General features: G+C 39.7%; 1 protein-coding gene and 1 pseudogene across 11 annotated transcripts; both read right to left on the minus strand.

Moving 5' to 3' along the window:
* Window positions 1-9,907: 9,907 nt before the first annotated feature.
* LOC309796482 (uncharacterized protein) lies at window positions 9,908-72,059 on the minus strand. Of its 10 annotated transcripts, none has more exons than XR_014292459.1 (8): window positions 71,871-72,059; window positions 61,599-61,739; window positions 61,011-61,165; window positions 60,472-60,574; window positions 33,775-33,833; window positions 33,008-33,127; window positions 20,023-20,151; window positions 15,837-17,967 (listed from the first exon to the last, which is right to left on the minus strand). XR_014292459.1 is itself a non-coding variant. In XM_082609648.1 (7 exons), the coding sequence occupies exons 1-4, from the start codon at window positions 34,997-34,999 to the stop codon at window positions 20,074-20,076; spliced, it is 303 nt and encodes a 100-aa protein (XP_082465774.1). In that variant the 5' UTR covers window positions 35,000-35,007; the 3' UTR covers window positions 9,908-11,015; window positions 11,956-12,020; window positions 12,967-13,102; window positions 20,023-20,073. The 10 variants fall into 10 exon arrangements, 5 of the variants coding, with proteins under 5 accessions (XP_082465774.1, XP_082465775.1, XP_082465776.1 ...); XR_014292460.1 differs by having other exon boundaries at window positions 61,592-61,739; XM_082609648.1 differs by lacking the exons at window positions 15,837-17,967; window positions 60,472-60,574; window positions 61,011-61,165; window positions 61,599-61,739; window positions 71,871-72,059 and adding exons at window positions 9,908-11,015; window positions 11,956-12,020; window positions 12,967-13,102; window positions 34,954-35,007.
* Window positions 72,060-119,421: 47,362 nt separating this feature from the next.
* LOC309796217 (N-alpha-acetyltransferase 50-like) lies at window positions 119,422-120,096 on the minus strand (annotated as a pseudogene). Its single transcript has one exon. The product of its transcript is annotated as an N-alpha-acetyltransferase 50-like (transcript).
* Between the last annotated feature and the right edge of the window lie 24,083 nt (window positions 120,097-144,179).

A 144,179-nucleotide genomic window follows, 5' to 3' on the forward strand; every position in this document is an offset into this window, starting at 1 on the left:
CCCTGAAACCTACTGAATGGAAAATGCCCATAGTAAAGGTAGTTCTTGGGCAAACCAAAGCCTTATTTATTTTATGACTGGAAATTTGTACTTCCTGATCCCCTTCACCCATTTTCCCCACCCTCTAAACCCCCCCCTCTGGCAACAACCAATCTGTTCTCTGTATCTATGAGGGTTTTTTTTTAATATATAGAACATTTAAAAATTTTTTGACTGCATTGGGTCTTCATTGCTGTGTGCAGTCTTTCTCTAGCTGTGGTGCTCGTGGGCTACTCTTCATTGTGGTGTGCAGGCTTCTCACTGCAGTGGCTTCTCTTGTTGCAAAGCATAGGCTCTAGGTGGTGCAGGCTTCAGTAGCTGCAGCATGTGGGCTCAGTAGTTGCAGCACACAGACCCTAGAGTCCACGAGCTTCAGTAGTTTGGGCATGCAGTCTTCAGTAGTTGTGGCACACGAACTCAGTAGTTGTGAGTTGTGGTCTCTATAGGGCAGGCTCAGTAGTTGTGGTATATGGGCTTAGTTGCTCCGTGGCATGTGGGATCTTCCTGAACCAGGTATAGAACCCATATCCCCTGCATTGGCAGGTGGATTCTTAACCACTGTGCCACCAGGGAAGTCAGAGTTTCTTTTTTTTTCATTTGTTTGTTCAATTTGTTTTGTTTTTAGATTCCAAATATAAGTGAAATCATATGGTATTTGCCTTCACTGTCTGACTTATCTTGCTTAGCATAATACACACAACATCCACCCATGTCGCATATGGCAATATTTCATTCTTCTTTATGGCTGAGTTGTATTCCATTGTGTGTGCTTGTGTGTGTGTGTGTGTTTTGTATAGTCTATTCAAATTACCTGCCCATATTTTAACTTGAATTGTTTTTTATTTGTTATTCAGTTGTATGAGTTATTTATATATTTTGGATATTAACCCCTTGTTAGATATATGATTTGTAAATATCTTCTCCCTATGTTTAGTAGGTTGCCATTTCATTTTGTTAATGGTCTCCTTCGCTGTGCAGAAGCATTTTAATTTGATGTAGTCCCATTTGTTTATTTTTGCTTTTGCTTCCCTTGCCTGGGGAGACATATCCAAGAAATATTGCTATGATTTATATCAAAATATTCTGTCTATGTTTTCCCCTAGTAGGATTATGGTTTCTGATCTTACAATTTGGTCTTTAAACTACTTTGAGTTTATTTTTGTATATGGTGTTAGAGAATGTTCTAATTTCATTCTTTTTATATGCAACTGTCCAAATTTCCCAGCACCAATTTCTGAAGATACTGTCTTTTCTCCATGTATATTCTTGCCTCATTTGTCATAGATTAATTGACTATAAGTGCGTGGGTTTATTTCTGGGCTTTCTATCCTGTTCCATCGATCTATGTCTGCTTTTGTGCCAACACCATACTGTTTTGATTACTATAGCTTTGTAGTATAGTTTAGATTAGGGAGTGTGATGCCTCTCTATTAATTCTTAAGAGTAAAGTATTGAAATCTCCAGATACAATTGTGGATTTGTCTGTCTCCTTGCAGTTCTCTCAGTTCTTGGTTCAGGTATTGTTATGTCTTCTTGGTATAGTGCCATCTTTATCATTATGTAATGTCACTATTTATCCTAGGGATATTTCTTCTTCTGAAGTCTACTTTTTAATATTAATATAGCCATTCCAACTTCCTTTTGATTTGTGTTTGCATAATATAATATTATCTATGTATTTTCATTTGAAATGTGTTTCTGGTAGAAAGCATATAGTTGGGTCTCATTTTAATAACTAAACATTTTATGGGACTATACAACTTTCCTATTTTTTCTTGAGTTGGTTTTGTTAAGCCACATTTTTCTAGGAATTCATCTATTTCCTCTAAATTTTCAATCCTATTGATATAAATTGTTAATACTGTTCCTTACTCTTCTGAATCTTTATTCCTTTGTTATGATTTCCCTCTTTTATATTATTTCACTGTACCTTTTCATCTTGATGAATCTCCCAAATGTTTGTCTCTTTTATTAGTTTTGTAAAACAAACAAATATGGGGTTTTATTGACCTTTATTGTGTCTTTGTTTTCTATTTTATGAATTTATGGTTTGCCTTTAATACCTTCTTCCTTCTACTTCCCCCCTCCCATTTTTTCTTACTATATTCTTAGACTGGATACCTAGCTGTTTAATTTTCACCCCCTCATCTAATATAAATATTTAAGGCTATAAACTTCCCTTAAAACATGCTTTCATCATATCTCATAGGTTTTTATATGTATTATTTTCATTATTTTTAAACATTAAGTATTTTAAGATGTCCCTCATGATTTCTTCTTTGATTCACATGTTTAGAAGTGTGTTTTAAATTATACAATATATGTAGATGTTTTATTTACCTTCTTTATTCATATATAACTTAATTGCAGTGTGGTAAGATAACATGGTTTCTATATACCAATTATTTAAAATTAGTAAATAATTTATGGAGAAGCAATTCTTTTTTGAATTTTACTTTTTAATAAACTCTTTTTTTAGAACAATTCTTGATTTACAGAAAATTGCAAAGATGGTATAGAAATTTTCCATATACTCACATCTAGTTCCCCCTGTGTTAACATCTTTCATTGTTATAGTACATATTTTAGAATTAGTAAACAAAAACTGATACTTTATTATTAACTAAAGCCCATACTTCATGCTGATTTACTCAGTTTTTACCTAATACCTTTTTTTTTTCTGTTCTAGGATCCCATCTAGAATACTACATTACATTTAGTGATCATGTCTTCTTAGTCTCTTCTTGGTTGTGACACTTTTGTACCTTATTTTTGATGACCTTGATATTTTGGGAAAGTATTATTCAGGTATTTCATAGAATGCCCCTTAATTGGTATTTCTCTAGTAACTGGTGTTTTCTCTAATAGTTTTTTTTTCATGATAAGACAATAGGCTGTATAATTGTTTTTTGGCTTCCAGTTGGATTAGCCAGTGGAGAACCAGAGTAAGAAATCAGAAAGGGATGAGGTTTTGTTTTATATTTCCATGGTTCTCTCCATGTGAGGAACTTGGGCTGACTGTATTCCTCAAATACAGTGCACAACTCCACTAAGAGTGTCTCTGCCTACAGTTCTCAAGTTCTTGTAGCCACTCCCTCTCCTTGTCATTTCTGGAATTAAAAATAATTTCATCTTCACTGTTAGTGTTCCTAAACTCTTTTTTTACCCCTCATGGTTTTCTAATTCCTCACACATATCTTTGAAAACAGTCCCTTTATTAAAACTTTCTTGAATCATGCTAATGAAACTGTGCCATTTATCCCACTGGAACACTGTCTAGTATATTATGAATCAAAATAAGCTTCTCCGGACATTGAGGCAGAACTAACATTTTTTAAATTTATTTTTTATTGAATTATAGTTGAATTACAGTGTTCTCTTAATTACTGTTGTACAACAAAGTGACTCAGTTATACATATATATACATTATTTTTCATATTCTTTTCCATTATGGTTTATCACAGGATACTGAATATAGTTCCTTGTGCTATGTAGTAGTACCTTGTTATTTATCCATTCTTTGTTTTTTAAGTAACTTTTCTCTTTTTTAAAGAATATTTATTGGGCTTCCCTGGTGGCGCAGTGGTTGAGAGTCCGCCTGCCAATGCAGGGGACACGGGTTTGTGCCCCGATCTGGGAAGATCCCACATGCCACGGAGCGGCAGGGCCCATGAGCCATGGCCACTGGGCCTGCGCGTCTGGAGCCTGTGCTACACAGCGGGAGAGGCCACAGCAGTGGGAGGCCCGCATACCGCAAAAAAAAAAAAAAAAAAATTATTTATTTATTTTATTTTTGGCTGCATTGGGTCTTATCTGCAGTACCTGAGATATTCATTGCAGCATGCGGGATATTTTGTTGCAGCATGTGGGCTCTTCATTGTGGCACACGGGCTCTTCATTGTGGTATGTGGGCTTCTCTCTAGTTGTGGCACAGGGATCTAGAGCACATGGGCCCTGTAGTTGTGGTGCATGGAGTTAGTTGCCCTGTGGCATGTGGAATCTTAGATCCCTGACCAGGGATCAAACCCATGTCCCCTGCATTAGAAGGTGGATTCTTAACCACTGGACCACCAGGGAAGTCCCCTATTTATCCATTCTATATATATATCAGTTTGCATCTGCTAATCCCAAACTCCCAATCCAACCCTCTCCCACCCATCTCCCCCTTGGCAACCACCAGTCTATTCTTTATGTCCCTGATTCAGTTTTTGTTTCATAGATAGGTTCATTTTTGTCATATTTTAGATTCCACATATAAGTAATATCATATGGTATTTGTCCTTCTTTTTCTTACTTCACTTAGTATGATAATCTCTAGTTGCATGCATGTTGCTGCAAATGTCATTATATCATTCTTTTTTATGGCTGAGTAATATTCCATTGTATATATGTACCACATCTTCTTTATCCGCTCACCTGTCAATGGGCATTTTGGTTGTTTCCATGTCTTCGCTATTGTGAATAGTGCTGCTATGAACACAGTGGTGCATGTATCTTTTTTTTAATATAAATTTATTTATATTTATTTTTGGCTGTGTTGGGTCTTCATTGCTGTGCGCAGGCTTTCTCTAGTTGTGGCAAGTGGGGGCTACTCTTCGTTGTGGTGTGCGGGCTTCTCATTGCCATGGCTTCTCTTGTTGCGGAGTACAGGCTCTAAGTGCATGGGCTTCAGTAGTCATGGTGTGAGGGCTCTGTAGTTGTGGCTCGTGGGCTCTAGAGCACAGGCTCAGTAGTTGTGGTGCACGGGCTTAGTTGCTCCACAGCATATGGGATCTTCCCAGACCAGGGTTTGAACCTGTGTCCCCTGCATTGGCAGGTGAATTCTTAACCACTGTGCCACCAGGGAAGTCCTGCATGTATCTTTTTGATTTATAGTTTTGTCTGGATATATGTCCAGGAGTGGGATTGCTGGATCAATATGGTAATTCTACTTTTAGTTTTCTGAGGAACCTCCATACTGTTTTCCATAGTGGCTGCACCAACTACAGTCCCATCAACACTGTAGGAGTGTTCCCTTTTCTCTACACCTTCTCCAGCACTTATTATTTGTCAACATTTTAATGATGGCCATTCTGACCGGCATGAGGTGGTAGCTCATTGTAGTTTTGATTTACAATTCTCTAATAATTAACAATGTTGAGCATCTTTTCACGTGCCTATTGGCCATCTGTATTTCTTCTTTGGAGAAATGTCTCTTTAGGTCTTTTGCCCATTTTCCGATTGGGTTGTTTGTATTTTTGTGGTTGATTTGTATGAGCTGTTTGTATATTTTGGAAATTAAGCCCTTGTCAGTTTCATTATTTGCAAATATTCTCTACAATTCTCTAGGTTGTCTTTTTGCTTTGTTTATGGTTTCCTTTGCTGTGCAAAAGCTTGTAAGTTTGATTAGGTCCCATTTGCTTATTTTTATTTTTATTTCTATTGCCTTGGAGACTGACCTAAGAAAACATTTGTACGATATATGTCAGAGAATGTTTTGCCTGTGTTCTCTTCTAGTCATTTTATGATGTCATGTCTAATGTTTAAGTCTATAAGCCCTTCTGAGTTTATTTTTGTGTATGGCTAGAGGGTAGGTTCTAATTTCATTGACTTACATGTGGCTGTCCAACTTTCCCACCAACACTTGAAGAGACTATCTTCTCCCACTGTATATTCTTGCCTCCTTTGTTGAAGGTTAATTGACCATAGGTGTGTAGGTTTATTTCTGAGCTCTCTCTTCTCTTCCATTGATCCATATGTTTGTTTTTGTGCCATTACCATGTTGTTTGATTTCTGTAGCTTTGTAGTATTGCTTGAAGTCTGGGATGGTTATGCCTCCTGCTTTGTTCTTTTTCTTCAGGATTGCTTTAGCAATTCTGTGTCTTTTATGGTTCCATATGAATTTTAGGATTATTTATTCTATTTCTGTGAAAAATGTCATGGGTAATTTAATAGGGATCACATTAAATCTGTAGATTGCTTTGGGTAGTATGGTCATTTTAACAATATTAATTCTTCCAGTTGAAGAGCATGGGATATCTTCCTACTTCTTTGAATCATCTTCAGTTTCCTTTATTAATGTTTTATAGTTCTCATTGTATAAGTCTTTCACCTCCTTGGTCAAGTTTATTCCTCAGTATTTTATTTTTGGAGCTGCAATTTAAAAAGGTATTTGTTTTTACCTTTCCTTTCTGATATTTCATTGTTGGTGTAAAGAAATGCAATCTTTTCTTCTGTATGTTAATCTTGTATTCTGCTACCTTGCTGAATTCGCTGATCAATTCTAGTAGCTTTTGTGTGAAATCTTTAGGGTTTTTGATATATATTATCATATCATCTGCATATAATTAAAATTTCACCTGTTCCCGTCCAACTTGGATATTTTATTTCTTTTTCTTGTCTGATTTCTCTGGCTAGGATTTCCAACACTATGTTGAAGAGAAGTGGTGAGAAGGAGCATCCTTGTCTTGTTCCATATTTTAGTGGGAAGGCTTTCAACATTTCAACATTGATTATTATATTGGCTGTGGGTTTGTCATAAATAGCTTTTATTATTTTGAGATATGTTCCCTCTATGCCCACTTTGGTAAGAGTTTTTATCATGAATGGATGTTGGATTTTGTCAAATGCTTTTTCTGCATCTATTAAGATGATCATGTATTTTTTGTCTTTTCTTTTGTTGATGTGATGTATCATGTTGATTGATTTGCGTGTGTTGAACCATCCTTGTGAACTTAGGATGAATCCCACTTGGTTGTGGTGTATGCTCTTTTTTATGTGCTGTTGGATTCAGTTTACTAATATATTGTTGAGAATTTTTGCATCTATATTCATCAAAGATACTGGCCCGTAATTTTCTTTTTTGGTGGTGTTTTTCTCTGGTTTTGGTATCAGGGTGATGGTGGCTTCATAGAATGTCCTTGGGAGTGTTCCCTCTTGTTCAGTTTTCTGGAAGAGTTTGAGAAGTCTTGGTATAAGTTCTCGGTGTAGATGCAGTGGCTCGTGCCCAGTCTTGGGGTTCTCAGCTCAGGCAGGCAGCTCAGGCGTGCACTTGGGACATGTGATGGGAGTGGAGGCAGCTTGCAACGACGACTGGAATTTGGTGGGTTCATGACCACTCCCAGGGTCTGGGAGTCAACAGGGGCCCACAACCACTCCTGGTGTCTGAGTGGGAGGTGGTGGGGTCCCACAACTGCTCCTAGCGTCTGGGGTGGCAGCAGTGAAGGCTTGCCACTGCCTCTGGAGCCCATTCAGGCAGTGTCCTGCCCTCTGAGAGTGTACACAGAGGAAAAAGTCTACAGTCTGGTCCCACCACTCCCCTCATGCACCCTGCAAACAATGGTGACTGGCCTCAAGGTGGCCCAGGCTTCCTCCGCTTACACACCCAACCACAGTCACACTGGATTAGAGCCCCCCACCCCACCCCAGTCTGTCTACACACAGCCAACCCCAGTCCTCTCCCGGTTCTGATCTCTGAAGCCTGAGTTCCAGCAACCAGCCCCCACCAGCACTGGTGGACGTGCATGTCAGGCTGCGGAGTGCTGGGCAGCAGCACTGACCACCTGTGCAGTTCTCCCTCTGCTCTGGCTGCTGCATTCTCCTGAGGCTCTGAAGCTCCACTTCTGTCTTGGCCAATCTCCCTGCTGGCGAGGGGGCGTCCCAGGGCGCAGGAACCTTTCCCCTTTTACAGCTCCCTCCCAGGGGTACAGGTCTCATCCTGATTCCTTGCTCGCCTTTTTTTTTTTTTCCTACCCAGTTACATTGAGATTTTCTTGCCTTTTCAGAAGTCTGAGGTCTTCTGCCAGCGTTTAGTAGATATTCTGTGAGAATCACTCCATATGTAGATGTATTTTTGCTGTATTTGTGGGAGAGGGTGAGCTTCACGTCATGCTACTCTGCCATCTTGCTCTCTCTCCCTAGAATCAATTCTTGTAACTATTCCAAGTGTGCTTCAAATGAATTATGTTTTCTGTAACCCTTCAAGGCAGACGTGTTTGTATTTCCACTCCCATTTGGTAAGGCTTGTAATTTGTGTTGTTTAAGTTTTCTGTATGCTGTTGATTTGTATATGGGATTTCTCAACAATTGAAAAAGAGCTGTTTAATTCTCTGTTGCTTGGTGGATTTTTCGATTTCTCTGTGGACTTCTATTGCTCTGTATATTTTGAGGCTATTTTTATGTGGAAATGTAATATTTTGTAACATTTTTATGAAAATGATGACCACCATATCCTGTTGGTTAGAAGCAAGAAACAGATCCCGCCCACATTGAAGGTGAGGAGATTACACAGTGTTAAGGACTAGGACAGATCTTTTAGATTTATCCTTACAGTCTCACTTCAACAATAAATATTTGTTGTATTAAACACCACCTGGATAATTTAAGTGGCTTTGAACATTTTAATTTCATTTATGCCCACCCTAAATTACATTGTCATGTATTTGACAAAGTGGACTTTGTCAAATTAAACACTTTTACTTTGAAGAAGGCACTGTTAATAGAAAGACAAGCCACAGACTTGGAAAATCCAATTCCAAGTAATCTATCTGACAAAGGACTTGTATCAAGAATATATAAGGAAGTCTAAACACTCAACAGTAAGAAAAAGAACAACCTAATAAGAAGGGGGGGCGCAAAAGATTTGGAGACTGCACCAAAGAAGATATTCAAATGGCAAATAAGCATATGAAAAGATGTTCAAACTCATATGCCATTAGGGCACTGAAAATTAAAACCACAATGAGAAATCACCACACACCCAATGGTTAAAATTTTAAAAAACTTATGATAATGCCAAGTGCTGGTTAAGATGTGGAAGAAGTGGAGCAACTGGAACTCATATTTGTGGTAGGAATGTAAAGTGATACAGAAACTTCAGAAAAGTTTAACACTTACTCTCACTCCTAGGCATTTACCCTATAGAAGTGAACATTTATATTTACACAAAACTGGTACCTGAGAGTTTATAGCAACTTTATTCATAATGGCCTAAACTGGAAATATCTCTCATGTCCTTCAATTAGTGAATGGATTAAAAGCTGGTAAATTCATACAGTGACGTACAACAAAAATAATGAATATTGATTTACATAACAATATAGATGATACTTAAATGAATTTTACTAAGTGAAAGAAGCCAGATCAAAAGGTCTACATATTGCATGACTCCATTCATATGACCTTCTGGAAAAGGCAAAGCCATAGGGATGGAGAACAAATAGGTGATTTCCAGGGATTGAGGGAAAGGGGTTTACAACAAAAAGAGCAATCAAGAGAAATTATTAATGCTAAAACCATTCTGTATGGTACTGGAGTGGAAGGATACATGACTCTATACTTGTCAAAACTATAGAACTATACATGATAAGAATGAATTTGTGTATGCAAATTAGAAATAAAAATCTCAAAAAAATGGATATTTTTGCCTTCAAATGATGAGAGATTTATAAAAGGAAAGGGCATATTTTGATGCACATTTATGCACCACTGATGGGAATGTTATTTGTACAATATCGAGGACAATTCAACAACACCTTTCAGGTGCCCTAATAATGCTCTCATCAAACTCAGTAATTCCAATTCTAGAAATTTATTCTAAAGAAATAGAGATGCACATAAAGGTTAATGTACAATTATGTTCATTATATTTTAATTTTATAGGCAAAATTGATAATATCCAAAATGTCTGCATCATGGGATCATCCACAGTAAGTCCCCTATATACAAACAAGCTCCATTCCAAGAGCGTGTTCATAAGTCCAATTTGCTCCTAAGTCCAACAAAGTTAGCCTAGGTACCCAACTAACACAATAGGCTATATAGTACTGTACTGTAATAGGTTTATAATACTTTTCACACAAATAATACATAAAAAACAAACACGAAAAATAAAGAAAACATCTTTAATCTTAAAGTACAGTACCTTGAAAAGTACAGTAGTACAGTATAACAGCTGGCATACAGGGGCTGGCATCAAGTGAACAGGAAAGAAGAGTTACTGACTGGAGGGAGAGGAGGTGGGAGACGGTAGAGCTGAAGGATCATCAGCAATAGGTAAGCTTCAATTTTCTTTTTACCTTAATTTAAAAATACTTTTTAAATTTAACATCTTTATTGGAGTATAGTTGCTTTACAATGGTGTGTTAGTTTCTGCTTTATAACAAAGGGAATCAGCTATACATATACATATATCTCCATATCTCCTCCCTCTTGCGTCTCCCTCCCACCTTCCCTATCCCACCCCTCTAGGTGGTCACAAAGCACCGAGCTGATCTCCATGTGCTAGGCGGCTGGGTAGGCTTCAGTTTCACTCATTCTGGGCCTGAAATAAAGATACGGTACTACTATGCTCTATACAGTACAGTACAGTAAGGTACACAAAAGCACAACCACTTGTAGAGGATGCATGCACGTGACAATGTATGCCAGACACGTGAACTAACTTACATGACTGGACATGTGAACACACGTTTGCATCTTTGAAAGTTTGCAACTCGAAGGTTCATATGTAGGGGGACTTACTGTAAATGAATTTTGTTAGAACCATGAAATATTATGTGACACTTAATACTGTATTTTTAAATAATGCTAATGATATAGGAGAATGCTTGTTTATTCTCAAATGAGAAAAGTTAGAGAATAACATATACAATGTCAATTTTATTTTTAAACTGTGTTATATACACTTTTTTTAAAGAGTAAAAGGAAATACATGCAAATGTTATGAATTATTTTCTGGGTTATAAGATTATAGGTATTATTTACTTTTTAATTTATACCTTTCCCTTTATTTTTTAACAATGACCACTTGTTACTTTTGTCATCAAAAAGAAAACATTTTTTATTTTCAAGAAAGAAACAAGCCCAGCCTAATGCAGCCAACCCCATGATCTTTTCAGTTGCTATCTTCACTCAGAAGGCCACACTGTTGTCCCCCTGGATGCTTGTTGTTGTCTTGCTCCTTCAGGTACTGGACTCATTGCAGATGAATGAATACCTGCCAAAGTGAGAGACGGAGAGTGGCAGCATCTCTCTAGGAACATGAAACTGCTTAGTTAAACTGGCCTGATCAGCCACAGGCTGATACTGGTATCAATCTCTATGACCTATACAGGGAACAGATGTCTTTAAAAGCTATAATGCCCATCTTATATAATTGGAAGTTTCCCCTCTTCTAAATCTCTTTCTTCTAAGAAATAATCTTTTAAAACCCTTCTCCAAAGCAGCTCCTAATTTTATTTTAGATATTCCATCATTCTCTGGGGAATGACAAAGGTCCAAGTATTGACCTTTCATTGTACTGTTTCCTTATGTCCTATCTGGTGTTTGGGGTTGCGTGAAGCCATTCTGCCCACTGTCTCTGGCCCATTCATCCTATTAAAAAGAAAAACAAAAAACTGAGCTATCTGGTACTATTTGTGCTATTTCCTCTGTCCTCAACCCCTTTAACACCCTGTCATTGAACTGGAGAGTTCTTCTAAGTTGCAAACTTCTTTCTGGGTTGTTTTTTTTTATACAGGTCAACAGAAATCTCCACAAGGGCAGACCTACCTAAGAAAAGTGGCTGACAGTGACTCTCACGAGTAACAAAAGTGCAGCACAACTTATCTTCACTCTACCTCTAAAAATAACAGGTTCATGAAGCGAGTCTCAGTGCCTTCTCCACTGAGGTAAAGGATTTTATGACCTTTACTTTTCTCTCCTCCTTTCATTCTTAATGGCAGTAAGGAGTTAACTCCTATCTTCACTCACAAATATCAGAAATCTCAGGTTTGCTTCCTTCAATCATGTAGGCTTCTAGGTCTAATACCCACTAAAATGTCAATCATTTGTTACTCCATAATGGGATTTCATAGCTTCCCTCTCCTTCCCCTCTGCACTGCACTCCTTCTCTCCTTAAATCCAGAGAGAAACATGGTGTCACTACCAACACTCACTGAATCTTCATTCACTCATTCACAGTAAGGCTCTTCCCAGCTGGGGCCTGTTACAGACAGATGGCCTGGGGGAAGGAAGAGAAAATAAACACCTGCTGAAACCCATCAGGGTGGGGCAGGAGATGAAAGGTGGCTAGAGAGAGCAAGGAGTGCACTAGAAGGGTTATGAAGAAAGGAGAGGCAAGGCACAGGATAAGGCACCAGAAGATGTGACTAGGGGCGTCCTGAACAATCACTGGGAATATTTGAAAGGTTCAAGACTTTCCACTTCCCCCATACCCTATCTTGCCCATCCCCAAGAGACAAAAAGTAACCTGACACTGTTTACTATTGACCCATAAGATGTGTGTCCTTATATACCATATGTATGCAAATCCTAATCTCTGATGACCAAGTTAGAAAGGGATACAAGCCCTCCTACTGGTATTTCATAATCAGTTGAGACATCAGGAGTAAACCCTGGGGCTGGGGTCCAGTTGCTGGCCGTGGCTACAGTGTCTCCTGTGGCTGCCCCAGGAGATAAAGTGGGAGTTGGTTTCAGGGTGTTTAACATGAGTATTCTCCAACTGCAGAGTAATTATGACAAATTCAACCCCAACCTTAGTATTCATACCTCCTTGGGTTTTAAGAGATGGAAAGAAGTGCTAATGAAAGACAGTGACTCACAGTGGCATATACGTGGGACAGAGAAGTGCCAGTGGAAGGAGAAAGTCATGGCTTTTGTTTGCTTTAATCAGTGATATCTTAGTCATGGGACTGAAGGAAAAAGAATATGAATGCAGGGATTGGGGTTATTTTCAAGTCAATTGACTACCTTCCTTCCATGAAGTTGGGGTCTTATGTTGCTGAAACTCAAACTCATCTCTGGTGGCCTATATTCCAGCGTTGGGGTTCTGGCAATTTTTGACTACATGGTGTCCTCTTTATGGGAAGTGATAGTTCATATATATACATAGAGTACAACTTCTGAAAGGAGCCGAGAGGGCTAAGCATGCAATTGAAAAGAGCAACCTGTGGTCTGGAGAGTCTTCAAAAGAGTGATCTATCTATTGAGTCATGCTTTGCAAAGCCGGGATGAAGAGAGGCTGTAGTCATCCTCTGATTTTTTCCTTTTCTTCTCCTTCATGAAATCTTCTACCAGCTCCTCCTGAGGAATAAATATAGAGCAACCCCCACGGGAGGGGATGGGCTGTCTGAGGGCCTGGTCACTCTTTAACACAGTGGCTCTAAACCTTTATTGGAATATTGGCTGATTTGAAGACTATATAACAAAAGAAAAACGACTGCATGCAATTTCAGAGGGTTCACAGAGACTCTCTTCCTAAACTTTACCTTCCAAGTCCTAAGGGCCATCTCTTTGCATCAATTTCCAGCCATCCTTCCCAACAGCACAGGGAACATCTACAATATGGCCACCAGACTGGATGTATCCTGACCCTAAATGGCTTTTACAAAGTGGTTTTGTTATTCATCCACTGATGTGGGCTTTCTTTTGTCTACTGTTTATCTATCTTAAAAGCTCAATTAGATAATAGGACTGTGTCTTGTTCTAATCAACACGTGTGTTTTTAAAGTACTGTGCCTGTCTTTTTCAAAGGGCAGTTCTAGTTCACTCCTCAACTCAGAGGCTCAGAAGCCAAAGCACATTATGGGACACAGCCAACAAAAGCCTGTACCATGTAATGAAGTTACTTCAAGGTCAAGGGAAAATTTTAATCCTAAACAAATCTTTTTATCATACTTCCAGATGACCAGCCTTGCTGCTCTTTCAAAGAGTTAGGAGATGGCCACAGAATTCCACCAGTGCTAAGGGCCAGCAGCCTAGCTATCCTTGCCTGGGATTGCTGCTCATTTTCACACATGAAATGCTGACAGACCCAAAAGGGATAAACAGATGGCACACAGCAAAGTGTCGGATATAGAACAAGCACTTAATAAAGGAGGGGATCATTTTAGATGTTCATTCTGCCAGCCAAAACCTCAGTGCAATGGGCAAACCACAGTTTTTGCATCTTCTAGTAATCCCCACCACTCTTCTGAGGCTCATACTACCACCCCACTACATCCTCTCTTCTCTTGCATCTGCACAACTGTCATGTGCCAACCTCCAGATCATTCCTCAGTCACTGAAGCCTATTTTAATTTATCTAGCCCACAGTGTTCATTCCTAGCCCAGCTTTTGCTATAATCCTGGGTCACTTCAGTATCCAGGTAAACAACCATCTGACATCCTACCATCACAGGTATCTTGATCACTCCAATTTTAAAATTTTAACATTCCAAAGCTCAGCCTCTGATACAGGTCCTATCATTCTAGTTTTCCAACTACTCAGCACCCATCTTGATTGCACTAAGGCCTCTTTTTCTTTACAGACTCTGAGCTTCCTTCCATATACAGTCTGGATCCTCAAATCCATTTCTGTGTAACTCCTCTCTTGCTAGCTGTCCATCCCTCAATCAATCAGGATCAGTTCCAGGCAACCAAATGTTACTTGTAACAATGGCCCAAGACCACTTTATATTTTCCTGAGTCTGTTATCAAGTTTCAAACTAGTTGTTCACTTTGATATGTCATAAGCTCTCCAATCCAGCCTTTTGGCCTGGATATTCCTTAGACTCTTATCTCCATAATCCTGTCCCTGGTCAGCTTCCTCTCTATCATCCACCTCTCCAATTACAAATCTTCAACACCCTTATCAGGTACTCTTCCTAACTCTTATTCTTATCACTATGCCCCAGTGAAGAGGTAACTCCTTTCATCTAAGGCTAACCCTCCACCTGTGTTCTAAGAGCCAAAGGTTATCATCTCTCTCCCACATGTACAATGCCTCCCTTTTCCCTGCCCTGTAGTCTGTGAGCACGCTCAATTTTCTCCTACATTAAAAGGGAGCTTTTATGACTCACTGTAGGGCCCTGATGGAATTGGTTAACTTGTATTCTAGTTTTCACATCTTCTAACAGAAAGAAGGCTTCTCATGAAGCAATAATGATTAATCACACTAAATAAGAAAAAGGAAGTATGAGCCTGTTGAGTGGTGAACATAATCTGGAGGCCTACCTGTTAATGTAGGTAAGGGGATAGCTGAGGTATAGTTGAAAGGGGAAAACTGTGAATACCAGCCACAGGAGCAAACCCCAGACTGTGAGGATGAAGTTTCTGATCAATGATCACTCTGGTCCTACCCAAGGAGCAACTGGCAGCAAGTGTAGTAGTGGCAGCAGCAACAATGCAACATCTGCAAGTAGCCAAGACTAAAATACAGGCATAGAAACAGAGTATTTCATGGAAAACACAATATTAAGTATGACATATATGTGGCACTTGTGCTGCTACTCCCCTTCTCCCACCCCCAGCAAACAACACTAATTAGTTATAATCCTCTTTCATACTGAGCTGAGATCTGGCTTCAGAATCCTTTTTATAAAACATAATCAAGACAGGTACTATCAATCAATTGGAGATGGTACTTGAGATGAAGTATATTTGCTATTTTTGCGCTACACAGAAAAGTCCTTGGCAAAAGAATTAGAAGATAGGAGTAAGCTTCAGGAGAAAGCACACTGAAGACAGCTTGGACGTTGTAGGCAACTGGCGGGGACAAGCTGAGCCCATGGAGATCACAGAGCAGGCGCCCAATTAATGTCTGTTGATGATTCATTTTTTCATTCAACAAACATTTAATGAGGCCTACAATGTGCACCGGATTAGGCACTGCGAATACAAAGATGAATAAGGCACTGTCCTTGCCCGTTAGGAATTTAGAGTCTGGTAGACGAGAGCCATAGACACGGACAATGATAATACAACCTGATAAGTGCTAGGACACTTAGCAGGTTGTATTATATCCATCCGAGTAGGATTTCTTCAGGTTGCTGTTGGATCCATGAAGTCCTCCCAGCCACCAGGGCCTGCTGTTGTTTCTGTCACGCGGTGAATGTCCCAAGAACTAACAATGATACCTGCAATTTATAGCGTGCTTATAACATACACTTTACAATATCCTCATGAAAACCCTGCAAATTAATTATTATAATAGATGAAGAAATTGAGGTTCAATGAGGTTTAGTAACATGCCTTAGATCACACAGTTACTAAGTAGTTGAGCCAGGTTTCAAATCCAGTTTTGACCAATCCCAAAGCATTTTACTACATTTTTTAGGATGCTTTTATTCAGTTTGGGTACTGTACAAATTTTCAACAACTTTATATTTGGAAATAAGAGCAAATGCAATAGATTAGTGATCAGGGCGTGGACAAAAGTCATCTGTAAAAGTCATCTGTTTTCCCAACCTATTTGGCAGAGGGAGAAAAAAAAGGCAGAGAAGTGACTTCACACTAGCATGCCATTGAAAACCTTGAGGTCAGTTAGTTTTACTTTCTTTTGCAAACCCCAGCATCCTTATTGACAATATAAAATATAAGTACCTCTAGTTAACTATCTTCTTTTAATCCTCGTCAAGGTCAACATCATTATCTGCAGCAACTACAGTTCATATAGCATTTAGCATATTCCACACCAGTTCCAAGCAATTTACAGAAATAATCCCATTAAATACTTACATCCCCACCCTCACTCATCACTGCAAAAAGATATTATTAATTCTGTTTTACATAAGAAGTACCAGAGAGGTGAAAAACCATGCTCAAAACCACATTGGTAAGTGTGAGACTCGATTTGAGTCCAAGGCCCAAACTGTCACTGTACTGCTTTGCTGTCCTGCTCAGGGCTTCCTGTCCCAAACCTTCTTCCCCCTACTGCCCTCCAGGATGGCTAGTGACATAAGGTCTGCTGAAAATACATAAGGTCTACTTAAACATAATCTCCTATTGATCATTCCAGTCACAGAAAGCCATTCTCTGAATCCCCAGGGTCACCACTCTGAGCCTTAAGGGGAGAATTTCCCAAATATTCTGTTTATATTGCTTTGAGAAAAGAGGAAATAAACACTGGATATATTTAGATTTTTAATTATTGAATGTATTTTTTTACCAAGAGATATAACCATAAACATTTAAAAATCCCTAAGCAAAATAAAGCAATTGAGACAATAACTAAGGCCATTTCTTCCCTGAGTGGGTTTTAAATATACAAGCCTCCATTTTTGGTAAAAAATACTTTGAGACATATATGACAGTGAGATTAGCCCTGCTATTGATGAGAAGGACCAGGAACTTAGTAATACTATGAGAAGTCTGCAGCTGTTCAGATGTCTTCCCGAGAGTCAACATTTCATATATGGCTGTCCCCAAACCAAAGAAACTTGCAAAATCTGTGCAGCAAAGCCCTAGTTTGGAAGGAACATCTTTAGATGTTCACCCATCTAAAGAACACGTGAGGATCTTTCACGAAGGCCAGGGGTGGGGATGGGGGATACACACTTGCCGATGTCTGAAAGCCTAAATTTTCCCATGTTCTTATTATATCTGTATTTTGTATAAACCCTTATTTGAGAGGTTATCCCCTCTTCTTCACTCCCACTCCTTCTAGCCTTAGGTCACTTATCATCTTAACTACTACAGTATCCTTCTAACTGATCTCCCTGTCCAGATTTGAAAATCTTCCATACTACCAGAGTGACCACCAAAAGCATCTCCTTAAAACACTCAAAATGAAATCCAAATTTCATGGCACATTTCCAATCTAATTTCATGAACTACTTGTAGTTTCCCAATTCATCATTCTATTTCTAATTCCCATACCTTTGCTGAGAAGGTACTTCCCTCTGTTTTCTGCCTAGTCAACCTTTACTTTTTTAAACAGTCAGCTGAAGCATCAGTTCCTCCAACCTCTGCATCTCCAGACTCAGTCAAATTATTTCTCTTCTGAACCCCATAGTATCTTGTACATACCTCCATTGTAGAGCATACCATACTGTTGTAAGTATCTGTGTATATGTCGAACTCTCTCACTAGACTGAGAACTCCTTGAGGGCAGGAATCATGTCTAATTCATCTCCATATCCCCATCACCAAGCACAATGCCTGGCAGCACAAAAGGCAGCAGAAAGAAGCTGAAGATGCAGGAGAGAGAACAATAAAGCAATATTCTTGAACTGAGGCATAATACAAATATGATGAATGAGTTGAAGCTATAGAAAAATATATTTCAGCTCAGTATTGCATAGAGCTCTTGAAAGAAGAGATAAGTTAACTCAGGGAGGAGTTCCCCATCACTAAGTACACTTACTTGGAGGCAAAAAGACCATTTGTTGGGTATATTATAAAAGGACTTGAATTAGGGTCAAATTAAAATAAGCTGTTTTAGATATGAGATTTTTTTTTTTTAAGGTCCTTCTATCCTTGAGGTTCTAAATCTACAACCTATGCCATAATCAAAAGAGCCATCACTCTGCGCCCATGTCACAGTGAATGGTGGCTCCCAGAGTTGTGGACAACTGTTGAGGCTTCATCTCATTCCTATCCATTAGCAGACTGATTGTACAACATAACTCATTTTCCGGTGGCCTGATTCCCTGGTGACCCTTGATCCTGGAGCAGGAAATACTTTAAGTGCTTTAAAGGCCACCAAGTAGAACCTCATGACCCCAAATATCTTCCACAACCTGCTACCTGAAGCCTTACATTTCTTCCATAAACCTTTAGTGCTTTTGATCAGTTTGTTAAAATGCCACTTAATCTAAAATGGCGAGCTCGCGCCAATCAAGTGTATACTATAGGATGGATAAAAACAGTACAACCTTCTGTACCTCATGAAATCATCTAGCCTCACCTTCCCCTCTACCCAACACAAATCAAAGAATACCTACAAAATATCCTGATTTTTCATTCTGGTACTGTTTCTTCAACTGCAAAATATGGACATTGTATTGAATAGTCTCTCAGATCCCTTTTACCCCAGAGAAATATATGTTCCTCACCTATAAAATAGACAAGTGGAATCGGTTCTTCCAACTTCACCAGCGTTTTATAAGGGTCAAATAAAACTATGTTTCTGAAAGGCTTCTAAATGATAAACTGCGATACAAATGTAAGGAATTACTATTGCAAATTAAGATATATAGGAGGGGAGAGGTAAAAGAAATATGCTCTGCCATTAATGAGATTAGTTACCTGAGCAAACTTATTCTACCTCTCTGGGATGCCTCAGAGGGTTGTGATGATTAAATGGGAACATGTGAAGTAGGCACACAACAAAAATCAGTTTCATCTGCCCTGAGACAGAATCTCAGTTATAAATGTGACCTTAAAGTGCATGTAATCCAACTTTCACTCCATGCAGGGAGATTCTCAAATTCCACTAGGTTATTATTTCCAAGAGCATTTTCATCTTTGGACATTCTTGAATCTGTTACTCCATTAACTAGAACTGCCTTTACACAACAAAACCAACTATCCCTGACTTCAGATCAGCAAGCTCTCCATTTTGGAGCTGTCTCCCACAATCTAAACAGCTCTAATTCCTACAATGCTTCTCATAGGATCTAAGTTCAAATCTCTCTGTGTATCCTGGATGTTCTCCTTTAGCTCCCTCTCAGAGAGTTGCTCTTAAAATTGAAACAAAACCGTCAAGTGGAACAGGATTCTTACCTCTCTGAAACTCTAAACTTTTGTAGTGAAAACACAACCAGTTAGCTCTATATTGGAGGGTTTGAAGGTCTTCAATGGGTACATATGCTATAAACAATAAGCAGAGTCCCCAAAAGCTTGCAGGATGGAAGAAGCACTTCGAAATGGGAAAGGGGAGTGTCAAAGGGATGTTGACAGTATTAAAAACAAATGGCTTACTACATAATTTCCCCTAATATTAGCAACCACCTCTGTACTTATGCAGAACAGGGATATGGAACATTATAAATAATGCAGGCTCTTGGGCCTTGTGGAAGAAATGGTAACGTCATATTCAAAAATACATTTTATATGACCTTTTATACTAATAGAGTCTAGTCTATGCAGATGACACCTTCTGTACTTTTCCCACCAGAATCTCAGTTCCTAAGACATCTGCCTACTTCTTCCAGAAACTAGTAAAAAAAAAAAAATTGAAAATAATAAGTGGAAAAGACAAGCACACAATAATGAAGACCTGAATAAAAGGAGAAACATACCACATTCATGTATGAGAAAATTATAAAGATGACAGCTCTCCAAAAATTATTCTATAATTCAATGCCATTCCAACTGTAACTCCAATGGTATTTGTGGTGAGAACTTGACATGTTCTTTCTAAAGGGCTCCTGGAAGAACAAGTATATGAAAATAAAGACATTTTTAAAAAAACGAATGAGGGTCTTTCCCTACTAGATAAAGTTGTTATTTAAAACTAGACATGTAGGAACATACAGCAGTCACATTGTCTGATCACAATGCAATACAATCATATATACATGTACACATTTCATTATATGTATATATTTCAACATATATAATATACTTCATATACATATGAAATATGTGCTCAAACCAGAAAACCTCAACATGAAGCATCACAGTAAATAACAATTGGGTCAAAAAGGAAATGTAAATTACAATCAAGCCAATTTAGCAAGTAAAAAAGGAACACTATAACATAAAGCCAATACTATACATAGCCTTATGTTCTCTTACTATAAGGTAATGAAAAATAATTACTTTCAGTAAAGATAACAAACAAAATGAGAGTCAAACAAAGGAGAAGAAAAGGGGACAGAAAGAATATGTGAATAAGTAATAGCCCAAAACTTGCCAAATTTGATGAAAAAATATTAATCTATACATGCAAGATCAATGTATGCCCAAAAGGATAGACACTCAAATCTAGACTTATGACTGACTTCAGAATCTTGAATGCAGCAAAAGAAAAACAACTCATAATGTACAATGGATCCTCAGTAAGTTATAGCTGACTTCTCATCATAAACCATGGAGACCAAAAAACAGTGGGTGATATGTTCAGACTGCGGAAGGAAAAAGAATGTAAACTGAGAATTCTATGTTCAGCAAAACTATCCTTGATAAATTAAGAATTATAACATTACCAGATAAACAAAAATTAAAATAATTCAGTGCGAGCACACGTGCCATCTACAAGAGACAGAATCAAGTCTTTCAGGCAGAAATGAAAAGACAGACAGTAACTCACATGCACATGAAAAATAAAGAGCACCAATAAGATAACTCCATAAATAAATATAACAGACAAAAAAAATCTGTATTTATTTGTAACACTTTTCTTCTCATTTCTGACTTAAAGACAGTAGCATAAAGGAATAACTAGAAAATTGTGTTGATATGCTTACATCATGTACAGATGTAATTTACATAATAATAACATCACAAAGGAAAAGAGAGGGAACAAAGACATAGTAGAACAAATTGTATACACAATTGAAATTAAGTTGGTATTAATCTGAAATCAATTCTTTTAAGGTAAGTTGTTAATTGAAAGATCAGAGCAACCATGAGAAAAACAACTCAAAAAATATAATAAAAGAAAAAAGGGAATTTAAATGGTACAAGAAAATGCTTAAAATATTTAACAAAAATAAAAGAAGGTAGCAATACAGGAACAGAGGAACTAAAAGACATAAGACTCATCGAAAACAAGTAGCAAAACAGACATCAATCCTACCTTGTCAGTAATTATATTAAAGATACAAAAATTTTTAAATAATGCAATCAAGAGACAGAGCTTGGAAAAACAGATTTAAAAAATATAATCTACCTATATCTTATCTACAAGACACAGTTTAAATTCAAAGACACAAAAAGTTTACAAGTAAAAGAATAGAAAAAGACGTACCAGGCAAAAACACTAACCAAAAGAGAGCTGGAGTTAGCTATACTAATAAAACACACAATTAAGAAAAGATTATTACTAGACATGAATAAGGATATTTTATTACAATCAAAGGATCAATCCATCAGGAAAGTATAATTATAAACATATATGTACCTAACAACATAGCACCAAAAATAAGGAGAAAATGGTAGAAACAGAAAAAGAAATAGATAATTCAGCAATAAGTTTCAGTAACAGAACTAGGTAGAAGATCTACAAGAAAAGAGAAGACCCGAACAACTCTGTAAATAACCACTTGATCTATTAAACACCTACAAAACATCCACACAACTGCAGAATACACATTATTCTCAAATGTGTTCCATGTTCTCACATGGAACATTCTCCAGAATAGACTAGATGCTAAGAAATGAAACAAGTCTCAACAAACTTAAGAGAATTGAAATAATACAAAGTATGTTCTCCCATGATGAAATTATAAATCAATAACAGAATGAAATTTGGGAAATTCACAAATATGTGCATATTAAACAACAAACTCCTAAATAACCAATGGGTCAAAGAAGAAATCACAAAAAGAATTAGAATTTATTTTGAATGAAAATCTAAACAACATATAAACAGATATATAACTCAATTCCAGTGAACATAGGATTAGAATAGACATTTCTCCAAAGAAATACAAATGGCCAGTCAGCCTATGAAAAGTTGCTCAACACAGATACACTAGGCAAAACCATGAGCTACAAGAAACAAATGACCCTTGAACAACATGGGCTGGAACTGCGTGGGTCCACTCACAGGTGGATTTATTTTTCAATAGTAAAAACTGCAGTACTACACAATCTGTGCATATGCAGAACCTCGGACAGGAGGAACTGCATGTATGGAAGGCTGACTAAAAGTTACACGTGGATTTTCCACTGTGAGGAGGATGAGCACCCCCAACCCCCTGTGTTGTTCAGGAGTCAACTGTACTTAACATCTACTAGGATGGCTATTATAAAAGATAGAAAATAAGTGAGAATGGAGTTAAATTAACATCCTCATAAATTTCTTGGTGAGAATGTAAAATGCTGCAGTTACTTTAGCATTTGTCAATTACTCAAAACATTAAATGCAGAGTTGCCATATTACAAAGCAACTAAAATGCTAAGTAGATACCCAAGGAAATGAAAATATGTCCATACAAAACCTGAAATGTCCTTCAACATTATGCCAGCATCAAACTGTCCAACCTGTGTAGGCATAACCCATAAACATATAAGCAAAGATTAGAGATAAAATAAAATACCACATGGAGATTAGTCTTACCACTGAAATATTTTCATCCAATAGGACATGTAAGCTTTCCAGTGACACCATGAAGTCAAAAGATGATCCCGTAATACAGCTGGGCTAAATAATGATCTAGCAGAGACGTAGCAGAGGCAAGACTGTAAAGAACAGTCACTAAAGAACCTCAAAAACAGAAAAGTACCACATTTGACCACAGGTGGTGAAAAATCTTAGCAGGACCACATCTATAATACAAAGGGATTGCTGAGCCAACAACTAGACATTTATTTTTAGTAACAGATAGGAAAATATGACAATTCAGTACCAATACAAGGCAGTAAAAAAGCCAAAATTTTCTTAATGGTGGAAAAAGCCTAAGACCTACCAAATATGTTTCAGATTTAGATTAATTGGTTTAGATTAATGCTATTCAATGAATAACGACAACAGACAGAAACAATGACCACTCACCATGATAAAATTCTGGGACACATTTGTTGATCACATGATTAAATTAACATTGGCAGTATAACAAATCACGGATCTATGGTTTCATAATGCAGCAAGTAACAGGCCCTCCAGAACCACTCAGTCCATGGTTGGCAGATCCTAATACCTAACGTTTTGCTAATTAACAAAATTACAGGCAGTCAACTGGAGGAGCAAAGAAAGGCTAAATGGTTAACAATATTAGAATACCCCAATCTAAATAGCAACACTGAACTAAAAGTAAACAATGAAAAGCTCTCCATGTAAAGCAGTATAACGTACTGAGCAACCTAGGTGACAATACTAAAGCACACCACCAAAACAAATTTTGCCATGACAAAAAAGCAAAAATTTTTGAAACCAAGTGAGATGCAGCTCAAAGTACTGTTTAACAAACAATAGTGGTTGCTAGAGAACACCAGCAAAATTAAACCACCACTCATCACTGCATTATACATACGCATGCCAGATAATTTTTAAAATAATTTGGAAAACAGAGCACAATTATAACCAATAATACATTGACACATACTATGCTTTTTGGTATCCATATCAGATTATCACAGAGCATGTGCTTACTAGGGCAATGTTATGTCTGACAAAAGTCAGCTGAAGTTACTGCAACAATAGTACAATAAAAGTATATCAAATAACAACAGTTGGAAATTTCGGAATAGCACATTAAGTCTTTAACAACACACTCCCTCAGGCACTTTTTCATATATGGTGTAATGTACTCCAGTGAGGTCAACTGGTTTTAGGAGAAACACGGTCCTTGTTATCTGATATAAAGACATCATCCATGTGTTTTTAATTTGCTAGTGAAATTTTTAAATGGCTAGTGATAAACCAGAACAAAGCTAATAAGTAGGAATATCAAATTAAACCAATTATACGTCAGCACTACACTATACTGCACACAAACACCAATGTCAAATTTTACAAGCCAGAACCTGTAACTGGGCAAAATCAAGAAATGAAACAAACACCCTTGAAAGTCCTCAAATATATTTTTGGCTCACTGCACAGTCATCAGGTTACTGTACTCTCAGTCAGAACCGTACTTGTGTTGAAAGCAATGCAATATCACTCAAAAGGGTGACACGTTGTGGACTGATGCGGTACTAGAGTCTTGGGGGGAAAAAAACTTTGTGTCCACAAGGTGGCAACAAACCTTGAAATATTTCCTGACAAGGGGCACAAAACCCTCCATAAAGTTGGAGGCAAGACACCTAAAATTAAAGAAAAACAGCCACTGTAATGTACGTAATGATTACACTGACCTACTTTAAAAATGTCACACACCTCAGTGAATGTGGAGATAAAGTTAATGATATTACAAGCAAATAAACAGCTTTTATCAACACTAAAATATTTTTTGCTCTTTAGTACTATTAGACTGTGATGTTGATGGAAGTTTCCATTAACAAACTTCCATTTCTGGAAGGGACTGAAGAGACCAAATTTCTGTGAGAGTGATGAACCTAACATATCCAAAAGGCATCATATTATGGGTAAATTGAGTAACAGTTTCCGTTATGTTTCCTCTTTGTCCGCTAAACTATGCAAAATCTGGATGAACTTTTCTTGGAGTTTTTATGAGTTTTTACCTCACTCCTATCATGTTATGGAGGATCTACAGTAATTGGCAAGACTACTACTTTACATATCACATGATCAAAGTGATCTATAAACAAGAAAATCACACTAGATGATATACATGCCATATATAACCTACAATTGTTGACAGTCTCAATGTCCTCAAAAACCTTACATTACTGTCGTCTTACCATCACTGGAGCATTTACATTTAGAGTAATAATCCCTGAAGGGAAATATGCAACCAATACCACTAATACAAGCTGTGGAAAATGTCCACAATCATTGCTAATTGTTCTCAGAAACGCACAAACTTTGGAGGCATACCGTAAATGGTTGAATAAGACACTAAATGTACCAGTAAATAGCCTTATTAATACCTTTAACAACCAAAAAAACACAACTATTGGGCCTTAAAACCCTATTACTCTTTAAAAGTATTTAAACGTCTAACAATAAAAGACACTCAACAACAACCCTGAAATATATTAGTGACTCAAAATGGAGGAACCAGATTGTAATGTTACTGGAAAATTGGGGAGCCGTTTCTGATCTGCAGTGATTTCGCAAAGGGTGCTGCCCTGTGGACAAATGAGGTACAACATAAAAGCTAACATAGTGGTTATCTTGTATCCACGAGATGGCGCCAAATTCCTACCAATCTCGATATTTGATTATGTAGCAGAGGTATTAAACTGCACTGCTGATGACACTAATTTCCTACATTCACATGAACATCAAACCGTCTAAATTCCCAAAGGGTAATGATGCACCAATTGGATACAAGTTCGGATTAGCTCCAACTTCTCTACAGTTCGGTTACAAATGTGAAAACACCCATTACAACCTATGAAAACGCCACACTATTACCTCAGATTTAATAGGCAGTGGAATTAATAATGAAACAATGGCCATAAAATATTGGAGCCCAGAGAATGACGCATATACTTACGACTAAATTTACCTACGTATACTTTGGCCTGTCAAAAACCAAACTTAGAATGCAAGCTCGTCACCTGTTAAATAGCAGTGTGGGTAAATTTAGTACAGGGCATCACCTACCTCTGAGACAGTGCCAAGTCTAACATTTAGAAATATGCCCGGATAAACACATGCTATCAGTGCGTTGGAGAGAGTGGTACTGTAAAATTATTTGCAAATGATAATGGTGATAAATCAAATACGTTCATGAAACGTTCGGCGTAAAGGACCAAGAGCAGACACACAGTTTAATTAAAACTGTTTCGCCACCAAATGCCTTTATTACTGACTTGCTGGCTTCCAACGCTGCAAGCAGTGCATTACTAAGAGTAATTTTCTTAAAACTCATCTAATAGCTTATAAAAGACAACACTGTAAAGACAAATGAAATATACATAAGATCCACGGTAATGGGTCTTTTGCCCAAAACACAGCACCAAATTCGTCAAGGCTCGTGAAAGATATGATTGGCAGTGGGATCCTACTTAACGTTGCCAAATATTCAGACAAAACTGACTCCCTAAAAAAGTAAATAGGCACCTAAGGATACCTAGCGAACTTTCCGTTTTAAAAAGCCTTACTGTATTGGTATAGAATCAAGGGATCCTAATGAAATGCAGAGACCCTGCAGACGTTGACTTGTAATGTCACCTCTGCAGAGGCAAAGCAGAGTGGACAATTGCGGAACTCCATTGCAAGCCTCTGGCAGCGTCAACGAATAAAAAGTAGGTGACTGACGTTATAGGTAGATGACAGTAGTAACGCTACTTAATGTAAAGACACAAACGTGGAAGAGTATAGCTATCCAGGTTTGCAGTATTATCTGCCACAAAGTGATGACGAGACCAAACTTCCCATAGAAAACTGACATCCAATAGCAAATGGCTACAGTATTGCGCTACAAATTCCAATTAGTGGCTCAATATTTCAAAGGTGGATGCCAAACCTGTGACTTTATTGGACAACTTGATTGCATTGCCTGTTTGCACAAGATGGAAGCAGCCCAGGTAAATTGATATTGCACCTAAAAAACAGTGACTGGTTTATCATACACGTGAGCATGAATATACAGTTACTAGAAATAAAGGACCTTAAGATACAATGAGTTTTTCAATAAGCAGCAAAATTTTACTAAAATTTTTACTAGGTCTGAACTTTGGAACACAGTGCTCTGCACCAGAGATTTCCAAAGGATAAGTCACGCAATTACATTTGATTTTCTTGCTACTTTGTCCATAGAGAAACCAAAATTGGAAGTTCATTACAACCATATCATGGGAAGACTTGCTGAGCTTAAGCTGCCAATTGGGTGTTACATTCCATCTGAAGAATCAATTAAACTAGAAAAATAGAGTAGCACCGTGTCTAAGACGTTTATCCTGTCTCAGGACAGCCAATTCTCCAGCAGTGGCTGTCTGCAATACAACACAGCATTTACAGGAGCATACTTAGAGACAGACAACTAGAAGAGGAGTTAGGCACTTATATTCTTTCAAAGAACCAACTATTTTAAAGGCATTTCTTAAAAACTAAGAAAGCGGGCCTCCCTGGTGGCGCAGTGGTTGAGAGTCCGCCTGCCGATGCAGGGGACACGGGTTCGTGCCCCGGTCTGGGAGGATCCCATATGCCGCGGAGCGGCTGGGCCCGTGAGCCATGGCCGCTGGGCCTGCGCGTCCGGAGCCTGTGCTCCGCAACGGGAGAGGCCACAGCAGTGAGAGGCCCGCGTACCGCAAAAAAAACAAAACAAAACAAAAAAAAAAAACTAAGAAAGCTCACCTGCACTACCAGTGTAGGGAATTGTCCGAATAACCTTAATGAAAATTCAAGCAACATGTCCTAGGCAGTAGAATGCTTGAAAGGAATAGTAATGTCTACTAAAGGTATTAACAGAAGTTACATGGGAAAATACAACCCAGCCCATCAGGGGATATTTGAGGACCACAAAGTCCCAGAACCCCAGGTGGCTAGGACAAAAAGTGCTAGCAGTCCACAACAGCTTCTTGTCCACTTACAGGAAAACTGCCCTTAAAGCCAGTGAGTGGAGAATCTATTGCAAACATGATTCCCAAAGAGCAGGGGGGCACTACGGGTGACAAAATTATATTAGACTATTTTCAGATAGCAAGTTCATTGAAGATAGGCACTATTACTAACTAGGCATTAAAGAATTTCACCACCTAAAAGATTGTTGCATATTTGCTGACAGCGATGGCAAACTCCCATCTGAAGTTTTGCTCCCTAGTTCACTTTCAGGGACACTTTGACCAATGCTGTCATTAGGCAATTCTGATTTCTTAGTACTGGGGGTGCATGATGTGAGGCACTTCACAATATGCTGAGAGGTTCTAGAAAAGGGCCTTTGTATGGATGGGGTCTAGGACAAACTATGAGGAGACCTACACTTCTAGTTGACACACTCCAGTGCAACGTAGAGGGAGCAGCAAAGGTGAACTAACCTTAACTTCCAACGATGAGAGATCTTTGGTGCCGCTGCATGGGACTCCTTCAAATCAATAAAACAGCCAAGCAGGGAAGTATATTCATGAGTCCCACCCATACTCCAAGGACACATTAAAAAGTATTTATTCCCCCCCTCTTGTGGAAAGCATGCCCAGTTTGTAGTTCCCACATGTATAAAACCATAAGCTTTTCACTTAAAAATGCCATTTTTTTGGTGCTGGAATCTGAAACTGATGATTCAGAAGCTGGTTTTATTCCCATCTCTGCCAGTATGTCACTTTTAAAGGTTGAAATAAACAAAATCTTTCCTTTCTTGACTGCTCTTAATATGCGTTTGAGATGTGAACCAGGAAGTGCAAAGGAAGCTCAGAAACTATAAGCACAGAAAGCAATTCATCCAAAGGATGGGTAAACTCAATACAGGGTAATAAATGCAAAGTGCACTGGCCATTCTGGCAGTGATCAAAGATTGCCTATATCAATGTAGGCATCACAAAGCTCTATGGGCTAAGTATACCATAAACAAAAGGCATCAGGCTCATTCCTCCTCCCGATGAAAGCAGGGGTCATCTTTGTTCTCTTCATTGCAAACCTGTTCCAGATTATTCTTGAGGTCAATATCCACAACCATCCTTCTGGTTAAAAACCATCTCACTAAGAGTGGCATGGACATATATACACTACCAAACATAAAATAGATAGCTAGTGGGAAGCAGCCACACAGCACAGGGAAATCAGCTTTGTGCCTGGTGACCACCTAGAGGGGTGAGATAGGGAGGGTGGGAGGGAGGCAGACACAAGAGGGAAGAGATATGGGAACATATGTATATGTATAACTGATTCACTTTGTTATAAAGCAGAAACTAACACACCATTGTAAAGCAATTATACTCCAATAAAGATGTTAAAAATAAATAAACAAACAAAAAACCATCTCACTACATCCTTGAACATGTGCTCTGGTCCTAACATAAGGTATGGGATTTCTTAAATCTTTTATTTTGGAGTTTCATCTAAGACCTCCTAACTCTAGAGCACATGCTGAACTACTGCACTTAGTTAAAAGGCTGTAAGGGCAGTGAGTTCCTGAGATGAACACCAAGAGCTCATCATAGCAGCATCTGTCTGGACAGCCTTCTGGCCCTGATAAGCAGAAGCCAGTAAAAAGTACAGCTAAGCCAAAGACATCCCATCCCAAAGGACAGCTAGAATTTCAGCAATACTATGATTGGAGACCCCGAACCTTGTCTACCATGGTGTACTATTCCTTGGGGAACAAATGTTGCGTGTTCTTCCTATTGTCCTATAGAGGAACTCTCATCTTTGAAGAATACTGGCTTCCTGTATTACGTGGACATAGTTCCAGTAGCAACTAAAACTCCTCAGTAGGTTAACTTCTCTTAACCTTATCCTCAGGTGTAAAACATGCAAACTAGGAAGTGCTTCAAGTCAAATTACTGAATCAGATGGCCTACAATCTAATGTCTGTAGTTATGTATGTTGCTCAACTATCCTGTACTTACCGGACAGGAAGGTTCTTTGAGGCATGTCGAAATCCACAGAAAATCTTTAAGATCTTAACACACTCGATTATCCATCGTAGTCCCGCCACCCCTCTCCCATTAACCCCCCCAATTGAACAGTGATAAATACTCAGGAAACACTGGTAGGACACAGGCTGGCCCATCAATCCCACAGGCATGAGAAGCCAGGGAAAGAGTGGAGAGGATTCTTGGATGTAATAAAGGCATCTCAAGTTGGAACTTTCTATATAAAGACGATGGTCCCTGGACTCCATTTTCAACATATTGAGCAGCTTGGGAGTGAAAGAGAGAAGAGGCAAAAGAATAAATTTTTTCAAACTCACTGCTAATAACTACAGTGCCTGCTTCATAGGGTTGTGTAATAGAGCTGCAGCCATACCCAACTGAGGGCACCTGATAGGTGACAAAATACTGTGCCCCCTGATTCTTACAGGATATGCATCCTTCCCTCCATGCTGCCCCAAATACCTCCTCTGCTGCTCGTCAGCTTGACACCACATCCCCATTCCACAGGAAACCATCCCTTCCCTGCTGCTTTCGTGGCCTAAATGACAGCCAAAGTGGTCCCTCTCCCAGTGCTTGAGGTTACCCAGAGCATAAACAATCGCTGGGCTCCAAAACACACAGAACCAGGATGGGCATTAAGGGGGCAGAGGTGAGGCTGAGCCCTGCCAAGGAGACGGGGTAATGTGAAGATAGCTCCTGAGATCACATGTCTTCTTGGACTGATGCTTGATTTCTTCAAAGCACTATGCAGGCTTTCTTCTTTGAAACCGATTCCAGATGGATCTTCCGTCCCTTCCCTTCTTGCATTCTTGCCCCAAGCCCTCAGGCCCTCACCCCTACCTATCTCCCTTACCTAATAACTCTCAAACAGAACTCCTAATAGCATCAACCTGTATGACAGGAAATGCTGACTATCCCACACCTTACTCCCTACTTCCCTCTTAATTGTTTCTTAATAGATGGGAAGCCAAGACTCTAAAATCCCTTAAATACCAAAAGCAAAAGTACTAGAAGGGCTCATGCAGTTTGCTTGAGTTTTCAATCTATCCTGGGCCAGACAAGCCACCCACACCCAACCCATGGATCTCAGTGTTCACACACAGAAACTGATAGGGCCTAATCAGGCAATTAGTCTATTCAGCTCTAATACTCTATAGAATATGGATTTGTATTCCCTCTCTTAACCACACACCCCTTTCCTTGAGGCTCGGGAGGGGCACTGTCCACCCCAGGACAGCTCTGGTGTTAGCAGTGGCCCCAAAGAACTCAATCTCAAACATCTTCTGAGATGCACCAGTTCTTCTGATGCAGCAGCAGGTTGTCAACCATGGCAAAGTCTAATAACGCCAAGTGAGTCTTCATCCTACCACCCTGCTCCTTGGACCGAAAGGCACCTCCCAGATTCTCCCTCAAGCTATGTTACAGTTTGGTGTGAGGGGACATTAGGCATCCAACAGCAGGGTAAGTGTAAGTTATTACAGTTCCTGATATTTGGCATTCCTTGGTGGCCAGGGTAAAATAAGTGACTTCCTAGACAGACTAAACTAACTCATAGGCACTGTGAAATGAGAGCTCACTAGTGATATGGTACAAGGCTAAAGATTAATGGGGGTAAACCTACGAAGGGCTCCCTAAATTGCCCTGCCCACCCTCTTAGTAGGTCAGTTCAAAATTCCTCCTGTTGTGAACACTCATTTACTTAACAGTCAAGCAGCTACCAAACTAGCTCAGTCACCTGGGGTTAAAGCCTCATAGGCAGAAGCAGGGAGGTAAGGCACAGAGAATAAGCTAGAGTCTAAAGACAGAAGCCTTCAACAAGTAAGCCCACCACACACAACCACCATTGTAAAGGTAAAAGGAGAAGTCTTAAAATGAGACAAATGAAAGACACCAAGAGGCACCAAGGGGCACATAACTCATTCTTCAGTGACTCCACAAAGCCCCTCACTTGTCTGGCTCAACACGGACCCCAAAAAGCCAGCACACCACTATAGCTGAATCACTGATGCTCCCGAGCTCCCAGGAGACAATGATGCCCAGAGACCATGATCCCTACACCCCACACCCCATTTATATTCCAAAAGAAGGATAAATGACCCCACACTCACCCCCATCTGCTTTGCTGAGAATTTTATGAGAATTTATTTATTGTATAAGCCCGCCAGCTTTCCCAGCCAGGCGGTTAAACTCTGAATATGAAGGGTTGGAGAAGGTGGAGGTGAGAAGGATGATTGAAAAAAAAAAGAGTATTAGACTCAGATAAATGAAAGGAGGCAAGAAGGAATAACTGCACATGCCAGGGGAAGGAGAATGAAACAGCAATCTATGAGGGGCCTTGATGTAGGGGCTAAGAGTGTAGACCCTGCAGTATGATCACCTGGGTACAAATCCCTGCTTTGCAAATGACTTGCTGTGTGACCCTTGACAGGTCATCTAGACTGTGTAAGCTGTAATTACCCCATCTGTAAAATTTGGATAAGACTACTCACAGAACCTAAAGGAAAGGGTTACTGTATTAAATGCTTTAATACATGAACAGTATCTAACATACAGGAATTACCCAATAAATGTTAGTTGCTTCTGAATCTGGGTTCCAGCAATCTGGGTCTATCAGTCACTTTGCTTCGCTGTTTCAGCCCTGACACAGGGATGCTATTCTCACTAGGGCCATGTAGCCAGGTAAGTAACTGTGCCTGGTCTAAGGACTTGCGCACATTACAACTGAAGTGACTCACACGTACATGAATTAAGTATATTTAACTTCAACCTGAAAAAACTTGTGAGCTAGAAATTCAGAAACTTCAAGGCCAAGTCAAGGCTGAAGGCCAATAAATAGAAAGAAAGCTTCTCAATCCCAAAGGAGTCCCTGGAAAAGGAGTAAAGCCTGACTTTCAAAAGGGCTGTAGTTAACAGTGGAGATGCAGGTCTGACACCCAAAGCCCACCCTCCTCCTACCCTGTCGAAGCAGGTCTCTGTCAGGGCAGTGAGCACTAGTAGCCCCAACAACTGCCACAGAAGTGTCTTTGAAGAACAGACGGTGATCAATTCTCCCTCTGTGCACGGCCGTTTTCTTTCCTATTAAAAAAGAAAACTTATTGAGAAAAAACTGTCCTGTTGGGGAAGGCTAACTGCACTTCAGTTGAACTGAAGGTTTAACTGCTGAGAAACCACATGTATCCCTTAGACAAATATATAAGTGCATATGGGTCATCGTTCCCAAGCAAATATGGGGAAATTTTCACAGGTGTGAAGGTTAGCCATGCTTCTCTTCCTTTGAGAAATGTGAGTTAACTGAATCCCAAACAATTCAAAGCTTTCCTTGGAATGTAAAATGCCACAAACGGCAGAGCCTTCAAATTCACACTAACTTAAAAAGCATTCTGATCTTGTTAAAATTATCTTCTCTCCAATTCACACTCTGATTATCTGTACAATGTACATATGCACACCAATTATAATTTACTTATCAGAGGATGTGGGGAAGAGCGCATCTGCAAGGCCCATGGTAGGTAATAATCAATAGGAACACAGACAGAGATATTCAGTTTAGGCACAGCAAAGCTCTGTTTTTAATGGATTTTCTTTAAAACCAACCAACTGGACTATGCATTATAGTTTATAAATTACTCTGTAGTTTAAAGGAATAAAACTTTCCCCCTCTGACAGAAAGGCAGCCCTTGTCCCAATAACATGAAAGATAATGAGATGAAATGATTGCTCACCTGACTTAACTCAGCAATCCTCCGCGGATGAGACGGAAAGTTAAATGGAGGCTGAAGACCTGAAGATAGAGGAGCCTGAATTTCCAAAGTTGAACCTGGACAGAAACATCTGGGGTAAAACAGTTCACTTGATAGCAGGTTGGCTCCCAGGAATCTCTCTGTCCTGGTAGCCAGATAAAGGAACCAAAAGGCAGATCTCTACTTGGGAAATCAATTGAGTAATTTGGAATAAGTAAGTCTCATTCTAAAGTGCTTCTTCAGGGTGGTGGGGGAGGGATGAATTGGGAGATTGGGATTGACATATACACGCTACTATATATAAAATAGAGAACTAATAAGGACCTACTGCACAGCACAGGGAACTCTACTCAATACTCTTGTAATGGCCTATATGGAAAAAGAATCTAAAAAAGAGTGGATATATGCATATGTATAATTGATTCACTTTGCTGTACACCTGAAACTAACACAACATTGTAAATCAACTATACTCCAATAGTTTTTTTTTAAATGCTTCTTCCATGGAGTGTGGTTAAATTACAAAAACATGTGTATAATAAAGGTTGTTAGGATGGAGACATCACAAGAGGAAATACCAGAGAGGTCAAGGGTAATTAAGAAAGTCCAAAGATGACACTGTAGTATCCTGGGGCAATTAAGAGCTTAGGCTCTTCCATCATAAGATATGGGTTCTAAAAGGGAGTCTACAATTTAGTCTGGCCATGCTTGGATGAGTTTTGAACTTCTCTTGGTTTGATAACCTGTCTTTGAAATGTAATAAAAATGATACTAACACCAGAGTTGGTGAGATTATTACATCAAGTAGAAGCAATTAGAACAATTCTAGGTTTGGCTATCTCTAAAATGAACCAAACTTGGGAGGAAATGGCCTGTATTAAAAGGTCTTTTCTGTATGGTTCATTGTGTGTTTGAAAACCAGATGTGGTCATATCCAGGTGTTCTATTAGAAAGGTACCCCAGTTAATCCTAACACACCTATCCTATATACTCTTCTGATTGCCTCTACTTTGCTGGTCCAGCATTTAAACTTAAAAAAAAGGGCAAATCTTAAAGAGTTCCTGATCTTCCTAGGAGCACAGTTACCCCTGGACATTGAAAAGGACCTCAATTTACCTCCAACTAAAGCATCACTGATAAAGATAATGAGAGAGAACCTACAGAGCAGAGACTCTGGGGATGAACTGCTTGAATCGCTCTGTGACATTTCGGGAGCAATGTTACTGAGTTTAACTGACCTCAATTACAGCAGCTGAAGAAAACAAGGGATAATATTAGAATTTACTTCCTGACCATTAAAACTGAGTCAAAGCACACATAGAACAGTGTGTAACACTTACTATGTGCTCAGTTAATGTGAACTATTGTTATCAAAAGACTATTATAAAAGAAAGAGGATATTGTATAAAACCGACTGCTGTCTGTAATAGAACAAATAGATATGATTAAGAGGTATTTAAATGAGAAGGAATAGTTGTATTTGGTAGAAAGTGCTAGGAAAACAGATTAAAAGGTTAAAATAATATTTCAACCATTAAAAGTGTTATCAACTAGTGAAAGTGAAAGGAACAGAGGCATCTCATAACATAGGACTGAAAGAGGAAGGCAAAGGATGGTGGATGACAGCAGGGCACAGAATGAGTATGTCTGTCAGAGGTGAGACAATAAATTAAGTGTGAAGGGATGTAGGGATGTATGGACAACATTTGCTTCTTGAATGTGGGTCTAATTACTTTACACTTGACTGTCTTCACATCAGCTAATCAAGAGGTGCAAAACAAACAAAAAATAATCGGGTCTCTAACAAGTTTATAATAAAAGAAATTATCATGGAGATACGTACACAAAGATGTTTCTGTAAGTATGTTAACTGTACTGATATGTTCAAATTTTATTTTTAAAAAAACTTAAAATAATTCTAATGTCTAAAAAAGAGATAGATGTTATACCAAAAAATCATGGTCCAAATGAGATTAGTGTGTATTCATATTTAAAGACAGGAAAATGTTTTTGTTAATTTAAGAGCCATCTAAACATGTTATCAGTATACATACATATACTAAAAAGAAATGTACCAAAAATCTGAGTAGTTCTGGATATTCTTCTTTTAATTGTGCTATGCTTTTTTACTTTAGTTTTTTACAATGAATACCTATGCCTTTTATAATTTTTAAATACACTGTATAATGGGGGAAAGAAAATGATTCTTTGAGTGATAGATACATAGATTTGAACTTATTCCTCCCTGAAGAAATTGACTAAACGTCCTCAGAAAATATGAAGAGAATAAGGAGAAAAGGAAAGTAAAAAGCAAATGTTCAGGAAAGAGATAGCAATTCTACACAAAATACTGACCTATATTAAAAATTATAGCTAAAAGAAAAATATATTTTAAATCACATAAAACTATTTACCCAATTAGTATTACTGTTCAATTTTAATCAAGGAAAATAGACACTGATGCCAAAGGTATCTCAACTAAAATAGGAAAATATTTTTGTTAATTTTTGGATAGCTTGTGCTGATATTAATATAGATGCCTCATAATTTCAGCAGACCAAAGTTTTATCTTAATACTACAGAGCCAATTTCAAGATTTTTATTCCAAGAGCTAAATAATTCTCTACTGTACAGTTTACTGTGAGCAATTTAATTCGCTTAATAAAATGTAGAAACAATTAACCAAAAACATTACATGCATGTTGTAGAGCAGGGCTATCCATCAGACAGTAAACAAAATGTGTTTTATAAACAAAGTGTATATATAAACAAATATATACTAATATATGTTGTATAAAAACAAAATGTGTCATATAAACAAACTGAATGCATAAATAAAGTGTGATATATACATACACACACAATGAAATATCATTTGGCCATAAAAAAAGCAATGAAGTTCTGGTACATGCAACACTGATAAACCTTGAAGATATGCTAAGTAAAATAAACCACACACAAAAGGACAAATACTATACTGCTCCAATTATATGAGGTACCCATAATAGGCAAATTCACAGAGACGAAAAGTATATTTAGAGGTTACCAGGGGTTAAGGAGAGAGGGAATGTGACTAATGTACCATAGTAACTGATATAAAATGTTAATATAGGGGACCCTGAGTGGGGCATATATGAGAACTCTTTGTAACTTTGTGTACACTAAAAACTGTTCTAAAAACAAAAAGTTTATTTAAAGAAAATAACCAGAATGATGACATCCACATCCCCCCAAATTTTACTCTATAAATAGGTCACCACACATTTTGATCTTTCCATGTACTAAAAATTAGACTTATTACAAATTCAATAAAGGAAATTGAATCAAGTTTGTAATATCCTTGTTGAGGCCCCTGATGTGCAAGGAAAATTCGGGGATAACCTGTTGTGTGATATTGTGCTAAAATACAGGCTAAAATACAGCCTTGTATTTTGAAGAAAATTAATTAAGCAACTATAAAAATGGTTAAGTAAAACATTTCTGGATGGGCAACTGAGAAGAACTTTAATAAAAATTGTTCATATTTTTCCAAATTTTGCAAAGATACCATCATATAGAAATCATATAAAAATACTCACACAAGGAAATATGGATCATGTTTTCACTTCACCATTATTTGTGAAAGGAACAAAAGGCTTTAAAGTAATCTGTTAAATAAATTATATTATGCATAAATTTTAATTTCAAACTAACAGCCAAATATTCTGATGTATAGTCCAGAGTCACATGTTAAGTGCCAAAATTGATAATTTTTAGAACATAAAATTGAGTGACTTGTGTATGACAAAGGGTCCTGTTTAAGGCATGCAAAGACACAAGGCAAGACAGAGGACTCTATGAATATGGCAGTCATGAAACATCCCATAAATATCACTTTGATAAGACTATCTCAACCAAGAACACAAGCAATATGCAGCAATAGGCATGCAAGAAAGCACAGATCATGAAATATTATAGTACTTTTTCTGCTTTAGCTCTTTTATTATGCTATGTGTATGCTGATTAAAATCACCCTACATATTAATTTTAACATGTAAAATTTCCTGTTATAAAGCCCATGTATATATATATATACACCATACATCTTTACGGTACACCTGGCAGGAAAAATAAGTATAAAAGCAGCTGGGAAAAACAAAAACCCTGGGTAGAACTGACATAAAATAGAATAATGAAAAAAATTCAGATGGAGACTACTCTAGTAAACTGTTAAAGTGGGAAAGTCAAGAGCCATGATGAACAGTCATTGACACAAATGTTATGTAGAACCAAGAAATTTAGAATATATGGAATGGTGTCAAATAAATGAATCTAAATATGGACAGGCAGCAAGTGGGCACAGCAAATAGTAACATAATACTTACACAATCAAAATAATTCCATACTGTCACAGAAAAGACAGTTAATGGACTCACACACCAATGAGTCCAGAAGCAGACCCAAATAAATTATGAAATTTACTATTTGACAAGATGTAATTTTAAATGAGTGAGGAAAAGATGAATTTTCAATAAATAGTACTGGGCAATTGGCTAACCTTTTAAAATAGAATGTGAGATCATTATATGACTACTGACATCAAAATAAGATCTAAATGGAACAATGATTTTGATTAAATTATAACAATACTAAAAAGTTCAACTTGTAGGGCTGCTCATGTGATGTTTTTTTCCTCTGGCCTAACCATGTGGTACTTATATTCACAGATTTCCTAAAATTGAATCATCCTTGCATGGCTGGCATGAACACTACTACTTGCTTGTATACTAGTCATGAATTTGCTCCTGGATTCTTCTCACCAAGTTTATATTTAGGTTATTTGCTTATACACTTGACCCTTGAACACCGCTAGGGTTAGGGGTGCTGACCCCCCCCCGCGCAGTCAAAACTCCACACACAACTTTACAGTCAGCCCTCCATACCTGGGGTTCCACATCCAAGGATTCAACCAACTCGGGATGGTATAGTATAGAACGTATTTATTGAAAAACTAAATACTCGTATATAAGTGGGCCCTGGCAGTTCAAACCCCTGTTGTTCAAGGATCAACTGTATATCACTGTCAGAGACTGGTCCACAGATCTATTTTTATCAGGCTATTGTTTCTACAATATGCTGACTTTATAACAAGAGTATCAACTTATATATGCGGAGACTATCTCTGAAAAATTACACATGAAATTAGTAACAGTACTTGTATCTGGGAAGAAGGAAGATTGAGGATTAGAAACCAGGGGTGGAAAGGCAACTTTTAACTATATCCACTTTAGTACAAACTGAACTATTTACTATTTGCATGTATCATTGTTTTTCGAAAAAAACTATTATAATCTGTGAGTGACAGTAAAACTGGAACATTTTCAAAGGGCAATCTAGCAACCGAATGAATCAAATTATTAAATGTGCATATTCTCTTTACTCAAATTATCATACAGAATTACTAGTGCAAGTACCCCAAAACAAGTGTACAACATACAGAAAAATATAAATGACACGTAACACACTATTTGCATTTAGGGGATGACACATATGGTATTGTAGACATATTGGTATTATATTCATACCAATGTTTATTCAACATTTAATGAGCACCTACTAAGTGCCAGGCAGTTTTAAGAGATGGAATCACAGCATTCTAAAAGGACAAAAATGCTTGGTCTACAAAGACACAAACCCTGTATATATCAGCAAAGAGCTTACGTATCAGCAGCAACAACCAAATTGCCACTAGGCTGCCAATCAATCAGGGGTTATAGGGAAATACACCAATGCAAAATGGCAGGCCACCTTATGATATTCAACCTAACCTGAGTTGAAAGTGTTAATGCTTAGCTGACTCCTACAAATTCTACAATATACCTTTGAGTTCCATGACTTTGGTAGAAATTCATTGGTTTTAAAGATGTTCATACAACCTGTTGGAAGTAGATATGTCTACACCCTACATTACAATGTAATTTCAGACCCAGGGTGCAATGCTTGTATAATATGATATGCCAACTGTTCAATCCCAGGTACTGACAGACATCAATGTAATCTCTCAACTAGGAAATAATAGAGCCGAAAGTATCAAACTACCAATTATAGATCAGTCACTAAAGTTACTATAAGATACACTGACCCCTTGGGCTTGATCACAATATTTGGTCTAACATCAGAGGGAATATTCTGGGTCAAAAGAACCCCCCAAGCAGAACTTAAGCCAGACACTTAACACTACTTCAACAGATTTTTAAGTTTCTACAAAGTGAAAATAAACTGTAAATTATGCCAGGCTGCCAAGGTATCATGATTCCAAGAGAAAGGAATGGGTGATGATCAACAACATGAAATTAAAAAATGACAAAATTTATCTAGAGACATCATGAAAAAGGCTGCATTTATGAATGACATGATTCCTGACCCAGAATTACAAAAATTTTAGCAAGAACACCTAATGGACAAAAGTAGGTCCCTTGGAACCTCTAAAAATTGGAATTTAAGCCCCTTGGTGGCAATATATTGACATATATGGTGGTCAAGTCCACTGCAAAATTACCAGAAGTCCTTCAGAGAACAAGATCTACCAATGTTAGCTTGGTTACTTGGCCCCAAATATGGGTTCTGCCTTAGGGTACAACTTTGGTGATAAAATTCCCCTGAAGTCCAACGTTGCAAAGTCCTCCTCCTCTCCCCTCCTATCACCTCTACTGTTAGGTAACCTTCCTTCCTACGTACCTTGTACTTAACTCTATTATACTTCCCCTAGCTTACTGATCTCCCAGAGAAAACCTAGAACCTACTGCATGTATAAATTATGTACAGTACCCATGCATGGTACAGGAGGCATTTAATGTATACAAGTTGAATAAAAAGCTTATCAAGAAGAAAAATGAGTGAACATAGCTTTTTGTTAAAAAAAAGAAAACCTCTTATTAAAACATAGTTTATCCTCAAGTCCATTCTCTAGTAGGTATGTGTCTTTATTCCTGTCTTGCCCCTAGGCTCTTCATGACCTTTTTTTTTTTTTTTCTTAGATTCCATATATATGTGTTAGCATACAGTATTTGTTTTTCTCTTTCTGACTTACTTCACTCTGTATGACAGAGGGGGAAGGGCAAGCTGTGACAAAGTGAGAGAGTGGCATGGACATATATACACTACCAAACATAAAATAGCTAGCTAGTGGGAAGCAGCCGCATAGCACAGGGAGATCAGCTCGGTGCTTTGTGACCACCTAGAGGGGTGGGATAGGGAGGGTGGGAGGGAGGGAGATGCAAGAGGGAAGAGATACGGGAACATATGTATATATATAACTGATTCACTTTGTTATAAGCAGAAACTAACACACCAATGTAAAGCAATTATACTCCAATAAAGATGTTAAAAAAGATTAAAAAAAACAAAAAACAAAAAACATAGTTTAAAGACCAGCGTGTAAAAGAAATCAACAGATCAGCGAACACAATATACCTTAGAAATATACACTATAAAACATTACAGTAAAAATTAAAGGTGTATCTTGTCACCAGAACCTTCCAAACCTATCAATTCTGCTACCTTTCCCCTCTCTATGTAAAAAATTATATATAGAAAATTCTTGCTCTCATCCCTGGATACACCTGCCCCATTCTCCCAACACCTACAGGTAACCACTTTTATATAATCTGTGTTATTTTTTTTAACATAAGTGAACATTGTACATTTCACTTTTTCACTTAACAATATATCACCGCAGAGACTGCTTCCTCATGTGTTTTTACAGCAACCTAGTATTCCACACTCATGGGCTCCTGGGTTGTTTCCAATCTTTTACTATTATAAAACTGTCTGCAATGTTACATATGCAATTTGTTGCATACATAACAAATCACTGGATTTGTAACAAATCACAGGATCACTGGATCAAAGAATAAAGGCAACTATAGTTTTGATAAATATCTCCAAAGTGCCCTCCATAAGTATTATACTATTTTGTTCTCTAACAAACATTCTATAAATGCCAGTTTTCCCATAGTCCTTCCAGCAAAGTTCTCAAGTATTAACTTTCTCTGTAGTTTTGTTTTGCATTTCTCTTAAAAATGAGCTTGAGCATTCTTTCATAGGTTTAAGTGTTGTTTTTCTGTGAACTGTCCCTGTTCATGCCCACTGCTCATTTCAAACTGTGGTCTTTTGATTTTATTTAGAATTTTTTTATACATTAATGGAGATTAGCACTAAGTAATACATGTTGCATATATTTTCCAAGTTTCTCATTTTCTTTTGACTCCATTTAGTGTTTTTGACATGAAGTATTTTATTATGTTAGCTGTGCTTATGAATCATTTTATGGCTTCTATGTTTGAAGACATAGAAAGATAAAGATGTGTTTACAAATCAGTGAGCAAAGAATGGATTAACTAACAAATAGAATAAGCAAACAATTGGGAGAGAGAAAAAAGTAAATCCTTTCCACTTAAAAAAAAAGATTAATTAAGGATTGCAAGATTTTGACAGAATAAGAAAAAATACATAAACAAATATATTGATTTAGTCTTGAGATTTAGAATTCCTTTCTAAAAGTAAATCCAAACATTTTTATACATTAAACTCGATTAAATTTTACATCATGACATTTAAAAATCTTCCATATTAAGAATTTTGCTTTTGGTATTAGGAAAAGCACTGATATCCTTAATATTTTAAGCACTCTTTAAAGAGAAACATTTTAATGTTGTTTTAGAAGTGCTTTCCATTGTAATAAGCCTCTCTTCCCTTGGCTCCTAAGTGAAACTTCTCTGCAGTAGTCTTCTGAGTCTACTACTGTTAATTCCCAACCTAGCCTAGAAGAGAGCCAGTGAGGGTGACAGGCTGACAATTTACACACACTCAAGTTTTAAACATGCATAATGAAGTGAGAGCTAGAACTAGATCTCTAAGGATTCATGCAAAAGCATAAACTATGAGTAAGCAGAAGCTCTAGTGTAGAGAAGGATATAAAAGGTCAAAGGAAAGAGCAAAACAATCAGAGGTAAAGTAATGATAGAGCAGAAATGCAGAACAGGGGAAATCCCTGGCGGTCCAGTGGTCAGGACTCCACACTTTCACTGCAGAGGGCCTGGGTTTGATCCCTGGTCGGGGAACTAAGATCCCACAAGCCACCAAAAAAAAAAAAAAAAAAAAAAAAAGAGCAGAACATGGCCCATAAATAGAAACAAACACATAAAGGGTTTCTCCTGATGCCTCCATTTCCTGGTGGCCTTCTAGTTACCATGCCAGAGAGGCTCAGCCACTCACCAGTTCCTTTGGTGGGTTTCCAGTAAAATTCTTACCTCCCTTACTGCTCACTATCACTTGTACCCTTGCAAATTATCCTCCTCTCATTGGATCTATCATTTGCGCTCCTCATAACAAAAAACTTTACAAAACTAGAGATAAAATATAAAAATGTATAATATAAATTTGGTCTTTGTCCTCTGTTGGAAGCAGATCTCTAAAAAGCGTGAGTGATGGAGTGTTCTTTTGTTATTTACAAGAAGTCCATTTTGAGCACACCTAAGTTTATGCTAACGAGGTAACTCAAGATGGGCTTAGTTGCCAGAAAGACCAAGCATATTAGAAGATTGGACCTTTCAGCTCTATCCTCTAGATCTTCAGAGAGGAGAGGGGCTGGAGACTGAACTTAAGCAAGTGACCAATGATAAGACCCCAATAAAACTCTAGAAACCCAGAGCTCAAGGAGCTTCCTGGTTGGTGAACACTCTGATGTGCCAGGAAGGTGACATATCCTGAGTCCAAGGGGTGAGAGAATGGAAGCTCCTTATCCAGGGTCCTCCCAGACTTTGTCCTATGTATCTTTTTCATTTGGCTGCTCCTGAGTTGTATCCTTTATAATAAAACTGTAATTGTAAGTATAGCACTTTCAGGGAGTTCTAGAAATTATTCTAGCAAATTAACAAACCCAAGATGGTCACAGGAATCCCTGAATTTAGCTGATTGGTCAGTATAGGTTGCCCTAAGATTTACTAAAGGGAAGGCAGTCTTCAGGAAGATGTTGCCCTTAACTTGTGGGATCTGGTATTAACTTGGGGTAGTTAGCATCAGAATTGAATTGAAGCCAGGTGGTGTAACAGACGGGGTGTCATAACAGTATCAATCTCTCACTGTCAACCTACCAACTATTTATTTTTTCCAACATAGTATATTTTCATTAAGAAAAAAAATCAAACCAAAACACCCCATAAGAAATAATAATTACTTATGTAAATCTGTCTCAAAAGATAACCAATGTGAACATTTTGGTGTCTTAATAGACTTCCACATTTTTACTTTTGATGCAGGAAAATGCATCAAAGGGGTTACAGCAATTTCTTCAATTTCTGATAAGGGAGAAAAATAGTATTACCTGAATTGAATTATGCCCAGGTAGCACAATCAATCTGCTTTGAAATCTTCTCAAATGGAGAGGCCTGTTACTTTAAACTGACTTTCAGTTTTTTAATTAAATTCATGTGAAACCATAGAACAAAACTTTAATATTCCCTTGGACTTCTTTCTTAAAGAATGGTTCCTTGAAGGTGAATTTCCTAATTAATGTGTGGGGAAGGAATGACACCCAAAATTTTAAATTAACACACTTCTCTCAGTTAACTATTTCCAACAGTGTAAGGAGGAAAAAAGGAAAAAATAGCCACTATATCAAAGATTTTGTTAAAAATACTTTACAAGTTAAGCTTAAGTCGCTCTTTGACATAACCTAAAAGGCTCCCTAAAATTTTTTTACATGCCCCAAACAGAATGGAAATCATATATTTAAACTCACTCTTATCACCTTAAGCAGGACTTGAATGGGATCAATCATAGAATGCTATAATTTTGATCTATTATTATACATTCAACCCATGTACACAGGAAAGAGTTAACATAGCAGGCCTAAGACTACTATCCTCAGAAAGACCTGCTTGCAAGGTTGGCCCTTGGCTGGCATCAGGAAACTTTACTGGTAAACAGTTCCCTGCACTGATAGAAAACTTTCCCTAACTGATAAGGGTGGCTCACTGTGCCTAAATTGCTTATATAAATAATGTGGATCACATTGAATACCTACTTTCCTTCTGGAAGTCTGATATCTTGGTATGTGCTAAGCACAAAGTGCCTACGTGACCAGCCCACAATAAAAGCCTTGGTTGCTGAGTCTCTTAACAGGTTTCCCTGGCAGAAACATGGCACACGTGCTGCTGTATTTTTATTGCAAGGGGATGCTCTGTGTGACTGCTCATGGGAAGGAGAAAGCAGATGGAAGCCTGCACAGGGACTCCTCCAGACTCCACGTGTGTCTTTTTCTTTATGCTAACTTTACAAAGGCTATGTATCCTTACTATGTTAGCCCTGAGTAAAACTATATGCTGAGTCCTGTGATCCAGTGACACCCCCCACATACCATCCATTTTTTGATATTAAGTAGCCAAATCATATAGGCCACCTTTGTTTTCCTTGAAGTTTCAAAATGCATTTTTACAACCACAATTAAATATAATATATATTTACATTATAACAATTAGATGTTTTGGTTATAATTATCCTTACTGTCACATTTTTTAAATCACTGGATTAGAACTGTCAATAAATGAGGTTACAACTATCATAAAACTTACAACTTTGTAACTACTTCTGACTTAGAACAAAATGTTAAGCTGGTTTTTAAGCAAAACAATGCATTTTTCTGAACTAGGCAAGGTTTTTTTTTGTTTTTTTTTTTTGAGAGGGCACTTTACTCCCCACAAAAAGAAAAAAAAGTACATTTGTTTCCCAAACTTGTTCCCAGCAAGACATTTTTCTTCTTAGTGATGCAGAGGTTCTTTTTAGATATTAAGCTGTTACTCTGAGTTAAAATATTTTACATCCTACCTTTAGTTAATGACATTTCTATCAAGTTCCAGGCTACTAAAAGCAGGCACGTACACTTTTCAATTACAAATACTTCATGCAAATCTCCCTAGTTGGATGTATTCAAGGAATGTAAAAATCCTTTGGTAGCCCATTGTAGCCAACTTCCAACAACTGTGCCTCAGGAACAAGACAATACATATACATGCTGCTATCTCTGAACTGACTAAAGTAATTCTCTAGATAAATTAGAAAATGAGGGAGTTTCTCCTAACAAACTGTAACCACTGATTTTTATCATATTCTCTAATACTTCTTCAAATGCATACTTATGCTAATGCCTGCTGCCAGGAACATGTCGACACTATCAATCTTTTGTTAGGCTCTTTTCCATGGAAACAAACCAGGCTTAAGGGCCCTGAGAGAATTCACTGCAGCTTCTGTGACTAAAAATTATGGTTGGTAAGGAAATGAGAGTCAACTGTGCAAAGATAAATTACAAGGGCATTCATCATAGCTGACATATAATGAGAGGTAAATAATCTTCAACATGCCAATTTAATTTACTACAAGAAACATACCCATCTATGTAACCAGAATACTTGTTTCCACATGAGGAGCATATGCTTTTCTTGTAGCCAAATTGTAATCATGGAATTGCTTAATCAGCACAGAATCTGAACAGGTGGCATAATTAAATAAAATAAATGCTCAATAACAAAGACAGCCCAACATTGCAGTCTATACACCATTAACAGTGGTTTTAGATGAATGATGGGATTATAGCTTATCTTGCCTGCACTTTTTATATCCTTGTATTATTTGAATTGCTTATTATAAGTACCTCTTTATAACCAGGAAAAATAGCACTTCCATTTTGAAATAAGCTAGGAAAAATAAAGTTATTAAAATTAATAGAAAATTGTGGCTACATATGGCATAAAATACCTAAGGAGTAACATAAGAAATACTGGGGGGATCTACATGATGAAAATTATGATTATTAGGACATAAAAAGACTTGACTAAATGTCTCTAGAGGAGGAGAAATGTTACAAGCACGTTAATTCTGACCAAATGAATTTATAAATCAAATGCTACCACGATAAATATCCCTAAATGAATTTTTTTAGATGGAGTAGAATTTTACAAAGTAATTTTTTTATTTTTTAATTAATTTATTATTTTTTTTGGCTGCATTGGGTCTTCGTTGCTGCGTGCGGGCTTTCTCTAGTTGCGTTGAGCGGGGGCTACTCTCTTCGTTGCGGTGCGTGGGCTTCTCATTGCGGTGGCTTCTCTTGCTGTGGCACACGGGCTCTAGGCACGCGGCTTCAGTAGTTGTAACACACGGACTCAGTAGTTGGGGCTCGCAGGCTCTAGAGCGCAGGCTCAGTAGTTGTGGCGCACGGGCTTAGCTGCTCTGCAGTATGTGGGATCTTCCCGGACTAGGCCTTGAACCCGTGTCCCCTGCATTGGCAGGCGGATTCTTAACCACTGCGCCACCAGGGAAGTCCCCAAAGTAATTCTTATATTCAAGTTAATGATGAATTGGAGAACAGTAGCTAAGAAGATATTGAGAAAGAATAAACAAGAAATTTTACTATGAACAAGGAAGGAACAGACCAGGGGTCAGCAAACCACAGCCAATGGGTCAAATCTGGCTGCACACAGATCTTGCATTCACTGTCTCTGGTTGATTCCCTGAGTGAATAGTTGCAACAGAGACTCTGTGGCCTACAAGCCTCATATATTTGCTATCTGGAATTTTACAGAAAATGTTTGCCAACCCTTGCAATAGACACTTTAATTTTGCTGTCATGCCATAGGCTCTTCTCTAAGGGAGCTCATTAAGACCAAGAGAAGGCAAAATTACGAGGTAATACAATCCATGAATATCACAAGTAAGCAGAAGCTGGCAGGTAGAGAAATAAAGGTTGGGGAAGCCAGTTAATAGCAAAAGAGGACTTCCCTGGCAGTCCAGTGGTTAAGACTCTGCACTTCCACTGCAGCGGGCACGGGTTCAATCCCTGGTCAGGGAACTAAGATCCCACATGCAGTGCAACCAAAAAAAAATTTGTTTAATTAAAAAAATAAAAGCAAAAGAAGCATGAAGGAACTTTAAAAATACTGATGCCTGTGGCGATTAAATCACAATATCTCACCCTGGTTTATTTTTAAAGTGCCTCAGTTGATTCTAATGTACAGCTCTGATAGAGAGCCACTGAGCTAGAAGGAACAGCAAATGCACAGTGGCTGAGTGATGTCAGTGGTGTAGCACAAGAGTAATGAACCAAAAATCCCTGCTGTTAAGGTGCCCAGAGCTGCTCGAATCCAGTTCCCATACTCAATATTGTTCCTATACTTAGATTCCCGTTATAGCCCCATTTTCCACATTGTTCAACATATTTATACAAAATAAACCCCTATTAATGAGGCAGGCTGCGTGATTCTTCATTTCTTGAGACTAAAAGAGCCAATTTTATATAGAAATTTGTATCAGAAATACAGTTGCATGAAAACAGACCCCCAGGAGAAATAGAAAACATTTGGAATTGTTAGGGTATGACTGTAGGGTAGAAAATCATACACAATCCCCTCCAGACACCAGGATGCAAAGTTTTTTTTTACAAGTCCAGGTTATGTTGTGGCAAAGCCACTAATTACACAATTGCCTTTGTGACTGATACATACAGCCACTTAAGGTGAAGCACTGAGGCTATTGGTAGTGGTTGTATTATAGCAACAACAAAAAAATAAGCAGAGCGGGGTTTGGCAGTTATTTCTCTTCTGACAATGATGTGCAAATTCCAACATAACCATGAGGTGCTGACCCTGGAAAGCATGATTTTATCTCTCTTATAGCTAGACATGGTGCTCAGTTACCATTCCAACAGGCATGGAATAACATGGATCGGACCATAGGTTCCCAAGCTTGAGAACCACTGGACTAAATGTGTCCAGTGTTCAGGTTCCTACAAATGTTATGCCCGCATCCTTCTAAAGATCACCACCCTATCTATTGTCACAGCTGTAGCACAGCCCTTAATGACCAGCTTTTGTTTCACATTATCTAGTACTACATCCTCTCCAATGAGCACGACTGTCGGGACCAATCCATACACTGCCAGCATGTCTAAGCATGAAAAAGCACTGCACAAGTAAAGATAAACTAGGCCAATTAGATTCTCACTCTTTGGAATTTGAGTAGAAACAATGAAAACTAGGTCATTACCAGTAAAAGCTGAAGCTGAAAGCCTCATTGAAGTAGTGGCAAAGCCAGTCATGAGGAAGAAAAAAAAAAAAGTAGAGAGGAAGAGAATAGCTGAACAAATAACTGATTTAATTCAAGTCAACGGCACAATGGAAAAGGTCTACAAACTCCATGTGCTTAAGCTCCTAGAGCCACCACAGATGCAATTCCATACCACACTGTTCTTAAGATTCCTATGAAATCCTATCTTCCTTACTGTGTGTATCTTACTATGTGTATCTATTTGATAAATGTCTATTTCTTGAGCTAATCCTGCGTCTTATTTCTTGAAACCAGAAATCTTATGTAATTTAGAAAATAATGTAGAGTTGGGCTACATAAACAGAACTTTGGCAGGAAGTAAAATATTTAGACCTGGTTATGACTTGGTGGTGGGGCAGAGAACAGACACACCCCACCACAACCCAGGCTAGAAGGTTAAGGGCCTACAGTAACTGCAGCCAAGTTATTGTCACAGGACCACACATCCAATGAAGGTAACTTGTGGTAGAATTGCAACAGAGAAAACTGAAGTGGCCAAGAAGATCAGACAGGTGGATGCTTCTAAAATCGGCAGGGAAATTTCTAAAGTGGCCTCATGACATCAGACTATAGCATCTGGCTGTGACTTACTCTCCAACATTTCTGCTGGAAAAGAGCTGGAAAAGTATAAACAGAAGCATCTTTAGAAATGAGAAAATGAGATGAGGGGCATATGTGATTAGTGGTCAAGATGTAGAAATGCAATACAAACACACCTGAATCAAGTGGTGGCTACACTCACAGTCTCATCTAAGGTAAACTGTCCCACTCATAGTTCTGGAGATGAGGCAGTCTGAGAGAGCAATGAATTTTAGAATATGACCTGTCCTGTCACCCAAAGCTGAATGTACCAGGTGTGGGACACACTACCTAAGTGCTGTGTCATTGCACGACTCAGAAACTGACTACCCAAGCAGGGGGTGAGCTAAGCCATTTAAATCCTTGCATTGAGGAATAAAGTTTGTGAAATACAAAAAGAGTGAGGCCCATAGCAGAGGGAGCTGAATATTAAATGACAGCGCTGGGAAACATGAGATACAGCCAAGGACACTGGAGCAATAAGCAAGGTTTAGTGATGAATAACTGAAAATTTATGAGGAAGCAGAATATAAACAAAACTAGGAAGTAAACTAAATCTTGAGTAGATAATGAGGAAGGCAAAAAAGCAGAGAAAAGGAGGAATGAAGACATGTGATATATGGCATAAGGTCAGTTAATAATACTATAGCGAATACTGAAAATTTGCCAAGAGAATAGATTGCAGGTACTCTCATCACAAAAAAATAGGTAACTAGGTGAGAAGAAAGTCAATTAGTTTGATGGTTGACTATAGTAATCATTTCACTATGTATATCAAATCATCAAGTTGTATACCTTAAATATACAGAATTTGTATTTTAAAAAAAGATGTTAAAGGTAGCATACTAGATGAATGATACAAACCCCTGTTGCTTGCATCTATCTTGGAACCGTTTCCAATCCTCAAACCATTTTCCTCAGAGAGGAAACTGAATTTCATTTTCTTTATTTTTTAATTGTCTTATTCAAATACTGGATTTTCTTTATTTGGACTCTTATGAAACCTTTGTCTACCTTAGAGGCTGGCCATGCATAGCCATGGGTGGTCTAAATTGCCTGGCTGACCCAAGAGAGGTCCGTTTCTTGAAAATAAAAGAACCTACAATACCAGAAATTGCTAACAGAATTCCAGGCATAACTGAAGCTCACCAAGAATGTGAGTTTCCTCGATTTGGTTAGGGTGTCACAGTAGGGGATAAGGAAGTGAGAATCCCCCCAAATATTAGAATAGAATGATAATAGCCACTAAGGAGGCCATGACAGAGCTGTTAATTAGGCATTTAAAGCCATCAAAGATGATGCTGTGAGGGATCTGGCGACTGTTGCAATAGAGCAACTTTCCAAGTTTTTCTTTAATGCCAGGTAGTAATTATTTTAGGTTTTGCAGGCCATTTGGTCTGTGTCACAACTACTTTGCCACTTTAGCATAAAAGCAGCCATAGACAATACATAAATGAATGTGTGGCTGTGTTCCAATAAAACTGAAATCTGATTTTTGTATAATTTTCACAGGTTATAACACTATTCTCCTTTTGATTTTCTTCAACCATTAAAAAATGTAAACACCATTCTCCACTCATAGGCTGTATATACATATATAAAAAAAGCGGTGGGCCACGTTTGGCCTGTGGGCCATAGCTTGATATATAGAAATGGAAGGTTTTATCAAAGATGGTCATGCAAGTATTTTTTAACTTGATTATATTTGAGATACTCAAGGATATTCTGATGACTGTGTAAACTTTCTGTTTAATGGGTTACTCCTGTTCTTTTTTCTAAACCGTCTTAACCCTTTTTAAGTGCACAGTTCAGTAGCATTAATCATATTCATATTGCTGAGCAACAAATCTCCAGAAATTTTTCATCTTGCAAAATTCAAACTCTATACCCACTAAACAACAACTCCTCATTCTCCCCCTCCCCTCAAGCCCCTGGCAATCACCAGAGTTTTAAGAAACACTGTGTGAGCCAAAGGAGACCTGTCTACAGGAGGGATTTAGCTCAGAGGATGCCAGCTTACTCACACTATTTCACTCGGTGCCTTATAAAGTTGCTTAATCCACAGTAAGAAACAATTACATTAGAACAAAGATACACATACATACAAACATATAGCTGGAACAAAAATTTCACAAAGTACTTACCCTTTGCCAGATGGAGGCTAGTATTTTCTCATTTTTAAATATTATATCTTCATCTGTTCTTTCCTATCTATTCGAATCTATACAATTCCATTCAAAACTGCGACCTAGTTTTAAACACTACCCAAGGAAAACTGCCAACCCCAGGCCAAGTTGAACGGGTAGTACTACACACTCATGTTTCATACCACATGGGAAAAGGGTAATACTACAAACAAGTCAAAATTATAAAGAAGCAGAAGCTATGGGGTTATAAGAGCATTTATAAACACACTGCATTCGGGACTTCCCTGGTGGTCCAGTGGGTAAGACTACATGCTCCCAATGCAGGGGGCCCAGGTTCAATCCCTGGTTGGGGAACTAGATCCCACATGCATGCCGCAACTAAGAAGCCCACATGCTGCAACGAAGATCCCGCATGCCGCAACTAACACCCAGGGCAGCCAAAATAAGTAAATAAATAAATATTTAAAAAAATAAAATAAACACACTGTGTTGGCCTGCAGCATTTAAACAAATTTAAGCTAACAGCTCAAACTCAGGCTCCTTGCAGAGAGCTGGAAATCCTGTCAATGTTGGGCAGCATTTTTACTGGGCAACAATCAACAGGAGCCAAGGAGTAATAAATAGGCTTCTCCTTTGGATGAAAGGTTCATGTTCCACTGGACCACAAACCTAAACACTCCCTGTTAGAAGCATCAACTGCTCTTTACCATTGCATTTGAAATCTTTATTTTATTTTAAGAGAATTCTCTTTTCCAATGTCTGTATCAAAAGTAGAGCAACAAAAGAAAAGCCAAAAAAAAAAAAAAAACAAAACAAAAACAAAGCAGTGTTTCAAGAAATAAATAAGAAAATAAATATCAGAACCATCTTACACATTTACCCCATCTGGACCCTGCATGCATTTGCAATTGCAACCCTTGAAATAAAGGATGGAGAAGCCAGGTGTTAATGGATGCTTTGGAAGCTAGAAGAAACGAAGCAAAGTAAAAGAAACAGAGACTAAGTGTAATAATCATATTAACTGCAGAACACAAAAGTAAAGACCCACAAACATATTTCCAAATAAAGTCGCGTTCTCAGGTACCAGGGGTTAGGATTTTAACCTATCTTTGGGGAGACACCCAGGGTGGCTTCTACGATGTCGTCGTAGTGAATGACGAAGTGGAGTCTGGTGAGAGCGGAGAGCTGTTGACCATTTTTCAAGTGAGAGGGAAACACGAGAAAAAAAAGACTGAACCCTGTTTATTCTAGGATTTAAGAGATATTCAGAGTAAGGAATAGTATTCTTAGGCATAAGGAAACATCCATCAATTACAGTATGAGAGCTATTATATGTGTTCATAGAATTCCATATCTACCCAGAAGTATTGTAGATTGTAGATTTTTTATCAACTTGCACAAAATCTTAAAAAAGAAGAAAAAAAAAACGACCCACAAACTGCTGCTGTTGGTATATAAATATCTAATTAAGCTGGGATAAGTCAGGCCTAGTACATTTGTATTTTCAGGAATTAGAATTGGGCTATCAGAAGTAGTAATCATAGATAGCAAAGGGAACTGAAGCTGAAAGGATAGACAGCAAGCCAACACAATGCAGAGAGGTGAGGCCACGAGGGCCACAAACAAGCAAAACTTATGATAAAGGTGAAGCTCTCAGAACATTGTAAATCAACTATACTCCAATTAAAAAAATAAAGTATACAATTCAGTGGGGGGAAAAAAAGGTGAAGCCCTAAGTAAGCAGAACCTACGAATAAGCTAAAAATATGAGGCAGAGAAAAAAACTAAAACAAAGTGAATAGGTAAGCCAATAGGCAATGGGAGAAATAACACACAAAACTTAAGAAGACAGAGTTAACTCAGTTACATAAATGGCACAATCCTAACGTGAAGATCCGCAAACTCCTGCTGCTGAGTTTCCCAGAGCTTCTTTGGACCCAGATCCCATCCCTAATGGGCATAACCATATTAAGGTCCCCCTATAATTGGCATTTCATGTGATGCCAGTCACCATTATCTCCCCACAAGTCCCCAGCCAATAACCTGTCATTAGCTCACTGGTGAATTTGTTTCTAGCAATCAGAAGTACCTAACCAATAGTAAGAAGCAGAATAGCCCCTCAAGAGGAATGCAATTTAGGGAATTGGCTATGATCTTCCAGAAAATCCCTTGTTTTAAAGATGCTGTGCAAACCAGCTTGTGACATGAAATTTACATTTTATACCCACTTTAGAAGGTGAGACTTTGAGAGACTTGCTAGATGCTGCAAATAAGCTGCGTTAGGGAGCTAAACCAGAGAGAATAAAGTACATATGTCATAGTGTCACCCATGCCCAAAATTCTTCTAAAGGACACTGTACTGCAAACAAGTCTAGCTAAGAAAGCATTCTTGTGACCAAGAATCCCTCCTCTGAATCCACGGCTATTCAGATCAAGGGGAAGTAAGGATCAGACCCGAGGACAGACATCCACAAGCTGGTCAACAGCCTATGACTTGCTGTGACATGAAAGCTGTCCCCAAACAAGGATGAGGTAAGAAAATTAGATTCAACTTACAGCTGAGGAAAAACAGAGGGACAAAACCTCTGCAGCTGAAATGAATGGATATGCGATGAAAGAACATACCACAGCCTATGCAAGAATCATGAAGGATTTAAGTAAGATCTACTGTAAGCACAGAAATCAGAAGCTAAAAATAAGCAAAAACTCCATCAGCAATAGGATAAAGAACAGAGGATAAGGAAACCAGACAGCAGCAGGAAGAGACTCAAGGATATAGAGAAAGTAGGGTCGTGTAGTCATTTGTGAAACTGTCGCTTCCAAAGATGGTTAGGTATGGCATCTTTCGGATGTCCCATGACTGGGATGCCTTCTAGTTTTAGAGCAATTAAATGACTCTGGATATACCTATGATAGATGAGTTGTGTTAGTCTAAAGCACTTCGGGATTATAAAAAGGGAAAGAAAAACATTTCCACAGAGCAATCAATAGGGGGACATGTCCTAGACCTGCCAAATAACTACTGCTACCTCTACAGTCTCAGGAAACTTAACCCACAGGCAATCAGAGTCTCAATTTAATGACAACTGGGCAGCATGGAGAACCAGAGTGGAAACAGATGGTTTGCAGAGAGAAAGATGAGGTAGAATGGAGGCCATGCCTACAGAGGCTGCACAAGCTCGTTATGAATGAGAAAAAAACATAAGTATTCAGTAGCTAGGAGGTAGAGGAAGACAGAGTATGAGGAAACCAGTTGGAAGTAGAAGCAAGATGACATGCAGAAAACCAGAGAAATAAACTGAATCACATTAATAATGCCACAGTGGAGTCAAGTTCTGTGAACTTCTTAAACTGATCCAAATGAGCCCATTTCTTGCAATAAAATTTGGATTGCAAGGAATAGACCCTGAAAAGGAATGTAATAAATATGGAATTGGTTATATTGAAGCAGCAAGGTAGACAGCCAAGCAAATCACTTTTATATCCCAGAACATAATACTAATGACATACAAAGCACCCAGTCTGGCTACCACCTGTGCTCTCAGAAACTTAGAATTGTGAAATATGTACAGAAACAGGTAATCAGTAGCAGACACTGGAGGTGAAAAAGTGCTCTAAGAGGTTATATGGGGAGATGAGAGGCATGAACATGAGGAAGTCCACCATGACTAAGTAGAAACTATGAGAGCAAAAGTTATAAAGCAAAATATCACAGAGCAGATGTTGGCAAACCACAGCCCACAGGCCAAATTCAGCACCATCTTTTTTTTAAAAATAAATATGGTTTTGTTGGAACACAGCCACGTTTGTCTGTTTATGTGCTGCCTCTGGCTGCTTTCATGCCACAATGGCAAAAACCATATGGTCCACAAAGCCTAAAATATTTACTATCAGGCCCTTTACAGAAAAAGTTTGCCAATCCGTCACAGAGGACAGAATAGGCCAGTGGAAGCAAAGCTGAGAAGTCACACAAAAGAAACAGGGGCAAACAGAATATTTAAGTCATGTTATAAAAGCAGAAAACTGGAGAAAAAATTCTAAAACTCCTTCTGCTGAGATCCCCACTAGTACCCTAACTATCACCCCCTGAACCCTGAATGTGCTGGACATTCAGAAAAATTAGTTATATACCACACACAAAGACAGGATCCCCAACGGAAAAAGACTTATATTTAAAAGTAAATAAAGCATGAACTATATGAAACTATAAAGTGAAGATAAACTATATTTATCTTCACTGTGAAGTGCAAGGGGAGAATAAACCATAAAGAAAAAAGATATTTGAGCTACACAAAAATGAACTTCTATGTCAAATTGAGGGAAACATCTGTGACATATATGGTAGATCAAAATTCAGTGTGGGGCTTCCCTGGTGGCACAGTGGTTGAGAGTCCGCCTACCGATGCAGGGGACACGGGTTGTGCCCCGGTCCGGGAAGATCCCACATGCCGCGGAGCGGCTGGGCCCGTGAGCCATGGCCGCTGAGCCTGCATGTCCGGAGCCTGTGCTCCGCAACAGGAGAGGCCACAACAGCGAGAGGCCCGCGTACAGAAAGAAAAAAAAAAAATTCAGTGTGAAAAAGAAACTTAAAAATAAGACCCAAGAAAGATTTTTAGCTGTTCCATGTCATTAGGAATCAAATAAATTAAAACATCAAGGGAGACCACTTTTCACCTTTGCATCTGGCAGATTTTTTAAAACCACAATATAGTATATTACTGAGGATATGAAAAAACAGGCATTCTCATACACTAGATGGAATTGTACATTTAATCCAACCTTAGGAAACAAACATGGAGATGTGCAAAAACTTATTTACAGGGATGTTACACAAACTTAGAAGGGCAGCAATTGAACGAGGGCCCAAATATCAGATACAAATTATCTTTTATATTATAATGCCAATTAAAACAGATGTTTAATTTTTTATTATTAAATTTTTTCTTTTTATTAAACAGATGTTTCAGAGGGCATGGGACAGTTTGAGATCTGCTGAATTTAAAAGCTCAGGCAACAAGGTTTCATTAATGACCCTAACGTCAACAACTGACAAAGACTGTCACTCCAACCAAAAACTCACTTTTGAACACAGAAACAAAGTAGTAAAAAACTAAAATAGGGCTTCCGTGGTGGTGCAGTGGTTGAGAGTCTGCCTGCCGATGCAGGGGACACGGGTTCGTGCCCCGGTCCGGGAAGATCCCACATGCCGCGGAGAGGCTGGGCCCGTTGAGCCATGGCCACTGGGCCTGCGCGTCTGGAGCCTGTGCTCCGCAACGGGAGAGGCCACAACAGTGAGAGGCCCGCGTACTGCAAAAAATAATAATAATAATAAAATAAAATAGAAAATAAAATTTAAAAATAGCGAATTTAGCAGACCTAATTCAATACTCTTGAAAACTAGGAAATTTTCTTCTGGAAATACAAGGTAGGTTCATTATAAGGAAAGCTATTAAATATAACAAATACAACAAAAGGGCAAAGAAAAAGATTTACTTCCATGTTCAACACTTACTAGACTGAGATCCCTGTTACTTTGTTCAGATCACATTTTGAGACATCAATGGAAGGATTAATTCCTCCTAATCCTGAAAGCCATTTAGGGTTTGATATAGCAAATTACCAAAACCACAGTTCCCTACGTTGACTGCTAGGAGAGTGATTACATCCAAAGTAACCTCTGTATCAGATTCACTTTTGGGCCTACATAGGGTAGAAGACATGCTGTTGAAGAAGGTAAACACTAGAGCTGTTAATGTAAGAACAAGAACAAATAACAGACATAAAGTCACTTCTAAGCCATGCAAAGAAAAGACCTGTGGCAAGGAAGAAGATCCTCTAAGGAATGATAATAACATGGCCCATGAGGATTCTATCGCTCTACCAAGAACTCAGGCCAATATCTAGGTGACTATTAAGTCATGCACATAATACACAGATCATGAGACACTTTCCAGTGCTAATTCAAGTAGAGCTGTGTTACTGTCATTGTATTACAAGCATTTTGAATAAAGATCACCCTGAATATTTGCTTTAACGTATCACCTCAAGTGTTATTTTAAAGTCTTCGTGTATATACAGTATAGAACAAGGATAGCATGCTATGGCCCATGGGCTGAATCCGGGCTGCCACCTGTTTTTGTAAATGAAGTTTTATTGGACCTCAGTCCTGCCCACTTGTTTCCATATTGTCCATGGCTGCTTTCATGCTACAGGGAGGGGAAAGGTGTATGAAAAATTAGGATAAACTCATAATTAGGAAACATGAGTAGTACTTTATTGATACTTGAGAATGGCTAAAATTTAAGTCATCCCTGAAAAGAAAAAAATAAGGGAACCATATAGGATAAACGAATAGCTACAGTGAGGCATGTAAAACATAGTTCTTTCTGTATACATAGCGAATTTGTGAATGTGCTTTCTTGGTGAGCTTAATTTGAGTGGAAAGAAATTCAGAGGCAAACTGACTACTATAAGATTCCATACTTTCTAGGATCAGCTGTAAATCTAAGTCCCGCAGAAAAGAAAATGGGTGGGGAGGGGAACATCTGTAGTCATAGTACATTTGACCTATGCCAGTGGTTTGCAAACTTTCTGTGAAGGGCCAGATGGTAATGCTTCAGTCTCTGTGGATCATATGGTCTCCGTTGCAACTACTCAACTCTACTGTAGTGTGAAAGGCAGCCATGGACAATAGTGAATGAGCATGACTGTGTTCCAACAAAACTTTATTTACAAAAACGGGCAGCTGGCATGTGGGCCATAGCTTGCCAAGCCCTATAGTCTATGTTAACTACCTGGACACTGTCACCTTACCAGCAATAAAATTTATGAAAGTATTAATTGTTAGGTATTCTTGTTGTTTTCCACTTGATATTAACAGAAAATAATTTTATCAGCATTGTCTGCTAACGGAAGGCAATGTTTATGTGTAATTCGGGCTTGGACATGCTGATCTACACAGCAGGCTGCTCCAACCCCTGATACACCTACACCTGAGTTAAGATTCTGCAAGCGATGGGATTTTCAGTTGTAACTCTGACTTTTGTGATTCCTTTTTGTTTGTGTAAAAGGAAGTATAACCTCATAGAAACTATACAACATAAACATCATGCTGGAGGGTGGGGGTAATAATAAAAGGTGAGAAGACAAAGAGAAATAGTGAATGGTGGTGTGGGAAAGAAATAAATGCTAATCCATCCAAAGTGGTCATCTCTAAAAGTTAGAGGGGCCTACACAACCCTTGCACCATCTCTTTTGTGCATCTGTATCTCCCTTCAAGAATGAACCACTCACATGTGCCCCTATATCCTGGAAGATGACAGTGACGAAGAGCCCACAAAGAGTCAGAAAGTGCCAACAACTAAGAACGTGCTCAAAACATTCTAGTGCTTCAAGTAAGGTAGCTGAGATATTTGGAGTGTGACTCACGCAGCTCTACCACTGGCTCCCTGTGTTCCATGGGTGACAACACTTGTCTGATCCTCAGTTTTATTATCTGTAAAGGAGGAACAAATCCTACTTCCCAGAGGTAATGTTAATTTAAAATGAGATAGCAAATAGGTGTGAAGCACTCACCTAGAACATAAAAGGCACTTATAACTAATAAGCACTATTATTAATATTATATGACTTTAGAAAGGAAATGTTCAAATGTTGTATGCGGGTGCTAGATGACTAGCCTAAAGAGAAAAGAAAAAGAAAAAACAACAGACCTGCTGCCACAAAAGGAAAGGAGGATGGATAACAAGGCTAGGGAAGTCCTAGGGCAAGAAATGGCATTCAGACAGCAAAAGCCAAATTTATACATCCCACTTTGGCCCAGATAGAGAAAGTGACAGAAGACTTTTTTAACTGCATGCTAACATTCATATGCTTATACATGAACAATGTCATTTTAAAATAAGTTCTGGTGAAGGATACAGAATGCAGGGACTCTCTTTGGGTCAGACTTCTCTGTAGGGAAAAGACCATGTTTCTGTCATTCAGGTTCCCAGTGCAGGCTAATCTACCTAATTCTGCCAGCAGGAAGTATCCAAACACACCAGAGACTATACCAAGAACATTATGTTATGAAGGCACCATCTCAAGACCATCTTTATGAGAAAAGGTGACTTTTATTGCTTCCATACAAAATGGCAGATACCAAGGAATGATATGGCCCTCGGGTATTAACTCTGGATGGAGAAGCTACTAGCTTAAGATAGGGGTGGCTTCTGCAGAGATCTCCCAAGAATGGCCATTTTATAGATGCTGCCCAGTTTAATTATGAACCATTTCATTATTCCTTAAAGCCTATTAGGGGGCTGATCCCTGAGGAGCCAAAAATGAATGCTGGTCCAATTGGTTTAAATGGAGTGCACAAGAAGACGCTGCTGCCTCTGAAGTTACTAATCCAAAGTGCCATATACTTGGCGGCTGCTGAAACAACAAGCCTCTGCTAATGAGCTGGCTTTTGACAAGATGTATGTAGCTCCATAGTCTGATAAAGAAAAACTCTCAACAAGTCTGGTTTGAAAGATTAGACTCTCCCCGAAGGGTAGTGTAATCAGTGTCATGTTGACATTATTTATGACATGCAGCTTCTGCCACCGAGTTTACTTGGGAACCATTTCAGTTCTCGTGACCCTCTGCAGGGGCGTTCTCAGACTGGGTAAGCATATAATCCACCCCAATTGTTTTGAGAAGGATATAACACAGAATAAACTGCAGGCTTTAAAAGTACTGGCCCCTGGAAATAACATTTCTAAGAGCCTCACTGACAGGAGTCAAGGCAATGTCAGTCTTTCCTCCCCGCTACTTACCTTAATCACTGTGTTACCTTAATCACTGAGAAGACCCCCTCTTCTGCTGCACGTGCACTCACATGGAAAATCTGGTAGACTCTCTAAAACACTTTTCAAAGATATCCTTCAAAATTCAGCCTAGTGAGGGGTTACAAAAAGGAAAAAGATTGCTTTCATTATCTATGACCCTCCCATACTCAGCTTGTCAGCCTCCACTGCACTGATAGACAGTGGAATGTATGAAAAGGGAGAATGGGAAGGGGAGAGAAAAAACACACAGTATTGCTTAGTCCAACCCAACCATTTTTAAAGCCATTTTCACACCAAAAGGGAGAAACTTCTGATATAACATTTATGGTACACATTTACTTACTTATTGGTTATTTATTCTTTTGTCTACTCTCATAGGAATGAAAGTCCATGATGGCAGGACTTTGTTAATATCTAGAACAGTCTCTGGCACTTAGTAAGCACCTAATAACTGTCTGTTGAAGGAAGGGGGGAAGTGCCAGGTCACAACCATCTCTTCTCTGCCACCAACTGGGGAACCCCACCGAAACCACCACCAACTTACCAAGACTTCCTAATGGCTTCACAAGGACATCCTGGGCAATGATGCTTCATTCTGGCTTGCTGGTGAACCCACTGGGCAGGAAGCCTCAGGATAAGTGACAGGTAGGTCTTAGTGTTGCTCTTGACCAATGACAAGGTTTCAGGCTGCCCAGGAATCTGCATTTTTAACAAGCATCCCAGGTGATTTTATGCATAATAAAAAAAATCACACCATGGACATTTCCTTCATCAGAGGAGCACAATCTCAGAGGCTATTATAAAAATCTTTCACAGTATGGAATAAAAATGTTTCTGTCTCACACAGCCTCCCTGGAATTAGATGGAATCTAGAGGAAGCACTGGGTGGAAGACACAGTATTGGGCTTGGATTCAAATCCATTTTCTATACCAACTAGCTATGATCTTGGGCAAGATATCATCTGCAAAAATGGGAGAATGGGAAAAGGAGAGGTTAGGCTCAGTACTCTCTAGTGTAGTCTGAATATTTTAAGATCTTTCCTCATATCATAATGGGAAAGGCCTAGTAAGACTACCTTTCCTGGCCCTTCCCACTAACTGGGCAAGCCCACCAGAGCCACTGACCACTTACTAAGACTTCACAATGGTTTGATAACCATGTGCAGGATGCTGATTTGAGTCTCTTCCAATTCTCTAGTAACCTCATTGGGCCAGGCAGGGCTCAATATACCTCTTCACCAGTGGCATGGTTTCTGATCGAGTTTGGTGTCACCTGTAGGATAGGGAGAAGGAAGAAGAAACAAATGTAAGAACAGTTAAGGTATGAGATCTAGCTTTAATTTTACTTTACCATAGTCAAGTCATCCAGTCCACACCATGGACCTCAGATTACACTCTTGCTAAGCACTATATTAGCATCACAATTATCTTTATCTGGCAAAGACTATTGCAATGCAAACAATTATTATTTAATAAGGATTCTTGCCTCTATTTTATTATTTTTGTTTGTTTGTTTGTTTGTTTTGTTTTTTTGTCGTACGCGGGCCTGTCACTGTTGTGGCCTCTCCCGTTGCGGAGCACAGGCTCCGGACGCGCAGGCTCAGCGGCCATGGCTCACGGGCCCAGCCCCTCTGCGGCATGTGGGATCTTCCCAGATCGGGACACGAACACATGTCCCCTGCATCGGCAGGCGGACTCTCAACCACTGCGCCACCAGGGAAGCCCCTTGCCTCTATTTTAAATGAGATAACTTGGGTACAGAGGCACCAAGTAACTATACCGAAGTGTTAGAACTCAGATCTGAACTAATGCTGATCCTCCTAGCTACCTACCCTCTTTAGACCTCAATCAATATCCTATCTTTGAATGGAGGTCAACTTGGTATCTTAGGGGCCCTTCTATGTCTGGCAATTATGCCCCTTTATTCCATACTCCTGACTAAAAGGCCCCCCTAAAAGTGAACTAAATCTCCATCTACTCATCATGTGGCATTTAGTTCACACTGATGAGGAAAGGTAACAAAACCCTGGGCTCTGGACCAAGGCCTGTCATTTACAATCTCAACTCCCAGCAGGACTCACTTTACCTATACCTGAAAAGTAATAGAACATATCTTGTCCCTTATCAGCTGTGTGGGTTACCAAAAGGATCACAAGGAGCTAGGTAGGCCCGTGGCTAGTCCCCTACCTCCAAGACTCAACCACGAGGAGGAATGGGGCTCTGAGACCTAAGATCCACACAGGACAAGCCAAAGACCCCCCAAAGGGTCCCTTCTTCCCTAAGGAAGCAGCCTTCTGCCTCTAAGTTTCCCAGTCCCTAGCTGCTTAGCATGAAAAGCTAAGCAATTCAGTGACAGCCCAAAGCCCAGGCTATTATCATTAGATGCTGGCAGCACCAACTAGTGCAACTAGGTTTCCTGTTATTGCAGTGAGATGCAGGCAACCCTCAAACCCCAGGAAGGCCCAAGGAGCAGTTTCTCAGGGCTCATTTTTAACTGTTTCACCCACAGTGAAATATAATAGTTTCTTATAATCTACTAGTGATCATGAGACCCAGGAGAAAGCTCTCCCACCATAGCTGGGGAAGATTCATAATGCCAAGTGGTGTGTGTTGGGGGCGGGGGGAGATGAGGAGGCAGCCTTGATGGGTTTGAGCCTTCTCTTTATTGGATAAAGTAAAGCAGCCGTTACTAGAGCAAGATCTGCACACCCATAAGCAGCTGCTGCCACCAGCAATTATTTAGCTTATGAAAGCCCAGAGGGACATGGGTGGGAAAGGAATGTGTACAGGGTCTAATTGGGAAATAAACAGTAAGTGTAAAGCCTGATGCGTGAAATGCCTGCACTAAGGAGCCAAGAACAGTTAGTAGTTAAGCTAGTGCCTTTCTCTAAAGACAGAGATCTTATTTCCACCATGCCCTACTCCCACCCGGCCCAGCTCTTTTCCAAACTAAACTGCTCCAGTTTCCAGCCCCCTCAACCAACCCATTTATTCCACTTCTGTTCAGGTCAGCATATTTCAAAATGGAAACCGTTTCAATGTTTGTCTTAACTTTCAAAGTCACAAACACACGCTGTGAAAAAAAAAATTCCAGAAATACATTAAGAATACATAGAAAGTAAAAATCACAAAATCCCAGAAAGTTTAACACTTGGGGTATATGCTTCCAATTACTTTTATGTATGTGTACAAACATGAATTTTTATTTAACAAAAATTAGATGAAACCATAGCCTTTCTTTCAATTAATATACTGGGTACATCTTTCCAAGCCATATACTCATCTACAAGACTATTTTCAGTTTTAATGCCTAAGTTGTATTATTACATGAATACACCATAATTTATTTATTCATATTCCTACTTAGGGATAGGTAAGTTTTTCTATTTTTTTTTTACTGCTATGAATATTGTGAACATTCCCATACCTAAATCTTTTAAAATATCCTTAGAACATTTTTTAAAAATATTTAGAATTTATTTAGAATATTTAGGGGTATATCCCTAGAAATGAAATTGCTGGGTCAAAGGGCATGCAATATTTATTCTGCCCACTAATATATATTGCCAAATTGCTCCTACAAAAGATTACACTAAAATTGGACATATCCCACCAACACTAGTATAACATTTTTTAATCTTTGCCCATGTGATAGGTGTTAAATGTAATATTGCATTTTTTATGAATACAGACATGTTTTACTAGGAGAATTACAAAGATGGGTAAGATATGGCCTCTGCCCTTGAACTTAAATGAAGGGAGATAGACACAAACAGGTAACAGGTACCATTATCATATTCATGATAAAGATAAATAAGATTTCAGTTCATGGTGCTTCCTTTGACTCTGTGGCTATTGCTAACAGAAAAGGTCCAAAAGAATATTAGACCGTAGTCCAAATTAAAAATCCATTTACTAAAACTCCAAGGAGTTGTGTAAAAGCTGACTATCACATCAGTGGCACTTCGATATCACTTTGTTGTTTCTCCTTCATCAATTCTTAAAGGAAACGAACAAAGCAGAAGCAGCTCAGAAAACCAGCTGCCCCCCAACCCCCAAAGCCAGCGAAGTGAATGAGGTGCAGGGCAGTATATTATTGGAAGGATTTACTGACACTGGATCTGGACTTCCATTTTTCCTTCGCCTATTATTTCCAGTAAACAACAGTGAGCTGCAGCCATTTTCTTTCAGAAACAAAATGTCTTATTCCCAGGCAGATCTGCTTGTACGTAGTTAGGCTGCAGTTTCCATACCATCTTGGAAAATACAGATAAGAATCAAAAGAGATTATTTTTCTGCACCATAATGGGTCAGATACAGATGAAATCAAAATGGATGGCAACACAAGTACTTTAAAAACCCACCCAACAAAGATGGACGAATATGCAATAAAGCAGATACAGCAAAATGTTAATTGTACCATCTAGGGGGTGAGTATATGGGTTTTCACTGTACAATTCTTTCAATTTTTCTGTATGAAAATTTTCATAATAAAGTCCTGGGAAAAATCCAGCAAGCGGCTTGAAAATAACGCTGTAAGGCCTTTCCCTCCATTTTACTCCTAGAATGAGACTATCTGATATTCTCTCCCTTTTGCTTTTTTAGATCTACATTTCTTGCATCAGACTTGGAGCTCTCCAACTTTTTAATGAAGTGAAATGAATGACAATATACTCACAGACAGGTTACCAAGACAAGGTGCGGTGGGTTACAGAGGGTTGAGGGAAGGGCCCTAAGCTCTTGGAAGCGCAGGCTCACTACCTGTATAAGTCTGAGTAAGTGAATGTTTCAGAAATCCCATTTCTCAGTTTAAAAATTAGCATTCAGACCCTCTAAACATTTGCCTCAGCCTACTTTTCTGCTTTATCTCATATTAATTCCTATTTTCCATATATTCATTGCAAAGAGCTGTGTAGGAAGGAGGGGGGCAAGGGATAAGGCACCAAAGCATGAAATGTCCATATGCTTCAAGTTAGGATATAACAAAAGGAATTTTAATTTCTAGGGTTGAAGCTTGAAACTTGATGCTGAAGGGCACCGTATAACTGACTGACTGCAGGACCCTGGGGGAGGCCTTATAATCAGTCTCCTAGTTTGAAGTGTGTCCTGGCTGGCCCATCTGTAAAACAGGAAAAAGACTCGTCATAAGTAATAATGAATGAAGTAAATAAATGAGTTTCTGAGAGGCTAAAAGTTATCTCCGGTGAATGGAGAGGGGAATGAAACCATGACTGGTTGAGTAATACTCCAAAAAGGGTAGGCAATCTTTTTCTAGGGCCAGCCTTTGTGGGTCACCATGTCTCTGATGTGGCTACTCAACTCTGCTGTTGTAGGTCAAAGAGGCCACAGACAACACATCAACAAATAAGCATGGCTGTTTTCCAACAGAACTTTATTTGCAAAACCAGGCAGCCCATGGGCTGTATTTGCCCACCCCTGATCTAGAATGTGGAGTCAACATGGGAATACCATTTGGAGAATGACCTGAGGAGGAGTGAAAGGGGGATGAGTCTACAAATAGAAACCATTTAGCAAACATTAGACAGTGAGGATGAAGCTCCTGATCTGGCAGCTTTCACCCAGGTTCCGCCAAGGAAGAGACTGTCAGCAGTAGCAATAGTAGCAACATCCGTAAATACCAAGGACTGAAATCCAAACACAAAAATAGCATTATCTCATGAGAAACTCTTGAGAAGATATATACATAACTAGAAAGAAACAGCAAGTTTCTGACCACATGCATTTTGAAGAAAACAGTTGACAGTCCAGAGCCTGTGGAGATCACGTTAGCAGGCACACAATAAATGTTTGTTGATGAGTCATTCATTTATTCATCCAATAAACATTTACTGAGGCCTACTAATGTGCCAGGCTGGGCTCTGGAGATGAAGACACTGTCCCTGCCCTCAAGGAGCTCACAATCTAACTGATAACATAGGAAGAGAGACAGGCATATACACAGACAATTACAATACAACCTGATAAGTGCTGTAACACTTATCAGGTTGTATTATAATGGCCGATGTAAAATTTCTTTCCAGGGGGTGCTGCTCCAGGCTGCTGCTGGCTGTAACATCAAGAGAGGGGAGGAACAAATTGTCGAAACCAAAGGTTAAATGCTTTCAGGCTATTTCTAATATCCAGGCTCTCCCTAACTCCTGATCATAAATGGATTTGGGAACTAGACACTGGCATGACGTAAAATGGAACTCCCATCCTTAAGATAGGCACAGACCTCCAGTAAAGGACCTTCCCAATCACTTCCTCTACAACACAAGCTCTGTTGTTGTTGCTTTGTTTCATTTTGTTTTGTTTCCTTTTGCTTATTATACATCTGTCAACCTCCCCACCACACGCATAAGCCTAGTTTAACATCTGCAACTAGCAAAATGCTGAAACATGGGAGCTTACAACTAACTGAATTAACCCAGTATAACTGGATAACAAAAAGCAGCAAGTAACAGCTCACTTGACACCTCTAAATCCAACAATCCCCCCTTCACTGACAAAATAAAAATTAGAATGTTACTAAATATAAAAGAGATAGTATATAGCTCATGGAGTGGGAATAATAATTTAGAAAGGTTTAACTAATAAATATAATTAAACAGATTCTCTGAACCACAAATAACAGACTCAGTTTCAGGAAACCAAAATAAGATACCTTATTCCCCCCCCCCAAAACCTTTGAGAATATATAATCTAAATCACCTCCATACTATAAATAAGAAAAATGAAACAGAGAGGTAACACACTCTTCCCACCACCTTCTCAAAATTCGGTGAGAGGTAGTAAGAGACTCCTTGAGGAGAGATTACTAGTGTTAACTGGTCATTTGGTTCAGATCATTTTATACAAAGATAGGATGGAATTTTTGTGTGTCACATACTGTTTCTTAATAGGGCCTGGTTTTTAATGGGTCTTCTGTCTCTGCAACAGCAAACTGAGCTGATGACATCAATAAATTGTTTCTGCTTACACTGAGATCCCTGTCTTGGGACCCAATGTCTCTGAGGCCACTATTTTGTATGCTTAACATACTATTTTCCCCTCAAGTCATTACACTGCTCTTATCTACCCTGTTCCATTCTGCCAATTGTCAGCCCACACGCACAATGTCTTCTCAGGTGTTGTGGTTTGTTCCTATTACCATTTTACATCTCCAAAGAGTTCCGTGTTATCTACAAATGTGAACATTCCACTATGTCCATATCCTCCCCCAGATCACTCATAAATAGTCAAAAGAACACCAGTTCCCGAATGGATGGGGGGAGGGGGACTACTGTTTTGTGTCTTGTCTACTTGGTTGCCATGTCTTATTAAGGACAAAATGTTGCCATGTCTTCTCCCCACACTCATGAGGGAGCATCACTGCTGTGCAGCAAACGGTGCTTTTCTTTTAGATGAAAAGAAATGGTTATCTATTTAAAGAACAAATAAATGTTATCTCAAAATGGCTACCAAGAATTTGACATGTATTCCATGCAGCAGTTGTCTTTGGAATCACAAACATTTCTTCATACTCAATGGCAACAAACATATACCAGGAGTGTATGTGCAACAAATGAGGTTTGTCATTTGCAACAAATGACAAGGGGTAATAGATTCTCACACAGAACACATAATATAGAGCTCTTACAAATAGAAAACATTCAGACCCAAGTCGAATAGTTCACAAAAGGAAATAGGAGCTAACAATTAACATTGAAGAGTCCAGCCTCGCCAATAATCAGAGAAATGTACCATAAATCAAAGATACCATTCTTTTACATATAAAGTAAGTAAAAAAAAATTTTATGTACCTAAATGACTGGGTACAAAAATTGACAACGTTTGGAACGCTATTTGGCAGGTCTTTACAATGTTCAAACTTTTTGATCAATAATGCTAATTCTGAACTCTGTTCTATAAAGAAATAACTCAAAATAGATAAACAATATAAACTAAATGAAAAGACATTAATTACATAATTTAAAATACTGAAAATCTTAAGCTACTTCCATACAACAAAATATCATGAAACCATTCAATGACAATCACAGAAATGTTTAACAGGGAAAAATGCACATTATAAACACAAAACACCATATAAAATAGTACAAATATGTGATCACTGTAGAAAAATGCAGAAAGAATGAAAAAAAGTGAACACATTTATTAACACTGGTTATCTCTGGGTGGTGAAATTATGGCTCTTTTTCCCTCATACTTGATGGTTATCTTCAGATGAAGCTACAATGGGTATTTACCAAATTTCTACATTGAGGGAACTATTCAAACTCAGTGGAAGAAAAATCACAAAACAGAAGATAGAGTGATTTGACCACAATTTCAAATTTCTACTAACCAAAAATTTAGCAACAAAAATTAAAAGGCAAACAATAACCTGTAGTACATATTTCTAACATTACAGAAATCTGAGTAAGAGCCTTTATTTACAAAACACATTCAAATAGATAACAATAATAAACGCTAAACTAAAAACTCCAACAGATAAATCAGTATAAGACATGAACTAACATCACATGGAAAAAATAAAACTGCTAAGAAACATATAGAGGAAAACAGAATCCAAACTTACAACCAAAGAAATGCAAAATTAAATATTGTTTTTTTATCCATTAAAATAATGTTTTTAATAAATACTACTCAATGCTTGTGTGGGTAAAAATTGGTACAACCTTTTCAGGAAGAAACTTGGCAATACATATTAAGTGTTAAAAATGTTCATACCCTTTGACACAGTAATTCCGCTTCAATGAATCTATCCCAACCAAATAATAAAAGAAATCCATGTATTCTCTGTCTTTTATTATAAGAAAGAAAAGCAGTACCCTCTCCTTTACTACTGAACCTTGGTATTAACACACCAAAATATTAAAAATGGGTAAGGAAAAAATCGCTACTGCGGTAAATGACTGGTTGTCTCAAAGCGTCAGACCAGATCTCAAATCAGGCAAAACAAGAAGGGTGTGTCCAGCCTGCCGCAGTCGGCCATTTTAAACCCTCTGCAGAACAAAAAGCACAGAAGACAAGGGTAGGTAAGGATGGCCACCCCACTAGGCTCCAAACCAATTCTTTACTTTTTGTCTTCAACATATGCAACCCTGTACAATGCACTGAGTAAAAATCAGGAAACAGGTCTCCTTTCTTAAACAGCATAGATAAGTTACAAATAAAATTTAAAAACATAAAAGAAGGGTCCTTTAAATTTGCCCCATGATTTTGGTGGATAAATATAATGTTTAAGAGCACAGGATTCCAAAGCCACAGCACCTGGATAAAAATCCAGTCTCAGTCATCCAAACGGATATAAAGCCTTGGATTTACTTTACCTGTGTCCCTCAAATTTCTCATTTGTAAAAGATGAATAACGGTACTGCTATTTCATAACTGTCCAGAGTACTAAATTAGTTAAGGCATGTGTAAAAAGCATGTAGATCCAGTACTTAGCACACAGTTTAAGCTCCAAAGACTTTTAAGCATAATTATTAGGGAAACAGGCCCAAAGAAGGAAAATGACCGTATGAGATCACAGCTAGGATTACGGAAAAGACCTGTCTCAATTTTGAATCCTGTGCCCCTGCTTCTACATATCTAACTGCTAAATTACTAGTTTTAGCGATTAACAGTAGATCCTTACTGACAGCCCTCTAAGAGCCATGACAGTGCTGCCGCCTAAAAAAAAATATATATATATATAGTCCCCCTAGACGAAACCGTGCTCAAAGTTCTACAGAAAAAAATAATTTAGAAGAAAGGGTGTGAACCCAGGTCACCTACCTTCATACCACTATTATCATTTGCCTAAATCCTAGGTTTAAAGCAAAGTGGAACAAGCACTTGGAAACAGCCAAATCCTCACCCCTACAACCTCAAGGGGAGAAAACCAAGGGCTTCTGACCATCAGTAGGTTCTCACAATATTGCAACTGCTGGGTTCTGCTACTCTGATGGAATGAGAGAATGTGTCCAGAGCCAAGGACACCGGTCCACGATCTGCAAGTCCGACAGAGAGCCCTCCAGAGGCGTATTGCCCGAATGTGGCCTTGTCTCCAAGTGCTCCCGTTTTACACATTTCTTACACACAGCCTGCTGCCGTAACCTTTTGTAAAGTCATCGCCTCCGCATTTTTAAACCCACATTATCTATAGGCCAGAGAGGGGCTAAGATCCTGGGTTATTATCTGGTGGATCTGGCCACAGCCTAAGACAACTCCAACTCAGGCTAACCCCCCTCACCCAACTAGAAAGGTCGATCTGCTCCTCTGCAGGCCCTCCTAGCCCAAGATGGCCAAGCGAAAAGACAACTTACCTCCCCCCTCGCCATTTTGCAATCTTAATTACACGTACTCTACGCGCCTCCCCTCCCCGTCATTCCGTTTGAAATACGCATGCGCACCTCTCCCCTCCTCCCGTTAAAGCCATCACAAAGTCGTCTCGAATGCGCATGCGCACCTTCACTCTTCCCTTCCGCGCCTATCAACTACCAGCAATTTTGCTTTCCTAAATACGCATTCGACCCACCCCCCTGCCCCAAGCCTTGCGCGTGCGTACCTCCCGCTCTCCCCAATGGACGCCCCCCCCCACCCACAGACATCAGACCTCAAATACAGTGGACCCTCCGCGGATACGGAGGACTGACTATACTATGCCGTTCTATATAGGAGACTTGAGCATCCGCGGATTTTGGTATCCGCGGGGGTCCTGCAACCAATCCTCCGCGGTTACCAAAGGACGACTGCATATCTGCACGCTACCGCGCCGCGCATCCCCACACTCTCAAATACACGTGCGCACCGCGTCTGTCCTCCCACCTCAGTTTTTTTATATAAAAGAGCCTGATGATATCTGGATGTGTTTCTCGCTATAGTTGTGCCCCAGTGCTCAATCAAGGAGAGCCATTACCAGCCTTCCCTAATGGGGGTAGGTGTGATAAACTAGGAAGTGGAATACGGGAAAGACGTCATTGCTTGCAGAGCAGATGCCAGATCTAGATAGAATCCGCCCCGACCCTCAGGGAGGGGCTTAGAGTACCCTCGGATTCCGTAATAAGAGCCACCACCCTGAACAAAGGCAAAGAAAGCTCTCATAATCTCCTAGTCCTACAACCACGACCTTTAAATACACCTTCTACTGCATATGAGGAACTCCAAAAAAAATTTTAAAGCAAGGAACGTTATGGAAAATGCCGACGCCCAGGTGCCTCAACCCTGATTAATGGAAAGAAGTCTGTATTACTTTCACGATGGGAAGTAAATGCTCAACATCCTTTTGTAGGTCTGAGGCGCGTACTGTCCCCCATTTTTTCCTCTCGTGAACCGGGAGAACACACAAATTAAGGATCCCCCAGGGCCGAGTTCCCTCCGCCGCCCTCCATGTTCTTCCCCTATGTCGTTCCTTTACCTCCTGGCTGTATCGAAGGTCATAGCATGAATTCTTAGCGCCGGCCGTCCCAAGACAGGGTGAAGGGAGAGGCGGCACAGAGTTCGCGGCGCCAGGGTGGCAAGAGCAGGCCAAGGTGGCAGTGGACAGCAGGCAGAGGACCAACCGTACCTCCAGCCGCAGCGCAGATGCCCAGACAGCGCCGCCTCTACAGGATCGCTGCAGTGTGCTTCAGGCGCATGCGCAGAGCCCGCCCTCTTCTCCCCACCCCTCCACCCAGCCGCAGCTTTCCTTGAGGCTGACCCTCCGGTGTTCCCCCTCGCCCAGGTCCCTGGCCCATCCTGCTTCTTCAACCTTTCTTCCTCTTGGTTACACCCGTTTTCACCACCATCCTTCCCTCAGCCCATCTTCCTTCGTCAATCCCTCTTCTGTTCTTAGCCCACCATTTCATTGCCAGTTGGCTGCCTTTATTCGCTCTGTTATCCGTGTATTCTTGGCCTTGCCTGGTCTGCAGCCCTATTGGGCCTCTTACTCCTCCCCTTGTGTGTCTGATGTTGCAAGTTGTAAAAGATACGGCAAAAGATGCTGTTTAAAAGATATTGTATCCACACAATCTTCTCCAAAGAAGCTCTCAAGCTGAGCCCAACTAGTTAATGTTGGGCAAACGACGCCTGATTAGTGATGAACCCACAGAGGAGACCCAGAGGCAGGGGACCAAAAGACCCTATGCACAGAGCAAAAAGGGAAAAGGTGTTCAATCAGTTTGGGGATAAGAAGGAGTATGCAACACCTTTTTCTTTCTCTTCACAACCCTGGTATTGTCTGAACATTAAAAATACTGTTCAGTGTCCTTTGGTGCTAGATGCAAGGCTTGTTCCTATCTTCTGTGAGAAATTCACAAATTAATTTTAAGAGAAGTGGCATCATTTATTCAACAGCCTCTGAAATAGATTCCTTTTCGGATGTGAGGAGGAGAGAATACAAAATAACATTTTGTTTCTCATTATGATGTTTTACTTTGGTGGCTGGTTCTTCTTGCTTTCTAAGAAAGCCAGTTTGGAAATACCAAAAACTAAGAACCCACAATTCTATAAATTCTGAGACCCATAAAATGTGTACAACATCATCCTCTCTAATTGTTTGGAATGTCATAGTAACATTATTTGGAGACATAACGGAAGATTCTTTTTTGCCTAATATGCACAAAAAGGTTATATACAACAATGTGCAATATGCAGAAAGAAAAAAAGAGAAAAATAGAAATGCTTGAAGTTATAGTAGTATAAAAAACCTCACTCCTAAATTAAAAGAATCATTTATTATTGCACAAAAGTTAAAAGGGAATTTTGGGAATTCCCTGACAGTCCAGTGGTTAGGACTCTGCACTTCCACTGCAGGGGGCATGGTTTCTGTCCCTGGTTGGGGAACTAAGATCTCACAAGCTGCCACAGCGTGGCCAAATAATAATAATAATAAAAGGGAATTTTGCCCACCATTCTACAGCACTATAACAAATGCTTTTATTTCTTTGTGTACTTTTTTTTGTTATAACGGTTCTCTTGAGATATAATTCACATGTCATACAATTCACCAGCTTAACGTGTACAGTGCAATGGATTTTAGTATATTCACAGCTGTATGGCCATCACCACAATTTTAGAATTTTTCATCACATCCAAATGAAACCTCATGTCCATTATCATATCTTTGTGTTCTTTCAATTTTTGCTTAAATATGTAATGTTTTAACATCGACATTTTAATAGACATAGTGTTGTTTTAAATATTTTGACATGGTCCTAATTATCATCTTTATCATTTTAACAAATGGACATTCCATTTTTTAAAGTATTCTAAAATTGAGGTAAGCACATAATAATAATTGCAGATGCAGTTACTTGCTCTTTCCACTTCTCTTCCCTTTGACAAAACTTCCCTAATCTACTATGTCCAATCTGAAGAGAAATTCAAGAAAGAGGCACAGCTTGTAAATCTTGAATGCTATAAAATACTTTGGGTCGGGCTTCCCTGGTGGTGCAGTGGTTGAGAGTCCGCCTGCCGATGCAGGGGACACGGGTTCGTGCCCCGGTCCGGGAAGATCCCACATGCCGCGGAGTAACTAGGCCCGTGAGCCATGGCCGCTAAGCCTGCGCGTCCGGAGCCTGTGCTCCGCAAAGGGAGGGGCCACCGCAGTGAGAGGCCCGCGTATCGCAAAAAAAAAAAAAAAAAAAAAAAACAGGCACAGACCTACTAGAGAATGGACTTGAGGATATGGGGAGGGGAAGGGTAAGCTGTGACAAAGTGAGAGAGTGGCATGGGCATATATACACTACCAAACGTAAAATAGCTAGTGGGAAGCAGCCGCATAGCACAGGGAGATCAGCTCGGTGCTTTGTGACCACCTAGAGGGGCGGTATAGGGAGGGTGGGAGGGAGGGAGATGCAAGAGGGAAGAGATATGGGAACATATGTATATGTATAACTGATTCACTTTGTTATAAAGCAGAAACTAGCACGCCACTGTAAAGCAGTTATACTCCAATAAAGATGTGAAAAAAAAAAAGAGGAAAGAGGTGGTGATGTTTTAGGGAGCACATCTGAGTATTTAATCTGTTCTTAGAACAGATGAATGTAACACCAGTTCAGTGGATCTGACTTAGAATTCTGGCAATGGGGTTTATTGGCTGTGTGGCTTTTGGCAGGCTACGTAATGCCTCTGAACCTCAGTTTTCTTATTTGTAAAATGAAAATAACCACTTCTCAAAATTATTGTGAGAATTGAAGACATGAGTGTGTGTGAATATACTCACAACACACACACACATTATCATATGATATGATAACATGACAATATATATTAACAATGAATAGGAAAGCTCTTACGATAGTATCTGGCCAATAATTGGTGCTTACTTAAATAGTTGCTCTTAAAATTATTATTATAAAAGATAACATTATAAATAAATGAGTTATTAAACCTAAAAAAAGTCATAGCATAAGCATAAGCATTATTTATAGTTATCAATCAAACTAGGAGTAAAAATCATTTAGTGAATTGAAAGATTAATTTAATGGGTCACTACCAGCATTTTTTACACATATCCTCTATTGTGATGTAAAATGCATTTCTTCCTTCATGTCTCAATTAAACCTTTTTGAAAACCAATGCTTTAAACTATGGGCATGTATTACTTTAATATAGCTATAAATCTAAACAGGGGTTTAAATATGATAGTTAATATGGCTAATTTAATAAACATATATCAAATTTTAAAACGCAGAGAGAATTTTTGCCATTTGAAACCATTTATGCTGCATCATTTAATTGTTTAGGAATAAAACGCATCCCACTACTCTATATGTGGCAACTGCTCATCCTCTTTGGCTATAACTTTTATTAATTTTTGAAACCATTTTTCTTTGTGGTTGCATTTATGAAACCAGTTGCACATTCCAATCAAGTCATATTGAAAATAAAAGGCAATTGCTACATTCATTATTCTCACGTCTATGTTTAACCAAATACATTTGTACTGGCTTCCTGAAAAAAATTCACATGCAAAACATATAGCTAGCTAGTAACTTAAAGAAAAATATTTATTGTGGATTTTTTAAATTACACAACCTAAAGTCATTTCAAAAAGTGTAAAATACACAGAAGGAAAATAAGGAGAAAAAAGTCCTGTTCAATTTTATAGTCCCCAAATAGCTACAGTTGGATATTTTAGTGTCTAGTTTTCCATACACATTTCTATATCTATATAAGTGGACGTGTCCATAAATCCTTATGAGCTTTATATAATAAATAATTTAGAAAACAGGAAATCTGTCCAATATTTAAATTAAGATTTTGTAATTTATTTTCCAAAGAACATCATATTCTTTATACTGAGTGCTTCAATTATGTTGTTTTACAACTTAAACGGTGGTGATTATGTTGAAAACTAAGATTCCTGAAATAAAACAGGCTAAATTGTAAGTAAATCTCCCTGTGGCATTTTACAGATTTTTTTCTATCTTATGTATCTCATATCTTTATGGATGCTTGTATTTTATTTTTAACACCCCCCCAAATGGGTTACCCTAATTTGTTATAATTTCTTTCATTTACTGGATTAGATACATCTCACACATATCTTTCTTATGTCCAAAGTGCATATATAAAAACTGGTCATCGGGCTTCCCTGGTGGCGCAGTGGTTGAGAGTCCGCCTGCCGATGCAGGGAACACAGGTTCGTGTCCCGGTCCGGGGGGATCCCACATGCCGCGGAGCGGCTAGGCCCGTGAGCCGTGGCCGCTGAGCCTGCGCGTCCGGAGCCTGTGCTCCGCAACGGGAGGGGTCACAGCAGTGAGAGGCCCGCGTACCGCAAAAAAAACAAAACAAAACAAAACAAAAAAAACTGGTCATCTACTAGACCACAAAGGAGGCCTAAGCCTTAATTATAAGAAATCCTACAAGGCACATTTTCTGAACAAGAACAGATTCAAACTCAAACTTAAAGACCCAAGAAGTGTTTATTTAACGCACGAAAACAAAAATAAACAAACAACGGAAAACGCCCCTGAGACGGGCTTTGGGCTTCAAGGACAGGAGGAAAGTCGACTAGGCGGGAAGGAGCTGACTGCTAGAACGCCTGTGACACAAGAATGGGGTCGTGCGCAAACCCTGTGTGACGTCGCTGAGTCCTCTCGAGAAAAGCAGCCACTTCTGTCTAAACCTCTGTAAGGGGAGTTTTGTCGGGGTTTCCGGGGCAGCAGTAGGACCGCTCACCTGAAGATCTCACTGCAGCCATGAACAGTAAGGAATGCTTCAAGTGTGGACACTCTGGCCCTAAAGGAGGAGGAGCTCGAGGGCACGGAGCTAGAGGTGGTGGCCGAGGTGCTCAGTGCAGTTCTACCACCCTACCTGTCATCTGTTACCGCTGCAGCCAGCCTGGTCATCATGCTAAGAACTGTAACCTTCTCGATGACATCTGCTACAACTGTGGGACAAGTGGCCACATCGCCAAAGACTGTGTTAAGCCTAAGTGAGAGAGACAGCAGTGCTGTTACACCTGTGGCAGACTAGGGCATCTGGCCCGTGATTGTGACCATCAGGAGGGGCAGAAGTGCTACTCTTGTGGCGAATATGGCCACATTCAGAAACACTGCACCCGAGTCAAGTGCTACCGTTGTGGCAAGACCAGCCACATGGCCATCAACTGCCATCAACTACAGCAAAAGGAGCAAGGTCAACTGCTACCACTGGGCGAACCTGGACATCTAGCCCGGGAATGCCCCATTGAGGCTACCGCTTAACTTTTCCCTTTGTTCCCCCCACCCCTACTCCTTTTGCTGCGTGATAATTGTGTTATTTTCTCTGAAACCTCTTCTCTGACCAAAGGCTGATAGACTGAGGCTACTCTCAGGCCAGTGAGCTTTAATTACAAAGGTAAAAGAGGAAAGGGCTGGGGAAAAAATCTCAGAAAAAGTTATTCACTTGTAGATGTCTTACAATTAATGTGTTTCTGCACCACTGATAACTCTGGTCATTGAACATCCTGAGCATTAGGCAGTTTCTAGATTCTTTGGAGGCATTTTGATTTAACATTTAATTAAGAGCTACTGTGGGCCAGCCACTGCCAGAAAAGCTGGAGAAATATCTGTAAACAAATCAGACCAAGTTTGCAAACACAAGCCTAGAATCTATTAAGAAGTAAAATAGTGTGTCAGATAAAGATAAATTGCTATAGGGAAAATTAAGAACACCAGGTAAAAGGATAGAGAATGTGTGTGGGGGGGACCTATGTTTCTGTCTTAGATACACAAGGCACCCTGAGGAGGCGACATCTCCTCAGAGGTTCATTGCACAAATAAAGATGATTCTAAAACTGTGATTTTGCCAAAGTAACTTTATTATATATTGATTGCTTTGATTTATTTGACCTCATTACCTCTTAAATAACATTGAAAGACATCTCTATCTGGTCTTACAGAGAGTGTATAGTTTATGAAAATAAAACAGAAAAAATATGTATAACGTGTATAAGTAGCTTTGAGAGAGAGTAATGAGAAAACAACCAAACAAAAAAACCTTAGCAGCAAATTGTGGACATAAAGATATTGGTGATAAAGTTTGGACTTAGATATTTTTAAAAATCTAAGAAAACATGTATAAACATTAAGGTTAAACATAGATAGGGGCTTTTGTAATTTCAAAAACACACATTTTCACAGGTATGAAAATTATATTTATGTTTAGGAATTTCCAAAAAATGTGTTTTCCCAGATATGAATACATTCAATTTCATATGCTGCGACCCATTTTAAAAAATCAGATCTGAAAAACAACTGAAGTTCTCTAAAATAGAAAAGGCAATTTAAATTCTAAATTCTAAATAAAACCTGGGATGGGGAGAGGTAACTGTTGTGTCAAGAAAAAATTGAAGTTGTAATGAAAAGTGATTTACAAAATAACAGTAATGACAATACTACATATCAAACCTAGGATGTGATAGAATTTATAGCAGAAAAGATAGTGTAGAGGGTATAGTTTTTGATCCATAAACTCAAACCCGGTAAAAGAAATGTAACTGGTTTTATAACTGAAGACGCATTCTTTTATGAACCTCCATAAGACTTGATGTGTGACCCTTCATCCCCATCTGAGAGACCCTTTCAATTCAGCTGAGTTTCAACTTCTGTGACCCTCTTGGGCTCCTAGAAATTGATTCTGTCACTCTGTGCTATCTCAACAAGATAAACTCAGTCACACTCCCAGCCCCTAAACGGGGCAATCTCAGTCCAGTCTGCCAAGACACAGCTGGAAACTGCTATATCACACTGAGCCAAACAAATTCTTGAGTCTCATCATAGTGCTGAACTCTGTTTAGGAAAGGAGGACCACAGGAATCTGCTTTTGAATCCCCCCAAACCATCTGGCATTTCATTTCCCATGCCCTCAGGAGTTTGGCCCAGAGTCGGAGGGGGAAAAGAGGCTATGTCCCTTTATTAAGGACACACACAGCATTGAAGTCCTCTTTACAGTCCCTTTTGGCATTTTTTCTAGTCTAAAGGAAAGGAAGTCTTATTTGACGCACCTGTACCCTGTGCCAGAAGTTACAAAATGGTAGCTCTCTTACTGGATAAGGTCCACAATATGTTTAGTTTGACCTGAACATTGTTTAACAACATTCATTAATTAGATGCCAACATTTAAAAATTGGAACATTTCCAATGGAAATTCTTTTTCTTCTTTCTGGAATAAAACGAAAGATCAGGAAGCAATAGGCACCAATTTCTGTGTGGAAAATTTCAGCTGGAGGTGAGTAGTACTTTCTCCCTACAGACAAGACACAAGTTCCCTCTTTAACTTAAAAGAAAATGAGAGGGGCTTCCCTGGTGGCCCAGTGGTTGAGAGTCCGCCTGCCGATGCAGGGGACACGGGTTCGTGCCCCGGTTCGGGAGGATCCCACATGCCGCGGAGCAGCTGGGCCAGTGAGCCATGGCCAATGAGCCTGCGCGTCCGGAGCCTGTGCTCCGCAACGGGAGAGGCCACAACAGTGAGAGGCCCGCATAACGCAACAAAAAAGAAAATGAGGAGGGAATTTAAACATTTTACTACAAAAAAATCAACGAGGGCTTCCCTGGTGGCACAGTGGTTGAGAATCCGCCTGCCAATGCAGGGGACACGGGTTCGAGCCCTGGTCCGGGAGGATCCCACATGCCACGGAGCGGCTAAGCCCGCGCGCCACAGCTGCTGAGCCTGCACTCTAGAGCCCGTGAGCCACAGCTGCTGAGCCTGCGTGCCACAGCTGCTGAGGCCCATGCGCCTAGAGCCCGTGCTCCGCAACAGGAGAAGCCACTGCAATGGGAAGACCGCACGCCACAACGAAGAGTAGCCCCTGCTCACTGCAACTAGAAAAAGCCCACATGCAGCAATGAAGACCTAATGCAGCCAAAAATAAATAAATTAAATAAATATATTTTTTAAAAATCAACTAAACACAAAAGAAGACAGTAGGGCCTCCCTGGTGGCGCAGTGGTTGAGAGTCCGCCTGCCGATGCAGGGGATACGGGTTCGTGCCCCGGTCTGGGAGGATCCCATATGCCGCGGAGCGGCTGGGCCCGTGAGCCATGGCCGCTGGGCCTGCGCATCCGGAGCCTGTGCTCCGCAACGGGAGAGGCCACAACAGTGAGAGGCCCGCATACCGCAAAAAGAAAAAAAAAAAAAAAAAAAAAAAGAAGACAGTAATGCAGGGAACTGAGGGAGAAAGCTATAAGGCATACAGAAAACAAATTGCAAAATGACAGAAGTCCTTCCTTATCAGTAATTACTTCAACTGTAAATGGATTAGACTCTCCAATGAAAAGACAGATATTGAAAGAATAGATAAAAACACATGATCCAGCTGTATACTGTCTATAAGAGACTCATTTTAGGTCCAAAAACACAAATACATTGAAAGTGAAACGATGGGGAAAAAAATTCCACGCAAAGTGTAACCAAAAGAGAGCAGAGGTGGCTATACTAATATCAGCCAAAACAGACTTTAAATCAAAAAAGTTTACGAGAGTCAAAGAAGGGCATTATGTATTAATAAAAGGTTCAATAGTTATACCTGTTGGCCAGGATATGGAGAGATGAGAACCCCATACACTGCTATTGGAAGCAGAAAATTTGTATAACATTTCTGGAAGGCAATTTGGCATTATAGATTAAAAAACCTTTAAAAAGTCCCTATCCTTTGAAATAGAAATTAAACTTCTAGAAATTTAAGAGACTGATCATGGATATATACTCAAATATATATTAAAAATAGTGTTCACCTCAACATTATTTATTGCAGTGATACATAAGAAACATTTATCTTCAAAGGGTAGGGAATTTAAAATATGACACATGTATAAGATAAAATACCTTGCTGCCACTAAAAATCATATTATAGCAGAATGTTTATCAACACAGAGAAATGATCAGGCTACCAAATAATACATCCAGTGTAACATAGGTAGTTCTTCCTATTATAAAAGCTCTGAGTACATTGTACTTTCTAAAACAAGAGTAAACACCAAAAATAAATTTAAAAATTTAAACTCTCTAGATATTTTAAAATTTATAAATCATTTACTAAATAACTGTAGGTTCCAAAAGGTAATTACAATTACAATTGCCAGCAATTTAGAAGATGGAAACAAAATTTATGGACTCCAGTCAAAAATAGTATTCAGAAGCCAAATATTTTATTACATTATAATTCAGGAAGATTTTTTTTAAAACTTAGACAAAGCTGCAGAAATTAGAGAAATGAAAAAAAAGATTAAAACCAAAAAGTTCAAAAAACAAGTGAATTAGACAAAACAATTGATAAAAAAAATCAGCGTCTTTGAACAAAATAAATATATTTAAAATAGAAAAGCCTGAGGCATGTGTACTTTTTTAAAGGGAAGGAATGCATAACTATACAAATTAAGAATGTGAAAAGGTATTTAGGGGAAAAAAGCCAGAGCCAGAGAGGTAGTTTATCACAACTGTAAAGGAGCGTAGACTTTGGAATTATACAGACCTGAATTAAGTCCTTGCTCTACTCTGTGACCTTAGGCAAGTCTCAATCCCTGTGAGACTATATTCTTATCTGTAAAATAAATAACACCTCAAAGGGTCATGTTAAGAGTTACTTGAGGGCTTCCCTGGTGGCGCAGTGGTTGAGAGTCCGCCTACCGATCCAGGGGACACGGGTTCGTGCCCCAGTCCGGGAGGATCCCACATGCCGCAGAGCGGCTGGGCCCGTGAGCCATGGCCGCTGAGCCTGCACGTCCGGAGCCTGTGCCCCGCAACGGGAGAGGCCACAACAGTGAGAGGCCCGTGTAATGCAAAAAAAAAAAAAAAAAAAGAGTTACTTGAGATTTTATATGTCAAATGCTTGGCACAATGTCTGGTACATGGTAAAAATTCAACACACAAAAGCTACTATTATATGCAGCAGACTGCTTTTAAAATTATAAGAGAGCAGTGATTATAATTTTACTCTTAATGCACTTTAATATCAATGAATATACATTACTAAAAATGGCAAATTATGCAAATAGTGTGAGTATTACTACTAAGTTGATTATTGCCTCTATTAAAATGATATAGCTCAGATGGTTTTAGGGTTATTTCATAAGAAAAAATAATTACCAGCAAATTATTGACTATTCCAGAGCATAAGAGAGACAGTACACTAATTTTCTATAAAGCTAGTATATCTATAAAGCTAGCATAGAAAATTTTAGCAAATGCTAGTAGAAAAATTTTTTAAACTCTGCAGACTAATCTTATTTATGAATACTAGTACAAAAATCCTAAATAAAATTACTAGAGTACAAGTGAGAAATTTCTTAGTTATAAATGGCATACAATTCTATAATACCAAAACCTGGCTTAAGCAGAAGGGGGATTCAGGGTTGCAAGTAATGAAGTAGGGGTAGGTGAGGCTTCAGGCATGACTAAGAACAGAAATTCAAACTGTCAGAATCAGTTTCTCTGTTTCTCCATCTCTCAGTTATACTTCTGCATTGAGTAAAAGCTGAATAGGTAATTCAAACCAAGCTGCTTACTATAAACAACTTTAAAAGCTGGTCAAAATATAAAGCACCATCACTGTAAAAGTATCACAGAGCTAACAAGATAGTGGGGAACTGCTGGAATGAAATTCTGGGAAAAGACAGGAATCCTGAAAAGTGGAGGTGGACCTATCAATTAGGTTTACCTCTGTTATGCTTACATTTGCCAAAGCAAAGAGGTACCTAAGATGCTGGACTGTGCCTTTTGAGGTTGGGGGACAAACAGGACGAATGTTGGAGTTCAGGGCACACTGAGAATGAGAACTATGGTAAACTATAGCCCATTTGTTTTGCCAGGAAGGCAGAAACCACTTCACGTATTTACAGCAGGAGGAACATATTGCAGGGAACTGGCACACTGGTGACGGAAGATCTGAAATCCAAATGGGATACCATAGATTAATAAGAGCAAGATGCCACAATCTTTTCTGGGTTGGAGATACAGAAGTAAGAGGCAATGTCACTGGGGCTCAGGGGTCACCTAGTGGAAGCTAGAACTGTAGCAGGCCTGTCCAGTTGGAGCCACAGAGAAAATGGAGCCACTGCCGGAGCAGCTGCCAAAAGCAGAGAGAAATGCCCTGGCCTCTTTCTTCCTCCCAACCATGGAGGCTTTTCTCCAAGAGGCTGGGAGCCAGGGAAGGTAGAAGAAAAGTTTTGAAGGCAAACATGGCCAGGAGAGCACAGACCCCAAAAGCTGCACCCCAGGGATGAGAATGAACCACAACTAAAGCATCCCCTTCCATTATAGCTTATTAAACTACTGTTCCATTTTAAATGCAGATGACTCAAGGCATCATGTCACTATGTTCATAGCAGAATACAAGTTAGAACATATGGAACTATGTTAGAAGACGTAGCTTTGTGATTGATAAGATGACTGGCCCAGTATCACACATTTTCCCCACCTTTGCTCCTGACTGCATATTCATAGAGCCGTGTATTTACCATGTTGCATCTTAGATATCCATAGAAAAAAATTCTCAGGGTTTTTTAAAGTTGCAATAAAAAACACACAACATAGGGACTTCCCTGATGGTGCAGTGGTTAAGAATCCGCCTGCCAATGCAGGGGATATGGGTTCGATCCCTGGTTCGGGAAGATCCCACATGCTGCGGAGCAACGAAGTCTGTGCGCCACAACTACTGAGCCTGCACTTTAGAGCCCACAAGCCACAGCTACTGAGCCGGCATGCCGCAACTACTGAGCCCGTGTGTTGCAACTACTGAAGCCTGTGTGCCTAGAGCCCGAGCACCACACAAGAGAAGCCACTGCAATGAGAAGCCCACGCACTGCAACAAAGTGTAGCCCCCACTCGCCACAACTAGAGAAAGCCCGCGCACAGGAACACAGACCCAACGCAGCCAAAAATAAATAAAATTAAAAAAAAAACACACAACATAAAATTTACCATCTTAACCATTTTAACGGTATATTTTAACTGTATAGTTCAGTAATGTTAAGTATATTCACTTTGTTGTACAACAGATCTTCAGACCTTTTTCATCTTACAAAATTGAAACTCCATACCCCTTAAACAAGAACTTTCAATTTCCCCCTCCCCTCAGTCCCTAGTGACCACCATTTTACTTTGTTTCTGTGAATTCTCCAGAGATTTTATGTGTGCACACGTGTGCACACACATAAATGCAGACATTAAATCAAATATGATAAGATGTTAACATTTGTTGAATCCACATGGTGTAAATACAGAGTACATTGTACTATTTTTTTCAACTTTCTTCTGTGAAATTTTTCATAATAAAACAATAAATAAAAAGTTATTAAATGATTAGGCAAAACAGAAATAGTAAATAAAAATAGACATTTTCAGGCAAACAAAAACTGAAAGATTGTTCTGGAAGAGGGAAAATGATACCAGATAATAGGTCAACTATACAGGAAGTAATGAAGAGCAGTGTAAATGATGTATGGTGTTGTGGAAATAATAATGTCACTGTTACTAGAGATGAGCATAATGTATTATTTGAGGGTAGAAATGACCCAGTTTTTAATTCAATGAATGCCTAAGATGAAGAAAGTTCTCTACATAAGCTGGTGATGAAAAATCTTTGTGCCCTAAAGGTTGTGATTGCCCAGGCTTTTAGGATGAAGATGAAAACTTTTCAATGCCAAAATAAAAGTAGAAGTATCATATGGCAGCTCCTCAAAAAATTAAAAATATTACCATATGATCCAGCAATTCCACTTTTGGGTATATATCTAAAAGAATTGAAAGTACGGTCCTGAAGACATATTTGCACATAGCATATATAATTCATAGCTGGGTTATTCACATTAGCCAAGAGGTAGAAGCAACCAAAGTGTCCATTGGCAGATGAATGGATAAACAAAATGTGGCATATACATGCTATGAAATATTATTCAGCCATAAAAAGGAAGGAAATTCTGATACTATAACATGAATGAACCTTAAAGATATTATGCTCAGTAAATACGCCAGACACGGAAGGACAAATATTGTATGATTCCACAGTATGAAAAGGCAACCTACAGAATGGGAGAAAATATTTGTAAACTGTATATCTGATAAGGGGTACTTATACAATTAATTCAATAGCAAAAAGAATAACCTGATTAAAAAATGGGCAAAAGACTTGAATAGACATTTTTCCAAAGAAGATATAAAAATGGCTAACAAGTATATGAAAAGGTGCTCAACATCACTAATCATCAGGGAAATGCAAATCAAAACCACAGTGAGAGGCTTCCCTGGTGGCTCAGTGGTTGGGAGTCCGCCTGCCGGTGCAGGGGACATGGGTTCATGCCCCGGTCCAGGACGATCCCACATGCTGCAAAGCGGCTGGGCCCGTGAGCCATGGCCGCTGAGCCTGCGCATCCGGAGCCTGTGCTCCACGATGGGAGAGGCCACGGTGGTGAGAGGCCTGCGTACTGCAACAACAACAAAAAAAACACAGTGAGATATCACCTCACATCTGTTAGAATGTCCAATATAAAAAAGACAAAAGAAAACAAGTGTTGGTGAGAGAATGGAACCCTTGTACACTGTTGGAAATGTAAATTGGTACAGCCGTTATAGATACACTGTGGAGTTTTCTTAAAAAATTAAAAATAGAACTACTATATGATCCAGAAATCCCACTTCTGGATATATATCCAAGGGAAATAAAAACAAGATCTCAAAGAGATATCTGCACCCCCATGACCATTGCAGCATTATTCACAATAGCCAATTTATGGAAACAACCTAAGTGTTATGATATCTATATATAAAATGGAATATTATTCAGCCATGAAAAAGAAGGAAATCCTGCTGTTTGGGTCAACAAGGATGAACCTGGAAGGCATTATGCTAAGTGAGAAAAGCCAGATAGAGAAGGACAAATACTAGATGGTATCACCCATATGTGAAATCTAAAAAAAAGAAAAGAAAAGCTGAGCTAATAGAAATAGAGAGTAGAATATCTGTTACCAGGGGCTAGGAGGTGGGGGATAGGGGAAGATGTTGGACAAAGTGTACAAACATTTGATCATAAGATGGGTAAGTTCTGAGGATCTAACATACAGCATGGTAACTATAGTTAATACTACTGCATTGTATACTTGAATTTGCTAAGAGAGTAGATCTTAAGCCTTCTTACACACAAAAAAGGTAACTGTGAGGCGATGTGTTAATAACTTGATTGTGGTAATCATTTCACAATGTGTGTATATATTTAATCACCAAGTTGTATACTTTAAATATATATAATTTTATTTGTCCATTATACCTCAATAAAGCCAGGAAAAATGGTTAAGATAGTAAATATTATTTTATATGCATACTACCACACTTAAAAATAAATAATAATAATAAAAGTAATACTTCTAGTTGTATCTCTAGTAGTGAGTAAATACTGATTTGTTATTATTACTTAAACTATACATATTAAAAATATGTTGTATGTATGATATACTTCATAACAATTTTCAGAAAACTAATAATTTATAAAGATGCCAATTTTCCCTAATTTATAAGTTTAACAGGATCCCAACAAATATAACTACATGGTTTCTTTATTTGATTGTTTTTTGAAGTAGACAACTTGATTCCTTAGTTCATATGGGAAAATATACATGTAAAAAGTCATAGAAAATCTCTGAAAAAGAAAAGCAACTAGGAGGAAATTTTTGCTCAGTGTTTTTAATGTTAAATGGTTTTGGACTTTGTCAAATGGTTTTACGCATCAATTGAGATAATCATGTGGTTTATTCCCCTTTAATTATCTTAATATAAATTATATTAATTTGTTTTTTTGTGTTGAACCACTCTTGCATTTCTGAGATATTTCCTACTTGGTCATAGGTATAATCATTTTAATACACTACTGGATTAGTTTGCTGTTATTTTGCTGAGGATTTTTGTATCTATATTTGTATGGGATGTTGATTTGTTGTTTTTTTTCTTGTGATATTTTTGTCTGGCTTTAGTATTGGGATAATGCTAGCCTCATAGAATGAGTTCCAAAATGCTCCTTCCTCTTCTATTTTTGGAAAGATTTGAAAAGGATTGGAGTTAATTCTGCTTTAAATATTTGGTAGGATTCACTAGTGCAGCCATCTGGTCCTGGTCTTTTCTCTGTTGGGAGGTTTTTATTACAAATTCTATCTCTTTATTGTTATAGGACTGTTCAGATATTCCATGCTTCTTGAGTCAGTATCTATAGTTTGTGTGTTTCTAGGAATTTATCAATTTCATCTAAGTTATCTATTTTGTTGGCATACAATTGTTCATAGTATTCCCTTATAATTATTTTCATTTCTGTAATGTCAATACTAATGCCTCCACTTTCATTTCTGATTTTTTAGTAATTTGAGTATGCTTTCATTTTTCATAGTCAGTCAAGCTAATATTTTGTCAATTTTATTGATTTTTTTTCAAAAAAACAACTTCAATGTCTGTTGATTTTCTCCATTCTCTCTTTCATTTATCTCTACTCTAATCTTTATTATTACCTTCCTTCTGCTATCTTTGGATTTAGTTTTCTATTCTTATTCTAGTTCCTTAAAATCAAGTAATGAAGTTGAGACCTTTCTTCTTTTTTAACATAGGCATTCACAGCTATAAAATTTCCCCTGAGCACTACTTTCACTAAATCTCATAAGTTTTGCTGTGTTTTTTTATTCTGCAAAGTATTTTCTAATTTCTTCTCTGAATCCTTGATTGTTTAAGAGTGTGATGTTCATTTCCACATAGTTGTGAATTTCCAATTTTATTTCTGTTATTGATTTCTAGTTTCATACTATTGTGGATAGAGAAGATATTTTGAATGATCTCAATCTTTTTAAATTTATAAGACTTGTTTTGTGACCTAACATGTCTATCCTGGAGAATGTTCTATGTACACTTGGGAAGAATGTGTATTCTGGTGTTCTTGGGAACAATGTTCTGTATGTTTTTTTAGGTCTAGTTGGTTTAAAGTGTTGCTAAAGTCCTCTATACCTTTATAATTTATCAGTTGGTCTAGCCATTATTAAGAGTGAATTATTGACTTCAACTATTTTTGTAAAGAGTCTATTTCTCCTTTTAAGTCTGTCAATTTTTGCTTTGTGTTTTTTGGGGGTGGCTTTGTTATTTGGTGTATATATGTTTATCATTGTTATATCTTCTCAATAAATTGACTATTTTATCAATATATAATGACTCTTTTTGTCTCGTAATTTTTTTTCTTAAAGCCTACTTTGTTTCATATTCCCAAACTGAAACTCTGCCCATTAAACAATAACTCCCCATTCCCCCTTTCCTCAGCTCCTGGTAACAATTATTTTACTTTCTGTCTCTATGAATTTAATTTTTCTAAGTACATCACATAAGTGAAATCAGACATTATTTGTCCTTTTGTGTCTGGATTATTTCACTTAGCATAATATAGTCAAGGTTTATCCATGATGCAGTGTGTATCAGAATTTCATTCCTTTTTAGAAAAGTTTTTATTGAAGCATAGTTGATTTACAAAGTTGTGCAAATCTCTACTGTACAGAAAAGTGACTCAGTTAAACACATACATACATTCTTTTTTAAAATTTATTTATTTTAGTTATTTTTGGCTGCATTGGGTCTTCGTTGCTGTATGTGGGCTTTCTCTAGTTGCGGTGAGCAGAAGTTACTCTTCATCATGGTGCGCAGGCTTCTCATTTCAGTGGCCTCTCTTGTTGCAGAGAATAGGCTCTAGGCACATGGGCTTCAGTAATTGAGGCACAGAGACTCAGTAGTTGTGGCTCACAGGCTTAGTTGCTCCGCGGCATGTGGGATCTTCCCAGACCAGGGCTTGAAACTGTGTCCCCTGCATTGGCATGTGGATTCTTAACTACTGCTCCACCAGGGAAGCCCCCATACATTCTTTTTTAAAATATTCTTTTCCATTATGGTTTATCACAGGATAGTGAATATAGTTCCCTGTGTTATACATTAAGACCTTGCTCTTTATCCATTCTAAATGTAATAGTCCGCATCTACCAACCCCAAACTCCCAGTCCATCCCTCTCCCTCCCCCTGCCCCTTGGCAACCACAAGTCAGTTTTCTATGTCTATGAGTCTGTTTCTGTTTTGTAGATATGTTCATTTGTGCCATATTTTAGATTCCATATATAAGTGATATCATACAGTATCTGTCTCTTTCTGACTTACTTAGTATGATAATCTCTAGTTGCATCCAAGTTGCTGCAAATGGCGTTATTTTGTTCTTTTTTATGACTGAGTAGTATTCCCTTGTATATATGTACCACATCTTCTTTATTCATTCATCTGTTGATGGACACTTAGGTTGTTTCCATGTTTTGGCTATTTTGAACAGTGCTGCTATGAATATAGGGGTGCATGTATCTTTTTGAATTATAGTTTTTTCTGGGTATATTGTCAGGAATGGGATTGCTGGATCATATGGTAATTCTATTTTTAGCTTTCTGAGGAACCTCCATACTGTTTTCTGTAGTGGCTGTATCAATTTACATTCCCACCAACAGTGCAGGAGGGTTCCCTTTTCTCCACACCCTCTCCAGCATTTGTTATTTGTAGACTTTTTAATGATGGCCATTCTGACAGGTGTGAGGTGGTATGTCATTGTAGTTTTGATTTACATTTCTCTAATAATTAGTGATGTTGAGCATCTTTTCATGTGCTTACTGGCCATCTGTAAGAATTTCATTCCTTTTTATGGCTGACTATTATTTCATCATATGTACATACCACATTTTTGTTATCTATTGATTGGTCAATGGAAATTTGAGCTGTTTCCACCTTTTGGCTATTCTGAATAATGCTGCTACGAACATTGGTATATAAATGTCTGAATCTCTGCCTTCAATCTTTTTGGATTTGTACCTAGAAGTGGAACTGCTGGATCATATGGTCATTCTATATTCAATTTTCTTAGGAACTGCCATATTATTATATTTTCCTGCACCACTTTACATTCCCACCAGCAATACACAAGGATTCCAATTTCTCCACCTCCTCACTGATGCTTGTTAATTTCTGCTTTTATTTATTATTATAAAACAATATCCATCTTAATTGTTATGAAGTGGTATCTTATTGTGGTTTTGATTTGCTCTTCTCTAATGATTAGTGATGTTGAATATGTTTTCATTTGTTTATTGGCCATTAGTATATCTTCTTTAGAGGAATGTCTAATCAAGTAATTTGCCCTATGCATTTGTCTTTTAAAGGATATAGGGTGGACTTCCCTGGTGGTGCAGTGGTTGAGAGTCTGTTTGCCGATGCAGGGGACATGGGTTCATGCCACGGTCTGGGAAGATCCCACATTGCCGCGGAGCAGCTGGGCCCGTGAGCCATGGCCGCTGAGCCTGCGCGTCTGGAACCTGTGCTCTGCAACCAGAGAGGCCACAATAGTGAGAGGCCCACTTACTGAAAAAAAAAATAAAGGATATAGGGAAACAAAGACAAGGTTCAAGCCAAAAATACAATGCTGACTCTTATTTTTACTTATATCATACCTTTACCAGTGTTCTTTATCTCTTTGTATGGTCTTAGGTTACTATTTTTTTTTCAGACTGTATGACTCCCTTTAGCATTTCTCATAGTGCAGGTGTGCTAGTGACAATTCTCTCAGCTTTTGTTTATCAAGGAATGTCTATTTTCTTTTTCATTTTTGAAGGATAGTTTGCTGGATATAGAATCCTTGGTGGGCATTTTTTCCTTCAGCACTTTAAATATGTTCTCTCACTGCCTTCTGGCTTCCATGGTTTCTGATGAAAAATCAGTTGTTAGTCTCATTGAGGATCCCTTGTACATGCTGAGTCACTTCTCTTTTGCTGTTTTCAGTATTCTCTTTGTCTTTGTCTTTCAACAGTTTGATTATAATTTGTCTCAGTGTGAGTCTCTTTGAATTTATCCAATTTGGGTTTCTTTGAGATTCTTGGATGCCATCTAATTTGCAAGTTTACAGCCATTTTTTCTTCAAATATTCTCTCTCCCCTTTTACTTTCTCCATTCATTCTGGTACTCCTATTATGCATATTTTACTATGTTTCATCGTGTTCCACTGGTCTCTTAGACTGCATTTATTTTTTGTTTGTTCTTTTTTTCTTTCTGCTTTTCAGACTTACAATTTCAGTTGTCCTACCTTCAGGTTTGCTGAGTTTTCTTCCACCTGCTCAAATCTGCTTTTAAATCTTCTAGTGAATTTTTCATTTTAGTTATTGTAGTTTTTAGCTCCAGATCTCTATTTGGTTTCTTTTTATAATTTCTGTCTCTTTATTGATATTCTCTATCTGGTGACACATAATTCCCCTGGGTTTCTCTAGTTCTTTGTCTATGGTTTCCTTTAGCTATTTGAGCATATATAAATTAATTTAGAATCCTTGTCTAGTAAGTCCAATGTATGTACTTCTTCAGTGATAGTGCTGTTAATTTCTTTTTTTTTTCCCCTATGAATGGGACCTACTTCACTGTTTCTTTACATGACTTGTAAATTTTTTGGTGTTGAATACTGGATATTTTGAATATTATAATGTGGTAACTTTGGAAATCAAAATATTTCCCTCCTCAGGATTTGTTTCCTGCTTCCTGTATATTCTTTGTTCAGTGTGCTCTCTGAAGTCTCTGTTCTGTTAGCTTGTGGTCAGCTAGTGATTTGACAGAGATGTCCTTAAACTCTCGGAGTTGAAAGAAAGAAAGTAAAAGGAGAAAAGACAAAAATCTATACTGGTCTTTACAGATTGTTTCTGTGTTAGGACCCTCCTTTAATGCTTAGCCAGTCCATTTACAACTCTGGCTTAGTCTTTACTTCCCCTTTTCAGTGAGCCTAAATTTCAGCAGGAAATAAATGCTCAGGGCTTTCTCAGGTCTTTTCTGAGATGTGACCAGCCCTGGGCATGTGTATGGCTTTCCATCTTCCCCATGATATGTGGGTGCTTTTGAAAGCCCCTATTTCCCAAAGTTGTTCTCTCCCCAGTTTTTCCTCCCAGGCTTTTAGCATTCCTATTGTCTGATGGGACTGTACTCTTTTGCCACAGACAACAACAACTTGTTCATTTACCTTTCAATATTTGCCAGGAATGACCTCCATTTAGCCACTTTTCCAACCTGAGAGTGTTCCAAGTTAGGTGAAATAAAGGCAAATGCCATGCATCAGTCCTTCAGAATACCTCCAATAGGTCAAATGAGACAAACACAATTCCTTAGAAACAAAGTCTGCTCTGTTCCTTCTGGAACCAGGTACCCACAACAGGAACACAGGCTGTCATCATTAAGACAGCCACTGCACCTGGGAGGAGTTTGGGGCAAGGCTAAGTTAAAACTCTATAAAGTTCTCCTATCATGTTAAAGTGGACTTTTTCCTGATTCATCATTCAGTTGGTTACTATAATCCTTTGACTATTGTCCAGAGTTCTGACAAAGTTGATTCAGACAGTTTTGCTCAGTTTTCGTTTTGGGGATTCCAAGAAGTTATAGGCACTAGAAGCCTCCTACTTTTCCATTTTCTCTAACACCTGAAATTCTTAATAATTTTTGAACAATGAACCTCCCATTTTCCTTTTGCACTGGGCCCTGCAAATTATGTAGCCAGACTTGACCCTAAAACTTGCTAACCATTTTTATAATTTTTCTGCCTCTGATACCTGTCACTCTAGAGCATTCCTATAAGTAAGTCCATGCAGGCATCCTTCCCTGGTGTTGGGTTAGTACTCAACTGAGAATCATCACAACTATGACAATGAATGCCCTCAGTAACGGTGTGGATAATATCAACAATATTTGTTCTCATGTCCAAGATAATTTTTTTGGAATTTCTAAGGTGTTTTCTGAAACTAAGGAGTAACACTCAACTGAATTTGCTAAATCCAATTAGGATCCTGGCCATCCCCTCAAGGAATGAGGATTTCTAATTTAATGCTGTTATATGAGTTTATAGATCAGCTTTCATAGGTCTCTGTCACCAGCAACTTCCCAGGGAACTATTTTATGTAATTAATAATGCTGGACACCTCAAACAAAAGAAAGTCTCACCCTCCTGACTGTTCATCAAACCCCACACCACGCATTTCTCTCTCCTTCTCCTCAAAATATGCAAATGCTCTAATTCTTTGAGTGTCTCCAGCTTTATTGTTACCTTAGTCACAACCAGTGAGTACCATCACCATCACCGACAACAAATTATAGCATGAGATGGATTAATTTCTACTCCACTTTGTATCAGTTAAGATATTTTCAGCTGAAAACAAGAGAAGACCAACTCAAATGCCTTACATGATGAGAAAAGTTACTATCTCACATATCAAGGGCTTCAGAGATAGGATGGTTTCAGAACTGGTTAAATGAGTGATTTATGACATTATCAAGGACCCAAATTATTTCCATGTTTCTGCTATGTTATTCTTATTCTGTTGCTTTGTCTTCTAAAACTGACTTTCATCATGACCCATAATGACTGCTACCATCAAAGGCACAGCATGTAGATGGCAATATCCCAAAGTAGAAAATGGTCTTTTTCCTCGGTCTTTGTAAGGGCAGAGAAATTGTACCCAGAAGGCACTTTTCTAAGCCAATCACTGGCCAAGGAAATGGAGTTACCATGATTAGTTTAGACTAAGGAAGATTTATTCCTCCTCACTACCACACCCATGGCTGAGAAGGGACCCCACTTCTCCTGAAGCTTATGGCCACTGATAAAATGTACAAAATAGGGGTTATATTACCAAAGAAGAAGGTGTGGAGGGAAGGAATGCCTGTTGAGTAACTATTCTAGTGATTTAGCAGCCACCTGAAATAAAATGAAGGGAAATAGTAGGGAAAGGCATGAATCTCATTTAAGGGTATTAATATGACCATGATACAAATGAGTTGTACCAAGACTCACAAATTACTGTATACCAGATGAATCGCCTCAACTGTAACTTTACATTTTGGGATGAAAATAACATCAGCCCAGTAGTATCCCTCAATATAAAATTTGTAAGTCTTTTGTGTGTGTTATGAGGGAGTACGCTAGGCATTATTGCTATTTATCAAATATTTTCTGCTCTCTGTTTCTCAGGCACAAGGCAAGGTTGCACTTCCCTGCCCCTTGGAGGTAAGACATGGCCACATGACTTGCTTTATCCTATGAAATGTAGGCAAAAGTAATATGCATATCACATCCAATAGGAAACTTCAAGAGCCAGTGTATAATTTGTCCCTCCATTTCACACTTCTGTGGTAATCACAGAAGCACATGAATGGATGAAAATTTCATCATCCTGGTTTACTGAGTGTCTACAATGAACAAAATCCTTTGGTGAGCATTTCCTTTGGTAGAGCATGAGCAAGAAATAAACTTTTGTTATACTAAGATACTAAAATTGGGGCTTAAGTATTTGTTACAATAGAATAATCTAGCCTGTTCTGAGTAGTAACAAGGGGATGGAAGCCAACCCCTTCCACGTTGTTGAAAGGTTGGCTGGGTCCCAGAGATGAAATGAGGTACATTCTCAAACTGGAAAAAAATCCTACTAGAGAGGATGATGTCTCCTTATTTTCCTTTGCTATGCATGATACTCGTTCCTTAGATCTAAAACTGAAAACCCCTGGCTTTCTTCCAGACAATCTACTACTTACTGAACACAAACAATGGTATGTTGATCAACCTTAAGCTATTTGTTTAGTGTATAATATTCCACTCATAGACTACTTTCCCCAAGTTTTCTATGCATTGTTGTTAAGTCAAGAATGCATAAGGACTTGAAGACTTGAATATAATGCCCTAAATAAAAACTTTAAAAATATGCTCCCTTAAATGACTAATTCCTCTTGAATGTTCCTGAAAAGGTAAGGATCATATAATATGATTTGATACTGTTCTAAATTCTATTCATGGATGGAGCAAAACTTACTTCTAGCTCATATCTTACCTTTTAAAATTATTTCACTTATTGTTGATCTTGAGATGTGTGTGTGTGATGATAGTATTGTGATTATGTTTTAAAAGGGGAATCCTTGCTTTTTGTACATATGGATACATACCAAAATATTTACAGATAAAATTATAAATTTTTTTGAATTTGCTTCAAAATAACCCAAAGGTTGGAGTTGGGCAGAGGGGATGAGGAGGATTAATAGAGATATAGAAGAAAGAAGATTGGCCATAACTTGATAATTGCTAAAGCTAGGTAATGGAGTTCATCTTGATATTCTGTCTGTGTTTACATATGTTTGATGAATAATTGCTAACATCAAAGTTTTCTAAACTCAGTTCTTTGTCAGCCTTTCCCTACCCTCTCCTCCAAGAGCTTCCTGGCTGGGCATATTAGAAACTGCCTCATGCTGGAGTTGGTTCATGGAGTATACAGAATGCAACTAAATATAGCTCTGAAGGTGCAGGTGTCAAAATGAACCAAAATACTAATGAGCTTGAAAATGTCCCCAGTGAATGCAGCATGTCCTGTTCAGCCTGTGGAGACTAAGTTGCCCACTAAAGAAATGTCCACACCTGTTCTCCCCTAAATAACCCCTTCTACACCTTAACCCCAAGTTATCTGCACTTATGCCACAAACTCCCAATTCTAGTACGTTTTGGAAGGGGACAGATGCCATTCATAGAATGATTGAAAATGATAGATAGTATCTGAGGATTTCAGTTAAAGATTGTGGACTGAATACTCCAGAAAACTCACAAAAATGACATTGATGGGATATTATGAAGGTATAAATCTGCTAGGACCTAGAGGAAGGGAGACAACAGCAATTTAATTTTGGAGGAAGGAAACAATGAAACTGACTTTGCACACATGAGAAAGCTGAATCTCAAGCATGGAGAAAACTGAAAAGTAATCCAATTCACCCTGAGAAACCCCCAAAACGGTAAGGAACTGGCGGCACTGAGTACTTCTAAAAGTGGGAATGAAGATGGTGAGAACAGCTGAAGGGTTGATTGCCTAAATTTTATCAGTTAGATCCCTGGACCCCACTGCATTGAGCACAGCCAGTCAACTGCCTTTCTTCCTCTTTGGTTAAAAATTGGAGGTTCATTCCCTGGAGAGACTAATACAATTTCTGGACCAGGGAACACTGGCACAGTTGAAGTGAAGAGTACTATACTTAAAACAATATAATTCATTTAAATGAAAGTATACATACTTAATATTGACAGCCACTTCATCCTGCTCTCTGAGATTACTGCCATTTAGACTTACTACAGGGGAAAGAGCGGAATACTCTTTTGTGGGGAATCTGAACACCCCAACAGAAAAGACTAAAAGATACTGATATGGGGAGTTGTCCAAAGAAATGGAGCAATCAGAACACCCTATGGAGTAAATTAATCTTTAAGTCCCACCCACAGGCACAGAGCTTTCAGCTTTCTAGTACTCAAATCTTAAATACAAATAGACAACCAAGGATCACCATGAATTTGAGGAAATACAAATGTGAATAATATGAAAGACAGAGACCAAAATCAGCGAACAGAGGAAGTACTTTGGAGGAAACAGAGACCATTCATGGAAGGGGAAACAAAGAAATCTAAACATTCCATTTCTCTAACATTTCCTTAGCATATTTATTCCATAGTTCAGTCTTCCTCCTCTGGGACCCACTTGATCACATTAACAAAATCCTGAGCTGCCTGCAGATCTGGTGTGTGCCAGGGTCTTCCTACCTCTACTAAACTGCTTTGTGTATGTGACTTACGTCTCTAGAAGCAATTTAACTTTCTTTTAAAAATGTGCATCATAATTAAATATTTAAGAAGCAACAGCCATGAGATCTATAATTTATTCTCAAATGGTTTGGTAATAATAATAATAGTAAAGTAATAACAACTACAACAATAATAATGGGATAAAATATACAGGATTTCCCTGTACTTTTTTTTTTTTTTTTTTTTTTTTTTTTGCGGTACACGGGCCTGTCACTATTGTGGCCTCTCCTGTTGCGGAGCACAGGCTCCGGACGCGCAGGCTCAGAGGCCATGGCTCACGGGCCTAGCCACTCTGCGGCATGTGGGATCCTCCAGGACCGGGGCCCGAACCCATGTCCCCTGCATCGGCAGGCGGACTCTCAACCACTGCGCCACCAGGGAAACCCTCCCTGTACTTTTATTGCAACTTTTCTACAGAAAACTTAAATGTTTTGTATTTACATTACATTAACATTTACATTTACAAGAAAACTTACAAGTTTTACAAAATATAGACGAAAGGTAAAATATATTGTGTTAGACAACACATGTGTACACACAGCCCTATGTGGCCCACCTCCTTTTGGGATCTTATTTAGAAACTGTTCAGCAAGCACAGTTCCAAATTTCCACTTGAAGCACTGCCTCTTGAAGGTCACTTCATCCAGTAACTCTAAGGGAAAGAATTCAACTCTCCCTCATATCCCTCTCCACTTGAGAGAATATTTCAGACACCATTACTGCTTATGCTGAGTTTATCTAAATGTCTCTGCATGATTTTTCTAACAATCTGGATGCCAGAAATGGACATGTCTTGGCTCAGACCTAAGGCATGTTTAGATTTGGATAGAGTTGAACATGACTTCATAGTTCCATTATCATGGAAAAGCCCCCAAAAGGTAACCAATATGAATACTGGACCCCTATGGTCCAATTACTGCAAGGAGTTATATTCAAAGACATATGTTCAGAACAGCTTAAATAATCAAAAACTGTTTTCCTTTTTTTTTTTTTACTCTGTTCTTTTATTTTTATCTTTTGAGCTAAATACTTGACACATTAATTTGTCTTAGGTACATATTGATACATAGGTATAGATACACATAAATTTTTCCATTTTTATCTTATGTCCCTTTCAGAATATGACATAGAATCCAATTTATATCAGCAATACTTTTTATATCCTCTCTTATCTTTCAATTTTCTTACACCTCTCACCCTAATATCTCTGGAGCCTCTCATCTGCAAAAATGCCTTCAAATACTCTTTTTCCCCTCTCTTTCTCCCCAATATCTTTTGTTTCTTTATTATGTAGATGAGTTTAGCTTCTCTTTACATACTTCCTTTTCTTTGCTCACCTTTGAGATATTGTTTTCCTCAGTTCATTTTCCATTTCTGCATCACAAAAGGTCCAAGAACTCACCAGATAGGGAATTGGTCTCCTGGTTGGAGCTGCTAAACTGGAAAGACTACATCTCTTTACTTCCTTGGGGGAGAGAGAATAGATTGAGAATGTTCACATCGTATTAATTTTTTGCCCTTTCACTTAGGCAATAGGAAAAAAACACATCCAGGGACCAGTCCCTAGGACAATCCAAATAATTCCTCCAGGCAGTCTCTTTCCCCCTTGGGGCTGCTTTTAATAACCAAGCTTGCAGTAAAAATTTCCGCATATCACTCTTTAAAAGATTATTAGGTTTGAAAAGCAGAAAAATATAAAGAAGAAACAAAAGACCTATAATTCACTGTCCAGATAAACTCCCAATGACAGTATTTTTAATAATACAATGAATGTATAGATAAGGCCAGAAACTTCACACAAAATAGAAGAGTATAAAAAGAAATGTTTATCTTCATCATCGTGCTCCCCAGTTTTCCTCCTCAAAGGTAAAGGAACTAATAACAGTTTCTTGTGTATTCTTCCAGAAACATGTTATGAATATGCTAGCATGTGTGTACTCTATAGTATCATCTCAAAAACTCCAGACAATAATGCAGCCTGAAAGTTATTTTCCTAAATCAAGATGATAGGAGAAAGCTAGTAACAGTGTTTAACTATATTTGAGCCTTGTGCTTTGGAAGAGCAGAGATGGTTGAGAAATCCCCTCACCTTTTTGTGTTCTGAGAAATGGCTAACTACAAAGGGCACCCCTGCCCTCCTATATTCCCCTCCACTCTTCTTCATAAGTTAGATAAAATTTGCTGTTCACCTTTCCTCATGGCTCCCTTGTATATCTGCCTCTGTAAATTTAGGCCCCCTTCCATTTCTCTGAAACATTCTTCCACAGAAATTAACATTCTCCCACAGAAATTAACATTCTCCCTATTGCAATAGCATGAATAAAAGCATCTCCTTAATGTCCAGTGCATTTTGTCTTTCACATTACTGTCAAAGAAAAATTATTCGGACACTTGTTAAGGAATAGTAATGAAAACTTTATTCAAGGGACTACTGCAATGGGGGTTTGCAGCTGGAGGGAGAGATTGGGCTCAACTCTGAATACAGCAAGGACAAGTAGGGATTTATAGCCAAGGAGCAGGGTGGGAGTCAGTGGGCAGAAAATTACTAAGAGGAAACATCAGGGGTGAGGGGGCGATTCTGACTTGACAGGATTCTTGCTGAAGGCAGGCCTGGGTGAACAGATACCAAGGGTGAGGGATGAAGAATTTAATCAGATATCAAGGATGATCATATATTGAGTGTGGGGATCCTTGCTAATTCATTTTCGCAGGATTTCTGCTAAAACTGGGCAATGCAAAGATGGACACAGAAGTCCAAAGTTCGAGGCCTAGTTGAGAAGAGTGCTCAGAGGAGACTGACTAAAGTTTGGTCAGAGTTTTGGTCACTAACAATTGACAAATTCTGCTTTCTTTATATAAGCAAAGAATACACACTAACTCCCAATATTAGGTCAAAATCTATGTGTAACTTTTTTCTCTTCCCCATTTCTAACTTTAAATTGTAAGAAATCAGGTGCCAAGGAATCCTTTTTGTTCCTGACCAGGACATCCAAATCCCTAAAGACGTATTCGTAAAATCTTTTTTTTTTTTTTTGCAGTACGCGGGCCTCTCACTGTTGTGGCCTCTCCCCTTGCGGAGCACAGGCTCCAGACGCGCAGGCTCAACGGCCATGGCTCACGGGCCCAGCCGCTCCGCAGCATGTGGGATCTTCCCAGACCAGGGCTTGAACCCGTGTCCCCTGCATTGGCAGGCAGATTCCCAACCACTGCGCCACCAGGGAAGCCCCTCTTCCTTTTTTTAAAGTATTATTCCTACAACCCCCAGAGCCAGTCCTTCAATGTTCCCTATTCCATCATTTTTTCTCACCTTATTGGCAATGTCAATGAAAGGCTACATAGGGCAATAGAAAGACCACAGGGCTTGGAGCCTAATCCAAGTTCCAGTACTGCCCTTGATGCCAACACTAATGAAGAGGGCTAAATTATCCTGAAATGGAAGTTGCCAAGTTTATCTCTAATGGCAGGGGAACATCAACAAGGGGTCTCATGACAATAACATTCTGGGTGGTCTCATTACTTTGATCTTGCCTGCAAACAGTCCATTCTTGGCACAATTACCACAGTGACCCAATTAATGACTAGAGGATGTATTGATAATTTTGCTCCTCTCCTGATAATATAATGCCTTCCCACCTCACTCTGAATAAAAGCCAAAGTTCTTATCACAGCCTGCAAGGCTGTATATAATCTGACTCTCTCACTTCAGTTCTTTGCCACTATCTCCCAACACTGGAACTACCTCACTCTCATTACAGGCAAACTAGGTTTCTTGCTGTTCTTCAAACATATCTCAGGGACTTATACTTCTTATTCCTCCTACCTGAATATTTTCCCCCAGATAATCACATGGCTTGTTCCCTCACATTAAGTCCTTTCTCAGATGTCGCTTCCTCAAGGAGGCCGCTCTTTATGGCCCTATAAAAGATAAATGTCCATACTATATATACTGTGACGTATTATATATTCCTATTAAGGTTTTTAGTGTTTATTTCCATTTGAATGCAAGATCAATGTGGGCAGAAGATTTTGCCTATTGTTTATTGTTGTACTCCAGTACCTGGAACAGTATCTGGAACATAGCAACCATTCAGCTGAAATATTTTCAGTGAATAAATGGAATGGAAGATTAGTATTACATTATCTCTTTCCAAAATATCCAAGCTTATCATTAAATTATTAGGAGTTACCTGTGTTTCTCGGAACAAGGGCAAGAAACCTGTGTTCTCTGGGTCTCAGTTCCCAGCTCTGAGAAAGAAGGGGCTGGACGCCACCACACCTATGCTTCTTCTCTCATCCAAAGTCTGACAGGGGTGGGTATGGCATGGGGGCAAGAAGGGAAGTGTGGCCCCCAAAGGACTGGAGGCCCACTGGGATCATTGATTTTCATGGGCACAGACCCCACCCCCCAGGGCCAGTGGCAAAGAGACCATATGGACAGAGTCTGTGGGTGGGGGCCCCAGGAGACCAGAGGGCTCTTCCCTTTCTGTTCCAAGAACACATACAGCTTCTCAGTGCTTCAGTACTTATGAAACAGCCTGGAAACCAGAAGTCTCAGAAGCCAAACAATAGGAGTGACCAGGCAGGTAAAATAAGGCATTTCCTTATTTTTTCCCTGAAAGTTTCACTTAAACATCCCTGTGTGTCACTGAGCTCAGTAAGTAAAGAATCCACAGGACATTTTCCCCAGCTTTTCCCCCCTTCTTTCCTGTGTCACTCCTCCAACCCCACCCCCACATACCTAGGAGAAGAGTAGCAGGGATGGAGAAAAGGGGCAGCCTTGCTCCCTGCCCTTTATGTTCATTGCCAAGGTCAATGGAAGCTAAATCACAGACACAGGTTTGAAGAAGGCAATATCTTGGCCCTCTGCATGAGTGGGGAAAAAAGGAAGCTGTTTCTCAGAACAATTGAACTGTTGCCATTTTTGGAGGCCTCGCAACCCACACTTTGCATCACAAGAGCCAGCAAGAGAAAGGGCACCCAGTTCATATTCAACTTCTGCTCAGAAAAGCCACTGAAGACTCAACAGTGAGCTTTGGGGTCCCAAACCACTACTCTGAGAACCCCTGGTGTGATGAAGGGGAGCCTCACCTCTTCTCCAAGCCCCAGAAGTTGCCCAGTTATCAGTGACGTGACAAAAAAGTTCCGGAGGGTCATCCGCACCCCTGACCATGTAAGCCTGGCCTGAAGATGGCTCCCCAAGCATACCTTCCCAACCAGCTAGAACCGACTCCTCCAGAAATGGGCACGGACAGCCAGGAAAGTGCCTGCAGCACAGGATGGTTCTTGAGCCCCTGAGATGGGCTCCGCTGGCTTCCCACAGCCCCTGGCTCCCTTTAGCCTGGGGGTAGCTCCCTGGGTTGGACTCACCTCTCGAGCACTTGCCTGCCTAGCTAGGCTGCAAGCTCTGAGAGGGCAGGGACCACATCCCACTTGTTCACTGCTTGGTTCCCAGTCACTCGGTCACTAGTTGTTGAATAAAAGAAGTAGCTAGGATACTCAGTGGCTCGTGGTGGGTGGTCAAGTTAAGAGTCCCAGCTCAGGCACTTGGTAGTCAGACGTGCTTGTGACCTTTCTCCCTGTGGTGCGCATGCATGTGTGCGTGTGTGCCTGTGTGTGTGTGCACGTGTGTGCGTGTGTCCTGTATTTGCCCAGGAGAACCCAGGAGCTCCCTGAGGGTGGGTTTCATAAACTGGTTTTAGTTCATGCCACAACTCTGCTCCTCAGGGGGCTGGCTCTCCACTTCACCATCACCCACCCTGCCCAGGCAAGATTCCTCCTGAGGAGGTCTCCAGCTCTTTCCTACCCCAAGCTCCTCCCTGTCCCAGCTCTGTGTAACCTTGGACAAGTCCCTGTTTCCTTGTCTGGAAAGTGAGGGTTTGGGGCTACATGGAGGGCAAGGAGCCAATCGGTGTCACAGTTGCTCATCTGCATGATGTCTGAACACTGCCGCCTCCTGAACACCTCGGGGATTGGGAGCAGGGACTTGAGGGCTCTAGAGCCCACTCTGCCACCATTGTGACTTGAGTTGTAGTGATGAAAATGGCTGTCACCCACCCAGGTACTTCTGGGTCAGCCAAGAAGCTTAGACAGACCCAGGCCACGGCCAGAGGAAATGAGGCTCAGAGACAGTGGGACACAGGCAGGAAGACCCTCCTGACTCTAAAGGTAAATAAAATCAGCAATCATTGACCAAGGAATGTTGTGGGTCTCCCTTTCCTGGAGATCACAGAAACGTGGAAGCTAACGGGCCCCTGGAGATCGACTGGTGCAACCCCCTCATTGTATAGATGAGGAAACCGAGACCCACAGGTACAAAGTAGCCCGCCCAGGGTCACAGAGCAGAGTAATGGAAGAGCAGAGACCCAGACCTGCCACCAGGGCTCTCGGGCCAGAGCTGATTCCATTACTCCAAGCTGAGAGGCCTCCTTCAACCACAGGGCAGCCCAGGCGATTCTCTGGAGTGTCTTCGCTGCACAGATGAAGGCTCCCTGAGGTTCTCAGAGGGTAAATGACCTATGGGAGGGAGGGCTGAGGCCAGAGGCCAGAGGCCCCTGTCCTCAGGATGCCCAAGCCCAGGCTGTTCCCTGGGCAATCCCTTGCCCCTTCTGGGGGAAAGAGAGACCCCCATCACTCTGGAGTGTCTGATGGCTGTTCCTGCCTGGGGTCCAGGATCTCTCCTCAAAGCCTTGCCCGTACCTTGAGCCCACTCACCCTCCAGAAGGCCCCTCACTCGGGCAGTCAGTCAGTTAGTCAGCTGCCCTTTGGGGAGTGCCTTCCAAGTGACTCTGGGTGAGGCTCAGCTGGGGCAGGTCACAGATATCCAGAAACAAGTTCCCCGCCCTTGGGGTGCTTCTGGGTGAGGGAGAGACTGAGGTACATGCACCCAAGGGCAGACACTTGGGAATAGATTGAAATGGGCCAGGGTGGTCAGAGGAGGTGGGAACACGTGGGTCTTTGACAGATGCTAGGCAGGACCTGGACTAGGAGGCGGGGACAGGGTGGAGGCCTTCCCTGCCTCCTTCCTAAAGCCTTCCCCTGCCTTTCTAGAGGCAGGACAGGTGGAGGTGGCAGAGTGTGTTTATTAGGAGTTTAGGCTCCTGACATGAGTTCCCGGCCTGGCCCCGTGCCTCAGTAGCTGCGTGACCTGGAGCTCTTCATTTCATTGCTCTGAATCTCAGTCTCCTCATCCCAAGATTTGGGAATTAATAATGCCTCACGTAACTCAAGGCAGGGCTCACAGGAGGCCTCAGGAAGAGCCCGGGGGTTAGTGGTTTGCAGGGTAATTTCGGTTTCTTGGGATTTCAGTATATTGTAGGGACATACTCGGGACCCTGAGTTGGTATAAAGATTATTTTAGCTGAAGACATTTGAGCTTTGATAGACAACAGGGCAAAAAGCCTTTTTTGTAGCTTCCCTTATCTGACTAAAAACAGCAACTTCTAGGAAATGAGCCTGCCAAAAATTCCTTCTCAGGGCGGATCTACTCCCGGAAGGTAGACTGTGAATAAAAAGTCTACGCCAAATCTTTTCCCCAAGTGAGTTTGTGGCCCTGAAAACATAGAAAGGCCACTCACACCTGTATAGACAAACGTGACAGCCTCTCTTATCAAGGGTTGGCTCTCCTGAAAATCCGTGTATCTTTCCAAAAAGTCATTTATACTCCTGGCAAGTGCTTTTCTCCCCCACTTCATCTATCAAGATGGTATATAAGCCCCAAATTCCAACCACTCCTTTGAGTTATCATCACTGAGTTCTTCTGTGTATATGGAAGTTGCACATGTAAATACACTCTGTTTCTTTCTCCCGTTAGTCTGTCTTTTATCAGTTTCATTCGCAGGCCCTAGGTACTGAACCTAAGAGAGTAGGAGAACAGTTTTTTCTCCCCCAAAGTATTCAGAAAGGGGAACCTCTAGATTACTGTGTGGCCTTTATTTAGACCTTGACTCAAATAAACCGTGAAATCAGAACAAAAAATGAAAAACAATCAGCACTTCATGATACTGATGAGGCATTTGAAGTTTGAACACTGCCTGGATATTTGATGAGATTATGGAATTATTGATAATTACTTTAGGTGCTCTAATGACACTGTAGTTCTGTTAGAAAGAGAGTTCTCATGTTTCAAAGCGAGATATTGAAATGCAGTTACAATGGTGTGATATCTGGCCAGGGGTTGATAACTGTTGATGCTGGGTGATGTCCACAGGAGCCTCATTATGCTATTCTCCTTGTATATAGGCTTGAAATTTTCCACAACAAAAAGTTTTTAATATGAAATAGAAAAGGGTGGATCAAGGAGATGTTTACCCAAATGTGGCTTAGCTGTCTGCCTTTGGAAGACTTTTCATTATAGAGAACAACAATCACAAATTTAAGAAAAGCCTGGTATCTGTTTTGTGAGCAACAGAGACATATGACTAGAGACAGTGATTTCGCCCCCTCATTTCAGCCCCCTCATTAGGCAGCATCTGTGCTGCTCCTCTCAGCCTGTGGCAGCTCAGTTTGGTTGCCAGGCAATGGAAGCCAGAAGCCAGAAGCCCTTTACTTGGGAGGGAGAAAGGGGGAAAGGGAGGGAGAGAAGCAAGGAGTGGGGAAGGCAGAAAGAAGCTGCCCAGAGGAAGGCTTGTCCCTGCCTAGCAGGCTGGCCCAGGGGGGATAGATGGGGTGGTGGGGTCCCTTGTTGGACGCTGGTTTCCTACAACCCCCACTTTCCATGGTTTATTCCTGGGGGCAGCCTCATTGTCAGAGCTTGAGGCCCCACAGAAGGAGCGGGGTGGGGGTGCACACCTGTGCACCTCCCGCGAAGACCAGTGAGGTCTGCGGTTAAGTAAGATACCAACTAGTACCCACTCAGAGTCAGAATTTTGGACAGGCCTCCCCTGTGGGACGCTCCTGAGTTCTTATTGAGTTAAAAACAATTCTGGGAAAGCAGCTCGTCTAATGGAAATTCTCCACTGGTGATCACCCTTTGCAGGGGCCATTCCAGAAGGCAGGAGGGCAGGAGGCTTCCCCCTTGGGGAGGAGAATTCTGTCCTCGCTGTCTTTTGGGGAGGGAAGGATGAAGCCTCTGGTGCTGTGCAGTGGCCTGGCAGTCTCATGGACGCTGACTGTGTTGGGGAGTCCTGTGTTCTGGCATTGGTTCAGACCCAGCTCTCACTGGAAGGCTGTGTGGGCCTGAGCCCATGTCTGACTCTCAATTTCCTGATCTCTAGAAGCCCAGGGAGTATGGTACCTTGCCTCCCTTCAGGCTCAGATGGGCTGGGGTTACAGTGCACACCCCAACCCCCGACCCTGGGCAGGAATTGCTTTCATCCAGGGTAAAAGGAGCCTGGCCCACTCTGAGGCAAGATGTAGATGGGCCCCAGGCTGAGCAGCTGGAGTTGGTCCCCTGTGGACAGATACTCCAAGATGAAGAGGAGGAGGAGCTGAGTCCTGCCCAGGTAAAAGACAGAGACCACATATTTCTCATTCTCGAGGTCAAGGAGACCTTCCCGACTATACATGTGCAGAAAGGCTCCTTGGAGTTCAGAAAGGGAGTGATGTCAACCTACCCATAGGCCTCTTCACTGGAGTCCATCTTGGCTAAGAGATGCGTGTGCACACATGGGAGGACCCTGAGATAAACCAAATACGGACTCAGAACCAGGCAAAGCAAGATGATTGGCCAAAGGAAACCCGTTAGAAATGCCCCATATAAGTGATTCAAACTACCACGAGGGCGTGACTCTCTCTGAGCCCACCTGTGTGTGCCTATTCACACGTACTCTTTTTCCTCCTAATAAACACTTGTTTCACTACTTTCTGTCTCTCTGTGGAAATTCATTTCTACACAGCTGATGGGCCAGGGCCTTGTTACTGGCCACTGGTCCCTGGTGGTCTAGTGGCAAGGATTCAGCACTCTCACTGCTGCGGCCTGACTTCAGTCCCTGGCTGGGAACCGAAACCCTGCTTCAAGCCTCTGCAGGCCGAGGCCACCCGAGATCAACTCTACTCCCACCCACCAGGCCAGACTGGAAGAACCAACATAGCCAGCGACCTCTGAGAGACAGAGTGAGGACCCTTCCTAGAGCCACCCTGCTAGGATCATGAACTACCTCCTGCTGGCCTAGGAGGTGGGATTCAGAGAAGCTCTAGGCAGGCAGGATAGGGGGTGAGGTGAGGCAGCTGCCCCAGAGATCAGCCTTTCAAGACCCAGCATCTGAGAGAGGAAGGCTGGCTGTACTCAATGAGAAAACAACATCAGGGAGGCAGTAGTCAGGAGCTGAGCAGGAGCAGGGCCCAGACAGCCCCCTTCCTCTGCAGCATCTTTGTGGCTCCTGCTTGTTAGGAGCAGGCTCTTCCGTTGCTAAGCAACTGGAGCCTGGTGGATTAAAACCAATTTCCTGAGCTCACTGAAAGGGGGAGGGAGAGAAGGCACAATGCAGATGCCCTGGGGAAGCTCATCCCTGCCTCCAACCTTTGCTGGTGCATGCGGGTGGAGGTGAAGGGAAGGTGAGGTGCAGCTGGGTGCTGATCTCTAGGGAGAAGGTTGGGGGTGGGGTGGCTGGGGGAGGGCTATGCACCAGATATCCATTATAAAGACCAAAAGACCAGAGCGAAACTGGCAATTAAGATGCCAATTAGAGCACTAATGAATGCTAATGCTGCTCCTTTTGGAAACCCCAGAAAAGGCCTGCAGTCCCTGGGGTGTTTCTGAGCCACCTGACCAGGGCCCCCAACAGTCCTGGGGTCCTACCTCTTGTTGAATGACAGAGGCCCCTCAACATGTTGCCCTCCGCTTAGATAATAACCCCCAGATGACAGGGAGCTCACTTCCTCCTGCAACAGCCCTTTCTGTATCTTTCCCGTAGAGAGTGCTTTCCCCCACATGGCCCAAGTCTGTCTTCCTGTGGCTCTTTCCTGCAGGAGCCAAGAGAGTCATCCTAATCTGCCCTGCTGTAGGGACATGTAGCCTCTTTCTTCTGTGAGGCCCACCTCCTACCTCTTGCCACTACTCAAGGGACAGAATGGGTGGGGCCTCACCATGACTTGGTGCCCTCTGATTCCCCATCCCCAGCCTGGTCTTTAGCCTCCTTAAGGAAGAAGCCCCTAGGATGGACAAATTTACAAAGAGGTCCTGGATCCAATTCCTGCCCCAGAGTCCAGGCTTCTCCCTCTAGTCTGCTCAGGCAGAGACCTCCTGTCCCAGGACTTCATCAGTCAGTGCGCCGGTTTTTCTCTCTCTGCTAGGGTTTCTGTTTTAGGAATAACTGGCTCTGGTCAGAGGAGGAGAGCAGTGTGTCTTCTCCCTCTCGGTATCTGTGCCCTGATCCTGAATATCTTCAGGCCTCAGCTCCTGCTTCCTAAGCAGCGCTACTCCCTGGACTTGGGCCTGCCTGGGCTTTGTTATTTCAATCTGACTGGCAGACCACCTCCCCATGCCGGTGTCCCCTCAGCGATCAAGTGCACATTCAGTTGGTCCTCAACAATCATTTTCTTTTTCTTTACAACACTTTCCATCATATAACATATGTGTTACTTATTGTTTTGTTTTTCTGTTTCTCCCCATTTTGATATAAGTTCCATGAGGGTTGAGATTCTGTGTTTCATTTGCCATATCTCAGTGTGTAGAATAGGCCTGACACCTAGTAGGTCCTCAACAAATATACACTAAATAATCAATATATGCTTACACATATAGATAAGCTCTTTATGTATTCATATGGCATGATATCCAAGCTAAATTGCTGACTAAAAGAAGCAAGGAGGGGACTTCCCTGGTGGTCCAGTGGTTAAGACTCCATGCTTGCATTCCAGGGAGCATGGGTTCAATCCCTGGTCAGGGAATTAAGATCCCACATGCCGTGCTGTGCAGGCAAAAAATTAAAACAAAATTTTTAAAAAATGAAGCAAGGTACAGAACCGTATATCATATGGTGCCCTTTGTGTGGAAGAGCAAAAGTTTATAAAAAAGAATTTTATTTTGTAAATTCTCAGGTTGTCATTGAGAAGATAAACAAGAGACTTGGTAACCATGGGCAGGAGAGTTGGGTCACTGAAAGAACAGGCATAGGATACAAATTTCTCATGATGTACCCTTTTGTGCCTTTTGAATTTTGTACCATTAACATGTATTACTTAAATGTTTTTATTAAAAATTTAAAGTTTAAAGACAATTTTTTTTTTTGCGGTACGCGGGCCTCTTACTGTTGTGGCCTCTCCTGTTGCGGAGCACAGGCTCCGGAAGTGCAGGCTCAGCGGCCATGGCTCATGGGCCCAGCTGCTCCGCGGCATGTGGGATCCTCCCAGACCCGGGCACGAACCTGTGTCACCTGCATCAGCAGGCGGACTCTCAACCACTGCACCACCAGGGAAGCCCTCAAGACAATTTTTAAACCTCAAAAATAAAAGCCAACTTACTGAGTCATCTCCAACAACCTCAGGTACTACTGTTTGTCAACTTGACCCTAGTTATATAGGCTTATGTCATGTGATCTCCTAACTGCCATTCTTTTAGGCAGTCTATATTTAATTATCACAGATAACATAACTTGCCCACGCCGAGTTGTTATGTTGAAACAGACGAGTTCATACTATATGCCAAACATTTTCATCTGCATTAGTTGCATCAGCAAGATCTCATTCTTTCATTCTCTCCTATCAAGACTACCAGTCTTTTCCTTTCTGCAACATGAGGCTATGTATATCTTTGATAAGTTCTCTCTCATTCACTGCCCATGGGAGCATAAATTAGTATGGTTTTTCCCAAAGGTGGTGTATCAATATATACTAAAGCTTAAAAGTATTCATCCTCATGAGCATCCACTTCTGGATAGCAAAAAGAAAATATTAGAAATGTGCATCATGTGTTATGCATAAGGATCTTTGTCATGACATTGTTTATAATGGGAAAGTATTTGAAATCATATGAATTTCCAACAAGAGGAAAATGGTATTAAAATAAATTATGGCATGGCCATGTGATAGAATATCATGCAACCATTAAAAAAATCATGCTTTTTGGGAAACTGAATTTAACTTTATGGAAGAGTGTTGAAGGATGTGATGAATTATACGTACAAGGGGCAACCATGGGAATTATGGAAAACAAAATGGCAGAATAAGCCTGATAAACAATTATGAGAGAGCAGAATGCCAGACTAAGCCTGAAGACGAATTATGAAATATAGGACTTCCAAATAAGTTCAATGTAACAACTGATATAAAATGAATATGGGCTGACTGTTTACCAAAAGTACTGAGCAAAATAGGTAATACAGGTTCTAAGAATCCATTTGGTTCACCATTAGCTTTAATGGTAGAAAAATATGGGAAGCCCAGAATGTTGCTGGTAGGTCTCTCTCTTAAAAGACTGATTTCACTCTCTCATGTTTGTGATGGGGATACTTATTAAAACCCTATACAGTAAGTCCCCTACATACGAATGAGTTCACAAGTCCAATTTGTTCATAAATCCAACAAAGTTAGCTTAGGTACCCAACTAACACAGTCAGCTATATAGTACTGTACTGTAATAAGTTTATAATACTTTTCACACAAATAATACGTAAAAAACAAACACAAAAATAAACATTTTTAACCTTACAGTACAGTACCTTGAAAAATACAGTAGTACAGTACAACAGCTGGCATACAAGGGCTGGCACTGAGTGAACAGGCAAGAAGAGTTACTGACTGGAGGAGGGCGAGGAGGTGGGAGATGGTAGAGCTGAAGGATCATTAAGCAACAGGAGATGGAGGGTAAGCTGCAATTTCACTCACGCCTGACATTGACAGCACATGTTCTGGTTCCTTGCTGGATTCAATTATATCTACCCTCTTGAAAAAAATAATCCAGCAATGTCTGGGTAGTAGCCCTTTTTTTCTCATAATAGATGACACAGTAGCACTGGATTGCATTCTGAACGGCTGCTGCAATCTTCGTGTACCATTCTGTGTTCGGGTCCTGTGCCTCAAAAGCTAACAGTGCCTCCTCAAATAAAGAAAATCCCCTTGCCATTTCCTGCATCGTGAATCTCTTTGGTTCTTCAGTTACTTCTTTCCCTGGTCTCTCTTCTTTCTTTCTCTGGGCCTCCAATTCCTGGCACTTCTTAGCAGTACCAGCTACATCACCACTGCTTTTACGCTTGCTTCTGGACATCCTGGGCTTGAAATAAAGATACTGTACTACTGTACTCTATACAGTACTGTACAGTAAAGTACACAGAAGCTCAGCCACTTGTGGAGGATGCATGCACATGACAATGTAAGCCAGACACGTGAACTAACTTACGTGGTTGGACATGCAAATGCACGTTCGCATCTTTGAAAGTTCACAACTTGAATGTTCGTATGTAGGGGACTTACTGTATTTCAACGGCCAGAGGAAGGCATTTTTGGGGTAGACAAATTGGTGTACTTACAGGAATTTTTAGAAAAACCCCACCCAACCAAATGGATTATTGAAAAATCTCTGAGATGAAATATTTCTCAGGAAGTAAATGCAAGAATGAATTGGGTAGCCATAAACAATTAATTAATATATTGGAGGAAGATATTAAGAAACGGAAAACTCTTTCTCTTTCTCCAAGTTCACAATTCTTCTGTACTTTTGCTCCTTTTGTTTCCTTTTACCATTCCTTGTTTCAATCTAGGACCTGGGAGAAGGTGGGTAATGACCTCTTGGATGGATGGTTCCTAGTGAGTCTGAGACCCAGAGATGACTTCCTTTTAGAAGAAGGAGAATTGCCAGCCTTACTCAAATGTCCTGATATGGGTTGCCCAAGTCTCAGTTTCACCTCTGAGATTCTCAGAAAACCAAACATGCAAAACATAGTTAGGGAAGCAAAAATGATTAAAGGAAAGAGCAAGGAGTCATTTAGAATTTGAATAAGAGACTGTGCCTTAGAATAAAGGCATTGGATTGGTAACTGGTTGCCCTGGTAACTTGCAAGAAAAATAATTTTTAAAAGCAGTATAAATGACAAAATGAGAATGGAAACTAGAATGGCTTCCAAACCTCCTTATTTTTTAATCTCTGCATGAAGAAAATCTATCCTACCCTTCTGGAGCTCCAAAGCTCAAATGCTTCTTTAGAGGTTATCCAGGACTCCTGGGAACACCAGAAATGGTAAGAGTCCATATGCCCTTTTGCCAGCTATTACTATTTTAAGAGCTCTTTTCCAGTGCTCCAGGAAGATTTGTAAATTTTTTCTGAGGTGCTCCATGGAGTGTTTTCAACCTACAGCCTTATGCATGGGATGTATACTGGCCACTGCATAAACTATTGCTATTGGCTGACTTGCTTGACTAAAGGAACAAGCATGATGAGGCTCTATTAGGTTCCTAGGGATGCTATAACAAAGTACCACAAATTGGGTGACTTAAAGCAACAGAAATTTATTATTTCACAGTTCTGGAGGCTAGAAGTCTGAAATAAAGGTGTTGGCAAGGTCATGCTCTCTCTGAGACTGAATAGAATCCTTCTTTGCCTCTTCCTAGCTTCTGCTGGTGACTGCCAATCCTTGGTACTCTTGGCTTGCAGCTGCATCATTTTAATTTCTGCCTCTGTCCTCACATGGCATTCTCCCTGTGTGTCTCTGTCATCACACAGTGTTTTCATCTTCTTAAAAGGACACCAGTTACATTGGATAAGAGCCCGCCCTTTGCTTGTTGACATTTGCAAAGACCCTAATTCCTAATAAGGTCACATTTACAGGTTACCTGGGGTTAGGACTTCAACATATCTTTTTGGAGGACACAATATAACTCATAACAGGGACCAAATAATAACTCCTATTATCAGGGAGTACCATGCCTCAGGAAGTCTACAGTTTGCCTCCTCCAACAACTCAGGTTGCTTTTCATATCTTGGAAACTCAGCACAAGGGATTGATGTTGGCAATCCTTGACGCCTTTCTGCAGAAGGTGAGCTGGAAGAAACTACAATGCCGCACTCAAGAAGCTGGATAAATCCTCTCTGATTTTCACCAGTAGTTTACTGGGCATTATCTAAATTTACAAGGATGGATCCAGGGGCAGATTAGTAAAAGTCCTTGGTCCTCTCTACTTTTGTGGCAGCCTTTTTGCCTAGAAATCAAGCACAAGTAAGAGAAAAAATAGGTGGATGGCAAGGACAGTTTCTCAGATATTGGCAGCAACAGCAACTCAGTTTTGGGAAAATATGGAGAAAGATAAAGAAGACAAAAAGAAATTTAAGACCTCAGTGTTAGCTTTTCAGTTAGAATTATTCACAAAGGGAAGAGACCCTTATCTGAAGTCATCAACTCATATGAGGGAGTCCCCTAATGTAAAGTCAATACGTCACTATTATAAGAAGATGGGGCCCTGGATAAATGGATGCCAGAAGAGACTGAAGAATATGCAAAGGATGGAAACCAACTCTGAAGCTTTACAATTGCGTCAAAGAAACTACCCCCCAGGAAACCACACAGGAAATAACTAGCAAGTGGTACAAACTAATGAGCAAAATTGGCATAATGGGGGAAACTTGGAACTGAGAATGGGAAATACTTATATGTCTGTTTCTTTTCCCTGCCTTAATCTTTCCCTGGCTGTTCTTATGGATACTGGAGGCACATGTTCTGTATTTTCTAATGATCTTTCTCATTTTTCCTTTACCCATAAAAATATTCAAGTTGTGGGTACCTCTGCACAACATTTTACCTGTTCTTCTCCTCTGTTCCTGTGCAAATAAGTCATCTGTTAGAGGAACATGCTTTTCTTTTGTCTCTTGTTGTGCCTCTTAATCTGATGGGAGGGGACCTGATCTGTAAACTAAGGGTTACCATATTCTATACTCTAGATGGAGATTTTGGTAAATTTGTCCTTCTGAAACAAAAGAAGGACAGGATAGAGTGACAGTCTCACCTAAAAAAGTGCTGGAAAAGCACTCTGAATTATAGGAAATAGATTCACCTTTAGAATTTAGGATTTAGGAATCCTAGGAACAAATGACACCTTTAATAAAAAGGATTAATACTAATGTTATAGCTTACAACAAATGAAAACCATGGCCATGGTCACAATTTCCTCTCTCTCTAGCTCAAATACAAGAACTAGAACCTGCAATTACATAACTAGAAAGATGGGACATAATAAAAAAAGGGGGGGGGCATTTGCCATGTACCTATAAAGAGGAAGGAAAATTTGACATGAAAGTTCAACTTATAAATTTGTACAAGAAGTTAGTCATTTCTCTGACATCTTTTTTCCCGTTGCGGAGCACAGGCTCCGGACGCCTGGACGCGCAGGCTCAGTGGCCATGGCTCACGGGCCCAGCCACTCCGCAGCATGTGGGATCTTCCCCGACCGGGGCACGAACCCGTGTCCCCTGCATCGGCGGGCGGACTCTCAACCACTGCGCCACCAGGGAAGCCCTCTCTGACATCTTTTTTTTTTTTTTTTTTTTTTTGCGGTACGCGGGCCTCTCACTGCTGTGGCCTCTCCCGTTGCAGAGCACAAGCGCCGGACGCGCAGGCTCAGCGGCCATGGCTCACGGGCCCAGCCGCTCCGCGGCATGTGGGATCTTCCCGGACCGGGGCACGAACCCGTGTCCCCTGCATCGGCAGGCGGACTCTCAACCACTGTGCCACCAGGGAAGCCCTCTGACATCTTTTATATCCATCCCTACTATCTTTTTTAAAAAATAAATTTATTTATTTAATTATTTATTTGGTTGCGTTGGGTCTTTGTTGTGCTCACAGGTGGTGCATGGGCTTCTCATTGTGGTGGCTTCTCTTGTTGCAGAGCACTGGCTCTAGGCACGTGGGCTTCAGTAGTGTGGCACGCAGGCTCAGTAGTTGTGGCTCACGGGCTTAGTTGCTCCGTGGCATGTGGGATCTTCCCGGACCAGGGATCAAACCCGTGTCCCCTGCCTTGGCAAACAGATTCTTAACCAGTGAGCCACCAGGGAAGTCTCCCTGCTACTATCTTAACCTCTATATCTGCATCTGCTAAATATTTTTCTGTAGGGGACTTATTTTTAACTTTCTTTTCTCATCTTTAGCTGAGGAATCATGGTTCTTCTTTGTGTTTACCTATGGAGGCTTTCAATATTTGTGGCAATGAATCTCTCAGAGATTTGCCTATTATATATTCTCTAGATATTTATAAAAGAACTTGAAGAAGTTCCTTCGTGGTCCATGCTAGTTCAATATGTGAATGATTTATTGATAATTGCTAAGACTTTAAATGCCTATAAAGAAAATGCTTTGGCTTTCTTAATATTTTTAGCTGCTGAAGAACATAAAATCTTCCTAGATAAATTGTAGTATCGTCAAATTGAAGTCAAATATTTGGGACATTTCATATTAGTCAAAAGACAGAAGGTAGTTCCATCCCAAAGTCAGCGTATTTATAAATGAAGTAAACTACCATGAAAAAAAAAAAAAAACACTCCACCAATTTGCGGGGTTGGTTGAGTATTGCACGCAATGTATCTCTGCGTTTTCTGAAAATACTAACCATCTCTTTGAGATGTCACATGATGCATTACCAGAACCTTTACGGTAGTCCAAAGAAGCTAGAGAAGCCTTTTAAACACTTAGAATAGCCCAATGGTATTAGGAGTTCCTAACTTTGACAAAATATTCCACCTTTTTTGTAATGATAATAAGGGAGCACTTAAGAAAGTGGTGTACTTTCTTAAAAGTTAGGCTCTGATTATAGGCTTATTGCTTACTTTTATGTGTTGTTGGATTCTTTTGTTCTAGAGATGCCAGGATGTTTATAAGCCTTAGCAGCAGTTGGTATTCTAGTTGAAAAGTCTCAGGCTTTGACTCTGGAACATTTAACTTACTTATATGCACCTCATGCTGTTACTGCTATTTTATAAATTCATAAGATACAACATTGTCACTGTGCCACCGGACTAGGTATGAACAAGTCTTATTGTCTAATCCTAATGTTATTCTAGGAAGGTGTAACCTTTTGAACCCAGCTACTCTGTTGCCAAATCCTGACCAAATAGCAGACAATGATTCCCTCACAGTTATAGCAGAAGATATTCAAAGTTTGCCTGACTTATCTGATATTCCTATTCCTAATCTTGATTTAATATTGTTCACTGATAGAATTTGAGTGAGAGACACACAGGGAAATAGAAAAGCATCATATACAGTAGTCAGTCCTCATGAGGTTTTAGAGGCTTATCCTCTCCCAAATATAAAGTCAGCCCAAGAAGTAGAATTCCTAGCTCTCTCTCTCTTTCTTTCTTTTTTTTTTTTTTACCAGAACATCAGGTAAGTTTATTTCAGATGTAACAGTAATGTTAAAATCAACAAGTTTAGGGGGCTTCCCTGGTGGCGCAGTGGTTGAGAGTCCGCCTGCCGGTGCAGGGGACACGGGTTCGTGCCCCGGTCCCGGAGGATCCCACATGCCGCGGAGCGGCTGGGCCCGCGAGCCATGGCCGCGGAGCCTGTGTGTCCGGAGCCTGTGCTCCGCAACGGGAGAGGCCACGGCAGTGAGAGGCCCGCGTACAGCAAAAAAAAAAAAAAAAAAAAAAAATCAACAAGTTTAAATCTTAACTGCACCAAGTAAACTCAGCTATTTAAGTATTTTTAAAGTTATTCCCTCCAAAAACCTGAGGGAGTTTTTCTTTTCCACCGCATATACCATGGTTTCCCAATAATTCTATTTTTGGAGGACTTTCAGTTGATGAGTAAACTGCTTTGGGGATATTTCTGAACTTCTTTCTCCAAATGAAAACTAATCTGGACCAATTATATATTGCATAGATTTCTCTGCAGATTCTTTTCTTTAGAACCTAATGTAATTACCATACAATATAATTTTTACCTATTTGCCCCACAGAAAAACTATCTGCCCTGAAAAATATAATGGATATATCCTGTGATCTTCCAGTTAATAGAATTGTTTTACCTCAGTGATAATTTTAATCAAAATAACCAACTGAACATGGGACATTATTTCAGTCTTTTCTGACTCATAGGCACACGAACTAGTGCCCAGCTTCTACCTCTTCTACATCCTCCTCTTCCATAAGTGGATGGAATTATTTCATGTAAGTTTGATGTAGGACAGTTCACCCTTTACAAACACAATTTAAGTTAAAGTCAGTGACCAGTGTGGAAAAAGAAACTAAAATGATAGGGAGCCTACACAGTTCAAAATTTAATATTCTTTCCTCCATAAATAATATGTACTTAATTGTCATGAGGCAGCTATTTGGTTTTCATTAAATACATTTAGGGATACATTCATAGGACTGATTAGATAGTCCAGGTGAAATGGTTATAGAAATAGAGGCAGTGACATCTCACAAAACTCATTTATATATCAAAATCTATTTTGATATCTGAAGTTTACAAAAAGGCTGAATTTTCAAACTAATTATACCTTCTGTAACTCAGGCACTCTTCTCTTGGCAAGAGCAAGCTGAAGCTTATCCGTGAAGGTAAAGGTGCTTAATGCTAAACTTTTCTTCTAAGCTTAGATTTGGACTGCTTAAGAAACTGATACCCAAGAAACCAGCATGGTCTTTCTACATTTTTACTATCATAAGATTATAACCCTATAAACTCATTTATCAACTATCTTCCTTTTCTATATTATTCTTGGCATTCAGCTAAGACTGTTGAAGTCTACTGTACCTTGTATTTTTTTTTTAAGGGTTTCAAATGCTTGGCTTATTTATTTATTTATTTATTTATTTATTTATTTATGGCTGTGTTGGGTCTTCATTTCTGTGTGAGGGCTTTCTCTAGTTATGGCAAGGGGAGGCCAATCTTCATCGCGGTGTGCGGGCCTCCCACTATCGCGGCCTCTCTTGTTGCGGAGCACAGGCTCCAGATGCGCAGGCTCAGTAGTTGTGGCTCACGGGCCTTGTTGCTCCGTGGCATGCGGGGTCCTCCCAGACCAGGGCTCGAACCCGTGTCCCCTGCATTAGCAGGCAGATTCTCAACCTCTGCGCCACCAGGGAAGCCCTGTACCTTGTATTTTTACATTCTCAAATAAGAACTTAAGATTATAAAATGTGCATGAACATTGTGTAAAATAATTTTGTCATTCAACATATATGAAGAGATGAAACTTTTATGCCAGAATTTGCATAAGAACATAAATATTATGAATCAACATTCCTTTTAAAGTCAAATGACAGAAAATTCAAGCCCTGTGCATTGTTTTAAAGTCTAATGAAAACATTTATTGGGGGGCTTCCCTGGTGGTGCAGTGGTTGAGAGTCTGCCTGCCGATGCAGGGGACACGGGTTCGTGCCCCAATCAGGGAAGATCCCACATGCCGCGGAGCGGCTGGGCCCGTGAGCCATGGCCACTGGGCCTGCGCGTCTGGAGCCTGTGCTCCGCAACGGGAGAGGCCACAACAGTGAGAGGCCCGCATACCGCAAAAAAAACAAAAACAAAAACAAACAAAAAAAACATTTCTTGGGCCACCAGTATTGGCAATGTAGAAAATTTTAAATATTGGAGATGGGATTATGGAGGAAAACATGAAAATTTCAGATGTCTTCTATCTTCCAAAAAGTTATCGACCCATCAAAGCCACTCATTATGTGCCAGAAAACGATGTGACATAAACCAGTCCTGTCAGTAAGGAGGTCACAGTGACATTTGCGTTATTAATACTTCTAGACTTCTACTTTTTTTCCAAGAATAGAAGCAATATGTTTAACAATTCCGCCACACCCAAATTCTTAAACTCAATATCACAGGCACAGAATGTAAGCAAATCTGGGATGTTCTCCAACAGATAAGCAATAGCACACTATGTTATTCTCAAAAATACTGTCTAGATATTCTTTCCTCTAAAATCAAATGCTCAGTGGCCACACTTCTAACAGTCTGCATTAGCTGACATTAAATTCACTTGTTGTGCCACAAGTCCATCTAAGCTTCCTTTTAGGTATTTTTTTAGTATGTCCAAGAGACAACGCCTGCTTCGGGTTAATTTAGGGGTACTCACCTATGAGGACATCAACTCCATTTTTAAGATTTGACTAACTATTGTGGGTTTACTGAAGAAAGAGAACAGGAGAAAAAAAAGCAAATCACAACAAACCTCTTTAGGTCAGTTAAAGGCCATATCTCTAGCTGGGATATTAAAAATTAATCTCACCAGCCCACACTCGAAAAGTTAATGCCACTTCTAACAATCAACAGCAAGAAAAATAAACCTGCTAAGAACCAGCCCACTCATTAGCAAAAAGCAGTTTAACTCAAATGCTGAGACCAAAGTATAATACTACCTACTCAAACTGTCCCATCTACCCTCAGCCACCAGCGAGGAAGGAAGAAAAAACTGCTTAACAGAACAAAGTAAGCTTAGTATTTCTTACAAGGATAACAATGGTCCAACTTCTGAGATAATACTCAGAAGGACAAAAGGTGGAGTGAAGGCAATGTGTAGGGATTGGTATCCCACAAAATCTTGAAAAACCCAAAGTACCACAAACACACTAAACTTGTCTATGAGTTAGAGAACAAGATATTGCTGCTGCTTCTTTTTGTCCTTTGAATTATACAGTATTTTGTAGACTCTGTCCTTCAATGTGAAAGCAGGACATTAAAAAAAAAAGGAAATTGACACAAGCTTTTGGGACCATATATCTTATCTTTGAAACTAGACAGACAATTTATACCTGTAATCATTTATACCAGAAGGTATACCTATTTATACCTCCTCCTTCCTACAGTCAAAGCACCTCACAAAAATAAGAAAACTAAAACAATCCAAACATGATTAATAAGTCCTTAAAAGTTTAAAACCTTTAGAGGAAAGGGAAGGAAGTTTTGAAAGGAGGAAAAACAAGAACAAGGGAGGGGGAAAGCTTTAAAAGAAAGAGGGGGGTGGGGAATCAATGAGCATCTCTTTTATTTGGCGACAAGCGAGTGCAAGAAAGTTCATCCGTAATTTGTTCAGTTGTCTGTCTTTTTGCACATGTGCGTTCTGGCCAGAAGGGACTTTGAGGTTTTTCTGCATCTGCGGGCTCTATCCTCTTATAGTAATTCTTCTTTGTCTCAATAATCTCAAAGCCAAACTTTCTGTAGAAGTCAATTGCAGACTCATTGCTGATCTGGACATGCAGATAGATGTTGTCAAAAGTGCCAACTTTTTCACAGATGTTTAAGACATGATTTAACATTTTAGTTCCTATCCCTAGTCTTCAGTATGGTGCCAGACACCCTAGTGTCATGATGTAAAATCTCTTCTGATTCTGTGAATGATTCACCCTACAACATACTGCTCCTGCTGCAATATCATTGAAATAGGCAAATTTTGCTAGCTCGCCAACCTCCAGCACATCCTTATAGAACTTGTCATTGTAGCTGACTGGAAAGATGACCTGGTTTAATCTCTTCAACTGTTTCATATTGTGTGGTGTCACATCTCCCAGCTCTATCCGCCCTTCCATCTTCCCAGCTTGTTACCACCGATATCAACGCCGTTGTGGTCGCCGCCCTGAGCTCTCCGCACCCTCAGCTCGGGCCACTCAACCCCACAAGCCGCCCTCCTCGCCTAGGGCAGGGAGCTGAGCGGGTGACGGAGGCCTCGAGAGTCGAGCGCGCCTCTGCCTCCACAAGCGCATACGGGGCACTCGCCGCCGCCAGCCAGACCCGCCGCTGCGCTGTGAACTTTCACCGGAACTACTACCTCTTATACAAACTTCTAAATTAGCCACCAATCTTAAGGTGAATATCTATACTGATAGTAAATATGCATTTGGTATCTGTCATGCTATGGAACAAATGTGGAGGAATAGAGGGATCTTTCTCATAGCAGTAGTAACTGAAATATCACACTAGAAACGTAATTGCTGATTTATTAGTCACCCCCGCTTCTCCAACAGATTTCTGAAATTCATTATAGAACTCATAACAGACAACAAGATGACGTATCTAAAGGAAATTAATTTGCACATCAAGCCACAGAAAGGGCTACTTAGGTCTTGACTGGGGAAATTGAAGCCCCGTTAATTCTATCCAAGAACTCTTATTTACAATTTCAGAAATACACAACTCCACAAGATTTAGAAAATTGGAAACCAAGGAGAGCTATGAAGAATATCATAGGAATATGGGAATTACACTATAGGAGTATTTTTGTATCTCACTTATTATATACTTGGATGGCTTTTTCATGACACCAGCAACCTTATTCAAACAAAAGGAGTATACTGAAAACCTTGGAATCGTACCACTTTTGGAATAAGGGTCAAATAATTCAAGAAATAATACAAAGGTGTGCTGCTTGTCAGAAAAATTTATTTACAGGAAACACTTAAGGTAAGTCAAAGAAGTCTACTGAGGACATTGTTACCTGGGATCTGGTGGCAAATAGACTTTATAGAGTGTCCTAATCCATTTGGGCTGCTATAACAGAATACTGCAGACTGGGTGGCTTATAAACAACATAAACTTATTTCTCATGCGTCTGGAGTCTGGGAAGTCCAAGATTAAGGTGCTGGCAGATTCAATGTCAGGTGATGGTCCACTTCTTTTTTCATAAACGGCTTTCTTCTTGCTGTGCCCTCACGTGGCATAAGGGGCAAGAGCTCTATGGGGTCTCTTTTATAAGGACACTAATTTCATTCATGATGTCTCCACCCTCATGCCCTAATTATCTCCCAAAGATCCTCTTCCAAATGCCATCACATTGGTGATTAGGTTTCAACATAGGAATTTTGGGAGAACACATTCCATTGATAGCATAGAGCTTTCACATTCAGAAGGCAGAAGAGATTGATCAGTAATGTTGTGTATGATGTTTGGATTGCCGGAAGTGTTCCTAGCAGCTAAAGCAGATGCTCAGTGTTTCAAGGACTTACTGAATTATAACATCCCAACCTTTGGAATTTCTGAATATCTGGAGTCTGATAGGGAAAGTCATTTCATTTCTATGGTTATGTAAGAGCTCTGTAAACACTAAACCAATAATTTGCTATACTCTTTATCATAGTCTTCTGGACGAGAAGAACAAATGAACTATAAAGAATTCTTTGACTAAATAATATCAAGCCATCAGCTTACAATGGCCCAGAGCTTCACCTTTGGTTTTATTAAAAATAAGGTCAGGGGGCTTCCCTGGTGGCGCAGTGGTTGGGAGTCCGCCTGCCAATGCAGGGGACACGGGTTCGTGCCCCGGTCCAGGAAGATCCCACATGCCGCGGAGCGGCTGGGCCCGTGAGCCATGGCCGCTGAGCCTGTGCGTCCGGAGCCTGTGCTCTGCAACGGGAGAGGCCAGAACAGTGAGAGGCCCGCGTAGCGCAAAAAAGAAAAAAAAAAAGCCTACCAGTACCATACTCAAATTTTACACATCCAATTTTTATTTCATTTTATTTAGAGTGTTTGGACTTTTTTAATTTAATTTTTATTTTATGCTGGAATATAGTTGTTTTATAATATTTTGCTATATTCAGGTGTACAGCAAATTGGTTCAGTTATATGTATACATATATCCATTCTTTTTCAAATTCCTTTCCCATATAGGTTATTACGGAATTTTGAGTAAAGTTCCCTGTTATGCAATAGATTCTTTTTGGTTATCTATTTTATATATAGTAGTGTGTCTATGTTAATCCCAAACAACTAATTTATTCCTCCCACTCACCTTTTCCCTTTGGTACATAAGTTTATTTTCTAAGTCTGTGAGTCTGTTTCTGTTTTGTAAATAAGTTCATTTGCATCAGTTTGAAGATTCCACATATAAGTGATATCATATGATAGCTATCTCTATCTGATATATTTCTTTCTAGGTCCATTCATGCTACTGCAGATGGCATTATTTCATTCTTTTTAATGGTTGAGTAACCTTCCATTGTATATGTGTCCCCTATGGTTTTTTTTAAAGATATATTTTTAAAAATCTTTATTGGAGTATAATTGCTTTAAAGTGTTGTGTTAGTTTCTGCTGTACAACAAAGTGAATCAGATATATGTATACATATATCCCCATATCCCCTCCCTCTTGAGCCTCCCTCCCACCCTCCCTATCCCACCCCTCTAGGTCGTCATAAAGCATCGAGCTGACTAATTTTATTTTATTTTTTGGCCACAACTTGTGGCATGGGGGTATCTTAGTTCCCTGACCAGTGATGGAACCCATGCCCCCTGCATGGGAAACGTGGAGTCTTAACCACTGGACCACCAGGGAAGTCCCTGTACCTTATCTTCTTTATCCATTCTTCTGTAGATGGACACTTAGGTTGCTTCCAATGTCTTGGCTATTGTAAATAGTGCTGCAGTGAACATTGGGGTGCATGTATCCTTTTGAAGTATGGTTTTCTCCAGATATATGCCCAGGAATGAGATTGCTGGATCATATGGTAGCTCTATTTTTAGTTTTTTAAGGAACCTCCATACTGTTTTCCATAGTGGCTGCACCAATTTACATTCCTGCCAACAGTGTAGGAGGGTTCCCTTTTCTCCACACCCTCTCCAGCATTTATTGTTTCTAGACTTTTTGATTATGGCCATTCTGACTGATGTGAGGTGATAACCTCATTGTAGTTTTGATTTGCATTTCTTTAATAATTAGTGAAGTTGAGCATCTATTCATGTGCCTTTTGGCCATCTGTATGCCTTAAAAATTTTTTTGAGATATCTCATCCATTTTATTTGAATAAATATAAAATCTGATGTTACACTGTATTGCTAAGAATGTTAAACAATGACTCTAAAATTAATTTAAAAAATTGTATACAATGTTTAAAGGTTGCACTCCATTTAGTTATTATAATATATTGGCTATATTCCCTGTATTGTACAATATATCCTTGTAGCCTATCTTACACCCAGTAGTTTGTACCTCCCACTCCCCCACCCCTATATTTTGTATGTCTTCTTTGGAGAAATGTCTGTTTAGGTCTTCTGCCCATTTTTTGATTGGGTTGTTTGTTTTTCATACTGAGCCACATGAGCTGTTTGTATATATTGGAGATCAATCCCTTGTCTGTTGCTTCACTTGCAAATAATTTCTCCCATCCTGTGGGTTGTCTTTTGGTTTTGTATATGGTTGCCTTTGCTGTGCAAAAGTTTTTAAGTTTAATTAGGTCCATTTTGTTTATCTTTGTTTTTATTTTCATTACTCTAGGAGGTGGATTCAAAAAGATATTGCTGTGATTTATGTCAGAAAGTGTTCTGCCTATGTTTTCCTCTAAGAGTTTTATAGGATGTGGTCTTACATTTAGGTGTTTAATACATTTTGAGTTTATTTTTGTGTATGGTGTTATAGAATGTTCTAATTTCATTCTTCTACATGTAGCTGTCCAGTTTTCCCAGCACCACTTATTGAAAAGACTGTCTTTTCTCCATTGTATATTCTGGTCTCCTTTGTCACAGATTAGGTGACCATAGGTGCATGGGTTTTTCTTTGGACTTTCTATCCTGTTCCATTGATCTATATCTCTGTTTTTGTGTCAGCACCACACCGGTTTGATGACTGTAGCTTTGTAGTATAGTCTGAAGTCAGGGAGCCTGATTGCTCCAGCTCCATTCTTCTTTCTCAGGATTGCTTCAGCTATCTGGGATCTTTTGTGTGTACAAACAAATTTAAAAATTTTTTGTTCTAGTTCTGTGAAAAATGCCATTGGTAATTTGATGGCAATTGCATTGAATCTGTAGATTGCCTTGGGTAGTATAGTCATTTTGACAATATTGATTCTTCCAATCCAAGAACATGGTATATCTTTCCATCTGTTTCGTCTTTGATTTGTTTCATCAGTATCTTATAGTTTTCTGAATACAGGTCTTTTGCCTCCTTAGGTAGATTTATTCCTATGTATTTTATTCTTTTTGATGCCATGGTAAATGAGATTGTTTCCTTAATTTCCCTTTCTGATATTTCATTGTTAGTGTATAGGAATGCAAGAGATTTCTGTGTATTAATTTTGTATCCTACAACTTTACCAGATTCATTGATGAGCTCTAGTAGTTTTCTGGTAGCATCTTTAGGATTTTCTATGTATAGTATCATGTCAACTGCAAACAGTGACAATTTTACTTCTTCTCCAATTTGGATTCCTTTTATTTCTTTTTCTTCTCTGACTGCTGTCACTAGGACTTCCAAAACTATGTTGAATAAGAGTGGTGAGAGTGGACATCCTTGTCTTGTTCCTGATCTTAGAGGAAATGCTTTCAGCTTTTCACCGTTGAGTGTGATGTTAGTTGTGGGTTTGTCATATATGACCTTTATTTTGTTGAGGTATGTTCCCTCTACGCCCACTTTCTAGAGAGTTTTTATTGTAAATGGGTGTTGAGTTTTGTCAAAAGCTTATTCTGCATCTATTGAGATGATCATATGATTTTTATTCTTCAATTTGTTAATGTGGTGTATCACACTGATTGATTTGCAGATATTGAAAAATCCTTGCATACCTGAGATAAATCCCACTCAATCATGGTGTATGATCCTCTTAATGTATTGTTGGATTTAGTTTACTAGTATTTTGTTAAGGATTTTTGCATTTATGATCATCAGGTTTTCTTTTTTTGTAGTATCTTTGTCGGTTTTGGTATCAGGGTTATTGGGACCTCATAGAATGAGTGTTCCTTCCTCTGCATTTTTTGGGAATAGTTTCAGAAGGGTAGGTGTTAACTCTTCTCTAAATGTATGATAGAAATTGCCTGTGAAGCAATCTGGTCCTGGACTTTAGTTTGTTTGGAATTTTTAAATCACAGTTTCAATTTCAGTACTTGTGATTGGTCTGTTTATAATTTCTATTTCTTCCTCTTCAGTCTTGGAAGATTCTACCTTTCTAAGAATTTGTCCATTTCTGTTAGGTTGTCCATTTTCTTGGCATATAGTTGCTTGTAGTAGTCTCCTATGATCCTTTGTATTTCTGTGGTTTCAGCTGTAGCTTCTCCTTTTTCATTTTATTTTATTATATTTTATCTTATTTATTTAATTTTAATTTTATTTTTTTATGCCATGCTGCATGGCTTGGGGGAGCTTAGTTCCCTGACCAGGGGTCCAACCTGGGCTCTCAACAGTAAGAGCACAGAGTTCTAACCACTGGACCACCGGGGATTCTCTATTTCTAATTTTATTGAGTTGAGACCTCTTCCTCTTTTTCTTGATGAGTCTGGCTAAAGGTTTAACAATTTTGTTTATCTTTTCAAAGAACCAGCTTTTAGCTTCATTGATCTTTTGTATTGTTTTCTTCATCTCTATTTCATTTATTTCTGCTCTGATCTTTGAAATTTCTTTCTACTAACTTTGGGTTTTATTCATTCTTTTTTCTTTAGTTGCTTTAAGTGTAAGGTTGGGCTATTTATTTGAGATTTTTCTTGTTTCCTGAAGTAAGATTGTATTACTATAAACTTCCCTCTTAGAACTGCTTTTGCTGGGTTGCATAGGTTTTGGATCATTACTTTTTCATTTTCATTTGTCTCTAGCTATTTTTTTGACTTCCTTGTTGATTTCTTCAGTGATCCATTGGTTGTTTAGTAGCTTATTGTTTAGCCTCCACATGTTTGTGTTTTTTAAAGGTTTTTTTCTTTTAGTTGATTTCTTTTTTTTAATAAATTTATTTATTTATTCAGTTATTTAATTTTTGGCTGCATTGGGTCTTTGCTGCTGCACACGGGCTTTCTCTAGTTGCAGTGAGTTGGGGCTACTCTTTGTTGCGGGGCGCAGGCTTCTCATTGTGGTGGCTTTTCTTGTTGCAGAGCACAGGCTCTAGGCACACAGGCTTCAGTAGTTGTGGCACACGGGCTTCAGTAGTTGTGGCTCACGGGCTCTAGAGTGCAGGCTCAGTAGTTGTGGCACACGGGCTTAGTTGCTCCGCAGCATGTGGGATCTTCCCAGACCAGGGCTCGAACCCGTGTCCACTGCATTGGCAAGTGGATTCTTAACCACTGTGCCACCAGGGAAGTCCCTTTTCGTTGATTTCTAATCTCATAGAGTTATGGTTGGAAAAGATGCTTGATATGATTTCCAATTTTCTTAAATTAACTGAGGCTTGCTTTGTGGCCCAGCATGTGGTCAATCCTGGAGAATGTTCCGTGTGCACTTGAGAAGAATATGTATACTGCTGCTTTTCGATGGAATGCTCTATAAATATCAATTAAGTCCATCTGGTCTAATGTGTGATTTAAGATCTGTGTTTCCTTATTGATTTTCTGTCTGGATGATCTGTCCATTTGGGTAAGTGGGGTGTTAAAGTACCCCATTATTATTGTGTTCCTGTCAATTTCTCCTTTTATGACTGTTAACATTTGCCTTATATATATATATATATATATTTTATTTTTATTTTTATTTATTTATTTATTTATTTTTGCGTTACTTGGGCCTCTCACTGTTGCGGCCCCTCCTGCTGCGGAGCACAGGCTCCAGATGCACAGGCTCAGCGGCCATGGCTCATGGGCCCAGCCACTCCGTGGCATGTGGGATCTTCCCGGACTGGGGCACGAACTCGTGTCCCCTGCATCGGCAGGTGGACTCTCAACCACTGTGCCACCAGGGAAGCCCTGCCTTATATATTGAGGTGCTCCTATATTGGGTGCATATATATATTTACAATTCTTATATCTTCTTCTTGGATTGATCCTTTGATCATTATGTAGTGTCCTTTTTTTGTCTCCTGTAGCAGTCTTCATTTTAAAGTCTATTTTGTCTGATATGAGTATTGCTACTCCAGCTTTCTTCTGATTTCCTTTTGCATGGAATACCTTTTTCCATCCCCTCACTTACAGTCTGTATGTGTTCGTAGGTCTGAAATGGGTCCCTTGTAGACAGCATATATACAGGTCTTGTTTTTGTACCCATTCAGCCAGTCTATGTCTTTTGGTTGGAGCATTTAATCCATTTACATTTAAGGTAATTATTGATATGCACGTTCTTATTGGCATTTTGTTAATTGTTTCAGATTTGGTTTTATAGGTCTTTTTCTTCGTTCCTCTTTTGTTCTCTCCTCTTGTGATTTGATGAATATCTTTTGTGTTGTGTTTGGATTGTTCTTCCTTTTTTCTGTGTGTATCTATTGTAGAGTTTTGGTTTGTGGTTACCATGAGCTTTTGATATAGCAGTGTGTGTATATATATATATATAATCTCCACATATACATATATACAAGATTTTTTAAAGTTTCTGGTCTCTTAATTTCACATGCATTTCCCATGCCCTACTTTTGTACTCTCTTCTCAGAATTGCTGGTTTTGACATCATATCTGTGTGTGGATGATTTCCTACCTTTACTGTACATTTGCTTTTACCAGTGAGCTTTCCCATTCGTAACTTCTTGTTTCTATTTGTGGCCTTTTCTTTCTGCCTATAGTAGTTCCTTTAGCATTTGTTCTAAAGCTGGTTTGGTGGTGCTAAATTCTCTTAGATTTTGCTTGTCTGTAAAGCTTTTGATTTATCTGTTGAATCTGAATGAGAGCATTGCTGGGTAGAATATTCTTGGTGGTAGGTTTTTCCCTTTTATCCCTTTAAATATATCATGCCACTCCCTTCTTTCCTGCAGAATTTCTGCTGAAAAATCAGCTGATAACCTTATGGGGATTCCCTTGTATGTTATTTGTTGCTTTTATTTTATTTTATTTTTTATTATTTATTTATTTATTTTATTTGGCTGTACTATGTGGCTTGCGTGATCTTAGTTACCTGACCAGGGATTGAACCCAGGCCCTGGCACTGATAGCACCAAGTCCTAACCACTGGACCACCAGGGAATTCCCCCCTGTTGCTTTTAATATTTTCTCTTTGTCTTTAATTTTTGTCAATTTTACCAATATGTGTCTTGGCGTGTTCCTCCTTGGGTTGTCCTGTATGGGACTCTCAGTGCTTCCTGGACTTGAGTGTTTCCTTTCCCATGTTAGGGAAGTTTTTGGCTATTATCTCTTCAAATATTTTCTCAGGCCCTCTCTCTCTCTCTCTCTTATCCTTCTGGGACCCCTATAATTCAAATGTTGGTGCATTTAATGTTGTTCCAGAGGTCTCTGAGACTGTCCTCATTTCTTTTCATTCTTTTTTCTTTATTCCGTTCTGCGGCAGTGATTTCCACCAATCTGTCTTCCAGCTCTCTTATTCATTCTTCTGCTTCATTTTTACTGCTATTGATTTCTTCTAGTGTATTTTTCATTTCAGGTATTGCATTGTTCATCTCTGTTTGTTCTTTATTTCTTCTAGGTCTTTGTTAAATATTTCTTGTATCTTCTCAGTCTGTGCCTCCGTACTTTTTCTGAGATCTTGTATCATCTTTACTATCATTACTCTGAATTATTTTTCATGTAGGTTACCTATCTGCACTTCACTTAGTAGTTCTTCTGCAGTTTTGTCTTGTTCCTTCGTCTGGAACATATTTCTCTGCCATCTCATTTTTTCTAACTTTCCGTGTTTGTGGTCTTTGTTCCACAGGCTGCAGGTTTGTAGTTCCTGTTGCTTCTGATGTTTGTCCCCTGGTAGGTGAGGTTGAGGCTTGTGCAGGCTTCCTGGTGGGAAGGACTGGGATATGCCCATTAGTGGGTGGAGCTTGGTCTTTTCCCTCTGGTGGACAGGGCTGTATCAAGGAGTGTGTTTAGAAGTGGCTGTGGCCTCAGGATGACTTTAGGTAGCCTGTCTGCTGATGGTGTGGCTGTGTTCCCACCCTGTTGGTTGTTTGGCCTGAGGCGTCCCAGCACTGGAGCCTGCAGGCTGCTGGGTGGGGCCAAGTCTAGTGCCAATGTGGCGACCTCTGGGAGAGCTCACTCCAGTGAATATTCCCTGCCACCAGGGTCCTTGCCCCCACAGTAAGCCACAGCTGACCCCCACCTCCCCAGGAGACCCTCTAAGACCCACAGGTAGGTCTGGCCCAAACTCCTATAGAGTCACTGCTTTGCCCTGGGTCACAGTGCATGTGAAACCTTGTGTGCACCCTCCAAGAATGCAGTCTTTCTTTCCCCCCAGTCTTGTGGAGCTCCTGCGTTAAAGTTCCACTGGCCTTCAAAGCCAAATGCTCTGGGGGCTCCTCCTCCTGATGCCAGACCCCCAGGCTGGGGAGCCTTATCTGGGACTCAGAACACTCACTCCTGCGGGAGAACCTCTGCGATACAATTATTTTCCAGTTTGTGAGTGGCCCACTTAGCAGATATGAGATTTGATTGTATCACACATGCTCCCCTCCTACCATCTCATTGTGACTTCTTTGTCTTTGAATGTAGAATATCTTTTTTGGTAGATTCCAGTCTTTTTTGTTGATGGTTGTTCAGCAGTTAGTTGTGATTTTTGTGTTTTTGTGAGGAGGTGAGCTCAAGTACTTCTACTCCACCATCTTGACTCCACCACTTCCAATTTTTAAAAATATAGAACAACTAAGAGATTTTTAACCATTGGGAGACTTCCTACTTCATATACCTCACAAAACTGCATCCAACATCTGTTAGATGTAGACAAAAACTAACCCTGTAGCTATAAAAGAACTCAAGCTGATGCTACCTATTGAGGTTTTCTGACCCAGAAACTCCCCATCCTACTGCTGAGTGACTTTGCCTAGGTACATAACGCCTTCTTTGATTCTGCTCTCCCCTGAGTGTTCCCTTGCCTTCTTCCCTTTCTGGGTAGTGACCTGGTGTGGCTCTCTCTGGAAGGTCACATGCTGTGAAGGACTTCTCCTCTCATACAACCTGTTCAATTGCCACCCAAATTAAGCTTGTTATGTGATACCATCAGCTCATGGTCTTATCTCAAAATCCTTGAGCTCACTATATGTGGTGATAAGGACAGGATTCCCATGATGATCAAGGAATTGACATGGGCCCTAGCCTATCAGTAAGACAGTCAATTATCAAATAGTTCATTGAAAGCCTTAAGTAATTGGGACTCAAAATTGGAATAACTCTTAAGTCTTTTTGGCATGGCATTGCTCTTTGTTGTACTTCACTCTATATATTTTTTGTGATTTTCCCTTTTATCTCATTAGCTTGGCCAAGCAGTAGTACCAGGAGTTGAGTGAACTCATAACATTAAAACTGACTTTTGTGGTCAGAGGTGTCAATCAGCCAGAGGATATCAGCCCACACACCTGGGTCCCTCACTAGACAGGTACTGGAAGTTGTAAGACCTGTGGGCCTGACTAGGAAAAGGGGAGAAGTTCGTGCTTCTGGACTAAGGGTGAGCTGCCTGTGTCCCCTTAACTGCCTATCATAAGAAGAGCTCTCCTTAGCCAGGCTGGTGATTTGGGGTACTCTGAATTCAGAGGATGTCCTTGTCACAGGGACTGTTATGGCAAGCAACGGAGCTGATAAGGCAGACATTAGGCCAAGGCTGTTCTCTTAAGCACAGTTAGGGGAGAGCTTTTGCAAATAACTAGCATGCCTCTGCTGTTGTGACACTCAATTATGCTGTTGCAGGTGTTGTCATTCTACTCCTTCTCCAGAGGGATATGGAGATCCCAACCCTTGGAGTGAGCTGGCTAAGGCATTTCTTAAAATGACTAAAGACAAGGAAATATATAATCCTGCCCCTTCCAGGACTCTGATAAAGGTCATTGTCCTGCTGAACAGGTGTTCTAAACCACAAGTCTCATGTTAAGCCTTGCTCTAGGCAGCTTCTCACCAGCATGCCACCTGAAAAGGAGGTAGAAGCCCAAACTTTCTAGAGAGACTAGATGGAGGGGAAGACCCTGGGGAGGAGGACTAGTGCTCTCTAGAAGAAAAGGCAGCATGATGTCACCATAATAGCGACTGGGATAATTTGCCCTCTGATTTACTGGTGACAACTCACAAAGTAATAAAAACAAGAAAGACAAAATGGGAGGGCCAAAAAACAGAAACTGGTTTTCACTTGGTGTAGGAGATACATCCTCTCTCTCCTCCTGAGGCCTAGTCTCTTCTTGATGACCTAGCTCAGGAACCATATGAAAAAGTGCTGCCTGGGTACATAGGATGTTTCTGGTAAGGAGCAATTTCCACCTAATGGGAGCTGGAACTAAACAACTGGCTGCTGTAGTATGAGATGAAAAAAATGGTATCCTTGTTAAAGGATCCTGCACAATTAGTGTGGAAGGTTGTAATGGTCCCAGGGGAAACTTTGAACACTGGTCCAAATTTATACTTTGTTGATGTGAATTTTTATGGCTTGGAAGGCTTCACACTCTATGTTAGGCCTATAGTGGCCTGGGCCAACTATCAGTGGAAAATGTTAGCCAAGGTTAACCCTCTCCTCCACCAGTTGGGGACATTGGAGTGGGCTTATCAGGCAATACATGGTGTGCCGCATGATGACATGGAAAGTCCAGAGGAGGCTGAATTGAGTCCTAAATCCACACAGTTGTTTCTCAGGAAGACTCTTGATAAATATGTCTTCTTTAGTGGCAATGATGACTAATGCTAAAGCATTAAAAATGACATAGGTGCCCTGGATTGATTGATTATTTATTTATTTAAAATCAGGTTTTATTATTTATTTATTTGTTTATTTATTTTTGGCTGTGTCAGGTCTTAGTTGCGGCACACAGGATCTTTTGTGGCTCTTTGTTGTGGCGCACGAGCTTCTCTCTAGTTGTGGAGTGAGGGCTCCAGAACATGTGGGCTCTGTAGTTGTGGCAAATGGGTTCTCTTGTTGTGGTGCGTGGGCTCAGTAGTTGCGGCATGCAGGCTTAGTTGTCTCGCAGCATGTGGGATCTTAGTTCCCCTACCAGGGATCGAACAGCCGTCCCCTGCATTGCAAGATGGATTCTTAACCACTGAACCACCAGGGAAGTGCCTCCCTGGATTTAATAGAAACTCAAGAAAGACTAACTCAGAATCAAGTGTTGCCTGTTACAAACAACACCCCATTGGATCCAAATCAAAATTACTGTCAACAGTGAGATCACCTTCCTCCTAGGCCAAACAGACCATCTACAGCTAGGCTTTTGTTTGAGCATGAGCTTTGAGATAAACAAGAGAGGTTATACTGCAACCCAAGGGACAGGAGAGTCCCAAATTGAATAACCTCTGGTAAATAGGTGCAACAATTACAATACTTACTAGAGTTAGATTACAACAGATCACTGGCTTCCCCATTGGGGGTAGCTTTACCTCCATACTTGCTCCTAATCTCTGCCAGTGACAGGGACCTGCTACACAGGGATCTAGTGGTCATGGAAGTGCCCGCTTCTGGCAGAAAATTACCCTTTTACCACATTAACTGTGGTTTCAGTTCCGAAATATAATCAATACGGGCTGGGCTGGCTCTGTTGGACATGAGTACCCATATCTCCCTAACCCCAGGAAGCAGTCATGTTTTAAAGGGATCTCCTATCCCCAGGAGGTGACCAGCTTGGGAGGAAGATTAATTAAAAGGGAAGTTACCTGATTAACTATTAAAATTGGTTCTGTTATTGCTAAAAGATGCTTCTCTCCTAGTTATTCCCCATCCCACCGCCATAATCTTTTTTTCCCCACTATGGGAATGGACCTTTTTAGTCAGCAGTTAACCTCATGGAACAAGCCTAAGGCTTTTACACTGTTGTTGGGCACTACCCAGTAAGAACCAGTTCACCTTCTTCTACTGGTATGGGTGGTGAAGTTGCCACAGTACCAGCTAAGGAGAGGCACTGAAAGATTACAGCTTCTCATAGCTGACTTAGTTAAAGAAGGGACACTGATTCTTACTACATTTGAATTCTCTGGTATCACCTGTGCTTAAAGCCACAACTAATGAGTAGAGGATAACTATAGACTATAGAGAGTTAACAAAGATATTCCCTTTATTAGAGCACCTCTACTAGATATTGTCATCTTAATGGATGACATTTAAAACAATATGGGTAAAATGGTTTGCAGTTATAGACTTAGCTAACATGCTCTATTCTATAAACATTTCACAGGAGTCAACCATAACTTACCATCACCTTTGTAGGTCAACTGTACACTTTTTTTCCAGTTGCCTATGGGGTATTTAAATAGTCCTGCACCATCTTCGTAGGCACGACCTAAATGCCTGACCCACTTGCATTAGAAACCCAGCTTTGGCATTATATCAATGACACCCTTCTCATCGGACCTAAGACTCTGTCTCACAAGTCTTTAAAACTGTGAGCAAGCACCTCACTGAGAGGGAATGGACAGTTGCCCCACATAAGATACAAGGCCCCTCTCTGCTAAATTTGGGGGTTATATTTGGAACTTAGAAGGGGAGCTATTCCCAATTTGATAAAAGATAAGAACCTAGCACTCAAACCTCCCACATTGGTAAAGGAGGCCCAAGATTTGGAAAGAATATTTGGATTTTGGTGCCAACACGTTCCTCACCTCCAATGTTGGTCTTTGTTTATCAAGAAACCTACAAATCTTTCACTTTTCAGTGAAGACCTGGGCAAAAACAGGCACTAAGGAGGCTAATAAACTAAAGGAGGCTATTACTTTGGCAGTCCCACTAGTGCCTCGAGGACACAACTTATAATTAGAAGTTTGGGCCAATCCAAAAATTGCTTTCTCGAGCTTCTGGACCAAAAGGACATGTAAATGGCTATGCATAAGCTTTTGGTACAAGAAGCCCCTAGACTTGGGTCAAAGGTATTCACCAGTAGAGAAACAACTCCTGGTGACATACTGGGCACTTATTGAAACTTAAGGCCTTACTGGGGCAGAGCCAAGTAAGGATCAAGAGAAACCAAGCCTTATAGGAGTTTCACAACTCCAAGAGGAAATAGCCATATACTCTGCCACTGAAGATAACTTGCCAAAGTCTCAAGAAATGTCACCACTTCTTACTCGATGGGGACTGGTAGGAGAATGGTCAATACTCTCAAAATGAGAAAAACAATGGTATGTCTTTACCAATGAAGTGAGCATGGGGTATAAAGGAGTCAGACAATGGACAACCACAGCTTATCATCCCTATCCAAACACTCCAATTTCCATAAGGGGGATAGATAAAGTGCCCAATGGCCTGAGCTGCATGTAATACCACTAGCACTAAAGCATGCCTTTGACAAACATTTTCCTAAGGTTCTATATTTACCAACTCTTGGTTTATGGTTAATGGGCTAACAATTAACTTCATCAGGACTTCAAAAAGATCACAGCTGGAAAATACAAGGTTGAGATATTTGGGGTAAAGAGATATGGGAAAAAATTGCCACATTGGCTCCTACTCTGCCCATCTTGCTATACCATATCTCACCTCATACCAAAAAAGGCATGGAGGAGGGATGATACAATACCAAAGCTGATTAACTAACCAGACCACTGAAACAGATAAGCTTCTTGAAGGACAGGGAGTCCCCAGAACTTTGGGACTAGTCACCCTACACCTTCTACTGGTATCGACCCAAGAAGCCAGGGTATTTGAGTGTCATGGGGTTATGAAAATGGATTGTTAATAGCAGAGTTGACCTACTGGAAAGACATTTACACAAAGCCATTAGAGACTGTACCAAGTGCCCAAAATCTAAACACTGGAGAAATTTTTAGAGGAGAAGGGCCACAACAGAACTGGCAAATCAACTTCACTGGGCCTCTTCCTACAGCAGCAGGAGTCATTAAATATGCCTTAACAATGATAAATACCCACACAGACCTTCTATTGGCTTACTTGTGTAAGGCACCAGTCTTTCCTAATATTACTGAGAGGTTAACAAAACAGCTTTTACAGCCTTTGGGAGTGTTATGCACTCAGATCAAAGCTCCCACTTCACTGCAAAACATATGCAACAATGGGCATTACAAAATAAAACTGCTTGCCTGTTTCACCTACCCTATCATCCTACACCAGCAGATACCATAGAAAGACATAACGGGCATTTAAAATAATTAGAAATGAAAAAGGAGAAGAAACAACTGACACTGCTGAAATACAAAAGGTCATGAGAGATTACTACAAGCAACTCTATGCCAATAAAATGGACAACCTGGAAGAAATGAACAAATTCTTAGAAATGCACAACCTGCCAAGACTGAATCAGGAAGAAATAGAAAATATGAACAGACCAATAACAAGCACTGAATTTGAAACTGTGATTAAAAATCTTCCAGCAAACAAAAGCCCAGGACCAGATGGCTTCACAGGTGAATTCTATCAAACATTTAGAGAAGAGCTAACACCTATCCTTCTCAAACTCTTCCAAAATATAGCAGAGGGAGGAACACTCCCAAAGTCATTTTATGAGGCCACCATCACCCTGATACCAAAAACAGACAAGGATGACACAAAGAAAGAAAATTACAGGCCAGTATCACTGATAAACATAGATGAAAAAATCCTCAACAAAATACTAGCAAACAGAATCCAATAGCACATTAAGAGGATCATACATCATGATCAGGTGGGGTTTATTCCAGGAATGCAAGCATTCTTCAATATACACAAATCAATCAATGTGATATACCATATTAACAAACTGAAGGAGAAAAACCAAATGGTCATTGCAATAGATGCATAGAAAGCTTTTGACAAAATTCAACACCCATTTATGATAAAAAACCTCCAGAAAGTAGGCATAGAGGGAACTTTCCTCAACATAATAAAGGCCATATATGACAAACCCACAGCCAACATCATCCTTAATGGTGAAAAACTGAGAGCATTTCCACTAAGATCAGGAACAAGACAAGGTTGCCCACTCTCACCACTCTTATTCAACATAGTTTTGGAAGTTTTAGCCACAGCAATCAGAGAAGAAAAGGAAATAAAAGGAATCCAAATGGGAAAAGAAGAAGTAAAGCTGTCACTGTTTGCAGATGACATGATACTATACATAGAGAATCCTAAAGATGCCACCAGAAAACTACTAGAGCTAATCAATGAATTTGGTAAGATAGCAGGATACAAAATTAATGCACAGAAATCTCTGGCATTCCTATACACTAATGATGAAAAATCTGAAAATGAAATCAAGAAAACACTCCCATTTACCATTGCAACAAAAAGAATAAAATATCTAGGAATAAACCTACCTAAGGAGACAAAAGACCTGTATGCAGAAAATTATAAGACACTGATGAAAGAAATTAAAGATGATACAAATAGATGGAGAGATATACCATGTTCTTGGATAGGAAGAATCAACATTGTGACAATGACTCAACTACCCAAAGCAATCTACAGATTCAATGCAATCCCTATCAAACTACCACTGGCATTTTTCACAGAACTAGAACAAAAAATTTCACAATTTGTATGGAAACACAAAAGACCCCGAATAGACAGAGCAATCTTGAACACAAGAAACGGAGCTGGAGGAATCAGGCTCCCTGACTTCAGACTATACTACAAAGCTACAGTAATCAAGACAGTATGGTACTGGTACAAAAACAGAAAGATAGATCAATGGAACAGGATAGAAAGCCCAGAGATAAACCCACGCACATATGGTCACCTTATCTTTGATAAAGGAGGTAGGAATGTACAGTGGAGAAAGGACAGCCCCTTCAATAAGTGGTGCTGGGAAAACTGGACAGGGACATGTAAAAGTATGAGATTAGATCACTCCCTAACACCACACACAAAAATAAGCTCAAAATAAATTAAAGACCTAAATGTAAGGCCAGAAACTATCGAACTCTTAGAGGAAAACATAGGCAGAACACTCTATGACATAAATCACAGCAAGATCCTTTTTGACCCACCTCATAGAGAAATGGAAATAAAATCAAAAATAAAAAAATGGGACCTAATGAAACATCAAAACTTTTGCACAGCAAAGGAAACCATAAACAAGACCAAAAGACAACCCTGAGAATGGGAAAAAATATTTGAAAATGAAGCAACTGACAAAGGATTAACCTCCAAAATTTACAAGCTGCTCATGCAACCCAGTAACAACAACAACAACAAAAAACCCAATTCAATCCAAACATGGGCAGAAGACCTAAACAGACATTTCTCCAAAGAAGATATACAGACTGCCGACAAACACATGAAAGAATGTTCAACATCATTAATCATTAGAGAAATGCAAATCAAAACTACAATGAGATATCATCTCACACCAGTCAGAATGGCCATCATCAAAAAATCTAGAAACAATAAATGCTGGAGAGGGTGTGGAGAAAAGAGAACACTCTTGCACTGCTGGTGAGAATGTGAATTGGTACAGCCACTATGGAGAACAGTATGGAGGTTCCTTAAAAAATTACAAATAGAACTACCATATGACCCAGCAATCCCACTACTGGGCATATACCCTGAGAAAACCATAATTCAAAAAGAGTCATGGGGCTTCCCTGGTGGCGCAGTGGTTGAGAGTCCGCCTGCCGATGCAGGGGACGCGGGTTCGTGCCCCGGTCCGGGAAGATCCCACATGCCGCAGAGCGGCTGGGCCCGTGAGCCATGGCCAATGAGCCTGCGCGTCCGGAGCCTGTGCTCCGCAACGGGAGAGGCCACAACAGTGAGAGGCCCGCGTACCGCCAAAAAAAAAAAAAAAAAGAGTCATGTACCAAAATGTTCATTGCAGCTCTATTTACAATAGCCCGGAGATGGAAACAACCTAAGTGTCCATCATCGGATGAATGGATAAAGAAGATGTGGCACATATATACAATGGAATATTACTCAGCCATAAAAAGAAACGAAATTGAGTTATTTGTAGTGAGGTGGATGGACCTAGAGTCTGTCATACAGAGTGAAGTAAGTCAGAAAGAGAAAGACAAATACCGTATGCTAACACATATATATGGAATCTAAGAAAAAAGAAATGTCATGAAGAACCTAGGGGTAAGACAGAAATAAAGACACAGACCTACTAGAGAATGGACTTGGGGCTATGGGGAGGGGGAAGGGTAAGCTGTGACAAAGTGAGAGAGTGGCATGGACATATATACGCTACCAAACATAAAATAGATAGCTAGTGGGAAGCAGCCACATAGCACAGGGAGATCAATTCGGTGGTTTGTGACCACCTAGAGGGGTGGTATAGGGAGGGTGGGAGGGAGGGAGATGCAAGAGGGAAGCGATATGGGAACATATGTATATGTATAACTGATTCACTTTGTTATAAAGCAGAAACTAATAATAAATAAATAAATAAATAAATATATATATCTCTCTTAAAAAAAAAAGAGTCATGTACCAAAATGTTCATTGCAGCTCTATTTACAATAGCTCGGAGATGGAAACAACCTAAGTGTCCATCATCAGATGAATGGATAAAGAAGATGTGGCATATATATACAATAGAATATTACTCAGCCATAAAAAGAAACGAAATTGAGTTATTTGTAGTGAGGTGGATGCACCTACAGTCTGTCATACAGAGTGAAGTAAGTCAGAAAGAGAAAGACAAATACCGTATGCTAACACATATATATGGAATCTAAGAAAAAAGAAATGTCATGAAGAACCTAGGGGTAAGACAGGAATAAAGACACAGACCTACTAGAGAATGGACTTGGGGATATGGGGAGGGGGAAGGGTAAGCTGTGACAAAGTGAGAGAGTGGTATGGACATATTTACAGTACCAAACGTAAGGTAGATAGATAGTGGGAAGCACCCGCATAGCACAGGGAGATCAACTCGGTGGTTTGTGACCACCTAGAGGGGTGGGATGGGGGGGTGGGAGGGAGGGAGACGCAAGAGGGAAGAGATATGGGAACTTATGTATATGTATAACTGATTCACTTTGTTATAAAACAGAAACTAACACAGTTGTAAAGCAATTATAGTCCAATAAAGATGTAAAAAAACAAAAATCAAAAAACAAAAAACAAGGACTATCGAGAGAATTTGGAAGACAGTGGTCCCCCAAGTGTTTGATACTGTCGATAGTCCCAATTACATTAAATTCACACTGCCTCCCCTACCATGGCATAACTACGCCATATTTAAATCCACAGAACATAAGGAGACCACCAACAGAGATGTTGCAACCACTGCTGTTGTATATACCCACACTGGATACAACACAATTATCAGTTTTCACGAACATGGTAATGCTGACATTATTGCTCACAGCAGAGGAATAACCACCTGATACTTTAACTTTTCCTTTCTCCCTCATAGAAAATCTAGATCCTAGCTATTTCCTCCTCAGTCCTGATGAGGACCTGATGTGGACTATTGGCTCTGGAACGATCCTCAGCCTGTGTCTGTTCATCTTCCAGCATAAGCAGAGCAAACCACTCACCACTATCTGGAGAGAGAGGCATCCATATGCCATCACATACTTTGCTCTACTAAAGGCACTGTGGAACAAATCTGGATCAGATTCTGGCACCCAAGAGGTGGAATTAATTGTCCCTGAGAGATATACAGTGGACAGTTAGATCCACTACTCCTGGCTGCAGATGACCTCTGAGTTTAACCCCTACTCTATTGCTGTGGCCTTTCCTTACTTGAAAAGTTCCTACATTCACCAGTGTAGACTACGTGCTCATTGGTGGATCACCTTAGAATGCCACATTCATATCACACTGGTCAGATTGAGGACAATGGGAATCACTTTGTTGGTTATTCAGATTGGTCAATCCTACTAACATGACCGCAGGCATCAACACTGAGACTAGTACTCTTCCTCCTATCTCTACTACTACTAGCAACACCCCTCCTTGCTAAGTCAGACTCTATAATACTGTTGGTGACTCCAGGTGCCTTCTAAGCCCTATGGGCCAATTTTTACCTCAAACGAAATGAAATCCACTATTATTAACTAATGCCATCAAGTAAGTAGAGCAATAAGCAACTATCTATCAAGTCTTATTTAAAGAATGCACAGAGACAGTATGTACCCAATATTACAACTAGGATGCTGATGACTGTACAATTAAGTTAAAGATGTTGTAATCAAGAACCAACACTAACACACCCTATGCGATTATAGAGATAAAATTATAGCTTCTAGTAATCTCTGGGATAATGATAAGTATAAACTCTGCTTACAGTGTATACTCTTGCAGCTATTGGTCTCTTTTCCTTTTAATTATAATGATCTCTTTCCTCCTCTAATATAAGCCCCACTTATTGAGGTGGAAAGAAATTGGCACCTTACCATGAACCTTCTCTGTGATGGTTAATTTTATGTGTCAACTTGACTGAGCCACAGCACCCAGATATTTTCTCAAACATTTTAGGTGTTTCTGTGAAGGTGTATTTTGGGGGATGACATTGACATTTAACAGTGAACTTCAAGTAAAGTAGATTACCCTCTATAATGTGAGTCACATCCAATCGGTTGAAGACCTTAACAAAACAAAGACATCTTTCTTCCCTCGGGCAAGGAAGAATTCTGCCAGCAGACTGTCTGGAGTAGAGCTGCAACTCTTCCCTGAGTCTCCAGCCTTCCATCCTACTCCATTAGGTTTTGGATTTGCCAGGCCTCCATAATTAAGTGAGCCAATACCTTAAAATAATTTTCTCTCTCTCTCTCTCTCTCTCTCTCTCTCTCTCTCTCTCTCTTCTGTATCTCTATCTATCTCTTGTTGGTTCTGTTTCTCTGGAGAACTCTGGCTAATACATCCTCCCTGGCCACCAATATATATAAGGAAAGCAATGTATACTACATGATGCTTCCTTTGCCAAGACATGTCTAAATCTCAGAGACTGCAACCAGTTTGCAAGTTCTTCCCTAACCTAACCTCTCACAATACCAACTGCAAGCTTTATATAATATTCAGTGGAAGTGGGCTCTACAACAGTTACAACACTGGTTGCTCACAATAAACAGTCATAGCTCTTGAGTGTTAAAGCAAAGACAATTCATATAAAAAACACATTTGATCTTATGGAGAAATCTAACCTCTTTTTGCATGGGACTTTCTCCACCCAAATTGACAACTACTTGCTTATAGCTATTACACAATTTGCCAGACCCACAAAGACCACCATTAGTAAGGACTTAGGAGAGAAATTTGAGAGAAATTGCCATGCAGTGCTACTTCTCTGACCACTCCTTTAAAAAGGTAAGCACCTACTCTCGCAGCACATAGAGACAATAATGAGAAGTCTCATAGTGAAGCTAACCTGGGAAGTTATCAAGGAAAAATACTCCTAACTATAGTAGTCCTCATTTCTGTAACTGGTCACATGGTCATAGCTGGTATTTATAACTAACTTCTTCTACTACCCATTCCACAGTTCCTTTTTCCTCTGTTGATTATAATTCTTTGCCTGGTGGGATGTCCCAAACATTCACTCATGGAGGGTTTGGGCCTGAATTGGGTGGTCGTAGTTTTCCATAAACTTTATTTTTAACAATTTAAAAAAAAATATGAAAAGTTTTTATTGAAGTATAGTTGCTGTATACTATTATATGTTACAGGTGTACAGTAAAACAATTCATAATTTTTAAAGGTTGTACTCCATTTATAGTTATTATATAATATTGGCTATATTCTGTGTGTTGTACAATATATCCTTATAGCTTATTTTATACCAATAGTCTGTACCTCTTAATCTCCTACCCCTATCTTGCCCCTCCCCCTTCCCTCTCCCCACTGGTAACCACTAGTTTATTCTCTATATCTGTGAGTTTGCTTCTTTTACGTTATATTCACTAATTTGTTGTATTTTTTAGATTCCACATATAAGTGATATCATATAGTATTTGCCTTTCTCTGCTTGACTTAATTCACTTAGCATAATGCCCTCCAATTCCATCCATGTTGCTGCAAATGGCATTATTTCATTCTTTTTAATTTCATTCTTTGTAATGGCTGAGTAACATTCCATTGTATATACCACATCTTCTTTATCCATTCTTCTATTGATGTGCACTTAGTTTGCTTCCATGTCTTTGCTATTGTAAATAATGCTGCTATGAACATTGGGGTACATGTGTCCTCCTTTCAAATTAGTGTTTCCATTTTTTTCAGATATATACTCAGGAGTGGAATTTCTGGGTCATATGGTAGTTCTGTTTTTAGTTTTTTGAGAAACCTCCCTACTGTTTTCCACACTGGCTGCATCAGTTTATATTCCCACCCGCAGTGTACAAGGGTTCCCTTTTCTCCACATCCTTGGAACATTTAATCCCAGGACATGGTAATACTAAGAAACACTCTATGAGATATCCACAAAAAGGGCCATTCTATCCACTTGATTATTAAAATCATCCTCTGTTGAGGTCATGCTTTGATGAGAATTAGATGGGATATAGATACCTTTACATTCTTTACCCATTCAGAGACATCTATCCATATAACAGTTCTGCAGAACTCCTTGTCACCAATTTTCCAGTCATGTTTCTTCTAAGTTCCCTACCATCTAGCTAAATCATTGGTCATAGTCCACAAATATATAGATTTGTGGCATTTAGGCCACTTCCTCATGTAACTTTCTTAGGCTTTCAGAGTATGGTCAAGCCCAATCTTGTATCTACCACTTCCTTTTGATAATAGAGTGCTGCTGAACATGGCAGAATTTATGGCTTCATGGTACAGATAACACCCAGTTCACAATGGGCAGCTCAGGTTGCATGGTAACTTGGTGACCCATGGTAAAGTATTCAGTCTCTACTAAGGCCCAGTAGGAAACCAAAAGCTGTGTCTCAAAATGAAAGTAGTTATCCACAGAGGAAGGCAGGGTATTGATCCCAAACCCTAAGCGACTGCACTGCAATTCACCTCCAAGGGCCTGCCAAGGCTCCAAATAGCATCTCTACTTGCCACTGCCACTTCAAACACTATCAGATTAGATGAATCATATCACCCAAGTAACAAAGCAGCTTGCATGGCAGCCTGTCTGTTGTAGAGCCTTCTCTTGTTCTAAGCCCCACTCAAAACTAGCAACATTTTAGGTTACTTAATAAGTGGGTCAGAGTAGTACACTCAAATGAGAAATATGTTGCCATACGTTGTTCACTCAAACTAGGACTCTCTCAGTTACACAGATCAACTAAGAATTTAGTAGATTGCCCATCTATTTCCTTTCTAGGGACATGCTGATCAACTAGGCAACTCCAAAGGTCTCTGCAAGTTAGACTATTCTGATTACTACTTTGACTTCATTGTCAGTTATGGCAACAAAACCCATCTTGTCTTTGGTGATTAAGTTTCACCATTTGGCCCCTGCAACCATAGGCTCCAATTATCCTCATTGTATTTAAAGATTCCAGTTCAGTGGCAGCAGTTTCCACTGTAATTTCTGGGCTACGGAGAAGAGTGACCATAGAGTTCTTCAAGGATGCTGGAATTTCCCTCACAAATTTATTTCTCACAGTCATGGTGAAAGGTATGTCCTCCAGGGTGGGTGAGTAGATCTTAAATGATAAATCCACTCTAACATTCCAGTCTCTCTAAGCCTTTGAATCCCTTCCTTTATAGTACGCCAAGGCAGTTCTGGCGTTTCAACTTCATTTAGTGTAGCTAACTTTTTGATCCATTTTCAGCCAACCAACCAAATTGTTACAGCCATTTCTAACACCTTGAGTTAAACACTGAATCCATAATTTCTGCTTACGGAGTTCATATCAATAAATTTGGCCTGATTCAACTTCATTTTCCTTCCATCATTATCCCACCCTCTTAATATCCATTCCCACACATATTCTCTAGATTTCTGTCTGTGTAAATTGGAAAAATAATGCACTTGCTTTGGTGCGTAGCACACATTTTAGTGGGTCACCCTTCAAGGGCTTCTGGGACTTGAGTCTAGGTGTATGTCTAAAAGCAAAAGGTGGTTGTGAAGTAGGTACTGAGGAGAGTCAGAAGTGCCTTGCAAAGAAACTACCTTAAGGGAGGCCATTAGAGATTTTTTGGACAAAGCAGAGTTAACTT

Source organism: Mesoplodon mirus, assembly GCF_964341445.2.
Source record: "Mesoplodon mirus genome assembly, chromosome: X".
Taxonomy (NCBI): domain Eukaryota; kingdom Metazoa; phylum Chordata; class Mammalia; order Artiodactyla; family Ziphiidae; genus Mesoplodon; species Mesoplodon mirus.

Coding starts and splice junctions, on each gene's coding strand:
- LOC309796482 (XM_082609650.1), bottom strand. CDS start 34,999: ATGTCACAGAGCGATTCAAGCAGTTCATCCCCAGAGTCTCTGCTCT. Junction 33,128..33,774: donor GGATTGCTGAGTTAAGTCAG/GTGAGCAATCAT, acceptor CTTTTTTAATAG/GAAAGAAAACGGCCGTGCAC. Junction 20,152..33,007: donor CAGAGACCTGCTTCGACAGG/GTAGGAGGAGGG, acceptor TTGTTCTTCCAG/GAGCCCTTTAGAAAGAACAT.